Source organism: Mya arenaria, chromosome 4 (genome assembly GCF_026914265.1).
Source record: "Mya arenaria isolate MELC-2E11 chromosome 4, ASM2691426v1".
NCBI lineage: Eukaryota > Metazoa > Mollusca > Bivalvia > Myida > Myidae > Mya > Mya arenaria.
This window is the reverse complement of record NC_069125.1, coordinates 42,115,769-42,259,947: the sequence shown is the minus strand read 5'-3', so window position 1 is coordinate 42,259,947 and position 144,179 is coordinate 42,115,769. Positions and strand designations below refer to the sequence as shown.

The window sequence follows — 144,179 nt, the reverse complement described above, 5'->3', positions numbered from 1 at the left end:
AAGATAGAACCTTTTTGCTTTCACCCCTCGAATTGCACACCAAAAGTCATATTGAATGTCGGGGAATAACTAGAGACACCTAGTACCTGACTTGATATTGCCGGATGTACTTTAGATATGCAATCGACTTCCAACGACCTAGTTGTTGAATACATTGTATGTGTTGCAATCATATTTAAGAGGTTTGTGTGAATACCTCCTCCGGTTCGCCGAGAATGACTTGTGTATCGCTTCTGGTGAAGCAAACAATTTTCCACGTATTGCCTTATTACAGGACGAAACGCAGAGGTAAAAATATTTCCAGTTTAGGTACTTAGTTCGTTCAATTGTTTTTGTTTTATTTGTGCAGACACAAATCAAGCCTCAGTACTTACTGGTGAAGGTCCACACTTACGTTATATGCATTATATAAAACAACTATATCTTATTATTACGTTTCGATAAAACTCAAAATCCAGGCAGGGCAATAGATGCATAAAATTATGTAACGATGGTAACTCGTAAATTTTATTCGAAAATTCTACGTGACACGTGACAGAGGCTATGGAGTGGTTGCGCATGCGCCGAAGTTTTGTATGTGAAGGTCACGATGAGTGCATCTCTGTTTGTCATACTCGCAGCTGGAAAATTCAATAAAAAACGATAAAGTTGGGTTAATACCAGTCTTTTATTTCCTGGATAATGAACATTAGACTTTGAGACTTGACAACCTACAATTGAACAGCTCAACAACTGATATTGGTACTATACTTATTATTTTAAAGTTGCACTCTCAAAAATTAACCGCTTTTACAACTTTTGTTATTTTTGTCTTGGAATGAGCCATTTTTGGCCTACATACGTGCACGTGCAAACCAGTGATATAAGACTGCTGACAAAAGATTAGATCACAGATTTTCATATTTCCGTTCAAAAATTAATGTTTAATGGCAAAAAGCGTTACTAACGGTTTAAGAAAAAGACATAACACATCATTTTTTGAACATACATGTAAATATGTAAATCTGCGATCTGATATTTTGTCAGCAGTCTTATACGAGGGATGATGCAAAATAAACAGGACTGGCGTACTCATAATAATATAGAGTTGTTAAGTGTAACAATATATATACCGTTTTACCGGCTAAGTATTTTCTTTCGTTACATGTTAATGCTGAATGTGTTTGTATTGCCCTTTTCTCTAAACGGCTCATTTTAATACTATGGAAACGTGCACCCGGCGCAGTACACTTTGCAGTAAACATATGTGTAATGCAACTCTTATGACCTCCAAAACTGTATCACTGGTTTCCATGCAATTTCGCGTAAATTAGCTCGTTCCAAGATAAAAAAACAAAACAAGTTGTCATAACGTTCAATCCGTGAGATGCAGCTTTAACAAACATAAAAGCAAATATATGAATCATTCGTTGGAAAAAAATACGGACATGCATGCCATTCGCTACTGTGGTATCCCATGTTAATGGTATTCACATTTATCACAACCAATTTACGAATAATTCAATTGAAATGATAAATTTTAAAACGTCAGCGTAACACTAAATTAAAACAAACACGGAGTTAAAATGAACGAGGAATTCAGATCCCATTTCTTATTGGTCTAAAATAAAGCGAACCGGTTCAAGTTGGTCCGGTAGAAAGTGGACCGGGGAGAGGAAAGCAGTTGGCTTTGAGGAAAACAGCAGGACAGAATTCACAAAAGGGAATGAAGTGTCACTTATTTACGCAAACATGAAAATGTGAAAGATAACACATGTATTAAAATACCATATGCAGTGAGTGCGGTCCAATCATGGACGTTTGTAAAAAATCTTATTTATTTATTTCATACACATCAAAGCTTTACGTAAAGTTAATATACGTGAGAATGAAAGTTGAATTCGGGCAAGGAGATTGAGCATCCAGACGTCTAATTAAGTCAATAATCAAAATAGCATAAACTAAATCAATCATTTAACGATATTATTAGATATTTACAACAACATTCGAATACATTACGAAAAATAAATAGTTATTGTAGATTATCTCTTCGCCATTCCTGTTAAGGGGACATCGCTGGTGTGCGTGCGCGCGTGTGTGTATTCTTTATATGTTTATAATTTCTAAAATTATACAAAGCATAATTATACTACTTTGAGTACTCATTAGCCGTGATTAATGTTTTGTGTTGCAATTATTATATGCTTAAAATGTTTACTTGTATACTTACTAGTTAACGTATGTCCAGTTATCGGAACCGCAGACTTGCTTCACATCGGTAGGGCAGTCCCGATGGCTGAGCGCCGTACAGAAGAAATCGAGGACCGCCGTCTCCCCATCTACGCCCGACCCTGGGGACGGGGTGGTCGACGACTCAGCTGTAGTGCACGGGCCGTCGTGCAGGATGTGAAGGCTGGAGTCGTTGCACTGAGCCTTGGCGAAGTAACACCTGTTAGCAAGATTCCAAGGTCAGCAAAATTGGGAGAGCAGAAAAGGGATAAATGATTGTATTTATGGCATGACTATCCACATTTTAAGCTATTGGTTAAATAATTTGGCTACCATAAGCCTAGGCTTTATTTTCATATCAAAATGATAAAATAACGTTAGGATTTGGTATGAAACACAGTCGAACATCGTTGACACGAACTCACAGGGACCGGCGAAAATTCCTCGAGTCTCGAAAAATTCGAGCCAAGCGGTAATGCTTTCCTTCAGTGTAATGAAATCGGTCCTTTACATCAATTCGAGCCAACAAGGAATTCGAGGCAAGCGAGTTCGAGCTAACGGGGTTCGACTGTTATGATATAACACATCTTTTAGTTTTCCAAGACCTTACATGTAGAAATGACAAAAACGCATGTATTCTGAATAGGAAGATTATTCAAAACGTATTTAATGTCTGATTTGTTCCACAGTACCATGACCACCAATCTAAAATGGCATTGTGTGCCACTTCCCCAACCTGTTGGCGTAGGTAATGCCGTTTGTGCCGCATTCCTGCATAGCGCTGTAGGTGGTGCAGTCCAGGCTGAGGACGAATGACTGGCAGCTCAAAACCTGGCCATGCGCAACGCCAGCTGATGAAGTGGGACAGAAAATAGAGAAATGCTTAATTTATACATGGGTATACGTGTTTTATGCGTATGCCGTACCATGTCAAAACCATTCAAAGCGCTTCATATGTTATGCAAGACCGACTGACAATTCAAGACCTAGCACTGCGCAACACCTGATGGAGTCGGGGGTAGGAAGAATGTGTAAATATTATAATATAAGGACAGTGTATCTGTAGGCGATGCCGGTGGTGGTGTTAGTAGTTTATACTCCGGGTCCCGGCGTGAGCACATTGAAGGGTCCCAGAGTGACAGTTCAACCACCATCTTTCCTGGGCGGTGAACCAGTACTAGGTGCCTTCACCTCTGCAAGGAACTGACAACTTCTGTACATGCCAGGGGCAGTGGTACAGTGCGAATGGTCGTAGAAAGGATTTCATAACCAATCACAACAGAAGTGACCTGGTCCACCCGGGAATCGAACCCGGGTTGTCCGATTAACAGTCCAACGATGTAGGCGATGCCGTATGTGCTGCACTCTTATATATCGACTTAACCAATTCCTACGCAACTCCCGCTCAGAAAATAGATGCATTAGCAGATACAAGGGGCGAACACGGCGCCCCCACATAAAACCGTCCAAGTTTACTTTTTATTTCAATATATGAGAAAAAGGTGATAAAATGCGCCCTATATTCATCACTTTCGCCTAGAAATCGTTACCCTGTCTTGGGGGAGTAACCCAAAACACCCTTATCAACAGTTTAAACCAAATAAATTTCAGTTCTGAAGTTAGCACCCCCCCCCCCCCCCAAGATCCGCCTACTCTTATTCGTCCCCAGGATCCGCTCCTGACTGATGTAGGGGAGAGGGAGGTGTGTCCAGTCATATATATATATATATATATATATATATATATATATATATATATATATATATATATATATATTTCTGAAACATTGATTAACACTAGTATATGTCTAAATAGATATGAACTATTGTAGCATGATCTATCCCTTTTTCAATACATGAACTTATTTGAACAGCCGTACAAGGTAGGATAATTCTTTGAAATACATCGAAACATGTTGTAGGCTTGAAATTATTGCAAAAAGAAACTAAAAGAGTAAGTTGTTAAGTGTTGTGATTATTCAATGACAAAGTCCGAATGTTGAGCTTGTTCGATCTGTAGTTCACTTCTGCTCATAGTTCCGAGGTTCAAGTTTACATAAGTATGCCAGTATACGCATACAACTACTATACGTTTGTGTTTCGGTAAGTAAGAAAGTATAACATATCTTAAGTGTAGACTTACCCGCCAACAAAACTGTAGCAACCAAAAAGCTGATCATGGTATTTTCTGAAAGAGCTGTGTTTCTCAAGTGACCTTTATTGCAGAGCTCATAAACGTTATTTAATTGTTCTCAATATTAGTACACACTTGGACAGATATAGAATTGTTGATAAGACCGTGTAACGTAATCAGATACATGGAAATATTAAGGTCAATTTCCTCATTCCTTTATTTCTAAAACGTTATATAAAACTAGTCATATGTTCTAATACTTGATATACACGCCGTCGAGCTGGGGGCAATTAATTAAAAAAAATCCAAAGCTGACGTCGAATCGTGGATCTGACGTCGAATCGCGGATCTGACGTCGAATCGCGGATCTAACGTCGAACGTCGAATCGCGGATCTGACGTCGAATCGCAGATCTGACTTCGAATCGGGGATCTGACTCCGAATCGCGGATCTGACTTTGAATCGCGGATCAACTGCCTAATCTCGGATCTAACGTCCAATCGCGAATCTAATGCTTCTCTCATTGATGCGTAAATATCTCTGGGAAGGAGAAAAGAAATAGAATGAATAGGTGGATTTTAAGTTCGTTGCCATGAATATCCGTCCACTTTCTGTGGCCACCAGTTTATATCATTATTCTTATTAAATTAATACTATATTTTTCTATCTATTTACCTTACCTGTTTCGGCGAAGTTTAATTTAAAGAAAAAATAAACAATAACTCCGAGCAAACACGTATGATCCAAACAATTAAAAATAAGTTAAAAATACAAAAACAAACAAGGATTTGTCTTGAAAAAGGTTGTGTCCTTAGTTAATATATCTAGTATTGTGTATGAGTATGTGATACTTTTCCACTGCCTGTCGCAGTTGTTTTGATGATGATGATGGTGGTGGTGGTGATGATGATGGTGGTGGTGGTGATGATGGTGGTGGTGGTGGTGGTGATGATGATGGTGGTGGTGGTACTGCTGCTGCTATTGATGATGACAACGACGACGATGATGATGTAATGTTTAAACACCGTCGTGATTTACGTGATCAAAATATATGGTTTGACAGGCTTTAAGGTTACTAGTACAGCCTTGTCTTGTTTTCTGTTCCAATTTTGGTAGAACATGTGACTCGTTATCATCGAATTAAATAACACGACCTCCTAAAGTTGGTCAAAGAGGAGCGTTAATTTTGGTTTTCATCAGAAATAGTATTAACCTGTACCTGATGAGAATGAAGACTGAAGTAGCGCTGTTTTGCTTGTTTGCTGTTCAAGGTATTATGAAAACTTCTGAGGCTTTTTATTTATGTATTCACTTATTGTTTTTACTTATTTGTATATTTATTTACGTATTTATACCTTTACTTTGCCTGTTTTCTTTAATTACAAAGAAACACAGGCCAACCTTGAATACTTGCTCTATTTTTGTTTTGCCACAGAAGTGATTAAAAATCAAAACATTCAGACGGATTGAACATATGTTTTAAGAATTCTATTTTTTATCTGAATAAAACAAGAATTAAAAAATAAGTTTGTTTTACAATATGCACAATAATTGTGGTAAAATGCCATGTAAGCGATTTTCGAGGAGACGGGGCATAAGTATTGCATTCTAAAGAAGATTGTATAATGATAGTAAGTTAGCTAGCGTTCTATGGAATATAAACTAGCCAAAATTATGAACATTACTGAATTCCCATTGGTCAACAATGTAAAATACATTTAATTTATATGCGCATGCGCAGGTGTGTTCGGGGCGACGTTCTACCGCTGTTCATGGGTTACGGAGGCGAGTGTGGACTGTGACACATTCCAAGATGACGTCACATGCGGAACAGATGGCGTTACTTACAGAAATAAGTAAGGCCACCGATATTTTTGGGCTTATTAGTTACACTCTAGTAACCAATCCGAAATTTACTTGTGTCAATTAACATTCAGCGGCAGCAGTACTTGGCCGCACTGGCAACTATTTAACATCCGTTTATCCGTTTATTCCTGCGTAGTGTTGCCTAAATATGGTACATCAGGACAATAAGGACTTTCAACAATTGCTTTAACAGCAGTTTATACAATAACCCGGGTGGTGCACTAAAATTTAAATATAAGCATATTAGATAAGTTATAATTGAATAGAGCTCTTACTGTTCAGTTCACGCCAGACTACACATGTGCGGGCCGATTCGTTATGTATAATACGCTGCTGGTATGAATACATATGTCTATGTACTTCTGGTATTCAAATGTTCGGAGCTGTTTTGTTCTATTCAAGTGAAAACTACTTTACATTTGTCCCTACCCGTCGATAGGTGCGAGTTCAGCAAGGCACACTGCCTGAACAAGGCGCTTGACCTGAAACACCCGGGTGCGTGCTCGACAGCCCCCGGCGGTACCACGGTGAATCCCGTGGCCGGTGGTGATGTGGTGTTCGACTTCCTGTGCACGAGCCTCAGCCACAAAGATTGCCCGACCGAGGTTTCCAAGGTTTGCGCCAGCGACGGTCGCACCTACACGAACTTGTGAGTTCCCGTTTACATTTGTGTTGACTGTAAATTCATTCCTGTCACTGATGTATCTTTGGAAATACCTCATCCATTCGTGCACTGCAGTTTCAGCGTTTAGAGAGGAGTAACAATATTCATTTAAAAGAACAAAGTCGAAGCAGAAACGCCTTAGTATAAATCCTAACTAGGAGGAGAACGTACTATGCCGCAAATCCACTATTATAAATGCGTTAACCAAAACACATGCACATTTGCATTTTTGGATGCCATGAGCCTCATGATCGTATACAGTCGCTTCATCGTCCAAATTTATCTACATACCTGCAGTTTGTGGCTACAAATAACCCGTGTATGACCGCCCCTAAAGCTCAGTGGTAAAGCGTTCGCTTTGTGTACAAATAGCTCAATTTACTTGCGGTCGGCATTATAAGGGTAGTACTGGGAAAATGGTGTTCTGGGTACTGGTTAAACCCAGGAAAGTTGTATCCCCTGAATTGGGGCTTTACGCCGAGTTGATAAAGATCAAAGAGGTACATGTATATTCACAAAAGGCTGGGTAATAGCACTCAGATATCTTGTATTTCACTACGTTTCATAGAAACTCATATATCAGCATTTGACTTAGTGCAGTCATTTTCATCTTATGGCACTGATGGCATTTAAAACACAATTTAAGTCGTGATGGCGTCACGGTGGAGTCAAGCCATAATGCAGCCAATGGGTGCGAGAAGACCTTGATAAACTTAAATAAACAAACAACCCATGTATCTCTTTTCTTTCAGTTGTGAGTACGAGAAATCCAAGTGCACCCATCGTGATCTCACCCTTGTAACCTACGGCGACTGTAGCCTTAACCCATAGGCCTACATTATGTATTTAGTTTGGATTTCCTTGTTCCTTGAATTCATTGAAGTGCTACATTAAATGCATGCATTTTACAAATACCGTGTCGTTTTACCGGTGTTGTACTCAACTTAAATACAAGCATTTTAATTAAACGTATTTTACCTTTATGAAAGTGCGTGCGTCTCCATGATCTATGAAAGATTACATTTTACTCGTTGATCACAGATGCATAAAACGAGGTCAAAACACTGTTTTAAAAAAAATCAAACTTCTCATCAAGTTCACAGTAGCAAACATTCTGACCAATGATCAGGGACATCGGATAGAACATCAATAGGGGTTGCAATATCATGTGACCTAGTACGACCTACTTTTTGACGGACCTAAATCAATTTTAAATTTGACCTATGTATTATACAGACAATCTTTGGACCAACGCAATATCTCAAATTCGTTCAATATTATTTGTTACCAAGAATACGGGTAGAAAATGAAGGAGTATTTGGTATGCAAGTGGGAGAGGGTTTACACCATTCAAAATACCACTAAATAACTCGAAACAATTATTAACTACTGGACATGTTAACATCTTTAAGTCTACAATGTGAATAAAACATTAACAAGCAGCCAAAAATAACTCATCGAAACAATACTATATAAAAATGTTTACTAAATAAATGGTAAATGGCACTTCTTTTCACAACAACATTAAATGGAACATCAACCCATGTCCAAATTTCCTTAATCAAGGGGCATAACTTAACAAGTATATCACCCAGGGTGATGGTACTAGCAACACATTATACATTATATTATGTGTAAGTACAACACATGAATATGTCAACATTAAAGTTTGCATGACAGGGATGTTAATGATACCCAAGTTATGACAATACCACATTTCTAACCATTATAAGACAAGCTAAATTTGTATAATGTAAAAAAAAAGAAAATGTGGAAACAGTATTCCCTATGAGCTATCATCTCCCCTTGTTTGATCTTCAACCATCTCTGTGGGACCAATTCTTATCCAGCCAAACTTCTCAGCGTAATGGAGACACTCAAACATCACCTGTACAACATAAAATAGAGAGTAAATTGATGGCATAATGGAGACACTCAAACATCACCTGTACAACATACAATAGAGGGTAAATTGATGGCATAATGGAGACACTCAAGCATCACCTGTACAACAAACAATAGAGAGTAAAATGATGGCATAATGGAGACACTCAAACATCACCTGTACAACATACAATAGAGAGTAAATTGATGGCACAATGGAGACACTCAAGCATCACCTGTACAACAAACAATAGAGAGTAAATTGATGGCACAATGGAGACACTCAAACATCACCTGTACAACAAACAATAGAGAGTAAATTGATGGCACAATGGAGACACTCAAGCATCACCTGTACAACAAACAATAGAGAGTAAATTGATGGCACAATGGAGACACTCAAGCATCACCTGTACAACAAACAATAGAGAGTAAAATGATGGCATAATGGAGACACTCAAACATCACCTGTACAACATACAATAGAGGGTAAATTGATGGCATAATGGAGACACTCAAACATCACCTGTACAACATACAATAGAGGGTAAATTGATGGCATACTGGAGACACTCAAACATCACCTGTACAACAAACAATAGAGAGTAAATTGATGGCATGATGGAGACACTCAAACATCACCTGTACAACATACAATAGAGGGTAAATTGATGGCATAATAGAGACACTCAAACATCACCTGTACAACATACAATAGAGGGTAAATTGATGGCATAATGGAGACACTCAAACATCACCTGTACAACAAACAATAGAGAGTAAATTGATGGCATAATGGAGACACTCGAACATAACCTGTATAACATAAAATAGAGAGTAAATTGATGGCATAATGGAGACACTCGAACATCACCTGTATAACATAAAATAGAGAGTAAATTGATGGCATAATGGAGACACTCAAACATCACCTGTATAACATTCAATACAGAGTTAGTTGGTGGCTTAATGACGACACTGGAACATCACCTGTACAACATATAATAAAGAGTAAATTGATGGCATAATTCAAATGAGTACTGTCCACTTTTTGGTAAATTGTGTTTTACATGTTACGGGATCTAAGTATTCCATGAGTTATAAATGACTTAATCTCTTGCTTTTACACATAAGATAAACTGTTATCATGCTACATGTAGGTAAGTGTGTCTTACCACAATCGTATACAGATCCCAATGCCCAGCAAATTTGTCATACCTCAATCATATACAGATCCTAATGCCCGGCAAATGTGTCATACCTCAATCAAATACTGATCCCAATGCCCGGCGAATGTGTCATACCTCAATTAAATACTGATCCCAATGCCAAGCAAATGTGTCATACCTCAATCACATACTGATCCCAATGCCCGGCGAATGTGTCATACCTCAATCAAATACTGATCCCAATGCCAAGCAAATGTGTCATACCTCAATCACATACTGATCCCAATGCCCGGCAAATGTGTCATACCTCAATCACATACAGATCCCAATGCCCAGGGAATGTGTCATGCCTCAATTAAATACAGATCCCAATGCCCGGCAAATGTGTCATTCCTCAATCATATACAGATCCCAATGCCCGGCTAATGTGTCATACCTCAATCACATACAGATCCAAATGCCAAGCGAATGTGTCATACCTCAATCATATACATATCCCAATGCCCGGCAAATGTCTCATACCTCAATCACATACAGATCCCAATGATCAGCGAATGGGTCATACCTCAATTATATACAGATCCCAATGCCCGGCAAATGTGTCATACCTCAATCATATACAGATCCCAATATTAAGTAAGAGTGTCATACCTCAATCATATACAGATCCCAATGCCCGGCGAATGTGTCATACCTCAATCATATACAGATCCCAATGCCCGGCAAATGTGTCATACCTCAATCATATTCAGATCCCAATGCCCGGCGAATGTGTTATACCTCAATCATATACAGATCCCAATGCCCAGTGAATGTGTAATACCTCAATCATATACAGATCCCAATGACGGCCAATGTGTCATACCTCAATCATATACAGATCCCAATGCCCGGCAAATGTGTCATACCTTAATCATAAACAGATCCCAATATTAAGTAAGAGTGTCATACCTCAATCATATACAGATCCCAATGCCCGGCGAATGTGTCATACCTCAAGCATAAACAGATCCCAATGTCCAACGAATGTCTCATTCCTCAATCATATACAGATCCCAATGATGGTCAATGTGTCATACCTCAATCATAAACAGATCCCAATATTAAGTAAGAGTGTCATACCTCAATCATATACAGATCCCAATGCCCGGCGAATGTGTCATACCTCAAGCATAAACAGATCCCAATGCCCAACGAATGTCTCATTCCTCAATCATATACAGATCCCAATGATGGTCAATGTGTCATACCTCAATCATATACAGATCCCAATGCCCAGTGAATGTGTAATACCTCAATCATATACAGATCCCAATGACGGCCAATGTGTCATACCTCAATCATATACAGATCCCAATGCCCGGCAAATGTGTCATACCTTAATCATAAACAGATCCCAATATTAAGTAAGAGTGTCATACCTCAATCATATACAGATCCCAATGCCCGGCGAATGTGTCATACCTCAAGCATAAACAGATCCCAATGTCCAACGAATGTCTCATTCCTCAATCATATACAGATCCCAATGATGGTCAATGTGTCATACCTCAATCATAAACAGATCCCAATATTAAGTAAGAGTGTCATACCTCAATCATATACAGATCCCAATGCCCGGCGAATGTGTCATACCTCAAGCATAAACAGATCCCAATGCCCAACGAATGTCTCATTCCTCAATCATATACAGATCCCAATGATGGTCAATGTGTCATACCTCAATCATATACAGATCCCAATGCCAAGCGAATGTGTCATACCTCAATCATAAACAGATCCCAATGATGGTCAATGTGTCATACCCCAATCATATACAGATCCCAATGCCCGGCGAATGTGTCATACCTCAATCATATACAGATCCCAATGCCCGGCGAATGTGTTATACCTCAATCATATACAGATCCCAATGCCCAGTGAATGTGTAATACCTCAATCATATACAGATCCCAATGACGGCCAATGTGTCATACCTCAATCATATACAGATCCCAATGCCCGGCAAATGTGTCATACCTCAATCATAAACAGATCCCAATATTAAGTAAGAGTGTCATACCTCAATCATATACAGATCCCAATGCCCGGCGAATGTGTCATACCTCAAGCATAAACAGATCCCAATGCCCAACGAATGTCTCATTCCTCAATCATATACAGATCCCAATGATGGTCAATGTGTCATACCTCAATCATAAACAGATCCCAATATTAAGTAAGAGTGTCATAGCTCAATCATATACAGATCCCAATGCCCGGCGAATGTGTCATACCTCAAGCATAAACAGATCCCAATGCCCAACGAATGTCTCATTCCTCAATCATATACAGATCCCAATGATGGTCAATGTGTCATACCTCAATCATATACAGATCCCAATGCCAAGCGAATGTGTCATACCTCAATCATAAACAGATCCCAATGATGGTCAATGTGTCATACCCCAATCATATACAGATCCCAATGCCCGGCGAATGTGTCATACCTCAATCATATACAGATCCCAATGCCCGGCGAATGTGTTATACCTCAATCATATACAGATCCCAATGCCCAGTGAATGTGTAATACCTCAATCATATACAGATCCCAATGACGGCCAATGTGTCATACCTCAATCATATACAGATCCCAATGCCCGGCAAATGTGTCATACCTCAATCATAAACAGATCCCAATATTAAGTAAGAGTGTCATACCTCAATCATATACAGATCCCAATGCCCGGCGAATGTGTCATACCTCAAGCATAAACAGATCCCAATGCCCAACGAATGTCTCATTCCTCAATCATATACAGATCCCAATGATGGTCAATGTGTCATACCTCAATCATATACAGATCCCAATGCCAAGCGAATGTGTCATACCTCAATCATAAACAGATCCCAATGATGGTCAATGTGTCATACCCCAATCATATACAGATCCCAATGCCCGGCGAATGGGTCATACCTCAATCATATACAGATCCCAATGCCCGGCGAATGTGTTATACCTCAATCATATACAGATCCCAATGCCCAGTGAATGTGTAATACCTCAATCATATACAGATCCCAATGACGGCCAATGTGTCATACCTCAATCATATACAGATCCCAATGCCCGGCAAATGTGTCATACCTCAATCATAAACAGATCCCAATATTAAGTAAGAGTGTCATACCTCAATCATATACAGATCCCAATGCCCGGCGAATGTGTCATACCTCAAGCATAAACAGATCCCAATGCCCAACGAATGTCTCATTCCTCAATCATATACAGATCCCAATAATGGTCAATGTGTCATACCTCAATCATATACAGATCCCAATGCCAAGCGAATGTGTCATACCTCAATCATAAACAGATCCCAATGATGGTCAATGTGTCATACCCCAATCATATACAGATCCCAATGCCCGGCGAATGTGTCATACCTCAATCATATACAGATCCCAATGCCCGGTGAATGTGTCATACCTCAATCATATACAGATCCCAATGCCCGGCGAATGTGTCATACCTCAATCATATACAGATCCCAATGATCAGCGAATGGGTCATACCTCAATCATATACAGATCCCAATGCCCGGCGAATGTGTCATACCCCAATCATATACAGATCCCAATGACGGCCAATGTGTCATACCTCAATCATATACAGATACCAATCCAAATGAATGGGTTACATATGACTAATATGGTACCTCAATGAGGATCAGTATGATGATGATCCACTCTAGTCTCACATGGTGTGCATCGTTCTGTTGGCTGCTTAACAGCTGAAGGATCTCCGAACAGTAGCTTAGGCGCTCATTGTAAACCTGACAAAATAACAACATTGGTTGACAAAACCCAGATGTCCTTTTCACTTGAATAATATATATGTCACAATACATTCATTGTGTTTCCAGGTCAGAAAATAAATATGCAAATGCAAAAGAACAGCAGTTTTATTAAGCAGGTGTTCCATGACATTATATTCACATAAATTGCCAACACATTGGACACGTACAGATAGTTGTATGTGTCAAAGAAGAGTTGTGTCCACTATTTCCGTTAATAGTTCAAGAAAGCAAACCAATTGTCTGTACCTTGATACGTTTGGACACAGATAGGTAGTTGAATGTTTCACGGTAGAGTGGTTCCAGGTCTTCGCGTTCCCAGTAGACATCCGGTGTATCCAGGAAACCAGACTCCAGGTTGATCTCATGTCTGCAGGAAAGGTGGGTAAAAAATGTACCTTAGAAATTAACGGAAGAATATTTGTCACTGGTTTAGAGCACCGTAAGAAATGCACAGCAATTGCCAAGTTTGACCATTTCATGAATAAGATAAAAGATGAACCATGAAAAATTATGATGCTCTATATAATACATTAAGTATAGTTCATTATTACAAATGTATTTTAAGCACTTTTCAAATTTATCTTCACGGCTAGTCATGTGACTCATGTCTATCTCTGAGCATGCTTGTCCCACACAGCGCGTTTCTTAGTATAATGAAACATATCCTTGGTCATAGGTATTTCATGAATAATATGGGCTGCCACTAATAAATGCAATTAAGCAATTAAGCAATAAAACTTCAGTACTCCAATATACATCTTTTTAGGTCCATCAGATTTAAAACTGATTACCATACACGTTACAAATCATCAAATAGCTTATGTGTTTTCTAATCAGGGCAATAACGTAGTGAGAAGTTGGACTTAATGAAAAACCCACAAAAAACTTTGAACAAGGGCAATCATTTGCATAAAATGGTCATCGAGTTACCCAGCTTACTTAATGATTTAGAAGGTCTGTTAACTGTGAATCTTTGTTTTAACATACATCAAACCCAAGTGGATTATGAGATATGAACTTAAATGTACTTGCACACAAAAATTAAACCGCAATTCCTAAGATGAATATGGGTATTACATTTAGTTATATTCAAACTAGAGTTGTATTACTCGATAATTTTAGTGGTTGAGATGGCTTGAAAGCTTTAAATTAAAGTATCAATCCAATACATCAAATGTTTACTGAGATTTGGCCTAGAAAGTAATTTGCAGGCAAAACTTGAACAAAGGTGTTATTCCAATGCCAGGGTGAGTATAGTAGCTCTCATTATGCTTTCATTAGTTAAGCTTTGTGTAAACTTATTTATTTGACTACAACGATTGTAAAACAAGTTGTAACAACATTATATTAATCACTCTGGTTGGCATGATGTTACTCGAATGTGTGGTCTTGTATTGTGGGGGAAACCAGTGTACCCGGCTGAAACCCACTTGTCCGGCTTGGTGACCACAAACCAAACTCACCTGTACCCAGGCAGGGAATCGAACCTAGGTCGCCTAGGTGAGAAGAGAGTGAGCTTACTGGACAACCAAAGACATATAGAGATAGTGAAGCTGCAAGGAGTACCTATGATAGAATACTTCTCCGAGTCTCATATTGATGTCTCGCTTCTTCAGGTCTGATGGTTTACCATCCCGCAGTTTCTACAGAATAATACGAGTTATGATAACATCAATTAGTTTAACAGCTTAAACTTCAATTAAGAGCCTAATTCAATATGCATTTGTACAAACTAATAGAAATATATACCTATTTATACTGTAAACTAGAGGGATTAATAAGGTAGTGTGATGGAGATTCAGTCATTTCTACAACACTGCTCCAGATGTGTTTCCATAACAATCAAGAAAAAAATCAAAACATCTCTAGTCATTTGAGCTTTTTTTGTCACCCAAAGAGCATAAGTTCACTCAACAAATGTTTACGGGAGACTAATGCTACTTCTAACACATGTATGCCATGTTATATTAAATGTGTTTACCAAGTTTCATGTCAATGATTCAAAACTTTTTAAATTTGGCCTAACATTAAAGTCTTGACAAAATGGACTATGATCTCTAAGTTTTTTTCTCAAACTAGGTGAATTTAATGAAGGTCCAACTGACCAGGTGAATACCTCAGTTTCATCTTCCAGTTTTTCAATGAAATCCTCCAATTTACTCTCATTGATGGCTAGCGTTACTGGAAATATATTTAATACATGTAGGCATACATTTCAATTATTAACAACTTAAACAATTTGACAGAACAGTGTGTACACAGTAAAAGTTTAAATAGTTTTCAAGGTAATTTGAATGTTGCCTGGAAACATAGGGCCAACAAGTTTTATAATGAGTTTTGAGCACATGCAAAGGTGATTCACTGGATATACATGTAGAACCGTCATCACAAGCAGCAGCTTATACTTGACCAATCATCAAAGGTAAATTCAAAGGTAAAACATACATGTGATAACAACATGCAATAATGTCAAATCCATTATGAGTACATGCAAGTTTAATTTCAAATACAGTACCTGTATTTCTAAAAGTGAAAAGAGGGAGTTTTACCGAGCGCAAAAAAATAAATAAAATCTGTCACTGTTTATATTCATCTTCCTTTTATCTGACATTTTTCTTATTTGCAATAATTACAGCAGCTTAACACCCCTATGTCCCACCTCCACTCCCTGTCCCTTCCCCCTGATCCACATGACTAAGCCACAAATCAGGGCCTCTTTCATGTCCCCAACGTAAGCCAGTGGATGTAGAAATAAAAAGCCCTTCACTAGCTAAACCCCTTACCCCTTTACCCCCAAATATCCTTTCCCACTAACCTGACTGAGCCATAGCATTAGAGAAGGCAAACTTCTCTAGAATCAGGCCCTCCTCGATGTCCCCACCCTCAGCCAGTGGACGTACATGGATGGTCCCCTTCACTAGCTTAGACACGCTGAAAAATAGTATTTATTCATAGATTAACTTTCTTAAAGAAATGTTAGGAGCTGTGAGTGGTTTTCCTTAGGCTTCACCGACTCAATGACCATGGCAGTACTATTCAAAATACTACTTGTATAAATACTTTTTATTCACTATATATTTTAATCTCTTGCAGTGGTCAGAGTTGGACATTTAAATGCATATATGTTTGCCATGAATGATCCCCTTGTCAGAGTGTAAAGGAATGAACCTACTTGATAGGTTGTACAGAAATGAACCTACTTGTAAGGATGTACAGGAATGAACCTACTTGTTGGAGTATATAGGAATGAACCTACTTGTAAGGATGTACAGGAATGAACCTACTTGTCGGAGTATATAGGAATGAACCTACTTGTAAGGATGTACAGGAATGAACCTACTTGTAAGAATGTACAGGAATGAACCTACTTGTCGGAGTATATAGGAATGAACCTACTTGTAAGGATGTACAGGAATGAACCTACTTGTCAGAGTATATAGGAATGAACCTACTTGTAAGGATGTACAGGAATGAACCTACTTGTCGGAGTATATAGGAATGAACCTACTTGTAAGGCTGTACAGGAATGAACATACTTGTCGGAGTATATAGGAATGAACCTACTTGTAAGGATGTACAGGAATGAACCTACTTGTCAGAGTATATAGGAATGAACCTACTTGTAAGGATGTACAGGAATGAACCTACTTGTAAGGGTGTACAGGAATGAACATACTTGTCTGAGTATATAGGAATGAACCTACTTGTAAGGGTGTACAGGAATGAACATACTTGTAAGGGTGTACAGAAATGAACCTACTTGTCTGAGTATATAGGAATGAACCTACTTGTAAGGGTGTACAGGAATGTACCACCTTGTAAGGGTGTACAGGAATTAACCTACTTGTCAGAGTATATAGGAATGGACCTACTTGTAAGGGTGTACAGGAATGAACATACTTGTTGGAGTGTATAGGAATGAACCTACTTGTCTGAGTATATAGGAATGGACCTACTTGTAAAGGTGTACAGGAATTAACCTACTTGTCAGAGTATATAGGAATGGACCTACTTGTAAAGGTGTACAGGAATTAACCTACTTGTCAGAGTATATAGGAATGAACCTACTTGTCGGAGTATATAGGAATGGACCTACTTGTAAGGGTGTACAGAAATGAACCTACTTGTCAGAGTATATAGGAATGGACCTACTTGTAAGGGTGTACAGAAATGAACCTACTTGTTGGAGTGTATAGGAATGAACCTACGTGTAACGGTGTATTGAAAGGAACCTACTTGTCAGAGTGTATAGGAATTAACCTACTTGTGTTAGTGTAAAGGAATGGACCTACTTGTCAGAGTGTAAAGGAATATGAACCTACTTGTCGAGAGTATATTGGTATAACCTACTTGTCAAAATGTACAGGAATAGACACATGTATATGAGTGTACAGGAAAATACCTATTTGCCAGAGTGTACAGGAATAGACCTACTTGTCATATTGTAAAGGAATGGACCTACTTGTCATATTGTAAAGGAATGGACCTACTTGTCATATTGTAAAGGAATGGACCTACTTTTTAGTGTGTACAGGAATAGACCTACCTGTCAGAGTGTTAAGGAATGAACCTACTTGCCAGAGTATACAGGAATATACCTACTGGCCAGAGCACTAAGGAATATACCTACGCTAGAAGTAAAGAAATGGATCTACTTGCCAGAGTGTAAAGGAATGGACCTACTTGTCAGTGTTAAAGAATGGACCTACTTGTCAGGAGTGTACAGGAATATACCTACTTGCCAGAGTGTTAAGGAATGAACCTACTTGCCAGAGTGTACAGGAATATACCTACTTGCCAGAGTGTTAAGGAATAAACCTACTTGCCAGAATGCAAAGAAATGGACCTTCTTGTCAGAGTGTACAAGAATAGACCTACATGTATGTGTAAGAGTGTACAGGAATAGACCTGTGTGTGAGATAGAACAGGAATAGACCTGTGTGTGAGATAGAACAGGAATAGACCTATGTGTGAGATAGAACAGGAATAGACCTACCTGTCAGAGTGTAAAGGGATGGATTCTGCCTCCTGTTCCATCAGAATGTGACTGTGAGGCTTGATGGAATGACGACGGGCAAGCAACAGCAAATCATGCTTCTGTAACAGGCAATACTTCACCACTCATACAACTTCATGTCATAATTATGGCTACAATGCTCTAGTTAATATAAAAGCAATTGAGTCAAAATATGCTGGGTTGAATGAATTTGCAGTGAACAGCCACTTTAATTAACAAATCCATACTTCAGTATTACAGTAGAAAAAAAATACACTGAATAATTTAAAGAGACTAGATACCAGATGATAGCATTGCAAGAAAAAAAGAAATTTACCAAAAACTTACATAAATTTGATATTGCTGTGTACAACGCATTGCATCTTATTTATTGATGCATCACATAGCTAAGGACACATGCATCTTTCACATTTTTTTTTCATTTTTCCAAATCGAAATTTACTAGGTTTGTCAAGCACATACATCCCAGTAAGTTTAACAAGAGCCGTTGCAAGACAGCGTGCTCGACTATGCCACTTTGACTTAGAATACAATAACAATGTAATAATACCAAGTTTGGTCTCTTTATGTCAAACCTAACTAAAATTATTCGATACATAAGGTGACTTTGATGCTGTCCTCCCACCAGCCTGCCCAAACAATGACGCAAGTCATTCAAATAACTTGATTTCCCATTATGGAAATGTGGTTAAGAATATACAAATATGCCTTTCAAAGGAAATTTAAAAAAATAAAAAAATAAAAAAATACAAGGGCTATAATTTGTAATTAGGCTTAAAACGGAGATATGTTTCTTGTCGTAAGATGGTCGTAAATAATTTTGAATTAAATTAAGTGCATTTAATGAACGTTTTTTTTATTAAAATCCCAACTTGCCCTTAACTTTTACTTGCCTAAAACTTTAACCTAAGTCAATCAGGGGCCATAACTTGTATTAAGCATATGGAGTTAAGTAACCTCATTGGGTGATGGTCCTGAACAATTATGTGAAGTATTAAGTCAATTGAATGAAGGGTATAGAAGTTATTAAACAATATCCCAACCTGCCATAAAACTTTAACCTAAGTTCCATAGTCAATCAGGGGCCACAATTTGTATAAAAGATAATATGGAGTTATCTAACCTCATTATGTGATGGCTCTGAACATCTGTGTGAAGTATTAAGTCAATTGAATGAATGGTTTTGGAGTTTTAAGTGAAAATCCCGACTTGCCCTTAAACTTTAACCTGCCCTAAAACTTTAACCTAAGTCAATCAGGGGCCATAACTTGTATTTAGGGTAATATGGAGTTATGTAACCTCATTGTCTGATGGTCCTGAACAATTGTGTGAACAATTGTGTGAAGTATTAAGTCAATTGAACAAAGTTATTAATAAATATTCCCACTTGCCCTAAAACTTTAACCTAAGTTCCATAGTCAATCAGGGGCCATAATCTGTGTAAAGAATAATATGGAGTTATCTTACCTCATCATGTGATGGCCCTGAACAACTGCGTGAAGTATTAAGTCAATTGAATGTAGGGTATTGGACTTATAAGTGAAAATCCCAACTTGCCCTAAAACTTTAACCAGACGCCGACGCTGGGGCGAGTAGTATAGCCCACCTATTCTTCGAATAGTCGAGCTAAAAATAGCATAGATATATTTTTCTGTACTCATAAACAGATATGATTTCAACTGGGAAACCAGATGAAACAGCGTCATGATTGTAGTGTTTATTCTTTAAATTATGTAAAATGAGACATGTATAATCAGCCTCCTATTAGCTCGCATTGATAATCAAAGGCTTGTTTTGAGGAAATACAGTATTTGCTGATGTTTTGACCAGCTGGTGTCCAGTCTCTCTAATATATCAGGAATGTCTGTTCTGTTGTTTGCCAGACAATGGATATACTGGTACCTTATTCCTTACCTCGGATTCTGACATGGTCCACAAAGCAATGCTGCCATTCCTTAAGAAAAGAAACATTAATATTTCATATAGGTAATATTCAAGGTTAATTACAATTACTGCCACAAAATTACCAGCTAAAAGCATGAATGATCTGTCATTATTCAGAATTGCTGACAAAATCAAATTAAAGGTGGTATTTAAGATTCTAGACCCTGAAGCAAGCCTAACTTTTACTCATTTATTTGTCACATAATTACAGGTATATAGTTTTGAAACTAAGCTTCTTCAGTAGACTTAGTCCCTTATAAATATTGCAAAAATATAGCCTCTCCAGTATTCACAGGTTTTGTAAGATTTGACCTCAAGACCAAGTATAAGATCCCATGTGACCTACATTTAGTTTCAAACTAAGCCAAGATTTCATCAAAGCAAATTCTTAATAAGTTTCATGAAGAGCAGTTGGAACAGTCCATTGCCTTTGTTCACAAGTTTTCAAATAGAGTTTACCTCATTACCTAGTTTTTGACCCCATGTCACTCAGTTTCAAAACAACATTTAAAGTCTACCAATATTACATCAAGGGAAAAATTCTGACCACATTTTGAACAAAGTCTGACCAATCAATACCTATTTTTTGAACCGGACATTATTTTTGAAAGATTTGACATAGTGACCTAGTCCCTGACCTCTTGTCACCCAGTTTCAAACTAGTTATTGCTTTACCATAATCAAGGAAAGCATTCAGATTAAGTTTCATAGATAATGGTCAAGATATATTGCTAGTAGAATGTTCTCAAGATTTGTTCCAAGATTTTACCTTTTGACCTAGTTTTTGAATCCATGTGACCCACTTCTAATATGTGGAGATTTTACCAAGGAAAACATTCTATCCAGGTTTATTCATAAATTGACCAATCATTACATTGATATAGTTCCAGTAAAAAATCTAATATTTGACTTGGTGATCTAGATTTTGATTACATGTGACTCGATTCTTAACTTATCCAAGGGTTAGTAAAATGGAAACACCCTGTTTAAGATTAATCAATAATGGACCAAATGCGTCTAGTGTGTTCTAAGATGCTTCTATGATTTGACCTTTTGACCTAGTTTTTGACCCTATGTGACCCAGTTTTACAAGCAGATGAGACTTGATCAAAGGAACATTTGCACATATTATAAACATTCCCTACCAAGATATGGTTCCGACGATTAAGTTCCAGACAAAACATCTCAGATTTAACCTCTGATCTAGTTTCTGAGACCACATGCCCTAGTTTCAAAATAATATAAAATGTTCATCAAGAAAAACATTTCAATAGTTTCATGATTATTGGACCAAATACAATGTTTGTAGTGTGAATATTCCAAAGACTTTTCTAAGTTTCAACCTAGTTTTTGATTTCATTTGACATTTTTAAGTACTTCCTTATTCATCAAGGGGAACATTCTGACCAAGTTTGAAAATTATCTGACTGACCTCTAACAGGACAGATAGACGTCAAATTGATAAAATAACAAGCTAGAACTAAACTAACAGCCCCCAATAACACTCTTACCTAAAGAAGAAGGCATCCCTAATCTGCCCTTCAAACTTGTACTTGGCTGTGACCATCACCACGTCTGGCATGTCCTCCTTCAACTCTGGTAATTGATTCAACAAAAATATGTTATCAATACAGTGTTTTTTCTGATCAAATTGGGGCTGAATTTGTGTGTACACCAAATTGTTTAGCAGATATGTTTTTCTCATGATTGATGTTATAATAAGTATGCTTAGTGAAATGTGACAGTGTATTTGGTCTCCTCCAACTTGAACTAGCAGTAGATCAAGGTGCTTAATTTGACAAATAAATTACCCATATTTATGATACTTACTTTAAATGTGACTATTGTCATGATAGTGGACATGTCAACTAAGTTTAATGGTGATACCTTAACAAAAAGAATCAACTTATGGCCAAAACTAAACAATATGAATTACTTAAATGCCAATTCACCGAGGCATTTGAATCCCTTTATTATTTTTCTCTGAAAAAAAACCCAACAAGGTTATACATTAATAATTATATATACAAAGCTAACCCTAACCTGCTGGCACCTGGACGATGGTGTACGTATCCTCAGCAATGATCTCCTCCGCCAGCGTGTCAAGGTTCAGGCTGTTAGCCACACTGTACGCTACCACGTGATTGTGGTGAAGGTCCTCCTGAGATTGTCAAGAGCAACTCATACAAAATAACCGATACTTTAAAATTATAATTTGGACTAGTCTTCATGATTTTGAAATAAATGAACATTGGAACATGAAATAAATCCTATATTCATAGCATTGTTTATCAGGAATTTGTTATATCCCAAATTTAAAGTAATAAGTTATTACTTTTGCCAGACATTCTGCAACAGGATGAATCAATAAATGGCCATGAAAAGCAGTTACTTAACAAAATTGGATTAGATCTAACAATAGATGAAGATATCCGCAAATATCATTTGAATAATTGTTTGTGTTAAAGGTTCCTTTAAGATGTTTAGACAATACCAGTGTCATTTAAATTAATAAGTACTAGTAATAAACTACAACAACTGATTCCTACCTCTGGAGTTGGCTTTAGTTTTGACTTTTTAAGCTTTCTTAGAGAAATTTTGGGTGTTTCTAGGTTTCCGATTTTGGCACTAGTGACATAATTCCTACGTTGTCCTAATTCTCTCCATAGATGAAGGCTTGATTCCAGATTGTTATTATGTCCTATTGTTCTTGCAGTGAGCTTCCACCTTTGTATACAATTCAAACATACCGATTCATTGGAAAGAGCACAGAAACTTTGTCTTTTAATATTAATATTATTATTTCCAAATGTGGTTGACATATGTTGAATGTTCTGAACCAAGCCAACATAGTTCCTTTTCAAAACAGAAGTCCTTCTTAAAACAGAAGCATGAGGCTGAGCACCTGCCACTAAATTGCTAGCTGCTGGATCATGTTTGATACAATGTAAAAGTCTGATTGTCTTTGAGGACACTATTTTAATAAGATTTGCATCCAAAATTGGCAACCATGATCTCAATCCAGCCTTCAGCATCTTGACACTGAAAAGATAACTGGAAGATAAAGAATCAGGTATTACAAAACAAGTGTTGTTGGGTATGTATATATGTACGAGGAACAAAATGAAGACAACCTGGACCATCTCGTTCTATAGTGTATAATTATATGATGAGGTACAATTTGTACATGCATGATTGTGTATAATATAATGGATACTGTTATAAATGATAAGTACGGTTAGCTGTCTAGCTTACCGGTAATTCACTCAATCTCATATGTTACTCCACTATGTATAGAATAGACTGTAAGCATTTTTATCGCTCAATTCAATGTATTTGTAGCTTTAGACATGCAGGGTGCATAACTTTAATGCTTAAGTGCTAATAATGGAATTTATATGAAAATGTTCTGTTTATAATATCCCTTCATTAACATGTATCCTATGTTGCGGATCTGTATGCTAGTGGTAACGCACTTGATTAGTCAATCGAGGGGTCACGAGTTCGATTCCCTGGCGCATCACTAAAAAATACTTATCAGCTTCCGGGAAGGACATCAAATGGGGGTCCCGAGTGACAGTGCTATACTATGGTGCATGTTAAATACCCAGCATAGCATCCTGTCTGTGCACTATGCTTCAAAAATTCTAAAATTACTAACAATCTTAGCAGAGCACTCACCGAAATGTGTGTATAAATAAGCTTACATGTATACACAAATGTATCCTTCCAGAACGCAATTGGGTAGTGGGTGTGTGCATTCCCTTCTTACCAAGATACTCTATTCCCTACATACATGTAAGTGCATGTGAGTTTGGTTTGTGGTCACTAAGCTGGACAAGTTCTCTTGATACTCAATTTTCACCCACAACACAATATCACACTTTAACACATCGTGCCAACAATATAGCTACAATAATGAGCGATCAGGGATCCTTTTTTTATTATTTTTACATTTCATGTGTATCCCTGTAACTCGAGTCTGCCATAGTAAAAAATCGTCAAAATACTCGTTGACGACCATTTAGGTGGACTAGCCAACAATAGTGAATTAGCAAAACTTAACAATCATAAAATTAAGTTGAAACTAAAACATTGACAATAAAACGTTTTTACATACATGGATGCTCATCTGTACCACTAATTGGATGAATCATTGAACAAAATATAGTCTGATAGTGAATTTAGTACATTAATATTTAATTTGGTGCTGGCCAGCACACAATTAAATATTACAAAATTCACATATTGATTCTTAAATGATTGTAAGTATAGAGATTTCAGCTCAAAACTCTCAATAACTGCTGTATCAGATGCCTTGTAATATGTCCCAGAAAAAAAGACACAAGGGTAATGATGGCAACAGAAAATAGTTGTGTGTAACCTGGACAAAATGTCATTGCATCACACACCGCACAATTTGGACATTGGATTTAAACATTTTCTGAGCTCAAAATTATCAAACAGGTATGTCGAGAAAGGACCATGTAATATGTATACTACACCGGTCGAGTTACTTATCACTGTCATCGCGTAAACCTAATTTTAACCGTTATTTTTTTGCTTTCAAGATCAACAATGACCGCTGTCATTCTGTGGCACAGTGATGCAAATGGGAGCTGAGATGTCATATACAACCAAAAGTTGGTCTTCTTCGGTAGATAAACAAATGAAGTCTTAATATCTCACCATGTAGATCCAAATATATTATTATCAGGAGATTATTTCATTAATAAATAAAAGAAATAAAAACGTGTGTCTGCAGGACTAAATACAAGAGGATCTATGCACACCTACACCGACATTTCTAATAGTTAAAACGTTTTAAACCAAATCGGTCATTCAAAAATCTCAGGCATCTCGAGCCTAACGCGCTGGGCTCAGCTCGGAGATTATTTCTATTTATTCATGATCTGACCAAGAACTTCACTTTGCAGTGTATGGACGGTACCTAATCCAAACAGGAATGAAGATACTTATTGTTTATTTACAGCTAACGTTCAACAGCATTTTGGCGATGGCAGCCTTAGCAAATTTAGTTTGGTCCTGGCTCATTCGCCCAACAGTTCCTGAAAGGGAAAATTTTCAAAGAAACCCGTTACCCGAAGTGTGTCATTTACATATGTCTGATGAGGATCTCGCGGAACACTCTGTTTTTGTCATAGGAGATATTCACGGCTGTCTCGAAGAATTGTGCGAGCTCATGAAAGCTGCAGAGGAATTTGAAAATAATATATTGTTCGTGTCGGTCGGTGACCTGGTGAATCGGGGTCCCGACAGTGTCGGCGTTGTCCGAAAACTACGAAACATGGGCGACCGCGTACTAGCCATCCGAGGAAACCATGATGAAAGTTCAATTCGTGAAGCGAGGCACTTTCGAGATGATCCGAACTATGAACTGTCCGAAAAATATGCATGGATCAAGAATCTCACTGAGGCGGACTTCCGTTACGTAAATTCGTTACCTTACACGATATCGCTACCTACGCTTAACTCAGTGATCGTCCATGGTGGGTTGTTACCAGGTGTGTCTCTAGAGAATCAAAAGCTAAACGATATGACAAATATGAGAAACATAGAGATCAACGAAGATCCATTCGTAGGTGAAACCCTCGTGGCGTCCAACAAACACAGCGAAGGTGAGCCGTGGGTTGACCTTTGGGCGGGACCCGAGCACGTTTATTTCGGGCACGACGCACGCCGGAAGCTCCAGAGAGCACGCTTTGCGACTGGTTTGGACACCGGTTGTTGTCATGGCGGTCAGCTGACCGGTGTCTTCATCAACGGACCACACTCGCAAACATTTCTGAATGTACAGTCCAAACAACCTATCCGGGTGGATTAAGTTTTATGTACGTACTTACCGCAATTATGTGTACGATATATGTGACGATGTGTATGATATATGTGTCGTGTTGTATGATTCATAGTGTAATTGTTTGATTGACATATGCTTGGATGTTTAAATTCAATGTACTGTATTAACCTTGTATTAATAAAAATATGCTCTTTTACTGACACACCAACATATCCTCTATGTGAGGCTGGAGCACCGGGGCGTTGTACATTTCGAAACTTATGTATTGTCCTCTGCAGAGTATGAACTCAAAATTAATGTTTAAAGATACTACCATCTTGCTGCCTTTAGATCGAATATTACAATACATAGTATACTGTTTTAGAATGTACACAAACATACATACACACGAACTTGATTGCTTGACGATCTCGCGGCGTTGGAGGGGCGAGCGTAAAGATTGCCATGGTAACCCTACATTGGGCCCGTCGCGTCGTCTCCTACACACACTTTCCTTTTGCTATACCCATCTATTGATATAATACTAAAACACGAATATTTATGATAAGAGCACGTTTGCAATCTCAAAATGTCTTATTCGGGCGGAGCGATCATAACCGAATGTAACTTGATGAAGTAAGACAGAAGTATGGGAAATGAGACTGCTTGTTTGTTTCAGTGAGATATCAAAATTCATTTCATCTTGTGTGTACTGAAAATTATATAAACACGAGTGACGCAGAAATTTCGGTGTGCACGAGATGGAATAAAATTGATACATTTTTTTCTGAAGCATATAACATCCCTCTATCTTTATCGATGCTTACCTGGTTAATTCATTCACAATTACGTTAGTATGTCTGAACTGGTAAAATTCTATAAGCCACAGAAAGGCATAACCTAATACTTAGTATATTTATTTGCATGTGTTAAGCCATGTCCTTTGTCGTAGGGATTTAAAAAGACATAATTGTTAGTTTAAACATATATATTTTACAACGATTGTGAAACAAGTTATTACAACATTATATTAATCACTCTCGTTGGCACGATTTTACGCGAGAGTGTGGTCTTGGACATAATTGTTGAACGACGTATATAGATGAACATCATATACACGTACGATTTATACATGTACAATGTAATACTTTATTGCACAATTTTCAAATAACAGCAACACGAGTTTTCTCTATATAATATGATTGCATTATCTATAATGAAATGGTTGCCGTTTAGGTTCATGTGAATTAACGTTTTAAACACAACTATACTAGTTGACATCATGATAATATTCACTTCTCAAGAAAAAGAAACCAGATAAGATATTTTGATTATGACAGTAATTATGATGAAGACATGTATATTCAGGAACTCATAAACAAGGGCATTTGGGCTCCTAGGTTTCACTGTCGCCACGTTTGGCATATTTCAGTTTCTTATTGAGTCTGACAATATTGTCTAGTCTCTCTGCTAGCTGTTTCCGTTTTGCCTCTTGAATTTCTCTGTTCAATTCCTCGATAGCCTCGTGTTTTCCCGGTTTCTTACCGGCCGGTCCGTTACTACTTGCCCCGTTACTACTTGCCCCGTTATTAGCGCGTTCGGTTTCATCACTATTGGCGATTCCATTAAGCGCAATGGGAGGGTTGAGGTCCATGGAACTCATCCAGACATCAACCCTTTCTTGGACCAAGCCTGCAATTCAAACACAATTCTACTAATTTGGAATTAGCATTGAGAGATTATCGCTTGAGTTTATCAGTCTTTTCTTTAAGATACTATACCCTCAACTCTAGACATTGAGAACTAAATATTCTTTTCGCATTTAGTTCTCCGGATGCTCATTCATCAGAGGTTTGATAATGATAAATCTAACAGCATCATCACCCTGGTGAACAAGAATGACTCGCCGATGATTTGCCAAAAGTTCTAAAGCGATTTACGTTATTTCAGTTTTTAAAAACCCGAGTGTTGATAACAGTATGACTTTAATATGTATGGCAATTATAATGTATACTTGACAACAATATAAAGTCTCTATCTTTTATTGAAAAAAGTCTACGTACTTAAAGTGAACATTCCTAAGACTAAAGCCGCCAGTATAATGTAGTTCAGGAACCTCACGCAGCGTTTCGACGGCCGCAACAGCGCCATCCCGCGACGTATGCGTAATATCCGTGATTTGATGACGTCACTGGTGGAAATGACGTTACATTAGGGTCAACCACTAGATTCGAATTCTAAAAGAAATAAAGACAAATGCATATGGTTGTATTATGAGTTCGGTGTGATAAGAATACACTCGTATGCTTTTATATGTTATGGATTTGCAATGACTTTGCTCTTTGAGTTTTTTTAATTGTTAACAATCTGTATAAAGGAAAGGAATCAGAGATCACAACGTCTTTGCATAGCTTTTTTGCGAATTTGCCCATTAAACTTATTTATGGCTCTTCTCAATATATATTTTTCTTACCATTAAACTAATATATTCAACTAAATTTTCCGTCTTATTAACAGAATCAGATCATATAAAGAATCATAAACAAATAATATGACAGGAGCGTAGATACCTCGCTTTATGTTCAATAATTTGTCAAGAGCGTACATATCTTGCTTTATGTCAATAGTATCTCATAAGCGTACATACCTCACCAACGTTCAGTTATACCTCATAAGCGTACATACCCCACTAAATGTTCAGTTATATCTTATGAGAGTAAATTCCCCACTAAAAGTTCAGTTATATCTCATAAGCGTACATACCCCACTAAATGTTCAGTTATATCCCATGAGCGTACATTTCCCACTAAATGTTCAGTTATATCTCATAAGCGTACATACCCCACTAAATGTTCACTTATATCTCATGAGCGTACATTCCCCACTAAATGTTCAGTTATATCTCATAAGCGTGCATACCCCACTAAATGTTCAGTTATATCTCATGAGCGTACATTCCCCACTAAATGTTCAGTTATATCTCATGAGCGTACATACCTCACCAACGTTCAGTTATATCTCATAAGCGTACATACCCCACTAAATGTTCAGTTATATCTCATGAGCGTACATTTCCCACTAAATGTTTGACGTTATACATATCACATGAGCGTACATTCCCCACTAAATGTTCAGTCATATCTCATGAGGGTACATTCACAACTAAATGTTCAGTTATATCTCATGAGCGTACATACCACACTAAATGTTCAGTTATATCTTAGAGCGTACATTCACTACTAAATGTTCAGTTATATCTCATGAGCGTACATGACCCACTAAATGTTCAGTTGTATCTTATTAGCGTACATATTTCACTAAATGTTCAGTTATATCTCATGAGTGTACATATCCCACTAAATGTATCTCATTAGCGTACATACCCCACTAAATGTTCAGTTATATCTCATGAGCGTACATATCCCACTAAATGTATCTCATTAGCGTACATACCCCACTAAATGTTCAGTTATATCTTATGAGCGTACATACCCCACTAAATGTTCAGTTATATCTCATGAGCGTACATACCCCACTAAATATTCAGTTGTATCTCATGAGCGTTCAATCGCCACTAAATGTTCAGTTGTATCTCATGAGCGTACATTCCCCACTAAATGTTCAGTTGTATCTCATGAGCGTACATTCCCCACTAAATATTCAGTTGTATCTCATGAGCGTTCAATCCCCACTTAATGTTCAGTTGTATCTCATGAGCGTTCAATCCTCACTAAATGTTCAGTTGTATCTCATGAGCGTACATTCCCCACTAAATGTTCAGTTGTATCTCATGAGCGTACATACCCCACTAAATGTTCAGTTATATCTCATGAGCGTACATACCCCACTAAATGTTCAGTTATATCTCATGAGCGTTCAATCCCCACTAAATGTTCAGTTATATCTCATGAGCGTTCAATCCCCACTAAATGTTCAGTTGTATCTCATGAGCGTTCAATCCCCACTAAATGTTCAGTTGTATCTTACGAGCGTACATACCCCACTAAATGTTCAGTTATATCTCATGAGCGTATATTCCCCACTAAATATTCAGTTGTATCTCATGAGCGTTCAATCCCCACTTAATATTCAGTTATATCTCATGAGCGTATATTCCCCACTAAATATTCAGTTGTATCTCATGAGCGTACATACCCCACTAAATGTTCAGTTGTATCTCATGAGCGTACATTCCCCACTAAATGTTCAGTTATATCTCATGAGCGTACATTCCCCACTAAATATTCAGTTGTATCTCATGAGCGTTCAATCCCCACTAAATGTTCAGTTATAATGCATAAGCGTCTATACTTCATTAATGGTTCGGTAACATCCCTTAAGCGTACATACTTACTAAATGTTCAGTAATATCGCATGAGCGAATGTATCATGAGCGTACATACCTTACACAATGATCAAGTATAACTGACAGTCCACGCTAAATGTTCCAATGATCCCGTTTATTCAAGACTTCATCACGTTGTCAGTTAATGTATAAAAACTCAACATTCTGACCATTTGAATAAATAAATGAAACTAAAACACGAACGCATTTTTATCATACTGGAAATCGACACACTGGACATTTGTAAATTAAACAAATCATTAATTAATTGATAAACACTTTCCCTCCGGCACTTTACTTTAATTTATCTTCTTTTTTTAAAAGTGCATCTATTTTGGTCAAAATATCATCACGATGGAGGATTTCGGTTTGATATTATGTTGCGGTAGTATCGCAACATTAATTGGGTTTGACCTTCAAATTCAAAAAATCGTTGTCTTGCGTCTTCAATCTTAGAATGGGTTTCGAACTGTAAAGTTTATTACATCTCAGGGATACTTTGTGTGTACTATATGAAGCTTAACACTGTTGCATGAGAAGGTAACAGGTGGAAGTTCTAGGCACTTTCAAGCTCGTTTTTAGCATTACGTCTTGTGTGTTATTTATCTTACCGAAAAAGGCGAATATTAACTAGAGAGCTAGATTGCGAAAATAAAATGGTTAGCACGAAACAATTAGCGAACGCTATCAGGTTATCTTACGACAGTAGTATGCCTCCATATTAATGAAAATTTATGCGTGTTTTGATATTGTATTGACGTCTGTTTTGTTCAATGTTTTGCAACACCAGTTCCTTGTCTAATGCATGTATTTCAACTGGTGGATTAATTTGGTCCAAACTCATACTTCAGTACCTAATAGACCCGTTGTGACATTACATACAATAATAATTTGCGGATCCATTGAATACAGATCGACCAACCATTATTTTACAACTGATATACAAAATAATTTAAGCGTCGTTGTGCTTTTGCAGATGGGAAAACGTTTTTGCTGATCGTGTTCTATGTTTTTCATCACTAGTAAGGTGTAAAGGTCATGTAAGCATGGTATTCATAAATATTTATTAAAAATATCTACATGTACAATAATAAACAAAACACTCACGAACAAATACAGTCGTAAATTTTGCATTGTATATACAATCCTCTGCATTTCAGTACATATGTATCTTGCAATATTAAAATGTTAATCTTTATAAATCGTAAATCCACTATCAAAGTTCGGCTTCATCTGATGGTCTTCTGACGTGTCCGTTTGTTTCATGCACACCGTTCGTTTGACTCACTCCATTTGCGCTTTGAATAAGATGGCCGTTCATTTTGGATGCTTTTGAACTTCCGGTCTCCTGGCAGTCGATCCCCACCCGCGCGAGCTTGTGCTCGAGAAGCATGTGATTGAGGGGAGCCAAGCCTATACACGCGCGCAGCACGTTCTCTATACAACTTCTCTGCCGGAAGAGAGAATTCACGACCGGTGTACCATGGGGCACCAGCGGCGCCTTGCACAGGTAATTGAGAATTGACAGGATCGAGTTAAAATTCTGGAACGTTGGCTCAGCCTCGGTCTTGTACTGTATTCTTTCAAATAGTTCTCCAAGAATGACGAGATCAATTATAAGAGGGGAGGCCAGCAGGGAGTCCTCGCACGTGTTGTGGATGACAAGGGTGTTTGTTCCTCCCATCATGATCTCCGAACTGTACTCGTCCATGGCGCGCTTGCTGTCCCCCACGTGCGGCACGTACTTGATGACGACACAGTGGTCCGGCCGCCGCCCGTCTGGGTACAAAATCTGGTTGGAGTCTACCATATCGTCTACCACGTTACTCTTTGATATCTGAAAGTAGCAATAATGTACATTTTATATTAATTAAATATAACTCGAATATATCAACCAGACGACATGACAAGGAATTCGAGTACAGAGACATTGAAAACATGGCCTGATTTATTTACTTCTTCCAATGCAATAAACTTTCTTTGGAAAAGTTTTAAAATTCAAAAGTGCATGTATACTTTAATATTTTGCACGTGAACTACCTCTTTTGATCGGAAGGTGTGTGGGGCGTTAAGGTTCTTGCCATCGTTGTTTCCAAGGTGATTATAGCTGACAATGGAGCGCGGCTTGATTCCGGCGCTGACCAGGAAGTCGACAAGGACGGACTTGAGCTTCGTCTGGCCGGACTTGAAGTCGTCCCCTGCTATAAACACCCGGCGCTTATGGGCGAGGTCGATCACTCCGGGAACGAATGTATTCTGGGGCGAACCATTTATATACGTAACCTGAAAATGATTCATTGTGTTTACGGTATATATTTGAACATGCATTTTGTACGTGTTTGACCGTTCAATTTTACTGCAACTGGCTCATTGGACACCTCTAGTTTAAAGAGTGCATCGTTAACAGCCTACTTCTGGGCATTCAACATAGGTCTTAAATCGTAATCGATCATCAGAAATAACGTAAATGTTCTTAAGATTTGTTATTTTGATTGTTGACAATTGATTAAATCTGAATATAAAAATATTTATTCTGTTCTACCATATTGTTTCCATTTAAAGAGATTAAAGCCACATAGCGATAATCGATTCCGAGAGTATGCATTCGAGTATCGGCGACCTCAATCGTAAACGCTCGAATGTCAACAGTACTCAACCTCATTTAAATTATCATCTCTACGTTATGTGGTACGTCGTTTAGCGTAACGGTGTAAAACGGATATTTGGGATCTGATTTTCATGAGACTGGATAATACTCGGTCTACTTGTTCTACTACAGAATGCAATGGAAACTACAGGGACAGAGCACACAGCTGGCAGAATCAGTCAGAGATGTTGTGTGTTTGGTATAAGTATATACATAAATAGTAGGTACCCAAGACCTGTTTACCCCTTGACAAATAAACCCGGCCCCAATATAACAAAACTACTCTAGTTAATTCATCATTCTTAACTCATTTTACCACATTTAAGACCATATCAAGAAAACATCTTGTTACTTTTTACCCTTTTTAGTGTGTCGTTTTTCATAGACTGAGTTGATAAAGACATTTTGTCACTATTTAAAAACAAAACAAAAAAACTTGATCAAAAACAACAAGTAATACTAAATTACATGTTTTGCAGTCGAAATATTTTTCTCTGATCTTGACAAAATTCAATGAGAGAATGCCCTTTTAAAAGTGTAAAAACATATACGATTTTAAATAAGTTTTGATGTTATGTGGTAAAATGATTTGAGTTTGAGAGTTTACTTAAGTATTTTCGTGATATTGGGGCTCGAGGTGTTCAAGTAATAAAACAATATTAATCATTAAAAACCTGGACTGCCATTTAGGAGCCGAGTTATTTATCAAAAATACTTGTAAACGCGCTTAAAAGGCACAAACTAACCTAAGTATATAAACGAAACTTATAGTGTTTTTTGTCTTCAAATGATATTTGAAAAAGCATCTTTATTATGCTTTTTATCATAATTGTTGGAGTAAAAAATAACACGATCAAAATTTAATACTTTTAAACATGGTTTTCGCGAAAGTGCGTTAGTTTTTCTTGAACGCTCGATCTAGGTTAATTCGGCAAGGGGTGAACAAATCATGGAGACTTTCTCTTGATGTATATACATACATTATTATATATGAAAAACACATTGATCACTATCGATACTGCCTCCTATGGCCCCAGGAGCCATTCATCTAATAGATATTCGCCATGATATATACATGTAGTTTAATGGCACAGCGAAAAAAAATGAAAGCAAAACTATACTTTAAGTTAGAGAAATCAGCGTCAGGTTCCATGTAATGAACATTCCATTTCCTGTAGAAAAAAAGAACGGTTCTGTATGGATGTATAACCTACCCCTTCCAGAATACTGGCAACAGCAAACAGCGTAGACGGTGACACTTCCGCCTCGTTCCTTTTAATACTTGCTAGAATATTATCGGCCGTGCCGTTTAGTTCCGGTATAACTTCACTAAAACGTTCCGTGTTAGCGGTCCACAACACAACCACCTTATCCACGCCACTGTTTTCTTTAAAGTCTCTGATATCACGGCGGATCGTGTTGAGTAGCTCTTGCTTACTTCCGGTTAGGACATTATCGGCACGGTCCGCCTGGTTGGCGGCTATGAACTCCGGGAAGTAGACGGATGGGCGGGGCCGGACGCCCTCAAGGTAGGGCCGCAGCTGTACCTGCAGGTTGTAGTCCAGCACCCGTGCTCGCTCCACAGCGTCCGCCAGGTTCAATGACGAAATATCCCAGCCTAGAAGAGGGGGAATGGATGTTTCAATATTTCTGAGAACACATTCCAAAGAAGGAGATTTCTTTCAGTGACTTTAGTAAGGCATATGCAAAAGGAAAACGTTGAATAGTTCCGTTTACGTTGAAAATGGTGGCTTTAATATGTATCATAACAACGTGCATTAAAAGCTTTGCAGTCTTAGTGTGAACTTTTAATTGCAAGACATATGAAAATAATCCAGAAAATGCAATCATTCATTCTATACGGTATATCACAACGTGTTTTTTTTCAGCCTTAAAGCAGCGTGAATCATGCTTGAGGATACATCATTTGATAAACTCACCGTCGATAACGATGTCATCTGGGTCGACCATTGGCAGAAGGCTCTTGAGTGGCACGTACACCTCTCCTTCCGGTCCGTTACCGAGACATACGGTGCTCGCCTGAGTGATCGAACCTTTAAATAAGAATTGAATTAAATAACAAAACGCTTAAATATTTATCATAATACACCGACCGTTCAAGGTATACTAGTATTCACCGGAGGGGGTGCCGGTTGCGTGAGAGTGGAGCGCAACGTTTTCCTCCACAAAAATCGGGTTTAAATGTTCCAAAATGGTATTACGAGGGGAGGTACCTTCTCTAAAATGTGTGGATATTTTAAGTCTTATATGGGGCATTTCATTTTAGCGTATTCTATTAACGTTTTATTTCAATATTTACATAAAGTGTTCACATGGTTTTAGTTTGACAGTTACAACTTTACTTCAATGGCCTCAGATATGTGAGCTCCCTTAATTATTATTTGTAAGTAATTTAACCATACATTCAAAATATGTTCATTAGGTTGTTACGCAAAGTTACCTCATTATACGCTGTATATTTTGATCGGGATCATTAAAAGCCCATGTGACTCTATTTATATTGAAAAGCTGCCACCTCATTACTTAAATTATTCATGTCCACGGCACAGCTCTTGTAATAAAAGCTTATCTTTATTGTTAAGCTGTCCATTTTCATTGCTATTACAATTGTGTATTGAACAGGTATAATACAAATATACACATAAGATAGTCAACAGCAGCCAATTGTATAAAACCGGTTATATTTTTGGTTTGGTCAAAGTTATCCGAAATGTTTATCGATTGGTCAATATTTATCCAATATTTTTTTCTAACCAATCAAATCATTGAAAAGTGTTCACTAGCCGAAATATAACCTGTGGACAACTTATCCGAGTTTTATACAATTGGCTGCAGCTTACTAAACGTAAATGACCAGAAAGTTTGTTCTACTAAAACAGGGTTGTAAGAGTGCATGTATTGTTATTTAAAGGGTCGCTTTGAACAAAAATATGGCAAGTCGTTCTGTAACTACAGTCGAACCGCGATGGCTCGAACTCGCTTGGCTCGAATTCCTTGTTGGCTCGAACTGGATGTAAAGGACGATTTCTTTATAATAAAGGTAAGCATTCACGCTTGGCTCGAATTTTCCGAGGCTCAATGTATTTTCGCCGGTCCCTGGAAAGCCAACGGGGTTCGACTGTAGTTTGGTTCACTGTGTGCATTATTTCAATGCAAAGCATCAATACTGCATAGACAAAGTTCAAGTGAAACTTAAAGATGGTTTCTTAAAGCTGCATTCGCACAGATAAACCGTTTTAACAATTTTTTGTTGTGTTGGAATGAGCCAATTTTTGTATTATAACTCTTTTTCAATATCGCAGTTTTCATTTATACATAACACAACTTAATGTTTTATGGCTGAACACGTTACTTACGCATTCAGATACATGAGGGTTTCTTTGGCATAAAAACAGGAAAATGGAACCTGCGATCTGATCTTTTAAGGCAGTCTTATATCACTTGTTTCCAGACATTAACGCAAAAATGACTGATTCTAAGACAAAAAATAAAAAAAAAGTTGTATGAACGGTCAATGAAAAAAGTCAGAAAGGGAGTGCAGCTTCAACAAAGTGAGTACCGAGTCTAGACAAAAAAAACTCACCTAGCCAGTTGGAGTTGTGGGTTCCCTCCTTGGTGTTCCATGAGAGTTTGTGACGGTTAGCGAGGATGGTGGCCGTCACTGTGCTTCCGTTATTTCCACCCAGCCCTACTAACATCAACCCAAGGCGGGGAACCTGGAACGCGGGCGATAAATGTTAGATGAACACATCGAGAGAGCCTTTTGCTATACAACTGTCATGAACACTTCCACATACCAATAGACATAAAGTATCATGAGTCCATGGTCATCATCATTAATATTTATCTTAAACTGTCAGGGATCTCGAAAATGTTTTGCGATTTCTGGAAAGATATATGTATCGCTATGGAAACCTCTTCAGATTTTATCAAGTCTACGCGTGAGATGATGAGACATGATAAAAACAATTACCTTTTTCTGTGTTCTGAATGTGTATTTGGTATGTGTGGGCGTGGCCACATATGTTCCCTTAGCGTCCCTGTGCACGGAGGTGTTCTGGTACGTGTAGTCCGCCTCAATATAATCCGCCCCATACTTCACACCCGGCGCTTCCACTCGCACTGCGTCAGTCATGTCTTAGAGTCTGGGAGCCAAAACAAAAGATAATAGTTAAATGGAACAGTAGTTATGCGTTAAGAAAACCTTATTTAACATTTGGACATTTGTTTATGTGCCTCCCTGTTTTTGTGGTTCTGCCAACAACAAAACACATGTATAAGGGCAAGTCCATGCAGTATTTATGAAATCGGCAGACCTATAGTTGTATAAATCATTAAGCTTTTTATGTCAACCAGGGAGAAGGATTGTTATTGGTCCCAGTGCCAAGAAATATTAAATAAAGTTCAAACATTTGCTCTGTTTGTATTTAGAGCTTTTGAAATAAGAAAACAGTTATGTAACTTAATATTGTTATGAATGTGTGCGTTTTTTTAAAACTATATATGGTGTCGAAAGAAGTGATGAATGTCTTTTAAAATCGTAATTACTATTGGCATAACAATGTCTATTGTACATGTATTTTGACTGTTTTTCATAATAATAATCAAATGCATCCACGTGCAATTTTCCATTACAATAGTCCGTACTGTATGCTGAAATACTAAATATTTCATTTAATGTAAACATGAGAATGTATTTTTCTTGTCAATATTCAAGGGTCATGACCTTTTAAATTATATTTTGGTACCCTAGAACTCAAATAAAGTTCTGTTCTGTTTTATATCCTGTATTGTTACACTGTGGTAATATTGGTCATTGGAAGCATACGCATAAACTTTTTCGAATGCTGTTTGCAGCCTTTTAATCGCTTTAAAACCTGTGAGGTCAGTCGCGGATTATTTCAATAAATATTTATATAAGCCCAACAAGTAATTAGTTAGCCAATGTACATGTGTATACATGTAAACTAGCACGATCCTCACCGATCAATAATATCTATTAAACCTTAAACATATTTATCATCACAAATGTGTTCACCTCTTAAACAGCGCATATATACGCACGTGTATATATACGCACGTGTATTAACCAGACCAAACAATTCACAAATCATCATAAATATATATAGTTATTTAGTGATGTTACGATAATAAAAACATACACCTGTCCAGTTCTTCAAGTCGTATTAAATAAGATATATCATACGCCCAGTTGTGAATTATATGTTTTGTAAAATGTATTTAATTTAATAATATTGTATTGCATGAGAACACATTTCACAATGACAATATCAATACAAATTTCAACACAATATTAAGACCGACATTATAAAATCAAGCATGCAAAGGGATTGGGCCACGAGTTAAGCCAACATCAGTTAGCGCCCTCTCCCGGTAAAATTTATTCTCTAACACGTGCGCTAACATTCATTTTTTTCAGATTATTTCACATTTCTGAATGTTACTTAACAGTTCCCATTACTTTAAATATATTAACATATATCATCTGTAGTTACCATGACATTAAGACAACCAGATTAGTACTACAAGAAGTAACTATAGCACTTACCTATAAAAAAGATCCGTTTTTCTTAAACCGTTTTCAACACTATTATTTCCTAAGTTGAATTAAACCACTTTATGGACGTGACTATGCTTGAAATACCAAGCGTATTTATGTATTCTTTATTGTTAAAAACACGATACTCAAAATCACGCCACTAAACATGAACTTAAAAGAAACCTTTGAACTATGACCTCTGAATGGGTAATAGCGCGATCCTGCGATGTGATTCCTTATTGGGTTGTGAATAGGTTATATACTAGCATGATATCTGTTTTCTTCTGGTTACCACCAACAAACTGGGTACAACATTTAAAATCGATAGCATATTCCTCTTAAGCAATCAGAACTTTACGGGTTAAGTTATCGGACTATAAGGACTCTGTGACGTGTCCTATAAAGCGAACTATTTTAAGTTTTTATGTATTTGTCGGGATTTTAATTGCTTAAAGCTGCACTCTCACAGCGGATTGATAGATTTGACAACTTTTTCATTTTTTTGTCTCCGAATCAGCTGATTTTGGCATCAATGCTTTCGAATCAATCATATGTGATCACATACAATAGAACGTGAAAACTGCCTAACCTTTTTAAAGAGTTAATAACTCCATTAGCCATAAAACATGAATTTTCGGTCGTTTGTATTAAAAACTGAGTTCTGATAGCTTCCATGAGCAATCTTTTATCACCATTTTCAGACATTTACTGAAAATGTGGCTCATTCCAAGACAATTTTTTTTAAAGTGTCAAAACGGTCATCTGTGAGAGTAGAGCTTTAATGATGAAATATTCTATTTAAATAGATCGGAGTAAGGACTCCGATTTTTTGCAGTGTTTGAAGTCGGAAGAGCGGGTCTGAAGGTTGCTGCGAATATGTTACGAGTATCATCTTCGTACAAAGTGCTATTATATTATTCGATGCATGATGAACAGTCATAAGTGCGCAATTCCTTATCTGAGGACAGTCTCAAGTCCATTTCGTCCTCAATATATATAAACGTACGATAACATTAATGTCAATTACTCATTTAAATGGTTTCCGTGTATAGATAAAAATTACCAATCTGCAGTTGCATTATTATGCACATTTCTTAAATGATAATTAATTTGGCAATGTCGGGATGAATTAACATTTAATTTAAACAAGAGTGTTGATCAGCGTACGACAATGCACGTCTGTTTTGTGTGATTTTTCTTCGCAGAAAAATTGGCATAACTGGACAATCATTAAAGTTGGAAGTCTGGGGAATTACATGTCACAAGTGTGCCTATTTTCACTGGCAACATGTGCATGATTTTTCATTTGAATGTCTTTAGCGGTTTTTAAGTTAAAGCCAAGGTTAAATGATATCAAGGGTTCATGTCAGTAAAATGATATCCACTCGTCATTTAAATGATTTGGTTAAATGATATCCACTCGTCATTTATATTAGTTGGTTAAATGATATCCACTTGTCATTTACAAGATTTGGTTAAATGATATCAACTCGTCATTTATGTAATTTGGTTAAATGATATCCACTCGTCATTTAAATAATTTGGTTAAATTTTATCCACTCGTCATTTATATAAGTTGGTTAAATGATATCCACTCGTCATTTACAAGATTTGGTTAAATGATATCCACTTGTCATTTACAAATTTGGTTAAATGATATCCACTCGTCATCTATATAGTTTGGTTAAATGATATCCACTCGTCATTTATATAATTTGGTTAAATGATAACCAGTCTTCATTTATATGATATGGTTAAATGATATCCACTCGTCATTTAAATAATTTGGTTAAATGAAATCCAATCGTCATTCATATAATCTGGTTAAATGATGTCCACTCGTCATAAACATGCCAGATTTGGTTAAATGATATCCACTCGTCATATACATAATATGGTTAAATGATATCCATTCGTCATTTATATCATTTGGTTATATGATATCAACTCGTCATATATAACATTTGGTTAAATTAAATCCACTCGTCAGATTCATGATATAATTGAATTCCTGATAAGCCATTCATGTGTGTCAAATAATATACTGCCATTCAACAAGTAGGATGAAGTCTGACCTAAATTGTATGTAAATATAACGTTTATTTCACATAACTTAAATTATTCATGTCCAATGCTCAGTTTGTTTAACAGCACTCTTTAAATAGGACATGAATACAATGATTTTAAGCCGGCCATTTCAATTTGAACCTTGTATATTAATAAATTGAATGGTCCCGTGACAGCTACCTAAATGTTATTGAACAAAATGACGATAGCTAAATTTCTATATAGATATGAATGAAGCTTATTAACGGATATGGACAATTTGTAATTGTCTGCAGTTGAGTGAATAACATGAGTCACTTGTCTATCTGTTTTGTATGTAAGTTTAGTTTAAGTTAATGTTTTACAACGAATGTGCAACACGTTATAACAACATTACATCAACCACTGTCGTTGGCTAGAGTGTGGTTCTGTTTTGTAGGTGAAGGGGGAGGGGCGGAGTACCCGGAGAAAAACCACATGTTAGGCTTGGTGACCACTAATCCAAACTCACATGCGCCCAGGCTGGGAATCGAACACGGATCTCGCCTAGGTGAGAAGCGAGTGCTCACCACTGCGCTAGCCGGACAACGAGACAACCCACAGATCAAACGAGAGATACGCGTCCAGTAAACGTTACCTCTCGACGTTATTGGGATTTCCTCACGTTTCTCTCGATGTTTGACAAAAAAGAAACTGGATCAAATCAAATATGTGCTTTAGAGAAGTAATTATTACATGTGTTTCTTATTCCTATTAGCTTTTTTCCTGCAGCTAAACATACGTGTCTAAAATTCAGCTTTTAATTTAATTGAGAGCTGTCACGGGAAAGTGACGTATGCTCAAAGTTTTGCACTCTAAAATAGATCGCTATTGGTATAATACATACATCTGAGTTAGTTTCATTCAGAGTAAAATGAACTAGAAATGAAGTATTAACAATTGTGATATAGTGCATAACAGCCCATGTAAATATACACGTACAAATGAGATGTAACGTGTTCCGCATACCCGCCATGTAAATATACACGTACACATGTGATGTAACGTGGTCCGCATACCCGCCATGTAAATATACACGTACAAATGTGATGTAACGTGGTCCGCATACCCGCCATGTAAATATACACGTACAAATGAGATGTAACGTGGTCCGCATACCCGCCATGTAAATATACACGTACACATGTGATGTAACGTGGTCCGCATACCCGCCATGTAAATATACACGTACAAATGTGATGTAACGTGGTCCGCATACCCGCCATGTAAATATACACGTACACATGTGATGTAACGTGGTCCGCATACCCGCCATGTAAATATACACGTACACATGTGATGTAACGTGGTCCGCATACCCGCTATGTAAATATACACGTACAAATGTGATGTAACGTGGTCCGCATACCCGCTATGTAAATATACACGTACAAATGAGATGTAACGTGGTCCGCATACCCGCCATGTAAATATACACGTACAAATGTGATGTAACGTGGTCCGCATACCCGCCATGTAAATATACACGTACAAATGAGATGTAACGTGGTCCGCATACCCGCCTTATTGTACACCTGTGGTAGATTACTTTATAAATGTAGGTATCTGCTGTTATTTTATTAAAAACAAACAAATTCACCAACTGTGACTAATACTGCCATCTATGGATCACATGCATATAACATGCACATCAATGGATTTATCTACATAATGCATTTAATTTAAAATGTAAGTACTGATAATCCGCATGCGACGCATACATAGTTGAAAATCATTCTATAGCAGAGCACTCGACAACGATAACTTCTAGGCCACTGTCATAGCGTGAGGGTCGTCATTTGTACCAGTATCTCGAGTTCGATATAAACTCAAGAACGCCTGCTATGAAGGTTAGGGCAGTCCCGTTTGCCCAGGAGTCTCCGGTCACATTCTCATGGAAGGAGCAGTGGCCGCCTGCCGCCAGCGTCACGAGTAGCAGATTCGGGTAGTACCGGAAGACGTCCAACGGGATGTTCTCGTGAACTGAGACCGGATCATCCACGCTGTTTACACACAGCACGGGTACTGCGATGTCGTCAACGTCACGCATCGGGTCGTTACGTTGCCAAAACGTGTCAAACGTTGCAATGCCATACATTTTGCAATACACGTGAAAATCAAACTCCTTGAGCGTCCAACATTTTAATATCACTGCTTTAAGGTCTATAACTTTATGCAAAACCTTCCAATAGACGATAAGCATTGCTTTTAATTGCACTAAAACAATTAGTTCATAAAATTTAGGAATCTGTTCGCATAGTTTAATGGTATTATCGTAAGACGGCGATATGCAGACGGCGGCCTTGAGCTGCGATGAGGACCCACTCTCACCAAGGTAAGAGAATAGCGTTGCGCAGCCCGCCCCCACACCGACCCCAACCAGCGGCACATAGGGGTACTTCTCAAATATGTACCCGATGACCTCCCGCGCGTCGTTCGGGTCTCCCGTGCTGGTTAGTTTCGGAGTTGTCAAAAAGCTCATTCCATGTCCTCTCCTATTGAACACAACTGGTCTAAACCCTCGTTTGTTTGCCAGGCGGCATAGACCGCCAACGCTTAAAGCGTCACCCGTTAAACGCGGAAACACTAGCAGAATCGGGCTGTTGCGGCGGAGTTTGGAGTCCGGCTCTGTGTACCAGTCCAGCGCCACGATTCCCTTGTCCACGTGCAAGTATTCCCGCTCAAAATTGAGGTCTCCCAGTGGCGGACAGAACAGCCCTAGCAGGGTCTGAACAAAAGGACCGCGCAGTAGAAACGGTGGCCGGAATGGACGGTTCAGCAGCCCGCGCCGGCGCACCAAATGCTTAGCTAGAGTGGATTCGCGGCTGTGGAGCTTCGGGAGGATGTCACAAGCCAGCGCTTCCGGCGACCACAATCGCCTCACTGAGTAAAACAGCCGCAGTACCCAGCTACACAGTGTCAAAATGTAACCCAAGCATCCTCTCATGATGTGCAATTGATATAAAGACGGCCTCAGGCCAACGTTAAACACAATGAACACTGCTCAACACATAACAATCCTTCATAGGTGTCACTGCGCGAGGTTGTTTTTTCGAGGTGATGTGTGATTCCGTTGAAGAAGCCTAGCAAGTGTTTAATATCCGTCTTCACATGATTACTGAGTCGAGGACAAAGACAATGCTGTTAATTCTAGAACGAAAACACAAGATCTTAAAATAGTTGATTAAATGTGATGTGTTCTATTCAGATAAACATATTTCAATTATCTAAATGTTTATCGCAATATGTTTCCACTTAAACCCTGATTTTTATTGTTCAAAATAAATAGTTTAAAATATTAACAGTGCATTAGATCATTATTTAGAAACGTTGACGGACAGGTAATAAACTCTTACCAGTGGAATATCCATTGGCAGATACTTATACAACCATAAAATAACCAGTAAGGTTTCACTGTAAACGGAGTTACAATGTAAACAATATCAATATTGAAATCAGAGCTTTATTACTGAACAAAACAATAAAATATTAAAAATATCTTTATGAACAAAGGTGTACAAACCAATGAAATATTCAAAATTTGTTTTATGCTTTCTGGTGATGTAAAAGAGATTTATCAATGAAATGAAAAAAATGGCATTTTACTGTTTCAACCAGTGAAATAACATTTTGATATTTTTCATTGTTGTGAAACCACAAGTGGTGCTACTTGGTGAAATATATTATGATCTTATACCGAAACAAACATTCATCCTCTATATCTTCATAGCAAGGCCAATCAAAACAACATGGCCAAACAAAACAATAAAATATTCAAGATATCTTAACAAAATATTGCACTTATGATACACATAGTTCAAAATGAAACATTAAAGGCACAAAGTTTAAAGGCACGCACAGATCTGGGAGTAGGATTTGATATTGGTCCCAGCACACATTATCATTAGGTCATAAATCAAAGCACTGTGGGTTAGCAGTGAGACAATCTCTCTGCATTTGTAGGCACATCTTTTTAAAGGCATCTTATGATTTTATGTCAGGATGAGTTAACAATTATTTTCAAAGCTCATCTGTTTTGTTCTTCATTAAAAAAAGGAGCATAACCTGGCAAATACTACAGTCAAAATTATGAGCCTTGTTAAACATATGCCTTTTTTTCTCCAGCAACATGAGTATCAAGTTTTAATTGAATACCTTTAGCAATTTTGAAGTTAAAGTGATTGCATGCATACAACAATGACACCCAGGCAAACAAAAAACAACTTATAAGGCAATATATATGAACTCACATACCTTACCTCAAATACATTACTCTTCCAAAATGGACATTATATGACTTAATCAACTACATTCAAATCTGATTGATCATTAAATAACAAGTATTTGGAATCAAACAAAATACGTTTTATGAAAAATTAAAAGTTGAATTATCTTTTTTAAGAATACATTACGAGTGACTTAAATTTTCTCTGAATTCGAAACTTGTGAAATAAGCTAGACACAAACACATTCAAAACATAGGAATTTGAATCATTGTATGGCCAGAAAACATGTTTGAAAGTTATTTTTGGACCAAATACTAACAAAAAACTATTTTGTTAAAAAATTACCAAAAGCTACATGTACTCGTACATGTAGTAGTTAAAAAAGGAGCACTGCTCCGGATAGATTTCAATCAGGTATACTACTATGATCACCCTGACTTTTGATAAGCACAATAAATTAACGTTATATTGACATACAAGGTACATGTACAACACTATGCCCTTATTTTGAAAAAACTAAATGTGGTTAGCAACCCACAAACAGGTTTTTCCTATGCCAGAAAAGTGTATGGTAACTGAAAGCTATTGGTGACCAGTTTTGTTGGATATTGTGGTTTGTGTCAGTATTTGGTCCCATATGGCTTACAAACATCAATACTGACCAAACAATGTATGGTCGAACTTTGAAATAATGTGTATACAACAAAAATAATTGTAAATCAAATAGCAGTAGCTCAACAAATCATTTATTTTAGATAACAATTAATTTAATACGATTCAAAAACTATTTCCCGATCAATATTTGTTTACATAATTGCTAACATATTCGTTGTATAGGAAAGAGCACCAATAATAATCTAGTTTTGTAAACATTTAAACATATAAGACAAGATTCAAACATATTGTTTAGCAAGGGTCATATTTTCTTGTGAAAATATACAGTAATATTGTGAGCTTGATGCAAATATACACGTATTTCATACAACAGACATTAGTAATGCTAACTTTGTCACAGGCTCTGAAAAAGTATGCTGCCAATCCGGGGATCAAACCCGGGACAGCTTACTTGCTAGTCAGGCACTCTACCAACTGAGCTGAACCCACACAGATAACTGACCAGTGAGAGTCAGTATCATGACAACTTCACAAACGTCACACAAATATTTCATATGATAGCAATTCAAATGAGTGCCACAGAGGGAACGCCAATGCTCATCTGTTTTTTCGAGTCCAACAAGGGAAATAACTCAATAACTATTACAGCCAGATTTATACACCTAGTCTTTAACTATTTTTTCTTTACAGCCAAGATTCATGTTTTTGCATGCCGCCGTCACAGGTCTATGACAATAATTCATTTTTGTTCTTAAAAAAACCCAGACCAGTTAAATAAATCAATCAGGTATTATATTAAAACATCAATAAATATTCCTCATTATCATCCATATATCACAAAACAATTTATGACTGATATCAGTCACAGATGCCCAAGACAATAACAAAGATATGTTGCCACAAACATTATTACATTAATGAATAAAATCAAACTACTACCAGGATATCAATAAATAGGACCACAAACTTACCCCCCCCCCCCCCGGGACAAAATAAAATTCCCCCTGCCCCCCCCCCCCCCCTCCCTCTTCTCAATTATTTATGGCAGACAAAATCCCCAAATGTGATATTCAAATTTCTTTCCATTTTTTAAAGATTATTGAACATATAAATTGTTTATGAAAAAAGACCTATCAGCATACACAAAGGTAATATTGTCATGACTAGCACAACTAACTCATTTACTCCCATCTATACTACAAACACACGATTTAATAGTTAGATTGCACATTTGAAGTTTTTACATTGCAATTATTTCATTTTTATTCTTATGCCTCAGTCGGATATTATACAAGAATGCATTGCTCCATATTCCTGAAATCTCCTCAGTTTGTAAATGTGGAAAAGAAACTGGAGAAAAATCCCCCGCCATCCGGTGGTTTGTCTGTCCGTACAGGCTGACGATGGATAAACCGATTTCGCTCCACAATAAACTTCTTTGCTACCTTATCCCATTCCCGCAAACTTAGGATCTGAAATTTCAAAATGTACTTCAAATGGCTTTCAACCCTTTGAAATAGTTCACCATACGTAGCAGCAATTCCTGTAATACCACTACTCCATTCCAATAGAATCATAAGGCAACATTCAAACAATGTTTCAAATTACGCAAAAAAAAAATTAGTTACCATATCCAAAAGCTGTCCATTGAGATCTGTTTAAATGTTGTATTATATTTTTCTGATTTTCAATCAAAACATAATAGATAATATTGTATACTTTTAAGAAACGTCAACAAAATGTTATTACTGCATAGTGGTTTCGTTTGGCTTGTGAAAAGTTCAGTTACTAGTGAACATAACTGAAGTCATACCTTATAAGGCCCATTGTTTGGCTTTTTTGGTCGCTTGAGGGGCATTATGATAGCAGGCATCCGGTCCATTGACCTTTCAGCCATCCCAACCTTCTTCAAAAAGGTCAGTGGAATGACCACCTCACCCGCAAAATCGTCCCGCCCGATATGGTCGTGGTCAAACACAGACAACAGGATACAACTGCCCGACTGCTTCAATGCCTCCCTCGGTATATTGGGACTGGGGAAAAACAGGAATAAAAACTCATACCCTACGGCTAAGTTATTCAAGTACATTTGCAGTATCTTTATTCTTTCATTTTCATTTCTTACTAGTGACTTCATAATAAGCCTACTCAGTTTATGATTGTTGTTTTGTGTGAGTTCATGCTGTATGGATGCATGATGGCATGCACATCAATTTATCAAACCCACTAGCATCAGAACACCTTGTAGTTCATGTATAATTGAAGTCAATTTTTCACTATATAATAGACAAGGGGAATTGAAATATTAAAGTAATCACCCACATAAGTCAACCACGTTTTTGATGTTTTAAGTAAATAGCTTTAAGAGTCAAGTGTTATAATATATATTCAAACTTTTCATGTTTCTGTCATTGCTATTTCATTTTCAGTTTTAGTAACCTCTCAAGATGAAACAGTTTATACACATATGTCCTTACTGGTTTTGCATCTTTGTTACATCACAGGGGATAAAATAATCATGAATCAACATTTCATTGTTTTCTTTATAAAACTGGGATTAAACTATCTTTAGACCACTTACAACTGGAAGGTGACATTAAAGACGGGGTTGAGGTTCTGCTTGATAATGTGTGTTTTCTGGGAGCGGGAAAATCCAAACAGGCTCTGGGGCTGAAGGCTGACCTCAACATAGGGGTCACTGTATCCGCTGGTGTCCTGACCCGGCAACTCACTGCCACGTAACACTGTGGATGAACAAAATATTTAGTGGCATATGTCCTGTGGGGGTATGTGAGAATACAACAGTTTCTTGTGGTGCACGTTTACCACTACATTAGGGGCCACTGTATCCTGGCCTGGCAACTCCCTGCCATATAATACTATTGATGTACAAACTATTTAGTGGCATAAGACACTGGAGGCGAAAATAATCAAAACCATCTCTGCGGCATGGGCTGACCTCTACATAGAACTTCACAGTCACTGTATCCTCAATCAGTGTCCCATCCAGTGAGGAGATGCAATATACTTCTATCTATTGAAGCATGTGTTTAATTTGCATTTATGAAAAAAAACATCACTACATGAAAATTTATAATGGTCATGAGTTGGACCTGGTAGATATAACCACCTCTTAAGTCTGGCATAGATAATCAAAGTTGAAAAATGTTAACATAGAGCGAACAAGTCTTGTTTAAAATGTTTATATAAATGAAGTCCAACACAAGCTATACATTAATTATATAAAATTGCAGTGTTTTATCAAATGCATATAAAGTGAGTGTCTCCATGACAATGCAAATGTGTGTACTTGATTCTGGTCAGAACTATCTCAACATTTCAGAAAAATTCCGCAGGCTGATTTTGCATTAAAATATATAATGTGTGTGTCATGTCTTTACATCCTTCTCTGAAAATGTGAAGACTTTATCACATATACTATGAAACTTTTGGTTTCAGAAGCATTGCTTTTTTTTTTTTGCTTTGATCCATGTTTCTATCGACAATGGCGGATGGCTGACCACTCTGGTCTCTTGTCATCTTTAATGGATGTTCCGTCATTCCTAATAAATTCAACCCACTTGTAAACAAATAGCTTCCCACAACTTCAAATGTCTCAATTAATACTATAGATTCTCTCCTGAAAATATTTTTAGTTCCAAGAACAAATTTCCCATGCTAAGTAATACAATGTGGCCAGTTGGCGACCAAACAACAATGATTTCGCAACAGATCTTCTTGCTGCTTCAAACAACGTCTTTGAATTTAATGAATTGATATGAAGATGTGACATTTGCGTCACATATTTTAGCGCCAAATTACACTATTTAATTATGGTTACATCATACAGAAGAAATTACCACAGTTTCAAAAATGTTGAGATAATTTTAACCCGAGTCAATTCCACATGTTTTGTCAAATTGTTAAATTCATCATTTCTCTATTATCAATGTGGTTTGCATGATGAAATGTACCAGATAACCAACATTTTCAACTAATTTGCTCATTTTATGGTTAAATTCCGCAAACTTCCTGAACATCCCTCATACTTATGACTAATTTACTTATCAAAAGAAAATCTTATAAACTGTTAGCTTCAACGCTTATTCTGTATAAAGTTTGTAACCATAAAAAGTAAATTGGGCCGATTGTTTATAACTTTGTTAGGTTGACAATGTGATTAATGCATCATTGTTAACTTTTGAATGTGAAATATTAAAAGATGCGCTCACATATTTAAATAGAAACAAGTACAACTGAAACAGTTATCTCAAATTTTGTTAGTTTAATACAGCAGATCACAATTGTATTTTTCAAACTTCCATAGCAGTAACAATTTGAAATTTAGCAACGATGATGTTAACAATGTTGTCAACTTGATTAAAGGTCTGAACAATCAGCCCATTGAGTTACTTCATTTACCTGTGACAATGGTAGTAATGTTCCCTCTCGTCTCCTCAAGGTACGATGCTTTGTATGCCAGATGCCCGTAGCTTTCTGTCGGTGTAACCTGGGGGACGATTCAAGCAAGGATTTTAGGCGTAACTTCAATTATTTAAAATCTGTATTAACATCAAAACATATTAATTGTTTTTATTTCCTCAACTTTTAGTTGTTGTTTTTAAAACACACACAAATATATAGCAAAAAAAAAGAAAACATGATTCTAAGATCATTTTAATTTACTGCTAAAATCAACTAAGATTCTATATTGAAACCCCAAAATTTTAAAAAGGGGTGATAAAGGCTCAAATAATATTTTACATTACAAAAACTAAAATTGAGCAATATAAAGATATAATCTTAAGTTTCCTATTTTCTGAGGAACAGAATAGTTCAAGCATTAAAAGCATTGAAAAGATTAGATCTAATCACACCTTTCGTGTAAAGGAACAAATAAAAAATCTTTATCAGAAGATCTCCTTTCAATTACCAAGTACAACCTACCACATCAGAAGCCAGATTCTCGAAGTACGCAAGCATGAGTTTGTCCGTGTGCTTGGCGTTGATATCGAGCATGTCTCGTAGAGCCTCACAATCGAGATTTGCCAACTGACGATCATCCAGACCACTGCGCCCAAAAAATGACATCAAACACCGCAGGTGCTGGAAATGGAAAAGGTTACAGGTTAAGCTTCATTTAAAGGTTATAAAACATCATATTAGGTCTGTTCCAATGATAACTAGACACTTTATATTACTGGGGCTGTGTTCAATAACCACCTTAGATTTAACTTAATCTCAAGATTAGAATTCAAGTGTTTTGATTGGACAGTGAATTTAAATAAATAGCCAATGAACTAAATGAAAGCTCCGAGGTGTGCCTAAGGACAAGGATAATTATGATATTGAATATGGCCCCAGGTGTCCATTTTGAGAGAACATGAGAAAAGTGGCCATGGGTTGGGATCTATTCTCTGTCCTCTTGGGTGAGAGGCATATGCATTTGCACTTCACTACCTTAACATAATAAAAAATTATATAACACATGCTTTTAAAGGTTGAAGTGGTGTAATGGTAAACATGTCTGCTCTTTCTTCTGGGGTTCGAAAGCCATCAAGGGCCCCTCAGAATTGATACCAGTACCAAACTTTTAACAGGTATTTACTTAAACTTGATTCACCATATCTTAATTACAACTATTTATTTAAACATGCATCACTAAACTAATGCTCATTAACTCTTAGTTGATTCAATTTAAAATCTTTTAACAAATTCACGTTATGAATGTATTTGACCTTACAGAAAAATGAAATCAGAATTTAGAAAACAAATTCAAAAAAAACTTTAATGCATGTAATGACATACCGACTTCATTTGCAGGTAGTACTCTGGATGGTTCTGAAAAAACAATGTAGGAGAATTTATTTCCAGTCCTTTTGATACATATTTAAAATATAAATGTAAAATTCAACTAAAGCTATCACAGCAGTGATGAATACTCCTAAACGTTGACTGCATGGACACAGAAATGGTAAATGGCCACGTTTGGAATTAACAACATATGCATTAGAAAACTATTCAACATTCTGCCATTGGTATGTCAGCCTGAAGAATTTTCAGACCATTTTGTTACTAGAAAAGTCCATTTCTTCTGTGAGAGTGAATGAAATGCCAAAGAAAATCCTAGGTGCACAATTTCCCTTGCTGAACAACATTCCTATGAAGTTTCATATATGTAGGTGCAATACTTTTTGTGGTACATGTATAACAAGTTCTGGGGCTGTTACTCCAAAATGTTAGACAAAGTGAAATGTCACACAAATTGAGAGTGCACAATTTCCCATGCTGACCAACATTCCTTTGAATCATGTCTATAGAAGAAATACTTTTAAAGCTACATACAACATAAGGTTTTATGAGGTAGGATGTGTGCAACCCCAATATAACCCTCAGATATATCTAGCTGTGAGTATATAAAGTTTAACTGATAAGGTTTTATGAGGTAGGATGTGTGCAACCCCAATATAACCCTCAGATATATCTAGCTGCGAGTATATCAAGTTTAACTGATAAGGTTTTATGAGGTAGGATGTGTGCAACCCCAATATAACCCTCAGATATATCTAGCTGCGAGTATATAAAGTTTAACTGATAAGGTTTTATGAGGTAGGATGTGTGCAACCCTAATATAACCCTCAGATATATCTAGCTGCGAGTATATAAAGTTTAACTGATAAGGTTTTATGAGGTAGGATGTGTGCAACCTTAATATAACCCTCAGATATATCTAGCTGCGAGTATATAAAGTTTAACTGATAAGGTTTTATGAGGTAGGATGTGTGCAACCCCAATATAACCCTCAGATATATCTAGCTGTCAGTATATAAAGTTTAACTGATTTTGTCAGGGAATACAGAATTTTGCAGAATATAAAAAAACACCTATAATACACATTTTTATAAAACCTCATTTATGACATAATTATACCAACCCCAGCATGTATCTAAGCGCACCATAACAATACAACAATGGATCATTATATAAGCTGCTTGATCATGTAAGGATTATGAACTGCTTGATCATATTAGGAAACAGTTTTGGCATAAGCTGGTCCTTGAAAGCATCTTCATATTTCTTTCAATGAAACCAAGCAAGTGCTTATACATGACAAACACTCACCCCAGGTTTTAACTGAGCACACAGTGTAGATATTACAACCGACCATAGCTGCTCAATCATGTATGGAAACATTTTCGGCATAAGCTGGTCCTCAAGCGTCTGCAGATTGGTTGCAATGTAGCCCAGCAATGGGTCCACTGACTGCAAGGTAAAGAAGACATTGTATGAATTAATAACTGGATTGTGTAAACCCTTGATAATTATCAAGTTTATTTAAAAAAAGCAAGTTATTGAAATCCAAACCTACATTATTTTTTTAATCAAAAGAAGATATTGAAAAATTTCAATATATACTGGTAGTTTCATGTTTCTTCTTTGAGGAAAAAGAGCCCCTACTACATTTCAATTAAATCAAGCTTCCATGCTTAAAGAATCATTTCCATTATGAAAATGAAACAATTTTAAGAACATGGTTAGATACGCCATTGCAAAAATGCTCAAACCTTTATGGAAAATTCACCTAGATACAGTAAAAAAACGAACGTAATTCTATGTATAGCCATTCCATTTTTCAAATTGACAAACAAACATACGGAAGTCTTCTCCGGGGATTTTTTTGTGAAGAGCTCCGTGAATCGATCAATCACCACTTTCATCTTGTCACAAATTTGTTGTAGCAGACCTGCACATTTGGACAAAATTTCCTCATTGGCTGTGTCAATTAGGCGTTGAAGCGTGTCATGTGCCTGCTTGCCAACAGCATCATCGTTGTGGCTTGTGGAAATCATCATGATCACCGTGTCCCAGGCTAGCAGCTCAGAGAGTTCCGATAGGTACAGCCTAACATGCTCAATGTTGTTCACGGTTATACACAACTGAAAGGGTCATAACTAGTCCAAGTCAACCATGATTTCAACTACATCCATGTTCATCATACACCTACATGTATCTCTTTACCACATGACTTCACTCAACCTCACAGCTAAATGTCGTCTTGTTAAAATTGAAAAACAAGCGTCCTAATGTGACATTTATAACAAAAAATTAAATAGTTGAATTTGAGTGTGCAAGGCTTGCAATTTATTATTCAGTGTAATGCAAATTTTTAATGTAGTAAGGTGTTTGACACTTCTTAAGATATTCCATTGCATGCATGGACAAGACTTGATTCATTGTGGATTCCTGAGGAGCATATGTCTTACCCTGTCATTGATATCAAATTCAGCATTTCGGTTGTTGTCATAGTAACAGTTCCTTTCCAAGATGGACTGAATCTTCTGAGCATAAAGTCTTGCTCCATCACAGATAATCTGAAGATGAACAAGACCATTTGAGAATTGCTATGCCTATCATAGTGGAATAACCAAACAGTTAAAGGCTTTACTTATGATGCAAGCAAAACTCTGCAAATAGTAGTGTATTTAAGAAAGTAATTCTGAATATGAACTTAAAGGTAAATAATATTTATAACATACACATAATTTAAGCATAGTAAATAAGGATTATGAATAATTGTACAAGAATATAACTTCAATTAAGGTTGATTGTCAGAAACTGATTGTTCTATCGATAATACTTGTACATACATCGGTGACATTGATCACCCCCATCAAGGCACTGTCCGGGTCTCGGATATCTATCTTCCTCCATTCTCCAATCACCTTTAAATTGAAAACATGATTTGTGATGAACATGATGAAAGATTATAAATACGATGTAATTCCAAACCATAATACACCATTGTTATGTGACAGGACATTGAAGATATTAGTACCGGTATGCTGTCTAAGATTCACAGTCTACAATAAAATACATGTATGCGTACAACATAGTGCATTGATCACACTTAAAGTGCCATACATGTGTAAAATAGTCTCACTTAAATAACAGATATAATTTACAAGATAAAAGATTTAAACCTAAGCATAACAAGAAAGGATGTCGACAGACAAATGAGTTCTAAAAAGGCTAATGTCACAACCAAAAAATATGCAATTTCTAATGATTTATATGAAAGACATAATTTTCAAGATATGATAGAGAATCAAACCTGAGCAAAACATGACAGGACGTCAACAGAGGAATGCGAGTATTTCACCAGGCTCGTCACAACAACAACCTGAAAGTATGATGGGGCACATTTAAATCTCTGCAAAGACATGGCACTCATCTTTAGGTCACAAATGGAAATTAGCAAGCTGGTTAAAGGCCTAGTTTAAGCCTTCTTTAAGTGACACCCCCATCCACCCCAAATCGGTGTATAGTACACAACCTCTGTGTATTGATCTTAATCTAATTGCCTGGTGAGTATTATCAGATCTCTGATCTGAGTATCCTGCTGTAGTTTTTATTATAGAAATGGACCCTAAATGGCCCTGACCCAATAAGCAAATACACAGGAAATTGGCCCTTACTGTGACACCAGTGCAAATAGCAGGAGATGCACAGCAGGGAATTGTCATTTCAAACATTCGTTAAACTAGGCCTTTAAAAACAAACAAAAAATATATTCAATGAAAGATCTTGTACATATATTTGTAAAAGGCTTCTACAATTTCACAAATCGAAGCATATTGGCGTCATGTCAATTTGTTGATAATGATTTCCGTTTCAGGGCTTGTTTGTATATACTGTGAAATCATTAATGTTCGTGGGACATTAATGTTCGTGGTTTTCGTGGGTGGGGTGATCCACGAATTTAAGATCCCACGAAATATAGTCCTTTTACTCACCTTTTCAATTGCCTTGTTATGTATACTATGTAATGTACGCACATAGTATATTCTTCACAGAGGTGCAGTATATAGTGTAAATACCGAACTCACTGTATATCTTACTATTATTGTTTTGGTAGTATATTATATTTGCCTTTAACAAATAACAAACTAAATCAATTCATTATTTCTTTAAAGAAATATTTAATCAATTAAATTGATTGTTTACTCAAATATACGCACCTCTTCGGTGTTTTCACAGTTTACAAAATTCTTAATTGGTATTCAATGGCTTCGCTGATTAGGGTGCATCTTCTTTTATGACCTTAATTTCCAATGAAATCGATAATTGATAGGGTATATGCACTAATTGGCATGTTGTACCACTATTGCGAGTCATAAACCGTATGACGTAGAAGAGGGAAATCATGTGCCCAGCACGTGGAGATAATGCAGACGATTTAGGACGATCGCAGTTTAGGAAATTTTTTTGCAGAAATGGAAAACCACGATTTCAAGTACCCACGAAAATGTAAAATTTCGACAAACCACGAAATTTCATGCCAACGAATATAAATGTTTTCACAGTAATCCATTTCTATGGCAACTTTATGTATTTGTCAAGCGAATGCGTCAGCATATAGGATGGTCGTTGTTGCTCCTAGATGTTTATTCAGTTGTAGGAACATGGTCCTGTGACAGCTGTTAATGTAAATGCAAAGGAGTGAGCAATGAGAGAAGTAAAAAAAATTGTCAACATACTAACATTGTTTCCATGGAAACCTTGGTGAAGGCATTAATGCTCTGACAAAGCAAACATGATTTAATAGAGTAAAGATGCTAAGTAAAAGTCACAGCATAATACATATTACAAAATAATTTGATGAAAAACTTATTTCCTTAATCATATGATTTATAAAATAAAGAAATGACAAGGCCATATGTGATTTCTTAAAGGGTTCATGGTTGCTAAGGAATGTGAGGATTAATAGAAAAGCAAGCCATTGTCAAGGTAGTCATTGGTTACTAAGAAAGTGGTTGCTAAGGACCATACAAGGAACATTACTGTTCATTTTGGTTGAAATTGGCCCCCTGGTTTAGTAGGATATGTTGTTTGAATGAAAATTTTGACAACAAACACATGATGGACACTCAATCATCACAATAGCCAACCCTTGAGCACTTTGTGCACAGGTGAGACTGATGGCTGCTGGATGTTACATTTTTAACTCACGGTGAGTTAAAAATGTAACATCTAGCAGCCATCACCACAGTCACTAAGCTTCAACAGTACCGCAACATGTTTTTGACATAATCAACCTAAAAATAGGTCCTGCAAAAAAACACAACAAAAAAACACAAAAAACGCATACATCTTTGTCAATTTCAAGGGCCTTTTCCATGCGCTGCACACACTCAGTGCGAAATGTCTGTAGCCAGTAGTTCATTGACTCCTCAAACCAATCTTGGTAGTGTGACAGACCAAGGCGGAAGGAGTCCCTGCCAAATAAAATAACTGATGAATACTGATACTAAAGTGCTTTTCACCAAGGAACAAAGTTAGAGCCCTACAAACTTTTGAATGTAAAATAACTGAAAATTTTAACCAAATTTTTGTTGAATAACCTTCAAGGGGTTGCAGCCAGACCAACATGCATATATGTACAATTCAAACATAAAGATTTAATTAAAATGAAAGTCTGTTGTAGATTTTTTGGAATTTATCTGCATGATCCACTTATTAGTTGTATGATCATTTTAAACATAGGTACATGGCCATTTTTAAATGCTAAACTAGACAAGGGCCCAAGTCCAAGTCTAGACTTAGATTCAGAAAAGCACTATTATTAATTTACAAAGAATCATCTTTATTCCACTGGATTTACAAAAATAAATGTAAGAAATGGTACAATTTCAAATACATGTAGTAATAAAATAGAGCATTTTTTCCTTGTAAAAACTCAATCAGATGGAAAGGTTTACCAAGTTTCCGCAAAACACCCTGCGCAAGGGTCGGGATGAACCTATCTTACACGAGCGGCTATGGTAGATGCTTTTTCTCCCACCTCAGTTAAACAAAATTAAGTAAAAATGTATTTTTTTGCTGGAACTCTTTTGTGCTTAGTGAAAATAATTGCGTATGGATATGCGATAATTCATGGTTGTCATGGATATTCGCGCAGTGATTCAGAGTATGTAAATGGTCTGATCGGTCTTTAAATAGTTCTAAGAAGAGTGAAGCATTATTTCTTGAAAGGTGCGTGGAAACTGTTTTTTGGTGACATTTGAAGTGAGAAATAATTAACTAGCGTTCTAAATATTGACACAAGACAAGGTTTCCATGATGCGCTACAGACGACAGTCTTCAACAAGGGAGGTAATTACAATGTGGTGACCATTAAAAGAAGTTCCATACGGGCATTTTATCTTCGTCCGTGGGCAAGATAAGAATTTCTAGCATGGTTAAATTAATTGATCTACTGATCTGAGGTGGGAGAAAAAATTATGCAGTTTGGCCACTTGAGTCTGAACTCAGACTTCAGACATGTCCTTAATCATGACACTTGCAGCTACAATTCCAACCACGCGTTTTTTGCAGATTTTGCTATGCACCACAGTTTTTCCTTACAGCCGACGTTATCTGTTTAATCTGTTTTAATTAAGGTTAATAAAGGAAGCTGTAAATCATTAATGAACATATTCCACTGCATTGGCTACTGCCGAATACGTCCCCACAATTGACAGCAACAACACAATTTCCCGTAGAGCAGCAATGTGTTTTTTTGCAAAATATGTGTGGTTGGTAGTGTATTTAACATCTACCTACCTCCTGCTGACATTTTCCCTAATCACACCATGCAGTGTACGCACGGAGAAATACAATCTCAGTGACTGCCTGCTTGCCATCATGATGTTCACAGAGAAATTGTGGTAGCGTTTCTTATACTGATTCATCTTCTCCGTGATCTTCATCGACTCTGCCGAGATCTGAAGGAAATAGCATTTGGGTAAAAAATTGTAGAATAAAATATTTCTGCTTCAATTTCGCCTTTAATGTTAATTAGCAGATGCTGTATATAATTAATTCTTCATGCCCAAACAATTTTTTCATCGATCACAACTGTTAAAGTTTCCTCTTGAAATTCAATACATTGGAGGTATTTCAAGTATTATGTTTTCCTTTAAATAGACATCTACGCCCCTTCCACTAACAGTTAGAATAACTCCTTCAATTGATATATACATGTATTAAAAAATAAAATGAACAATCAAGTGTAAATTTATCAGCCTAACAAGTATATTTAAGTGAATTAATTACTTGAAGGAAAACATTATTATGGTAAAAGAGGACAACATTTATTGACATTTTAATCAACTAAAAACCACAAAACCTAAAAATTTTAGCTAAAAGGCCAATTGCATCAAGGATTCTCGGTTCGTTTCTTACTTACAGTTCAGAAATGAAAATTTCATCAAGCTGTCACCGTCTTATAGAAACCACTTTTTAATTTTCTGAGGGAATGGCCCCTTGGTGCCTTCAAAATTATATGAGCATATCATATAAAAAATATTAACATACAATTTAGTTATTAAAAGAAACAAAGGGCAATTATTCTGTAGTTAACTATAATAGAGTTAAGGTTCCTGTACACTGCACTTCCTCTCATTAAGTTCTATCACTGAATGAAGTTTATTTAAATTCCATGTGGTAGTTTTCAAGTTATGCTCTGCACCAAAAAAAAATGCAACCGATCTTTCACAGGGTGACTTAAATATACACTTTAAATTTCATTTGTAAGGGGTATAACAAGAGCTGTCACAGAGACATCGCACTCAACTATTCCGCCGCTTTTTGGTGTATGGATTGAAAAGTTTTGGCGAAACATGCATGGATCACTGTTAGATTAGATTTCAATGCAATACATGATGTGCTGAGATATTTACATATATTGAATTGGAAAATATTTGAGGTGGTACGCAAACTTTAATGTAAATTCTAAGAAAAAAAGGGGCATAATTTTGTCAAAATGCTTGATAGAGTTACCTCCTCCTGTGTACAGGTTGGGGGCATGATGGTGAACAAGCGTGCAAAGTTTCAAAACCAGATGTCAATGGACTTTGAAAATATTTGAGGTGGTACGCAAACTTTAATGTAAATTCTAAGTAGAAAAAGGGGCATAATTTTGTCAAAATGCTTGATAGAGTTACCTCCTCCTGTGTACAGGTTAGGGGCATGATGGTAAACAAGCGTGCAAAGTTTCAAAGCCAGATGTCAATGGACTTTGAAAATATTTGAGGTGGTTCGCAAACTTTAATGTAAATTCTAAGTAGAAAAAGGGGCATAATTTTGTCAAAATGCTTGATAGAGTTACCTCCTCCTGTGTACAGGCTGGGGGCATGATGGTGAAAAAGTGTGCAAAGTTTAAAAGTCAGATGTCAATGGACTTTGAAAATATTTGAGGTGGTACGCAAACTTTAACTTAAGTGGGTACGCGGACGCCAACGCTCGGGTGACTAGGATAGCTCTCCTTATTCTTCGAATAGTCGAGCTAAAACACTTTACAATTTGATGTTATTTTGAGAATGTTCAGAAATCCATACCATTTTCTCCAGGGTAAAGCTGACGAGCCTGTAGTAGTTGATGCCGAGACTGTTGAAGAACAGTCGCAACACTGGCAGAATCGTGCAGTGGGAAGCAGTCACATTTACCAACTCTGCAACAGTAAAACACAAAGATTTTATAATTGGGAATATTAAATATGGTAATAAACAAAATGAATAAATGAAGTCCTTGGTCTCGTGCTTAAATTCAATGACATCTGGATTCAGTGTTTAAGAAAGAAGCTACAAAAATTCAAATCATGTTTTTATTATGTTCTATTGTTTCCGGAGTAATGGACAACCTGGTTTCACTATGTATGGAAATAATAACAACACTTGTTTGAATTGAAATAAGGGCATTTATTCTAGAATGCCGGAAGTTTAAAGTTATTTTTCCATATCTGGACAGCTAAAAAACCGCCATAATGTAAGAACAAATATAAAATATAAAAACAAAAGGAATAAGAAAATAAAAATAAAATAAACTCAAAAGTGAGGTGAGCCAATAATGTCTTACGTTGTAGGGTAGGAGAGGAGGAGGTGGTTTTCCAAAAATTTTTTAGCATGGTTCTGCTTTGAATCTGAACGAAGAGTGATGGAATAGGAGTGCCTTGATTGGCTGATATTAGTCACGTGGTTTAAAGTTTCGGTCACATGATTTAAGACGATAAGACAATTGGCTCTGACGTCATTGGTCTAAATATACATCTTATTAATATCAAACAAAGACATAAATACTTTTATATGTTTATAAAATTCATTTATGTTCTATTGTTTCCGGAGTAATGGACAACCTGGTTTCACTATGTATGGAAATAATAACAACACTTGTTTGAATTGAAATAAGGGCATTTATTCTAGAATGCCGGAAGTTTAAAGTTATTTTTCCATATCTGGACAGCTAAAAAACCGCCACAAGGAACGACCGCCAGATGAAACCAGGATGTACAAAACCGGACGAGTTAAGGGAACTGCATTGAACTCAGAATTTTATTTTTATTTAAAAGTATATATATATATATGTAATAAAAAGAAAGATACATACTATGAACAACATACATGACTAGACAATGATGCAATAGTAGGGAAATTGGCAAGACCAGCTGGCTCCACCAGACTGGTGTACGTACACCCTTTAAATAAATACAGCAAAGAACATATATGTAATCAACATTGATGAAAGTCACTATCATCCGGCTGGCTCGACCAGACTCAATTAAAAAAGATGCGCTTTATAGCTGTTTTCAGCATATCAGGCGAGCGTTGGGAAGGCGAGGCATTTCGAGAACAGCTCAAGACCTCATTCTCATTTTTATTATAGAATAGCTTTTAGAAGAATTCTTACAATTTTTTTCATATCTTTTAATTATCTTGATTGAACAATTTGTTATCAAATCTATTTTGTAGCAAGCAAATCATTTTTTAAGTCGTGATTCTAAAATTTAGTCACACAAAGATGCAATCATTATTCCACAAAACAGCTTGTCAAGAATCTTAGGCGATTTCTTTCCCAGTTACTCAATTGAACAATGCAACCTAATGCTTAAATATATTATTGTAATTAAGTACAAACTATACATTAAGTGCTTCATTAACCAAACGCCAAAAACCTATCAAAATTCAGAACAATTTCACACACCCATACAAATTTTTATATCATTTGAAAAAAAAAGGCCACCATCTAAACCATCATAACTTACTTTCCTACTAAAATAAATAAATGTTTTTACCTTTCATGTATCTCCTTTAACATACATCAACAGTGATAATTATTTTCACATTTTAAACACCCCATCATTGTTCTGCATGAAATCAATAACTGATTGCCTTTACACTTATTAAGTTCATGCACAAAGTTGACAGCATCTCAATTTTTTTCTTACCAATGAGATTTTCAATCTCCACCGTAACCTTGTCCCTGACCTTCGTCTTTGTCTCGTGGACCTCAGCCACACGTTCCTGGATCCAATCCTCAATCCCTGCTTGAAGCTTCTTCGTGAGACGGTCTGATATGTCAGCCTTTGGGTCACAGCTGGCTTCCCAAAGGTCAAGGCTTAGCAGCTGGACTACCACACTGAAAGTGCAGGGTAAGTTAAAGGTTTACAAGAATGACTGGCCAGGTGAATTTCCTAGAATGTTTTTGATACAAGGAAGTTTACCAAGACGAATCTAGCTGTAATAAATGTATCTACCATTAATTGTTAATATCAATGACATAATTTACAATAAAATTAGAATAAACTTATTACTTATGAAAATATGTACCAAAGTCTGGCTTTGAGCACATGGAGAGTTTCCATGGAAGGAGGAAACAGGGGAGGTAATTCATCCACCTTGCTACTCTTCAGTTGAATGTAACGTGCTGCCACACGCCGGTAGTTTGACAACTGGGGAAAAAGGCACTACATGTTAAAAAAATCATACTAATTCTATAAGTTATACATATATAAGTGAACTCTTAAGCTACATCATAAATTGACTGTAGATATTAAGGGAACACTTAGGAAATACATCATGAATAAAGCGTGTGAATACATTTATTTATTTTTTTTACAACATGATCATTTACTCAAAACTAATGGAATGGTTCACATTGTTCTCCTTCTCTTTCATTTTCTTAAAACAATTCATCCATATATCTGGCATTTATATCCTACTTTATAATTTAAAGCAGACCTCTTTAAAAGGAAACAACAACACAGGCAGAAAACAAAATGCACATTTTCCATTTTTTTCTTAGTTCTTCTTTCATGGTAAACATTGATAACTAGCCAAACCTCGATATCAGTGAGAGGCATGCGATCTATGACGTTCTGCTGGCCTATCTGCATGGCCGCCCAGGTAATATGTAGGTCCTCGAGGGCGTACAGGAGAGTAAAGTCTCCCCTGTCATCAAGCTCATCCTCACACTGCAGCTCCAGCAGACAGATCACATTCCTGCAGGAGATTCACCATTTTAATGCTCTGCATATTCTGTGTATGTTATTTGTAAATTCCTTCAATCAGTCTAACAAATAGTTTTGTTTGTCAAAAACTTTTTCAAGGGTGAGAAGCAATCTCTGACCTGGCATGGTTTGATACACTTGTGAAAGCCAGGAATAAAATATCCTGAAGGTATAAATTTACAATCAAATGATGAAATTTTGAAAACATAACATTAGCATCTTTTGAGAGACAATTGTTGGAAACAAACTTCAAAGAAGATAGCTTCATAAATTTGCAAGCTTCTTCCATCTAGGATGTTAGTTAAAACATAGACATTACACAATAGCCTGTGAGAGCTTGGATATGCAGTGGGCTTCTGCAAACATCTTCAGGATTCTGTGGTCTTTCAGACTCATGCATCCATACTGGTCACCTACGTGCCTCTGTAATAGAAAAAACATCATTCAAACAATGCACTACATTCTAAAAGACCAAACTCCTCTATTTTTAATTCATCATTTGGTCCCCCACTCTTTCCCCTCTCCTAAAATAAACAAAATAGGTCAAGTGCACTAAGTTTAAAAAAATAAAGAATTTGAAGAGTGAAATGTCAAGCCTATAGGTACTTGTGTCAACTCGTAGACAAATAAATATTTTTATGTTCAAAATATAATCCTTAATACGGAATTGCACAGTCTTTGTTATTTCAAGAGATATGAGCAGACTGTATTCATATGACCATTGACCTCTAACTGTGACCTTGACCTTGAACTGAGCTGGTTGTAATATGCACTCTGCACATCATCCTAATACCATGATAAATTGTGGCGAGTTATTTCAAAATCCTTCAAGTGGTTCAAGAGACATGGAGTGGACATGATATGTATTTATATGACATTTGACCTCTAAGTTTGACCTTGAACAGAGCTGGTTGTAACTTCTGCTCTTCACATTGTCTCAGTATCACCGGGTAATCATTTGTGGCAAGTTATTCCAAAATCCTTCAATCTGTTCGAGAGATATGTAGTGGGACACAATTTGTGATGGACAGACAGCAGACAGATAGTCGGACGGACAGACAACTCGAGCAAAAACAATATCTCCCCAATGATGCAGGAGATAATATTATTCAACTTCACTAAATCAAAAAGTACTTAACCATTACTGACTCTTCCATGTATGTTAATGTGCTACAAATAAGGGAATTATAATCTTTACAGAGGGATTTTTCCTGGATGTAGCATAGGTGTGTTTGAGGAACTGACGGTAGGCCTGTAGATAATCCTCACTGGAATAGTGACATCCTTCCCCAGGAGCCTGAAACAATGGTAAAACACAGTGAGGGCATTGGTTAGGGGCATATCTGTTAGCTTGAACTTCCTTAAACTGAAACAATGGTAAAACACAGTGAGATGAGTGGTTAGGGACATAACTGTGAGGTCGAATTATTGTTTATCCACCCCCAAACTCTAACATTGGAAAACATGGAGAGGGTAGTGGTTCAAAACGTGTAAACGCAAGTGTACTACTGCTTGAATATACTTCAAGCTTGTTTACCAAAAAGTATAATTTTGATGACTGTCCAAGGCATCAATTTTTTTCAATAAATGTTGGGTTAAATTTTAGCAAAGCCACTGCAGTACGAGGGTCAACGCTTCTCCATTGTCATTTTTTTTCAAACAACTCTTGAGTTTGGGCAAAAGAAACACAAAAATCATCAAAATTATTTCAGTCAGAGAAAAGGGCCCCGATATTCATGAGCATATTGTCTCTGGAAACATGTGTTATAAGTTTCATTTGAATGGCATTAACAAATGTTTAGTTATTGTCAAAGCCACAGTAGGGTTGACAATACCTCAACATTGTGTCTTCAAAAAACAAACAAGCTAACAAATTCTTTGAAAAGCCGATTTTGTTTACAGATAAGAAAACATCTATGTGACTGTCACCATGGTAACTCACCAGCCTGTATGAGATACTCAGTCTAAGGTGACACTTGCCCACTGCACGTGGCTTGCCCTTGCTTGGGGCAATAGACATGATATCGTACCATTCGTCTGTACCCAGGGCCAAAATATCCTATAATGGAAAAAAACAGTTTATAGCAGGGAAAGAATTTAAAAAAGATTTCTTTTCATATGAAATGTTTATTTAATAACTCTATTTATTTTGACTTATGTACACGTGTTAAGTTTGTTACTTTAGTCAACATTTAATACTTGCACTGGCAATAGTGTGCCTTTAAGGTAATATATTTAAATGGCCACACACATAGGTTTGTTTCATGAAAGGATTTTTATGTATGTGATTTTGCATTTTATTTTTAAAACATGATCACTTGATTAATCACTCTGGTCATTCAATCTAACCCTTCAACCAATGACATTTAATAAAACAATGAAAACTTACCCTGACAGGAACAACGATTTTCCCAAAGCAACCGTCAGAGATAGTGGTGTCTTGTTCACTACTGTGTCGTAGTACACTTAGAAACCTAAACATATACCAAGCAAATTAATCAGGAATATTTGCCAGGTTAAGTATAACTACAGCTATGACCATATCCCCAGAAGCTGCTTGGACACAACTATGCTAAATGTTTGTTGAAAAACATGAGTATTTGCATTATGAAGCTTTAATTGTAGTGTTGTTGAGAAATGTGGCTAAATGTGACACAAGCTTTTTCAGACTGTAGTAAGTTAAGTTAGAGTAGGTGAAATGTGAAACAAATTGTTGGTCCACAATTTCCGATGCTCAAAAGCATTCCTTTTAAGTTTCATGAGTGTAATTGCAATACTTAAAAAGCTACATTTTTTTACTAAGCCAAGAGCGAAAAGTATTTGTTTAATCCAATGAAATGTCAAACAATTAGCAGGTGCACTGGGAATTTTCTATGCTGCTGGATAGAATACTTTTGGAACAAAAGGGGACAGAAAGGGACAGGACTCTATATATATGTGACAGGGATTGAGGGATTGAGTACTTGTTTTCCTCTACTACAATATGTAGCCTGCTTGGAGCGTCCACGTTGGGAATGGAAAATGATTAAACAATAAATAAGTGTGAGTAAGACTGATGTTACTAGACCTATATGTTTCCATATTGAACAATTTTGGTAACAATTGAATAAAAGAATGCTCAAGTTTAGAGAGTTGACAACATGATTTTGGTAAAATCTTGACAAATTTTAGGGCCATTAATCTTCAAATTAATCTTGTGATCTGGTTGTTGATCTCACTCAGTCAAGATATTCTGAGAATAAACATTGAAGTCAAGTTCTGTAAAGATTAAATAACAATAGCTTATTGGAGTACATATGAAAGTATGATGGCGTGGAATACAACAACGCGCAACAAGAGCCCTATATGTTTGCCATGCTGCTCAGGCAAAATAAAAGACATGCTCTCCAGGTCAATCCTATATAATGCACAATCTTCTTAAATTATCAGTTGATGAAGGGGCATTACTGGAATAAATACGAGTGATGCTGCATGTAATTTATGTGCAGTGAGCACATGTCTCATATTTCATGCAAATTTCTTGACAATCATATAGGGCAAAAACACCTTTAAGATTGTACATGTTTGCATTGACCTGGAGTCTTGTAGAAGATTAATTTGAATAACTACTTACGCTTTGAGAGGCTTTTTCTCCGGCTTAGTATCCAGTGATCCCTCCTCATCACATACATGAATATGCAGCTCATCCGTATGGAAATCCTCGATCTCCCTGAAGTATATGAACATAAGGTAAATGTAGATTACTGATGTATGTATGAGTGTGATCTTAAAATGTATATTTTAACAAGGTTGTTAAATAATGTAATTCAGGCATAAATATGTTAAAGGTTATATCTATTCTACCTTAGCTTACATTTTTAAGGGACAAATATATTGCCATTAACTCATTTCAAATTTAGTCAACTTTGTATTGTGCACATGGCCGTATTGCCCTTCACCTTTCAATTTTAAATAACTTTTTTTTACAAATGTTAATAACATAGATCTATCTTATAAAGGGAGGCTTACTGTCGTAAAAATTGGGTCCAATAATTATGTTCTACGGTATTATGACTCTTGTATCACACTGTCATCTGTTGATGTTAGGTCAGTTTCATATTTTCCCATTCAAAAGTGTTTAAATTTCTATCAAAGGTAAATTCATTTGCTAAAACACTTCATTTCATGGTGGACAATTTGGAAACAGTGGGCCACAAAGTTATACCGGTAAGTCTTGTCATGAGTATAATTATGTCAAACATGTAATGCCATTTATTATATTTTAAATTTCAATTGCACTATTTATCAATTTCTTTTATTTTAATCAAGGGAGCAATGGTCAAGGGTTAAATTCTTCTAGTATGAAAAGTAAACATGCCTTCATATTGCAATATTATACTTCATACAGTTCCTTTGAAAATGTTTTGTGAAAAGTACATTGATTTGTAGAATTTTCACAGGTTAACATAGTAACAATATTTAAGTTTGAGCTATTACTGTCAAAAAAAGAGTATATTGTTACCGTTTGCTAACTTATTAAGTTTTGAGTTGATATATAAGAATTGAACATTATTATTAAGAAAAAAACATTAAAAAAAATGGTGCAAAACAGAGTGATTACTATAGGCCATCCGCAATGTTTTTGCTGCACCCTAATACTATATTTGAAATATGAAAATAAGAAAAAAAGAAATAAAAACTTTACATACAGCACAAAACTTTCATTCCATTTGGGGTGGGAGGAGTTCTTCACAGTCCTTGTCCTGGCAATTGCCGGCTCGCTAAAATTGGCCCCCTTGCGAACCAGCTGGGGGGACAACCCTGCCATCTCGTTTGAGGAAAACACGGGAGAGCCTGTCGGGGTAGAGGATGCACTCCCCCTTGGGGAGTTTCGGTGGATAAATTTAGGGCTCACTTGAGGGGAGAGCATTCTAGGTGAGGTGCTAGCACTGGAGTTCTTTCCCCTGGCTGGCTGGTTCATGATAAGGCAGTATGAGTTGCATGTGTCTATTTGGAAAAAAAGAGATCATTGAAAAATTAAGGATTATATCTATGAAACTCAATGTCTCAAGCACCAAAATATTCCCATACAAAATAAACCTTTTTGTCCATAAAATCAAATGATTAATATTTCCTTTATGTATGATTTTCATAACATCGTTAAGTTGATACATGTACATGGAATTCAAGACTTAAAACAACAACACAAAAGGTTTAACTTGAGCACCTAGAAACTAAAATATATATTTTTCCATATGCCTCATACAAACTACCTTTCTATATACCAGTATACTTCTAATTTATAACTTACATTCAAACTCTCCAGGGCAATGTTTTCATTACTTATAAAAGTTAAGTGAACTGGAAAGAAGAGAATAAAAATTAACTGACTTACTGCTTATATAATTAAGTCATAAACAATCTTAAAAGAAGAAAATACATCATAGAAATTAACAAACCTTCAGAGAAGTCAACCCCTCGGAGTCCATTTGCTTCCAGTACTGTAACATTTGCCTGCAAACGGACGGGCTGAAACATACAGGAACATTTTCATTGTCTATTAAAACTCCTTGTGTGAAATTTTGGTTAAAAAGAAGAATTATTTGGTAAATAATTGGATACTAAATAGCCTATTGCTGTTGTTAATAGCTTTTAGCAAACAGTTATTACATTTTGGATAATTTTTTTCTATTATTGATAAGTGTTTAGTCAGTGATTCAATTGCAGAAAAGAAAGATTTTCAAGAACATATTGTCATGAGAAATAATATACGAGAACTTTAATTAAAATTTACATGACAACTTTTTTTTATCAAATTTTATTTTATCAAACTAAAGTATTTTAACCCATTAAGGCAATCTAAACGATTTTGATAACCAACTATATGTAAGAGTTCAGTTATGTTGATCTCCAGAAAATAGAGTGGGCGTAGATGTACATGTAGCCCTGACTGTAGTTAAACAAGAAAGCCTTGGTGGAAAAATATATTAACTGATACAATGTATATACCCTAAGGAAACTATTTTTTTAATGCATTTTCAGTTACGTTCTATAAATTAATAATAATGAGCAGAAAATGTGAATAATCCTCGATTATCATTGGCCCACACGAAAAATCAGAAAATGCAAACAACAATTATTATTTTATTGCTGATTTTTTTATAAATCATAAAAAAAACAGAAACAAATATTGGTGACTCTTCTCATCTCAGCTTTGAAAATCTTCAGTTTTGATTACAACAAAATCTACAACTTTGTAGTTCTATTACCAAATACAGTCAAATCATGTTGGCTTGAACTCCCAAGGACCAGTAAAAATACCTCAAGCCTTGAAAAAATTCAGCTAAGCGGGATTGCTTACTTTCAGTATTAAGAACTTTTTAGTCAGTCCTTTACATCCAGTTTCAGCATACAAGGAATTTAAGTCAGGCAAGTTTGAGGTAACGGTGTTCAACTGTATTATATTATTGTTTTTAATTGAATTTCAATCGCTACAGCTTACCCTGTTAGGCATCTCCTCCATGATGTAGAGTTCATGATCTGCCCGCTCCACATCAAACACCTGGGGCAACAATGTATTAGAGTTGTACAATATATAGGTTCATGAAAAAAAAATGGCCCTATAATATAATGGTATTTTTGAATTAATAGCTACGTGATCAACCAGGCCACAAATTCCCAAGTTAAAAAAGCGCCAATTATTGACCAATCATGTGCTTTCTATTGTTTTGATCATTTTTTTAAAAGTCAAATGAGTTAAACATCATTTTGCATCAAACTTAAAAATCAAAATGTTCATTAACCTGTACATTGTGAGCCTTTATTCTCAAACAACAGCTTCAACTTTAGAATTATAAAACTTTAGAAAACTGTAACATGATGATCTCAATATTATTATGTATTATAGAAATATTGTCATTTGTTGCATGCATCTGTAATCATTGTCGTCATATTTTGAGAATATTTTTCTCAATTTATATGTATTACAATCCTATACTACAGTTCCAAGAGCTCTATGGAGCTTACAGGTATATTGTATGTTAAATATCTTGCAGACTGATAACAAAACTTCCCATTTCATATCTTAATGTGGCAGATCAACTCCTTTATTCCTTCAGTAAAACTGTTGTAGAGACAAGAATCTATGCTCTACCTTTCTAAGGTAGTCAAGTAAGTCCCCAGGTCGAAGTTCCGATGTGGTGTCTGGAGCCCCTAATGGATGCAGCAAACTCCGCACCAGGCCACGGTAAAGGTTCTCATACTGAAATGAGCAGAAATTTTGAACAAATATTCAAAACTTTAATCATCAAAATGTGTTACTAATTGTTTTCTAAATGTATTTGAATTAATACCTTTCTCTCTATATCCTCAGAAGATGTTGGTGACAACTGGGACATTTTAATCCAAGTCGTACTAACAAAAATCATTGCTTAAAATAACATTATATAAACACAACTTCAATAATCATCTATCATGGCGGACATCTCACTGTACTTTATTATCAAAACTTTTCTTAGAAAAGTCACACAAACATAAAACTGGTTTGTATGTTGCCAAAGCAACGACGGTTTCTATTAGCATGTTCGTCCTTTCCAAATTAACGCTCTTCCCAACTTGAAGAAATACTAAAAATATGCCACCAGACAAGCAATAGATGCAGCGAACATTACTTCAGATCATAGCATACCAAAACACAGTCAATTCATTCAAACTGAAATATTTTAATTCAGCCATCTACATTTGGAACAAAAAAAAAGTTTTTTTTCAAAAGCTTCATGGTAAAGCATTTATTGCTGTGGACATGATCTAAGACTTAAAATTCATTATGATGTTGTAGCCAAACCCATGAAGTTGCTTATAATAATTCGCTATGAATCTAATTAATAATGAATTCAAAAGCAATTCCCTTCAACTGAAAATGTACTTAACTACCCTGGTGCTTAATTAGGCAAAATGAATATCAATTTTGTCATACAAAAACTCTATAGCGAGATACACGGCCTCTAAACGCCAGCTCCACCACTTTACGGTTGTGCAAAGAAAAAGAGCTGTCGACACTTCCGTGGTGGAGCTGTGCCATATGTTTACATAAACACACCTGAGTATGAGTTAATTTTTATTTGATAATTTCATTTAACGGACATATTTCGAAAATCGGAGAATGTGGTACCGTGTAAGAACACTTCTACTTCTAAAGTCCTATGATTTTCTTCAGTTTTCATCATTTTTCACCAACATTTCAATACTCCACCAACTGCCACAATTTTCCATGTCTGATTAGTGGCAAATTAAGGGAAGAGGAATTTACTGTTAATTAAAATTATGGGAAAAAAACATAAATGGCTGATTCTTCAGAACTTTGTTAAAGTTAACCACATTGTTTACATCATCGTTGTTAACTATCAAATCATTATACTGCTTTTTAAGTTTAAAGGATACACTTATGAACTTAACTACTGTACTTCTAACAAGATTTCAGACAACAGTTTAACTTTAAAAAAGTTCTGAACAATCAAAGCTCAAAGCTTGTTGGTTAAATGTATCTTCAGCGGAATTTTGCCACAATTTTGTTGAGTGATCTTTGTTTTGTGTTTGTATTCAACTGTGATCGAAGGCTGAAAATGTTTTTAAGGGACTCAATAAAAAGGCCATGATGTTCAGCAATGTTTTTTTCCAAAAGTTTGGTAATGGGGCAGGTCTTTCTGAAATAGAAATCAATGTATTTGTGTGTTTATTTCAAAACAAAGAAACAAAGAATTGATATTCTTATTTTCCCATATTTTTCCATCGAGTAAAAGTTTGCCACATATTTAAGAATTAAGAAAAAGGCTTAATTTTGGCACGATATTGGTGAAAACACTGGGTTAAAAAATGTGTGCTACTAAAAAAAGTCTGTTTGCATGCTGAACATCATCTGCAACATGCAGATTTGTTTAAAAATAGTACAGGACTTTCCATTTTGTGGGGCCAACTCCCCTGGTGGTGCTGAAACCCACCTCGCTAATCTTACGTTTATAGGAATAAATTAAAATGTTATAAGTGCTGGGTTGCAAGCTATTATTTAAAAAACAGAGAGCGAATTGTCTAGACAAAGCTTGGAAATGCCGCATAAGAGCTGTCATTACCTGAGGAAAAAATAAAATTTTAAAACTGCATGATCTTGATTAAAAATAGCATATTTTGACTAAATTAGAAAAGGAACTGACAGTTAAGGTTTATATGCCCCGCCTCCAGAAGTCTACAGTTTCTGCAGTTAATTTTTAATGTTGCTTCGGATATTTTCTTAGAGCGCTTAAGAGCTAACAGCATATATTATAAAGCAAGGCACCCCTGTTGTACATACCAACATCAGTTTTAGATTCCATGAAGCTTTCCTGCCTCCTGAATATTCATTACCACGATTCATTTGGTATGGAATAAAACACAATAAACAACCCATCTATAACATACTTCACATGGATTTTCTCTCTCCAAATTCTTTCACTGATATATATATCTATAAATGAAACTTTTATAAAGGTCAAAGCATACCAATAAAAACATCCTTTTAGGATAACATTATTATTCAAGACTTTTATTACTTTACAGCCATTGTTGATTTTCAATGTCATGATATGGTTGACCATATTAAATGTCAGCCTATGGTCAAAGGAAATAGCCACAGGACAATTTTTTTCAGCCAACATAATCAAAACATTTGTTAACTTCTAATAACAAATATAGATAAAAGCCTGCCCTCTTCAAATTCTCTACATAATTATCTTCAAGGGTTTGTTTTATTCTTTAAACAACTTTTGTGAATGAGGCATATACCTTTCTTATGTTGTTTTTGGATTAGGAAAAGGAAAAAAACTTAAATAACCGGATATATAGTACAGAGAGCTGTTAAAAGGCAGTGGCGGATCCAGGACTTTCTAAATGGGGGGGGGGGGGGGGGCACAACTAATTATAAACTATTTTGAATGCATTATTTTAATCATATAATGACATGGAATTCACATTTGTCATTGCTGTCAATGATGTTTGGCAGATCAGTTGAATTAAAAAGATAGCATTAACTGTGATATAAGATAAACCTTTCAAATAAATACCATGCCGGTTTGGGCAATCGAAACGGGGTCGACAGAATTGAAAGCAGTCGTTAACCAGTCGGCCATTTGAGGCACACATTTATGTCGTAGAAAAAATACTATATAAATCTACGGTAACTGCAGTATATTGATTGCACTTAACGATATTGTACTTCTAATGTCATTGTCATTTATGTTAACTGAAGTTAAACACAACTTGACAACAAATTGCAAAAAGGGTTTCAAATAAATTATTCTGTATTAATTTACAAAACTCTAGCATAATTCCGACATTAATAAAAGCCAAATTGGAACGTTTCAAGGCGGCAACGTTTTGAATTTAAACTTGTTAAATGCACCGTCATGCACACACAATTATCTTGTTGACACACAATGACATTATTTAAAGCAATGGCGAACATATAATGTGCACATGTTAACAGTTTAAAACAACTTATATTTCTGGTATAGGATATATTCTGAAAACAGTAAACTTACCCATATAACTGCAGCAAAATTTGTTTACTTTTGATCAGCTGTGTAAAATTGGGTGCCGATTTATCATTATCGAATGTGGCCCAGATGTCATTTTCATGAGACTTTTTCGTGGCGTATTCAATATTATACTTTGAAATAGGCATACCATATAAATAACGGAACACTAGAATCAGGTTCAATTGTATATTTGCTGAAATATTATTTATTATATAAACTTTAAATTGTGACAAAACAACTTATTTGTACAGTTAAATCAATAAAGATGTGCCCCAAAACATTACTTGCCGGTCAGCTGGGGGGGCACAGGCCCTCTGTGACTCCCCGGTAGATCCGCCACTGAAAGGTGGTTGACTAAATGATTCAATGAATTTGAATATATAAATTGCTGATCAGTCTGGTCCAATTTATAAAAAACAAAATTCAAATTGCCAATTTTAATTTACTTCAAATAAAGTTTTGCAATCTCACATTATAGAAATCTAGGGAGTACAATGTATTTATAAAGTGACATAAAATGTAGGCTCTTGAGCTAGTAATTATACCATGCATGTAAAAGTTTTAGTAAGTTTAAAAGTTGTTTGTGAAATTTAAATTTAAACTAAGTCTTGTAATTGCAGGCACGCTGATACTTGCGATTAAAATCGAAAACATTATCAATTATCAAGCACTGTGAGTGAGGCACCAGATTTTCAAACACATTTTTTTTTATTAAAAAAAATCTTATAATTTTAAACTTAAAATAACAATGCCATAAAAGTGAAAAATATTGAAAAATATTAATTTCTTTTTCATATAAAACATGAACTTTATAGTGTCTATATAAACTCAGACATGATAGACATAAATTATTTAGATAGAACATAGTGCATATTTATGTGTTTTTTTTTACATTTTTGGCATTGTAATTTTTAGTTTGGGATTATAACTTTTTTTCTTCTTTTTTTTTTTTAAATTAAATGGAGTTTGAAAATCTGGTGCCAGTGATTGTAAGGAAGTGCAGACAATAATCATCCGAACCAACAAACAAATAAGCACACATTCTAAGTAGCTTAAGCTAGCTAGAGTAAAATTTGCAATCTCTGTATCAATTTTTAACTTCATTGTAATATGTTAAGGGTTTAAGTCAAATTGAGCTGTATCACGATTTGACATCAAAAATTAAATGACCAATTCTCCCAACTTTATTATAATTGTTCATACCGACTTCAAGTCATCTTCAAATATTAAGAGAACGCCATAATCAAAATGAAATGAAGTTTGGGTGTATACAAAACACCCAGCTTAGATTTAATACTTTTATCATTATTTTTAATTTCTTAAATAAACTATTTAATCAAATCTATACAATCCAAACTATTTCTTTATCAGTGTTAACGCTACTGGCAAATACTATTTACGTCAGAAAAGACCAAAATATATTCATATCTAAATATTCATGACAGTACACATATCAAGGAATTACATGCCAAACAAGGGCGAAGTTTTGCCATTAAAAGCTCACTAAGTTAACCTTGTCATCTGAAATTTATAAGTAAAATTTAAGTAAATATAGCTTCAACCTTAACAAATAAATGCTTTTATATAACATTTATTTATGCAGCTAATGATCTTATACTATAATGAATAACTCCAATTTCTTTTCATATCATATCATATCATAAGTGACCATGTGCATCCATTAGTGCTGTTACCAAGACAAATACTTAGTGGTTGAGATTTTTTTTTGTCTACTGACCCAGACTCCATTAAAATCTACCCTCCATCTGATTAAAATCAATAGCAGATGTATACTATCTTGCCAAATTAAATTTTGACAGTTTTGAAAAATACTGATATTCCATTTGAAAATGAAATGAAATTTCAAACACTAAATAGATCTCCATCATTACATATTTTTTTGCAATTAAAATGTGTGTGCATAATTTAGCAATTAAATATCAAAGATAAGATTTAATAAACTGCATTCTTTTTAAAATTTTGAGGAGAGATTTCTTTTTTTGCATCTGCTCCCAAAAAATCTGCAATGCAGCTCATTCCTCCCATACTAAATCATTATGATATTTCTTTATGTAATCTAACAGTTACATCTGAGTAGGCAGAGCTTGAAAAGCACTGAAAATATTTTTTTAACGATTAAACGTAGTAGTACTTAATACAGACTGCTAATTAAGCCCTTTTATTGGCTGAAAATGTAGGCAATATTCTAAGTAAGGCTGGTTTTCCATGAGCACTCTATCAGCTATTCCATGTGTCCGTGTTCCCTTGAGTTTTGATCCTCTTCTGATGTGTGATCCAAAATGGATATCATTAGCAGACAGGGTTTGACTAGAAAAATCTATCCTAATATAATTGCAAAGAAACTTTTTAATGAAGAATAACTGACCTAAAATGCATAAAATGAAGCAAAACTTCCAAGTCAATCTGTGTTCAATTTAAATGATTTTTATATCAAAATGAATTATTCGAATAAAGCCTATTTTACGATTGTATATCAAACATGTTTCCGTAAATATGAAAAACCATTGCGACTTTTGAAACAAAATGACTTGATCTGATGTTAGTTCTACCGAAAATACCCTCTGTAGTAATTTCAGTATTTTTTTGGTAGACACATGAAATATGGTTTCCAATTTAAAATGTAAGTTAAATACATGACATGGCTGATAGTATTAAAAATAAAACTTTTACAGATTGATATACATTAGTTTAAATCCCTTTTAAAGTTGGTATATTAAAGTGACACTCATATTCAAAATCAATACAATTACACATGTATAACAACATAAATTTTGAGTGATGAGCCTTCAACTACTAACAAAATAATGAATTTATGGAAAATATTAGTTACCGATAACAAGATTGTAACCTTGTTACAATTTAATAGCTGAAAACACAAAAATTGGTGAGTGCTAAAAGATTTACTGTGATTTACTACCATGTTTTCTTCTCCTTTCTTTCAAATTAAACTCGTATCCTATTAGAACCATTGTTTTTGACATTATTCCTCCTTTTTGGTATATTTAAACAACTGTGTTAATTGTGGTAAATCTTATTTGGGAGCTAAAGGTCGCGTGCATCTTTAATTATTAAAAAGTTATTCATTGCACATTAATGAAGTTCAGTAACCAGTTATGTATAGTTTACTCTTGCACCTACCTCAAAACTTGTGGACCTCGAAAAATTGCCCCAATCTGACTGAGACGTCTGCTGGTAAAGTTTAAAATCATAATCAAGACAAACATCACTGCCACTTCGCGATCGTTTCCATTTGTTCGTTAAATGTCTAACTTTTTGCCTGAACGTTGATCGGAAATTGCCAGTTCTTATTGTGTTCTTTAGTTTTGACGAAACACTAAATAGAATTTCCTCATCGCTGCTGCTTGGCTGAAGACCTACACGATTAAATGCAATGGAAGGAAGAGAGTTTGAACGCCTAGACATCTTTCCAAAAGGCATTGACATTCCAACTCAACATGCACTTTTCTATAACATGACTTTATTCCATGGACATTTACATGAACGGTAGATGCATTTGGTCAAATGTTTTCCAAGGTAAAAACTCAGAACTCTGGAAGCAGCTCCAATCCAGTTTCTCGTCGTCTTAGAATCCCTTATAAATTAACAACTTTTGAAAGCTATTAACAACGTGAGCTGAATAGAGCATACAGCTTGACAAACCCATATACATGTACCTTTATAGGAAACTCCAGATAAACATTCATGCCATTGGTCGTCTTGTATTATCTCTCCACCCATGCTTAAGTTTAAAGTTCTCTTAACATTTTTCTATTTTCTACTGAAGTTATACAATCATGGACATATGATACTATTAAATGGTGAAATTTTAAACCTTTCCTATGTCTTGTTCCATGCCTTTTTCATTTTGTGATTACTGTCAACAAGTTCTTCATCATGTATACTGTAAAAAAATGCACTACAAGATTCAGTATTATTCAAGCTGATGTTCTAGTATTTGAAGGTTTTCTTCATTGCATATTAAAATCATGCATTCCAAAATACATCTGACAAAAATTGTTAATTGTTGTAAGCTAAACTAAACTTTTATTGTTTGTTGTGGATTATTAGTAAGTTATAGTTAGCCATTTTCCGTTGTTCATTTGTTATTTATTTGATCTGCTTATGTATATCCTTTATTGCAGGCGCTACTCCACTGCGAAAAAGGTTCATGAAGTACATGAACCATTGTTAATGAAGTTCATGAACCATTCCAAAAATTCATGAATGGGGCCGCGAATATTTTATACCGATTTTAAAGAAAATAGTATTTAAAGTAAAGCTACGCGCATATAGATTAATAGCACTCTGATACGATACTGAATCATGATACAGGTCACCATGTCATGATAACGCCAACTAGCTAATTGGGGTGTGAAAGGCGTGAGAACAGTTGGCAGATTATTAAAGACGGGCAAGTGGAAGAAGACTAGGCAATAAGACAATAATTATCTAATAAAACTGCACGGTCAAGCATACCTCGACATCATGTGATGGATCAAGAAGAAATCTGACAAAGATACGCCGCCAATTCAAAATGAGATTATTCAGATCATGGCGCTAGGAATACTCAAGAAGATCGTCAATAGCGTGCTTGAAGATGCCTTCTTCATGATCATGGTGGATGAAACTACAGACATATCCAACCGAGAGCAAGTTGTGCTAGTAATGAGACATGCAGACTGTGAGCTAAATGTGCAGGAAGACTGTATGTTGTGCCATCCATCTACGCTCAGACCATCACCAATGTTATTAAGGACACTTTACAACGGAAATATGAGACTGCAATTATCCAAGTGCTGTGGGCAGTGCTACGAAGGAGCCAGTAATATGTCGGGCGCAAAGCGTGTGGTCGATTGCAAACATCACCGCAGAAGAACCAAGGGCTATACACTATGGACAATGCTCTCAACTTGGCTGTTGGTGAGGCAGAATTAGGTTCTGTGGGACTGGACGGGGTATGCGAGATATCTAAGCTTGTAAAGTTCTCACCCAAACATATTAACGATTGTTTCTAAGTGGATACATGTAAAAAAACGATATTAGTTTTGTATCTATCAACTATTTTAACTGATAAAGCTTTAAATTTTAACTGATAAAGCTTTAAAAGAAAACATGAAAATAAAACCTGAACTCGCTGGAAATCTAGTCTTTCAATGCTTAAAATGAGAACTATGAGAAATGTATTCATAAAACATCTTAAGTCATTAATCTTTACTTTCGTCAATAATCTTTGTAAAGTTAAGTTTTCTGGTCATTTGATATAATAACTTAATATTATCTGAAATATTTTACTTTCATTGATGTTATTAAACTAGGGATGGAAACCGGATACCAAATCGGTATCCGGATATTCGTATCAAGTATTCGAATACTATCCAGATACTCGTATCAAATTGTTTTCATAATAAGTAAATTTCCTATTATATGTCACCCACCTTCTGTTATTTGACATAATTGTCCACTTAATTTATAATTCGTCACATGGCAATTTCACTTTTTCATTCATTCTTTCTCAGTCTTAATAATTTATAATGTTATAATCAAAGCTAAACAACTTATTTTACGTCATAAAACTCATGATGAATACCACATAAACACCTCGCAAATTTGATAGTCACTTCCGCCGAGGTGGTTGCTTGGTTACTGCCACGTGCTTTCGAGTTTGTTATTTATCAGCAGGTTTCATGTTAAATGACGCTTTGATTATTTGATAGTCGATTGTAATTTGATTTCATTACATTGTTTGATTTAATGCAATACCTACAATTTCTGCGGTGTTTTGTAATGAAGGATATAATTGCGGAAAAGAAAAGAAGACAAAAAGACGATCTGATTTTCCTTTATTTACATGCGTGTACTTTTTTATTTATCAATAAACTAAACATGTTTACATATCGTATGAAAAATAAAATACACTACACAAAATAAACGTGAATAAATACTAAATAGGAAATAAATCATTTATATATTTGATAATTGAATTAAACACTGTACACACACTACTTTCAAGTCCGAAATGTTCGAATGCTCACAACAGTTTTCATTCGATGTCGCACTTAATCAAACGCACGACCCTTATCTTGTGATTGGACGATCAATTCCTACGGATTAATGATCAATCCGTTTAATATCAACTAGTGCCAATTAGTGTCAATTAAGCACATCTGAGATCATAAACCAACACTTGTCATTGTAAACAAGGTCATAGAACTTCACAGGGTGCTGCACAAGGACACAATATCACGCCTTGTGCAAACACCCAATTAGTAGACGATTTGTGACACAATTACCCGCTTTGCGACAGACACAGTTGATCACATGAAATATTTCATCTGAAAAGTTTTATAACAATTGCTATGTCTCTGCTAAGCTATTTCATTGAAATTTTAATTCTTAACGAATATTCGAATACCAATTTTGGTATCCGAATACTTGATATCCGGATATCCGGATACTCGGATATTCGCTTCCATCCCTATATTAAACATTATTATATCATTCATTTATTCTTAAATCACTTATATTTTTCATTTAATTTGACCATAAAATGTTTCAACATTAAGTTTAGAAATGACTTTGAAATTTTAATAAGATGTTTTATGGATACTGACCAGCCCATGCTGTACCATAGCAAAACATTTAAGTGACTTACCCTAGTTGGCATCTTAATCTTTAATCCACACAAGTTTTTTGCTTACATGTTAAAAGTTTAAATGAATCCATGTTTCTGTTAACCATAATAATTTATAGTATAAGATTTCTACATTTCTTTGTGAGATATTGTTCTACTGACTGTGGATATTCAACAAGAAATCATCATAAATAGTTTTATCACCAGGATTATTCAGATCATCTGTTTGTTATGAACTCGAGTATCAGACTTACAAGACCCAGGACAGACTGTTGACAATATGTAACATCAAATGATTTCAGAGTTTACATAGAAAAAATCACACAACATTTTACTTAATACACACAAACAGTGATAAATAAATATGACCAGCTCTGGTTGTAAGGATGCTTAGTTTATCTTTGATCTTTGAGTAAATCAAAACGCAAAAGCTGAACTGTACCGAATAAAAATGATTTTACAAATATGGCTGGACATTTTCAATGGTTGGCACCCCCAGGGGGAGGGGGTGAGTGGGGCGCAAAGTGGTCAACTTTTCATGTCAATAATGTTAAAAATATGCAGTAATTGAACCAGAATACACCAATTAAAGTTTCATTTGAAGAAGGGGGCTCAATCCTATAACACAATAACATTTTGAGGTCTGAAATAGGCCCAATAAGTTCACCGGGCCTAAGCCCTGAAACTACAAGTTCTGGAGTTGCCTCTGGTTTTGGTCTTATTAGATCCTTGCCCGCTGTTTACATGTATGTTTGAAAATTGTCAATTTTTTTATTTTAACTATAGTGTGTACATTTTGATGTTATGCCATCAGCTACATCAGGCAAATAACTGCCAGATAATTTCATCCCGCCCCCACCCCCTCTTCACTTGTTTACCCTACCCCTTCAATTTTATTTACTCAAATAGGTCTGTATTTGCGTATCAGTCCATTTCCATCTGGGAACAACATTAAAAAAGGAGGATTATTATGATCACGTTTGTGGTTTGTCTAGAAACACACACAGATGTCAGAATCATTGTTTGCCACAAAAATGTTTATATTTAGACAAGAAAGAAAGTTTCTTTCTTGTATATCAAAGGCACTAAATATCTTCAGATGTGTTGTTTATCTCATTATATGTACCCAAAATGGTTTTAATCAACATTTTAGTGACAAACAATGATTCAGATGCGTCACTCAGTGTATGCAATAAGACAAAACATGAACACAGTTTCAACGGGAAAACAGTCATCTAAAAATAATCAGAAACAAATAATAAAATGTTAACACCTGGGGCAGTATTCATATAACTTCTCAAGTCACTTCCTAACTTAAGTCAATATTTTAAAAATTCAAAGTCAAATGAAATGAATATGTTAAGTATAAGTGTTTTTAACATTAAAGTTTAAGGTTGTTTTTTTTCCGGCAATAGAAATAGCATATTTTGGAAATTCTTTTTTTTTAATTTCATATGACTATAGAGATTATAAAATAAGAAAAGTCACTTAAATTAAGTAAGGAAATAACTTAAGAAGTATTATGAATAGTCTGCCTCTGCCCCCTGAATGAATGAAAATCTTAGAAGCAATTAATTTATATTGGCCTCATGGTAAGGAATTAAATTGTACAATTAGCGAGATGAACAATCTGGTGGAAAAGTGTTTGGTTTGAGAGAAAAAAGGCACTCTTTTATAGAGATCTTTTCACATTTAAAAGATAATGCTGCATGTTGAAAGCTAACACATATCCTGTGCATGAAATTATTTTTTAAATGTCAAAAGAAGTCTTTAAAGATGTTCCTTTCTTCCTCTCAAGCCTAATGATTTTCAACTAGATTGTTTTTGAATTGTACGATTTGATTCCTCACCGTGTACATGAAACTTACCAAGTGCATCACCCTCATTGTCCTCCAATGATTTTACATTTCTTATATACATGTACATTACTTGTTTAAATCAGTAAAAAGACGTCTGATTTCATAGTAAATATCATTTTAATGAGGTGCTGTTTAGTTCTATGAGGTCATTATAACATCTCGCAATGTTACGTCTATGATGTGATGTCAGCAGACTGGAATATGGCTGTAGTTTTCACATTAGTGGAATTCAGAATACCCTATTTTGCATTTTTTATTGGGTGTGGATTTATGATGGGGTATATATAAATATCAGTACTTACGTCATGACATAATTCGTAATCCTCAACTTCAATTAACATTATTACTGCAAACCAATGTCCAGCGTATACCTACCTATACACGAGTACGCAGCTGAATCGACACACAGAGGCAGGGCACGTAGTTTTGACACACCCCGTTGACCACAGCCGTCCCCCCCATTTAAAAAAAAAAATCCCAGACTTATTGATAATGATAGGGGAACTGTTACTAATGATAACTTACAAAAATTTTTTTTACTTTTTATTCTATTATCTTTGTACAAAGATAATAGAATAAAAAATCCAATGAAACTGACAAAATGAAAAAAATCAGCCAAAGTTTCAGTATGCATACTTGACTTCATGATACTAAAATTGTCCATTTTCCAGTACTAAATAAAGCACCTCAGAACGCCCAGATCGCACCATGGTTTCAAAATTATCCGAGGAGGCATGTCCGCCCCCCACCCCATCAGGATTATGAATTAACATGAATAGAGGGCTAGCTACACCTCTGACATGTACAAGGTTTACGTTTAACCTGTAACGTCGTACATGTGAACAGCAGCTTGAGCAGCAGCTATCCAAAATGTGAACATTTGTTGTATGAATTTAAAAACGTACATGTATGAACAATTCAATAAAAACTTGTAAAAACTGTCAGAAACTACTTCTCAATCAGTACAGTAGAGAAAAAGAAAACATTCATACTATGTTTAGACATAGAATTGTCAGAAACTGCTTCGAAGTTCAATGATGTTGTAGATATATATGTATTTGTTATCATTTTATACACACCCGTTTCGCCCTGCTAAACCTCGTAAAATTTCCCGCCAAACTGTCAACATCAATTTTGCCGGTGTCGGAGTACACCCTTACTCTGAAGTTTTCACTGCCATATTTCATCCCGCGTGAACAAGACGCTATTTCTTCGTCCGTTTGTGATATCTTTGTTGGATGGCTGTGGTGGCGACCTCTATGCACGATGCCTCGCCTGTGGTCGGCGTTACGCACGAGCCACGAGTTTTGCGGCGTGTTGCAGAAGACTGCGTGGCCGTCGTCCGCGTGTCCTTTTTGTGACATTTTCAACTACGAGAAAATGAGTCAATACATATCTAGCAATACTAGAACAATATAATAAAGTTGAATCGAACATTATTCTATCCTTTTGAGTCAAACATTGTCTCACTTTAAGTTAACTAAAAGGCGAAGCGCTTGATTTGTTTGTATTTCCTGAAGGAAGGGAATACAGAATATCAGTTATTACGCTTCATGCTTCATACGAATTGCCTTTAAGGTTTAGCAAAATCATGTAACTGAAGTATACATCAGAATATATTATGCAAAAGATCGTGTAAAACAGTAAATTTTATCATACATTTACTTTACAACAAACTTGTACATGTTTGGGTTTTCAATGAATTACATGTAGTTGAGAATTTCAAAACTTTCTTTGTTACCGCTGGGTCGGTATTCGAGCGGTATTTAGCGGCTAAAGTCATTTTCTAACTTTATTATACAAAAACTGATTAATGGTTACTAGAATAACTTACTTCCACTGCCTTATTATATGTTAAAACTGATGCATTTCTTTTATTTTGACTATGAAAAAGAAAACATCGATCGAGCTACCGGTTGTCCGATTAGCGCAGTGGTTGTCCGATTAGCGCACTCGCTCCTCACCTAGGCGACCCGGGTTCGACTCCTGGCATGGGCGCATGTGATTTTGGTTTGTGGTCACCAAGCAGGACAAGTGGGTTTTCTCCAGATTCTCTGCTTTCCACCACAACATAAGACCACACTCGTAAAATCGTGCCAAAGAGAGTGATTGATATAATGTTGTAATAACTTGTTTCACAATCGTTGTAAAATAAATTTGTTTAAACTAAACTAAGTTACCGGCCCAGTAACACCCGTTGCATTGACATGCAATTTTAAAATTGAACACTGACACATCTTTTATATGTAGAAATTGCGATAAACTCCGAGTTTCATTTCGAAGCTTGCCGGAGATGGCCGAGTTGTTACGATTGTGCAAAGTATTGTAGAGGTACGTTATAGCTAAATGCTTAGTACAGGATGTGGTCCAGGGTGGATCAGGACCACAATTATCTGCCCCCTGTTGACCAAGATCCGGATGTGAATACAGAAAAAAGAGTGCTTGTGTTCAAGTATCAATATGTTATTAAAGTTGAATGAAAGAGAAGAAACAGGTGGCCTTTTTGCATAGATCTTAACATAATTGGACACTGTATTACAAAAACTGATAGTTTCCAGTGTAAAAAATGGAAAAATCATTGCCTGTGGAACTATGTAAATTGGTCGTTAGTAGCATTATTCCTTATTGACCTTAGGGTCATGTTTTTCTACTCAATTTTGTGAGGCGTTGAATTGGTCAACGTTATGTTTTCTTTGGATTTAATTGTGTGTCTTGGATTGTTCAGCAGCAGCCAGTTGCTTGTTGTTGTTTTTCAATTTCAAAAACATGGATTTCTTGAATAATTGACGATAATAAACCTCAACGTGAGCGAATATTCTAAAGAGAAACGCGACATGTCTTTTAATTGTTTTAATCAATTGAGTTTGAACTGAAAATTAAGGAAATGAATGCTTGTCATATATACTAGTACGTGAAACGCTAGAAATGACATCTTTTCCAATCTGAAGTGTTGCCTGACTGCATTGAAATGCATAGAGAAATAATAAGTAGTGAATAACCTAAATGCCTACACAGCAATACATTTCCGATTGGCAACGCTTGAAATAATACTCATATTCAAGTAGAGTACAGAGTGATTAAGAATATTATGAAGCACGTTTACTATTCACTGAACTATCTGGACATGTTATGATTTTTGCATACCTTTAATTTCATAATTGCTCCTAAACAGAGCTTGAACATGGCCATGTTTTCTATGCAATAATAGTAAATGCGATTTAATACATTGTAGCCTATTGGGGGCCGTACTGTTCACGTCCTTCTGATAAACGGAAATCCTGCCAACAAAACGGCAGAGTTGCCACTTCAATTCGTCTGAATCGACATTGTTGCGTTGGCCCTGCCGATGGTTTACGTGCCTAGGACGGGTCTTGTTTGTGTGGACGTATTTTAACTTGTTAAGGCTAAGAGAAACTACAAAAATGACAACAAAAATAATCAGACATAAAAAAGGAAACCAGGAAAATGGTGATGCTGGGCGGGTTTGAACTTACACCAAACGTTACGCACGTACAGCAATGGAACAGCAGTCTTAACCACTGGGCTATCTGTTCACACGGTACCATTGGTTACAAATAATCAACATTAACAAACTTTCTCGCACAGTTGTTCTATAGAAAGATCACATACAAAGGGATTTGGACGATTTCAATTGCAAGGGGAAGAAGCATTTTTGACGTCATCAAATCTTCGGAAATCGCTCGTTTTCTCAAAAAACCCGAGAGTTTCACTGACACAAATTGCAGCAAGTGCTGGCTGGTTCTTTGTCTTGATTCTACCAAAAGCTTTTTCTCAACAAATGCATTTGAATTTTGTGAACAAGAAAAACTTGGTGTTTTGAACCCTATTTTTGAATGGATCGGTCATGTTACTATAAATAGAGACCGGAATACGTATGCACTACGCATGAAAAACCGTCGTCCACGAATGGTGTTTTCTCTTTGTGGTATAAATATGGCTCATGAAACACTGTTGGTGTTGGAGGCTCAATTATGCATGCAGACTTCATTGATCTTGTCTTCCTACTCAGGGAGACACAGACATTTAAAACGATTCTCTTGAACTGTTTTCCTTGTCTCTGGCATTAAAAAAACCAGGAGAGCACCAACTAACATTGTAAATGATCAGTTTCACGATACCTTTTTTGCAATGCGTTACAATACACTGCTTTATAACGTGCTCTTTTTATCAGATCATTTAATGGCATCACATACGTTAACTTGAGATAAAAAAAATGTGTGACTTACACACAATTCACCAAGTGGCTGCACAGCTAGTTACAGACACCATGGATACACATAGAAAATGTGATAGATAGTGTCCCAGTTTCATTTGTGCATACTAAAATTTGTATGAGTATGATGCAGTAAGACACGAAGCCAACTCACTTGTGGTTCACATACTTAAAGAATGTAAAGCGGAGGAATAATAATTGTTTTGTTTTTTAAATGCTAGCATTTGCTTGCGTCTGTACTTCACAAATTGATAAATACGCACATGAAGACGAAATGTCCATATTGTGAATATCTGCCATGCTAACATACTAAAGCTAAGCATAAGTCATGGTTAGAAAGAGTGCTAATTATAAAGCCTTTACTGAGACTATTTGAAAGTTTGGCGAATGACAATGTATCTGTTATTCGAAACCATATAACGTGTTTCTACTGATATAAGAAAACGTTATACATGTTACTTTGTTTTATGCTATAATGTAGCCGCATGCAGTCTATGGCTAAAGTATGTATGCATGCATACGCTATTATCTTGTCTTGCTACTCAGGGAGACGAAAAGCAGTTCCATCTGCCTGCAAAGCATTGTAGAGGTGCGTTATAGCTAAATGCTTAGTACAGGATGTGGTCCAGGGTGGATCAGGACCACAATTATCTGCCCCCTGTTGACCAAGATCCGGATGTGAATACAGAAAAAAGAGTGCTTGTGTTCAAGTATCAATATGTTATTAAAGTTGAATGAAAGAGAAGAAACAGGTGGCCTTTTTTGCATAGATCTTAACATAATTGGACACTGTATTACAAAAACTGATAGTTTCCAGTGTAAAAAATGGAAAAATCATTGCCTGTGGAACTATGTAAATTGGTCGTTAGTAGCATTATTCCTTATTGACCTTAGGGTCATGTTTTTCTACTCAATTTTGTGAGGCGTTGAATTGGTCAACGTTATGTTTTCTTTGGATTTAATTGTGTGTCTTGGATTGTTCAGCAGCAGCCAGTTGCTTGTTGTTGTTTTTCAATTTCAAAAACATGGATTTCTTGAATAATTGACGATAATAAACCTCAACGTGAGCGAATATTCTAAAGAGAAACGCGACATGTCTTTTAATTGTTTTAATCAATTGAGTTTGAACTGAAAATTAAGGAAATGAATGCTTGTCATATATACTAGTACGTGAAACGCTAGAAATGACATCTTTTCCAATCTGAAGTGTTGCCTGACTGCATTGAAATGCATAGAGAAATAATAAGTAGTGAATAACCTAAATGCCTACACAGCAATACATTTCCGATTGGCAACGCTTGAAATAATACTCATATTCAAGTAGAGTACAGAGTGATTAAGAATATTATGAAGCACGTTTACTATTCACTGAACTATCTGGACATGTTATGATTTTTGCATACCTTTAATTTCATAATTGCTCCTAAACAGAGCTTGAACATGGCCATGTTTTCTATGCAATAATAGTAAATGCGATTTAATACATTGTAGCCTATTGGGGGCCGTACTGTTCACGTCCTTCTGATAAACGGAAATCCTGCCAACAAAACGGCAGAGTTGCCACTTCAATTCGTCTGAATCGACATTGTTGCGTTGGCCCTGCCGATGGTTTACGTGCCTAGGACGGGTCTTGTTTGTGTGGACGTATTTTAACTTGTTAAGGCTAAGAGAAACTACAAAAATGACAACAAAAATAATCAGACATAAAAAAGGAAACCAGGAAAATGGTGATGCTGGGCGGGTTTGAACTTACACCAAACGTTACGCACGTACAGCAATGGAACAGCAGTCTTAACCACTGGGCTATCTGTTCACACGGTACCATTGGTTACAAATAATCAACATTAACAAACTTTCTCGCACAGTTGTTCTATAGAAAGATCACATACAAAGGGATTTGGACGATTTCAATTGCAAGGGGAAGAAGCATTTTTGACGTCATCAAATCTTCGGAAATCGCTCGTTTTCTCAAAAAACCCGAGAGTTTCACTGACACAAATTGCAGCAAGTGCTGGCTGGTTCTTTGTCTTGATTCTACCAAAAGCTTTTTCTCAACAAATGCATTTGAATTTTGTGAACAAGAAAAACTTGGTGTTTTGAACCCTATTTTTGAATGGATCGGTCATGTTACTATAAATAGAGACCGGAATACGTATGCACTACGCATGAAAAACCGTCGTCCACGAATGGTGTTTTCTCTTTGTGGTATAAATATGGCTCATGAAACACTGTTGGTGTTGGAGGCTCAATTATGCATGCAGACTTCATTGATCTTGTCTTCCTACTCAGGGAGACACAGACATTTAAAACGATTCTCTTGAACTGTTTTCCTTGTCTCTGGCATTAAAAAAACCAGGAGAGCACCAACTAACATTGTAAATGATCAGTTTCACGATACCTTTTTTGCAATGCGTTACAATACACTGCTTTATAACGTGCTCTTTTTATCAGATCATTTAATGGCATCACATACGTTAACTTGAGATAAAAAAAATGTGTGACTTACACACAATTCACCAAGTGGCTGCACAGCTAGTTACAGACACCATGGATACACATAGAAAATGTGATAGATAGTGTCCCAGTTTCATTTGTGCATACTAAAATTTGTATGAGTATGATGCAGTAAGACACGAAGCCAACTCACTTGTGGTTCACATACTTAAAGAATGTAAAGCGGAGGAATAATAATTGTTTTGTTTTTTAAATGCTAGCATTTGCTTGCGTCTGTACTTCACAAATTGATAAATACGCACATGAAGACGAAATGTCCATATTGTGAATATCTGCCATGCTAACATACTAAAGCTAAGCATAAGTCATGGTTAGAAAGAGTGCTAATTATAAAGCCTTTACTGAGACTATTTGAAAGTTTGGCGAATGACAATGTATCTGTTATTCGAAACCATATAACGTGTTTCTACTGATATAAGAAAACGTTATACATGTTACTTTGTTTTATGCTATAATGTAGCCGCATGCAGTCTATGGCTAAAGTATGTATGCATGCATACGCTATTATCTTGTCTTGCTACTCAGGGAGACGAAAAGCAGTTCCATCTGCCTGCAAAGCATTGTAGAGGTGCGTTATAGCTAAATGCTTAGTACAGGATGTGGTCCAGGGTGGATCAGGACCACAATTATCTGCCCCCTGTTGACCAAGATCCGGATGTGAATACAGAAAAAAGAGTGCTTGTGTTCAAGTATCAATATGTTATTAAAGTTGAATGAAAGAGAAGAAACAGGTGGCCTTTTTTGCATAGATCTTAACATAATTGGACACTGTATTACAAAAACTGATAGTTTCCAGTGTAAAAAATGGAAAAATCATTGCCTGTGGAACTATGTAAATTGGTCGTTAGTAGCATTATTCCTTATTGACCTTAGGGTCATGTTTTTCTACTCAATTTTGTGAGGCGTTGAATTGGTCAACGTTATGTTTTCTTTGGATTTAATTGTGTGTCTTGGATTGTTCAGCAGCAGCCAGTTGCTTGTTGTTGTTTTTCAATTTCAAAAACATGGATTTCTTGAATAATTGACGATAATAAACCTCAACGTGAGCGAATATTCTAAAGAGAAACGCGACATGTCTTTTAATTGTTTTAATCAATTGAGTTTGAACTGAAAATTAAGGAAATGAATGCTTGTCATATATACTAGTACGTGAAACGCTAGAAATGACATCTTTTCCAATCTGAAGTGTTGCCTGACTGCATTGAAATGCATAGAGAAATAATAAGTAGTGAATAACCTAAATGCCTACACAGCAATACATTTCCGATTGGCAACGCTTGAAATAATACTCATATTCAAGTAGAGTACAGAGTGATTAAGAATATTATGAAGCACGTTTACTATTCACTGAACTATCTGGACATGTTATGATTTTTGCATACCTTTAATTTCATAATTGCTCCTAAACAGAGCTTGAACATGGCCATGTTTTCTATGCAATAATAGTAAATGCGATTTAATACATTGTAGCCTATTGGGGGCCGTACTGTTCACGTCCTTCTGATAAACGGAAATCCTGCCAACAAAACGGCAGAGTTGCCACTTCAATTCGTCTGAGTCGACATTGTTGCGTTGGCCCTGCCGATGGTTTACGTGCCTAGGACGGGTCTTGTTTGTGTGGACGTATTTTTAACTTGTTAAGGCTAAGAGAAACTACAAAAATGACAACAAAAATAATCAGACATAAAAAAGGAAACCAGGAAAATGGTGATGCTGGGCGGGTTTGAACTTACACCAAACGTTACGCACGTACAGCAATGGAACAGCAGTCTTAACCACTGGGCTATCTGTTCACACGGTACCATTGGTTACAAATAATCAACATTAACAAACTTTCTCGCACAGTTGTTCTATAAAAAGATCACATACAAAGGGATTTGGACGATTTCAATTGCAAGGGGAAGAAGCATTTTTGACGTCATCAAATCTTCGGAAATCGCTCGTTTTCTCAAAAAACCCGAGAGTTTCACTGACACAAATTGCAGCAAGTGCTGGCTGGTTCTTTGTCTTGATTCTACCAAAAGCTTTTTCTCAACAAATGCATTTGAATTTTGTGAACAAGAAAAACTTGGTGTTTTGAACCCTATTTTTGAATGGATCGGTCATGTTACTATAAATAGAGACCGGAATACGTATGCACTACGCATGAAAAACCGTCGTCCACGAATGGTGTTTTCTCTTTGTGGTATAAATATGGCTCATGAAACACTGTTGGTGTTGGAGGCTCAATTATGCATGCAGACTTCATTGATCTTGTCTTCCTACTCAGGGAGACACAGACATTTAAAACGATTCTCTTGAACTGTTTTCCTTGTCTCTGGCATTAAGAAAACCAGGAGAGCACCAACTAACATTGTAAATGATCAGTTTCACGATACCTTTTTTGCAATGCGTTACAATACACTGCTTTATAACGTGCTCTTTTTATCAGATCATTTAATGGCATCACATACGTTAACTTGAGATAAAAAAAATGTGTGACTTACACACAATTCACCAAGTGGCTGCACAGCTAGTTACAGACACCATGGATACACATAGAAAATGTGATAGATAGTGTCCCAGTTTCATTTGTGCATACTAAAATTTGTATGAGTATGATGCAGTAAGACACGAAGCCAACTCACTTGTGGTTCACATACTTAAAGAATGTAAAGCGGAGGAATAATAATTGTTTTGTTTTTTAAATGCTAGCATTTGCTTGCGTCTGTACTTCACAAATTGATAAATACGCACATGAAGACGAAATGTCCATATTGTGAATATCTGCCATGCTAACATACTAAAGCTAAGCATAAGTCATGGTTAGAAAGAGTGCTAATTATAAAGCCTTTACTGAGACTATTTGAAAGTTTGGCGAATGACAATGTATCTGTTATTCGAAACCATATAACGTGTTTCTACTGATATAAGAAAACGTTATACATGTTACTTTGTTTTATGCTATAATGTAGCCGCATGCAGTCTGTGGCTAAAGTATGTATGCATGCATACGCTATTATCTTGTCTTGCTACTCAGGGAGACGAAAAGCAGTTCCATCTGCCTGCAAAGCATTGTAGAGGTGCGTTATAGCTAAATGCTTAGTACAGGATGTGGTCCAGGGTGGATCAGGACCACAATTATCTGCCCCCTGTTGACCAAGATCCGGATGTGAATACAGAAAAAAGAGTGCTTGTGTTCAAGTATCAATATGTTATTAAAGTTGAATGAAAGAGAAGAAACAGGTGGCCTTTTTTGCATAGATCTTAACATAATTGGACACTGTATTACAAAAACTGATAGTTTTCAGTGTAAAAAATGGAAAAATCATTGCCTGTGGAACTATGTAAATTGGTCGGTAGTAGCATTATTCCTTATTGACCTTAGGGTCATGTTTTTCTACTCAATTTTGTGAGGCGTTGAATTGGTCAACGTTATGTTTTCTTTGGATTTAATTGTGTGTCTTGGATTGTTCAGCAGCAGCCAGTTGCTTGTTGTTGTTTTTCAATTTCAAAAACATGGATTTCTTGAATAATTGACGATAATAAACCTCAACGTGAGCGAATATTCTAAAGAGAAACGCGACATGTCTTTTAATTGTTTTAATCAATTGAGTTTGAACTGAAAATTAAGGAAATGAATGCTTGTCATATATACTAGTACGTGAAACGCTAGAAATGACATCTTTTCCAATCTGAAGTGTTGCCTGACTGCATTGAAATGCATAGAGAAATAATTAGTAGTGAATAACCTTAATGCCTACACAGCAATACATTTCCGATTGGCAACGCTTGAAATAATACTCATATTCAAGTAGAGTACAGAGTGATTAAGAATATTATGAAGCACGTTTACTATTCACTGAACTATCTGGACATGTTATGATTTTTGCATACCTTTAATTTCATAATTGCTCCTAAACAGAGCTTGAACATGGCCATGTTTTCTATGCAATAATAGTAAATGCGATTTAATACATTGTAGCCTATTGGGGGCCGTACTGTTCACGTCCTTCTGATAAACGGAAATCCTGCCAACAAAACGGCAGAGTTGCCACTTCAATTCGTCTGAGTCGACATTGTTGCGTTGGCCCTGCCGATGGTTTACGTGCCTAGGACGGGTCTTGTTTGTGTGGACGTATTTTTAACTTGTTAAGGCTAAGAGAAACTACAAAAATGACAACAAAAATAATCAGACATAAAAAAGGAAACCAGGAAAATGGTGATGCTGGGCGGGTTTGAACTTACACCAAACGTTACGCACGTACAGCAATGGAACAGCAGTCTTAACCACTGGGCTATCTGTTCACACGGTACCATTGGTTACAAATAATCAACATTAACAAACTTTCTCGCACAGTTGTTCTATAAAAAGATCACATACAAAGGGATTTGGACGATTTCAATTGCAAGGGGAAGAAGCATTTTTGACGTCATCAAATCTTCGGAAATCGCTCGTTTTCTCAAAAAACCCGAGAGTTTCACTGACACAAATTGCAGCAAGTGCTGGCTGGTTCTTTGTCTTGATTCTACCAAAAGCTTTTTCTCAACAAATGCATTTGAATTTTGTGAACAAGAAAAACTTGGTGTTTTGAACCCTATTTTTGAATGGATCGGTCATGTTACTATAAATAGAGACCGGAATACGTATGCACTACGCATGAAAAACCGTCGTCCACGAATGGTGTTTTCTCTTTGTGGTATAAATATGGCTCATGAAACACTGTTGGTGTTGGAGGCTCAATTATGCATGCAGACTTCATTGATCTTGTCTTCCTACTCAGGGAGACACAGACATTTAAAACGATTCTCTTGAACTGTTTTCCTTGTCTCTGGCATTAAGAAAACCAGGAGAGCACCAACTAACATTGTAAATGATCAGTTTCACGATACCTTTTTTGCAATGCGTTACAATACACTGCTTTATAACGTGCTCTTTTTATCAGTTCATTTAATGGCATCACATACGTTAACTTGAGATAAAAAAAATGTGTGACTTACACACAATTCACCAAGTGGCCGCACAGCTAGTTACAGACACCATGGATACACATAGAAAATGTGATAGATAGTGTCCCAGTTTCATTTGTGCATACTAAAATTTGTATGAGTATGATGCAGTAAGACACGAAGCCAACTCACTTGTGGTTCACATACTTAAAGAATGTAAAGCGGAGGAATAATAATTGTTTTGTTTTTTAAATGCTAGCATTTGCTTGCGTCTGTACTTCACAAATTGATAAATACGCACATGAAGACGAAATGTCCATATTGTGAATATCTGCCATGCTAACATACTAAAGCTAAGCATAAGTCATGGTTAGAAAGAGTGCTAATTATAAAGCCTTTACTGAGACTATTTGAAAGTTTGGCGAATGACAATGTATCTGTTATTCGAAACCATATAACGTGTTTCTACTGATATAAGAAAACGTTATACATGTTACTTTGTTTTATGCTATAATGTAGCCGCATGCAGTCTGTGGCTAAAGTATGTATGCATGCATACGCTATTATCTTGTCTTGCTACTCAGGGAGACGAAAAGCAGTTCCATCTGCCTGCAAAGCATTGTAGAGGTGCGTTATAGCTAAATGCTTAGTACAGGATGTGGTCCAGGGTGGATCAGGACCACAATTATCTGCCCCCTGTTGACCAAGATCCGGATGTGAATACAGAAAAAAGAGTGCTTGTGTTCAAGTATCAATATGTTATTAAAGTTGAATGAAAGAGAAGAAACAGGTGGCCTTTTTTGCATAGATCTTAACATAATTGGACACTGTATTACAAAAACTGATAGTTTTCAGTGTAAAAAATGGAAAAATCATTGCCTGTGGAACTATGTAAATTGGTCGGTAGTAGCATTATTCCTTATTGACCTTAGGGTCATGTTTTTCTACTCAATTTTGTGAGGCGTTGAATTGGTCAACGTTATGTTTTCTTTGGATTTAATTGTGTGTCTTGGATTGTTCAGCAGCAGCCAGTTGCTTGTTGTTGTTTTTCAATTTCAAAAACATGGATTTCTTGAATAATTGACGATAATAAACCTCAACGTGAGCGAATATTCTAAAGAGAAACGCGACATGTCTTTTAATTGTTTTAATCAATTGAGTTTGAACTGAAAATTAAGGAAATGAATGCTTGTCATATATACTAGTACGTGAAACGCTAGAAATGACATCTTTCCCAACCTGAAGTGTTGCCTGACTGCATTGAAATGCATAGAGAAATAATTAGTAGTGAATAACCTTAATGCCTACACAGCAATACATTTCCGATTGGCAACCCATGAAATAATACTCATATTCAAGTAGAGTACAGAGTGATTAAGAATATTATGAAGCACGTTTACTATTCACTGAACTATCTGGACATGTTATGATTTTTGCATACCTGTAATTTCATAATTGCTCCTAAACAGAGCTTGAACATGGCCATGTTTTCTATGCAATAATAGTAAATGCGATTTAATACATTGTAGCCTATTGGGGGCCGTACTGTTCACGTCCTTCTGATAAACGGAAATCCTGCCAACAAAACGGCAGAGTTGCCACTTCAATTCGTCTGAGTCGACATTGTTGCGTTGGCCCTGCCGATGGTTTACGTGCCTAGGACGGGTCTTGTTTGTGTGGACGTATTTTTAACTTGTTAAGGCTAAGAGAAACTACAAAAATGACAACAAAAATAATCAGACATAAAAAAGGAAACCAGGAAAATGGTGATGCTGAGCGGGTTTGAACTTACACCAAACGTTACGCACGTACAGCAATGGAACAGCAGTCTTAACCACTGGGCTATCTGTTCACACGGTACCATTGGTTACAAATAATCAACATTAACAAACTTTCTCGCACAGTTGTTCTATAAAAAGATCACATACAAAGGGATTTGGACGATTTCAATTGCAAGGGGAAGAAGCATTTTTGACGTCATCAAATCTTCGGAAATCGCTCGTTTTCTCAAAAAAAACCGAGAGTTTCACTGACACAAATTGCAGCAAGTGCTGGCTGGTTCTTTGTCTTGATTCTACCAAAAGCTTTTTCTCAACAAATGCATTTGAATTTTGTGAACAAGAAAAACTTGGTGTTTTGAACCCTATTTTTGAATGGATCGGTCATGTTACTATAAATAGAGACCGGAATACGTATGCACTACGCATGAAAAACCGTCGTCCACGAATGGTGTTTTCTCTTTGTGGTATAAATATGGCTCATGAAACACTGTTGGTGTTGGAGGCTCAATTATGCATGCAGACTTCATTGATCTTGTATTCCTACTCAGGGAGACACAGACATTTAAAACGATTCTCTTGAACTGTTTTCCTTGTCTCTGGCATTAAGAAAACCAGGAGAGCACCAACTAACATTGTAAATGATCAGTTTCACGATACCTTTTTTGCAATGCGTTACAATACACTGCTTTATAACGTGCTCTTTTTATCAGATCATTTAATGGCATCACATACGTTAACTTGAGATAAAAAAAATGTGTGACTTACACACAATTCACCAAGTGGCTGCACAGCTAGTTACAGACACCATGGATACACATAGAAAATGTGATAGATAGTGTCCCAGTTTCATTTGTGCATACTAAAATTTGTATGAGTATGATGCAGTAAGACACGAAGCCAACTCACTTGTGGTTCACATACTTAAAGAATGTAAAGCGGAGGAATAATAATTGTTTTGTTTTTTAAATGCTAGCATTTGCTTGCGTCTGTACTTCACAAATTGATAAATACGCACATGAAGACGAAATGTCCATATTGTGAATATCTGCCATGCTAACATACTAAAGCTAAGCATAAGTCATGGTTAGAAAGAGTGCTAATTATAAAGCCTTTACTGAGACTATTTGAAAGTTTGGCGAATGACAATGTATCTGTTATTCGAAACCATATAACGTGTTTCTACTGATATAAGAAAACGTTATACATGTTACTTTGTTTTATGCTATAATGTAGCCGCATGCAGTCTGTGGCTAAAGTATGTATGCATGCATACGCTATTATCTTGTCTTGCTACTCAGGGAGACGAAAAGCAGTTCCATCTGCCTGCAAAGCATTGTAGAGGTGCGTTATAGCTAAATGCTTAGTACAGGATGTGGTCCAGGGTGGATCAGGACCACAATTATCTGCCCCCTGTTGACCAAGATCCGGATGTGAATACAGAAAAAAGAGTGCTTGTGTTCAAGTATCAATATGTTATTAAAGTTGAATGAAAGAGAAGAAACAGGTGGCCTTTTTTGCATAGATCTTAACATAATTGGACACTGTATTACAAAAACTGATAGTTTTCAGTGTAAAAAATGGAAAAATCATTGCCTGTGGAACTATGTAAATTGGTCGGTAGTAGCATTATTCCTTATTGACCTTAGGGTCATGTTTTTCTACTCAATTTTGTGAGGCGTTGAATTGGTCAACGTTATGTTTTCTTTGGATTTAATTGTGTGTCTTGGATTGTTCAGCAGCAGCCAGTTGCTTGTTGTTGTTTTTCAATTTCAAAAACATGGATTTCTTGAATAATTGACGATAATAAACCTCAACGTGAGCGAATATTCTAAAGAGAAACGCGACATGTCTTTTAATTGTTTTAATCAATTGAGTTTGAACTGAAAATTAAGGAAATGAATGCTTGTCATATATACTAGTACGTGAAACGCTAGAAATGACATCTTTCCCAACCTGAAGTGTTGCCTGACTGCATTGAAATGCATAGAGAAATAATTAGTAGTGAATAACCTTAATGCCTACACAGCAATACATTTCCGATTGGCAACCCATGAAATAATACTCATATTCAAGTAGAGTACAGAGTGATTAAGAATATTATGAAGCACGTTTACTATTCACTGAACTATCTGGACATGTTATGATTTTTGCATACCTGTAATTTCATAATTGCTCCTAAACAGAGCTTGAACATGGCCATGTTTTCTATGCAATAATAGTAAATGCGATTTAATACATTGTAGCCTATTGGGGGCCGTACTGTTCACGTCCTTCTGATAAACGGAAATCCTGCCAACAAAACGGCAGAGTTGCCACTTCAATTCGTCTGAGTCGACATTGTTGCGTTGGCCCTGCCGATGGTTTACGTGCCTAGGACGGGTCTTGTTTGTGTGGACGTATTTTTAACTTGTTAAGGCTAAGAGAAACTACAAAAATGACAACAAAAATAATCAGACATAAAAAAGGAAACCAGGAAAATGGTGATGCTGAGCGGGTTTGAACTTACACCAAACGTTACGCACGTACAGCAATGGAACAGCAGTCTTAACCACTGGGCTATCTGTTCACACGGTACCATTGGTTACAAATAATCAACATTAACAAACTTTCTCGCACAGTTGTTCTATAAAAAGATCACATACAAAGGGATTTGGACGATTTCAATTGCAAGGGGAAGAAGCATTTTTGACGTCATCAAATCTTCGGAAATCGCTCGTTTTCTCAAAAAAACCCGAGAGTTTCACTGACACAAATTGCAGCAAGTGCTGGCTGGTTCTTTGTCTTGATTCTACCAAAAGCTTTTTCTCAACAAATGCATTTGAATTTTGTAAACAAGAAAAACTTGGTGTTTTGAACCCTATTTTTTGAATGGATCGGTCATGTTACTATAAATAGAGACCGGAATACGTATGCACTACGCATGAAAAACCGTCGTCCACGAATGGTGTTTTCTCTTTGTGGTATAAATATGGCTCATGAAACACTGTTGGTGTTGGAGGCTCAATTATGCATGCAGACTTCATTGATCTTGTCTTCCTACTCAGGGAGACACAGACATTTAAAACGATTCTCTTGAACTGTTTTCCTTGTCTCTGGCATTAAGAAAACCAGGAGAGCACCAACTAACATTGTAAATGATCAGTTTCACGATACCTTTTTTGCAATGCGTTACAATACACTGCTTTATAACGTGCTCTTTTTATCAGATCATTTAATGGCATCACATACGTTAACTTGAGATAAAAAAAATGTGTGACTTACACACAATTCACCAAGTGGCTGCACAGCTAGTTACAGACACCATGGATACACATAGAAAATGTGATAGATAGTGTCCCAGTTTCATTTGTGCATACTAAAATTTGTATGAGTATGATGCAGTAAGACACGAAGCCAACTCACTTGTGGTTCACATACTTAAAGAATGTAAAGCGGAGGAATAATAATTGTTTTGTTTTTTAAATGCTAGCATTTGCTTGCGTCTGTACTTCACAAATTGATAAATACGCACATGAAGACGAAATGTTCATATTGTGAATATCTGCCATGCTAACATACTAAAGCTAAGCATAAGTCATGGTTAGAAAGAGTGCTAATTATAAAGCCTTTACTGAGACTATTTGAAAGTTTGGCGAATGACAATGTATCTGTTATTCGAAACCATATAACGTGTTTCTACTGATATAAGAAAACGTTATACATGTTACTTTGTTTTATGCTATAATGTAGCCGCATGCAGTCTGTGGCTAAAGTATGTATGCATGCATACGCTATTATCTTGTCTTGCTACTCAGGGAGACGAAAAGCAGTTCCATCTGCCTGCAAAGCATTGTAGAGGTGCGTTATAGCTAAATGCTTAGTACAGGATGTGGTCCAGGGTGGATCAGGACCACAATTATCTGCCCCCTGTTGACCAAGATCCGGATGTGAATACAGAAAAAAGAGTGCTTGTGTTCAAGTATCAATATGTTATTAAAGTTGAATGAAAGAGAAGAAACAGGTGGCCTTTTTTGCATAGATCTTAACATAATTGGACACTGTATTACAAAAACTGATAGTTTTCAGTGTAAAAAATGGAAAAATCATTGCCTGTGGAACTATGTAAATTGGTCGGTAGTAGCATTATTCCTTATTGACCTTAGGGTCATGTTTTTCTACTCAATTTTGTGAGGCGTTGAATTGGTCAACGTTATGTTTTCTTTGGATTTAATTGTGTGTCTTGGATTGTTCAGCAGCAGCCAGTTGCTTGTTGTTGTTTTTCAATTTCAAAAACATGGATTTCTTGAATAATTGACGATAATAAACCTCAACGTGAGCGAATATTCTAAAGAGAAACGCGACATGTCTTTTAATTGTTTTAATCAATTGAGTTTGAACTGAAAATTAAGGAAATGAATGCTTGTCATATATACTAGTACGTGAAACGCTAGAAATGACATCTTTCCCAACCTGAAGTGTTGCCTGACTGCATTGAAATGCATAGAGAAATAATTAGTAGTGAATAACCTTAATGCCTACACAGCAATACATTTCCGATTGGCAACGCTTGAAATAATACTCATATTCAAGTAGAGTACAGAGTGATTAAGAATATTATGAAGCACGTTTACTATTCACTGAACTATCTGGACATGTTATGATTTTTGCATACCTGTAATTTCATAATTGCTCCTAAACAGAGCTTGAACATGGCCATGTTTTCTATGCAATAATAGTAAATGCGATTTAATACATTGTAGCCTATTGGGGGCCGTACTGTTCACGTCCTTCTGATAAACGGAAATCCTGCCAACAAAACGGCAGAGTTGCCACTTCAATTCGTCTGAGTCGACATTGTTGCGTTGGCCCTGCCGATGGTTTACGTGCCTAGGACGGGTCTTGTTTGTGTGGACGTATTTTTAACTTGTTAAGGCTAAGAGAAACTACAAAAATGACAACAAAAATAATCAGACATAAAAAAGGAAACCAGGAAAATGGTGATGCTGAGCGGGTTTGAACTTACACCAAACGTTACGCACTTACAGCAATGGAACAGCTGTCTTAACCACTGGGCTATCTGTTCACACGGTACCATTGGTTACAAATAATCAACATTAACAAACTTTCTCGCACAGTTGTTCTATAAAAAGATCACATACAAAGGGATTTGGACGATTTCAATTGCAAGGGGAAGAAGCATTTTTGACGTTATCAAATCTTCGGAAATCGCTCGTTTTCTCAAAAAAACCGAGAGTTTCACTGACACAAATTGCAGCAAGTGCTGGCTGGTTCTTTGTCTTGATTCTACCAAAAGCTTTTTCTCAACAAATGCATTTGAATTTTGTAAACAAGAAAAACTTGGTGTTTTGAACCCTATTTTTGAATGGATCGGTCATGTTACTATAAATAGAGACCGGAATACGTATGCACTACGCATGAAAAACCGTCGTCCACGAATGGTGTTTTCTCTTTGTGGTATAAATATGGCTCATGAAACACTGTTGGTGTTGGAGGCTCAATTATGCATGCAGACTTCATTGATCTTGTCTTCCTACTCAGGGAGACACAGACATTTAAAACGATTCTCTTGAACTGTTTTCCTTGTCTCTGGCATTAAGAAAACCAGGAGAGCACCAACTAACATTGTAAATGATCAGTTTCACGATACCTTTTTTGCAATGCGTTACAATACACTGCTTTATAACGTGCTCTTTTTATCAGATCATTTAATGGCATCACATACGTTAACTTGAGATAAAAAAAATGTGTGACTTACACACAATTCACCAAGTGGCTGCACAGCTAGTTACAGACACCATGGATACACATAGAAAATGTGATAGATAGTGTCCCAGTTTCATTTGTGCATACTAAAATTTGTATGAGTATGATGCAGTAAGACACGAAGCCAACTCACTTGTGGTTCACATACTTAAAGAATGTAAAGCGGAGGAATAATAATTGTTTTGTTTTTTAAATGCTAGCATTTGCTTGCGTCTGTACTTCACAAATTGATAAATACGCACATGAAGACGAAATGTCCATATTGTGAATATCTGCCATGCTAACATACTAAAGCTAAGCATAAGTCATGGTTAGAAAGAGTGCTAATTATAAAGCCTTTACTGAGACTATTTGAAAGTTTGGCGAATGACAATGTATCTGTTATTCGAAACCATATAACGTGTTTCTACTGATATAAGAAAACGTTATACATGTTACTTTGTTTTATGCTATAATGTAGCCGCATGCAGTCTGTGGCTAAAGTATGTATGCATGCATACGCTATTATCTTGTCTTGCTACTCAGGGAGACGAAAAGCAGTTCCATCTGCCTGCAAAGCATTGTAGAGGTGCGTTATAGCTAAATGCTTAGTACAGGATGTGGTCCAGGGTGGATCAGGACCACAATTATCTGCCCCCTGTTGACCAAGATCCGGATGTGAATACAGAAAAAAGAGTGCTTGTGTTCAAGTATCAATATGTTATTAAAGTTGAATGAAAGAGAAGAAACAGGTGGCCTTTTTTTGCATAGATCTTAACATAATTGGACACTGTATTACAAAAACTGATAGTTTTTCAGTGTAAAAAATGGAAAAATCATTGCCTGTGGAACTATGTAAATTGGTCGGTAGTAGCATTATTCCTTATTGACCTTAGGGTCATGTTTTTCTACTCAATTTTGTGAGGCGTTGAATTGGTCAACGTTATGTTTTCTTTGGATTTAATTGTGTGTCTTGGATTGTTCAGCAGCAGCCAGTTGCTTGTTGTTGTTTTTCAATTTCAAAAACATGGATTTCTTGAATAATTGACGATAATAAACCTCAACGTGAGCGAATATTCTAAAGAGAACGCGACATGTCTTTTAATTGTTTTAATCAATTGAGTTTGAACTGAAAATTAAGGAAATGAATGCTTGTCATATATACTAGTACGTGAAACGCTAGAAATGACATCTTTTCCCAATCTGAAGTGTTGCCTGACTGCATTGAAATGCATAGAGAAATAATTAGTAGTGAATAACCTTAATGCCTACACAGCAATACATTTCCGATTGGCAACGCTTGAAATAATACTCATATTCAAGTAGAGTACAGAGTGATTAAGAATATTATGAAGCACGTTTACTATTCACTGAACTATCTGGACATGTTATGATTTTTGCATACCTGTAATTTCATAATTGCTCCTAAACAGAGCTTGAACATGGCCATGTTTTCTATGCAATAATAGTAAATGCGATTTAATACATTGTAGCCTATTGGGGGCCGTACTGTTCACGTCCTTCTGATAAACGGAAATCCTGCCAACAAAACGGCAGAGTTGCCACTTCAATTCGTCTGAGTCGACATTGTTGCGTTGGCCCTGCCGATGGTTTACGTGCCTAGGACGGGTCTTGGTTTGTGTGGACGTATTTTTAACTTGTTAAGGCTAAGAGAAACTACAAAAATGACAACAAAAATAATCAGACATAAAAAAGGAAACCAGGAAAATGGTGATGCTGAGCGGGTTTGAACTTACACCAAACGTTACGCACGTACAGCAATGGAACAGCAGTCTTAACCACTGGGCTATCTGTTCACACGGTGCCATTGGTTACAAATAATCAACATTAACAAACTTTCTCGCACAGTTGTTCTATAAAAAGATCACATACAAAGGGATTTGGACGATTTCAATTGCAAGGGGAAGAAGCATTTTTGACGTCATCAAATCTTCGGAAATCGCTCGTTTTCTCAAAAAAACCGAGAGTTTCACTGACACAAATTGCAGCAAGTGCTGGCTGGTTCTTTGTCTTGATTCTACCAAAAGCTTTTTCTCAACAAATGCATTTGAATTTTGTAAACAAGAAAAACTTGGTGTTTTGAACCCTATTTTTGAATGGATCGGTCATGTTACTATAAATAGAGACCGGAATACGTATGCACTACGCATGAAAAACCGTCGTCCACGAATGGTGTTTTCTCTTTGTGGTATAAATATGGCTCATGAAACACTGTTGGTGTTGGAGGCTCAATTATGCATGCAGACTTCATTGATCTTGTCTTCCTACTCAGGGAGACACAGACATTTAAAACGATTCTCTTGAACTGTTTTCCTTGTCTCTGGCATTAAGAAAACCAGGAGAGCACCAACTAACATTGTAAATGATCAGTTTCACGATACCTTTTTTTGCAATGCGTTACAATACACTGCTTTATTTATAAGATCATTTAATGGCATCACATACGTTAACTTGAGATAAAAAAATGTGTGACTTACACACAATTCACCAAGTGGCTGCACAGCTAGTTACAGACACCATGGATACACATAGAAAATGTGATAGATAGTGTCCCAGTTTCATTTGTGCATACTAAAATTTGTATGAGTATGATGCAGTAAGACACGAAGCCAACTCACTTGTGGTTCACATACTTAAAGAATGTAAAGCGGAGGAATAATAATTGTTTTGTTTTTTAAATGCTAGCATTTGCTTGCGTCTGTACTTCACAAATTGATAAATACGCACATGAAGACGAAATGTCCATATTGTGAATATCTGCCATGCTAACATACTAAAGCTAAGCATAAGTCATGGTTAGAAAGAGTGCTAATTATAAAGCCTTTACTGAGACTATTTGAAAGTTTGGCGAATGACAATGTATCTGTTATTCGAAACCATATAACGTGTTTCTACTGATATAAGAAAACGTTATACATGTTACTTTGTTTATGCTATAATGTAGCCGCATGCAGTCTGTGGCTAAAGTATGTATGCATGCATACGCTATTATCTTGTCTTGCTACTCAGGGAGACGAAAAGCAGTTCCATCTGCCTGCAAAGAGTGCTTGTGTTCAAGTATCAATATGTTATTAAAGTTGAATGAAAGAGAAGAAACAGGTGGCCTTTTTTGCATAGATCTTAACATAATTGGACACTGTATTACAAAAACTGATAGTTTTCAGTGTAAAAAATGGAAAAATCATTGCCTGTGGAACTATGTAAATTGGTCGGTAGTAGCATTATTCCTTATTGACCTTAGGGTCATGTTTTTCTACTCAATTTTGTGAGGCGTTGAATTGGTCAACGTTATGTTTTCTTTGGATTTAATTGTGTGTCTTGGATTGTTCAGCAGCAGCCAGTTGCTTGTTGTTGTTTTTCAATTTCAAAAACATGGATTTCTTGAATAATTGACGATAATAAACCTCAACGTGAGCGAATATTCTAAAGAGAAACGCGACATGTCTTTTAATTGTTTTAATCAATTGAGTTTGAACTGAAAATTAAGGAAATGAATGCTTGTCATATATACTAGTACGTGAAACGCTAGAAATGACATCTTTCCCAACCTGAAGTGTTGCCTGACTGCATTGAAATGCATAGAGAAATAATTAGTAGTGAATAACCTTAATGCCTACACAGCAATACATTTCCGATTGGCAACGCTTGAAATAATACTCATATTCAAGTAGAGTACAGAGTGATTAAGAATATTATGAAGCACGTTTACTATTCACTGAACTATCTGGACATGTTATGATTTTTGCATACCTGTAATTTCATAATTGCTCCTAAACAGAGCTTGAACATGGCCATGTTTTCTATGCAATAATAGTAAATGCGATTTAATACATTGTAGCCTATTGGGGGCCGTACTGTTCACGTCCTTCTGATAAACGGAAATCCTGCCAACAAAACGGCAGAGTTGCCACTTCAATTCGTCTGAGTCGACATTGTTGCGTTGGCCCTGCCGATGGTTTACGTGCCTAGGACGGGTCTTGTTTGTGTGGACGTATTTTTAACTTGTTAAGGCTAAGAGAAACTACAAAAATGACAACAAAAATAATCAGACATAAAAAAGGAAACCAGGAAAATGGTGATGCTGAGCGGGTTTGAACTTACACCAAACGTTACGCACGTACAGCAATGGAACAGCAGTCTTAACCACTGGGCTATCTGTTCACACGGTACCATTGGTTACAAATAATCAACATTAACAAACTTTCTCGCACAGTTGTTCTATAAAAAGATCACATACAAAGGGATTTGGACGATTTCAATTGCAAGGGGAAGAAGCATTTTTGACGTCATCAAATCTTCGGAAATCGCTCGTTTTCTCAAAAAAACCCGAGAGTTTCACTGACACAAATTGCAGCAAGTGCTGGCTGGTTCTTTGTCTTGATTCTACCAAAAGCTTTTTCTCAACAAATGCATTTGAATTTTGTAAACAAGAAAAACTTGGTGTTTTGAACCCTATTTTTGAATGGATCGGTCATGTTACTATAAATAGAGACCGGAATACGTATGCACTACGCATGAAAAACCGTCGTCCACGAATGGTGTTTTCTCTTTGTGGTATAAATATGGCTCATGAAACACTGTTGGTGTTGGAGGCTCAATTATGCATGCAGACTTCATTGATCTTGTCTTCCTACTCAGGGAGACACAGACATTTAAAACGATTCTCTTGAACTGTTTTCCTTGTCTCTGGCATTAAGAAAACCAGGAGAGCACCAACTAACATTGTAAATGATCAGTTTCACGATTCCTTTTTTTTGCAATGCGTTACAATACACTGCTTTATAACGTGCTCTTTTTATCAGTTCATTTAATGGCATCACATACGTTAACTTGAGATAAAAAAATGTGTGACTTACACACAATTCACCAAGTGGCCGCACAGCTAGTTACAGACACCATGGATACACATAGAAAATGTGATAGATAGTGTCCCAGTTTCATTTGTGCATACTAAAATTTGTATGAGTATGATGCAGTAAGACACGAAGCCAACTCACTTGTGGTTCACATACTTAAAGAATGTAAAGCGGAGGAATAATAATTGTTTTGTTTTTTAAATGCTAGCATTTGCTTGCGTCTGTACTTCACAAATTGATAAATACGCACATGAAGACGAAATGTCCATATTGTGAATATCTGCCATGCTAACATACTAAAGCTAAGCATAAGTCATGGTTAGAAAGAGTGCTAATTATAAAGCCTTTACTGAGACTATTTGAAAGTTTGGCGAATGACACTGTATCTGTTATTCCACACCATATACGTGTTTCTACTGATATAAGAAAACGTTATACATGTTACTTTGTTTTATGCTATAATGTAGCCGCATGCAGTCTGTGGCTAAAGTATGTATGCATGCATACGCTATTATCTTGTCTTGCTACTCAGGGAGACGAAAAGCAGTTCGTCTGCCTGCAAAGCATTGTAGAGGTACGTTATAGCTAAATGCTTAGTACAGGATGTGGTCCAGGGTGGATCAGGACCACAATTATCTGCCCTGTTGACCAATATCCGGATGTGAATACAGAAAAAAGAGTGCTTGTGTTCAAGTATCAATATGTTATTAAAGTTGAATGAAAGAGAAGAAACAGGTGGCCTTTTTTGAATAGATCTTAACATAATTGGACACTGTATTGCAAAAACTGATAGTTTTCAGTGTAAAAAATGGAAAAATCATTGCCTGTGGAACTATGTAAATTGGTCGTTAGTAGCATTATTCCTTATTGACCTTAGGGTCATGTTTTTCTACTCAATTTTGTGAGGCGTGAATTGGTCAACGTTATGTTTTCTTTGGATTTAATTGTGTGTCTTGGATTGTTCAGCAGCAGCCAGTTGCTTGTTGTTGTTTTTCAATTTCAAAACATGGATTTCTTGAATAATTGACGATAATAAACCTCAAGTGAGCGAATATTCTGAAAAGAACGCGACATGTCTTTTTATTGTTTTAATCAATTGAGTTTGAACTGAAAATTAAGGAAATGAATGCTTGTCATATATACTAGTACGTGAAACGCTAGAAATGACATCTTCTTCCCAATCTGAAGTGTTGCCTGACTGCATTGAAATGCATAGAGAAATAATTAGTAGTGAATAACCTTAATGCCTACACAGCAATACATTTCCGATTGGCAACGCTTGAAAAATACTCATATTCAAGTAGAGTACAGAGTGATTAAGAATATTATGAAGCACGTTTACTATTCACTGAACTATCTGGACATGTTATGATTTTTGCATACCTGTAATTTCATAATTGCTCCTAAACAGAGCTTGAACATGGCCATGTTTCTATGCAATAATATTAAATGCGATTTAATACATTGTAGCCTATTGGGGGCGTACTGTTCACGTCCTTCTGATAAACGGAAATCCTGCCAACAAAACGGCAGAGTTGCCACTTCAATTCGTCTGAGTCGACATTGTTGCGTTGGCCCTGCCGATGGTGTACGTGCCTAGGACGGGTCTTGTTTGTGTGGACGTATTTTTAACTTGTTAAGGCTAAGAGAAACTACAAAAATGACAACAAAAATAATCAGACATAAAAAAGGATACCAGAAAATGGTGATGCTGAGCGGGTTTGAACTTACATCAAACGTCGCACGTACAACATTGGAACAGCAGTCTTAACCACTGGGCTATCTGTTCACACGGTACCATTGGTTACAAATAATCAACATTAACAAACTTTCTCGCACAGTTGTTCTATAAAAAGATCACATACAAAGGGATTTGGACGATTCAATTGCAAGGGGAAGAAGCATTTTTGACGTCATCAAATCTTCGGAAATCGCTCGTTTTCTCAAAAAACCCGAGAGTTTCACTGACACAAATTGCAGCAAGTGTGGCTGGTTCTTTCGTCTTGATTCTACCAAAAGCTTTTCTCAACAAATGCATTTTAATTTTGTAAACAAGAAAAACTTGGTGTTTTGAACCCTATTTTGAATGGATCGGTCATGTTACTATAAATAGAGACCGGAATACGTATGCACTACGCATGAAAAACCGTCGTCCACGAATGGTGTTTTCTCTTTGTGGTATAAATATGGCTCATGAAAACACTGTTGGTGTTGGAGGCTCAATTATGCATGCAGACTTCATTGTCTTGTCTTCCTACTCAGGGAGACACAGACATTTAAAACGATTCTCTTGAACTGTTTTCCTTGTCTCTGGCATTAAGAAAACCAGGAGAGCACCAACTAACATTGTAAATGATCAGTTTCACGATACCTTTTTTGCAATGCGTTACAATACACTGCTTTATTTATCAGTTCATTTAATGGCATCACATACGTTAACTTGAGAAAAAAAAAATGTGTGACTTACACACAATTCACCAAGTGGCCGCACAGCTAGTTACAGACACCATGGATACACAGAGAAAATGTGATAGATAGTGTCCCAGTTTCATTTGTGCATACTAAAATTTGTATGAGTATGATGCAGTAAGACACGAAGCCAACTCACTTGTGGTTCACATACTTAAAGAATGTAAAGCGGAGGAATAATAATTGTTTTGTTTTTTAAATGCTAGCATTTGCTTGCGTCTGTACTTCACAAATTGATAAATACGCACGTGAAGACGAAATGTCCATATTGTGAATATCTGCCATGCTAACATACTAAAGCTAAGCATAAGTCATGGTTAGAAAGAGTGCTAATTATAAAGCCTTTACTGGACTATTTGAAAGTTTGGCGAATGACACTGTATCTGTTATTAAACCATATACGTGTTTCTACTGATATAAGAAAACGTTATACATGTTACTTTGTTTTATGCTATAATGTAGCCGCATGCAGTCTGTGGCTAAAGTATGTATGCATGCATACGCTATTATCTTGTCTTGCTACTCAGGGAGACGAAAAGCAGTTCCATCTGCCTGCAAAGAGTGCTTGTGTTCAAGTATCAATATGTTATTAAAGTTGAATGAAAGAGAAGAAAAGGTGGCCTTTTTTGCATAGATCTAACATAATTGGACACTGTATTACAAAAACTGATAGTTTTCAGTGAAAAAATGGAAAAATCATTGCCTGTGGAACTATGTAAATTGGTCGTAGTAGCATTATTCCTTATTGACCTTAGGGTCATGTTTTTCTACTCAATTTTGTGAGGCGTTGAATTGGTCAACGTTATGTTTTCTTTGGATTTAATTGTGTGTCTTGGATTGTTCAGCAGCAGCAGTTGCTTGTTGTTGTTTTTCAATTTCAAAACATGGATTTCTTGAATAATTGACGAAATAAACCTCAAAGTGAGCGAATATTCTAAAGAGAAAACGCGACATGTCTTTTAATTGTTTTAATCAATTGAGTTTGAACTGAAAATTAAGGAAATGAATGCTTGTCATATATACTAGTACGTGAAACGCTAGAAATGACATCTTTCCCAATCTGAAGTGTTGCCTGACTGCATTGAAATGCATAGAGAAATAATTAGTAGTGAATAACCTTAATGCCTACACAGCAATACATTTCCGATTGGCAACGCTTGAAATAATACTCATATTCAAGTAGAGTACAGAGTGATTAAGAATATTATGAAGCACGTTTACTATTCACTGAACTATCTGGACATGTTATGATTTTTGCATACCTGTAATTTCATAATTGCTCCTAAACAGAGCTTGAACATGGCCATGTTTTCTATGCAATAATAGTAAATGCGATTTAATACATTGTAGCCTATTGGGGCGTACTGTTCACGTCCTTCTGATAAACGGAAATCCTGCCAACAAAACGGCAGAGTTGCCACTTCAATTCGTCTGAGTCGACATTGTTGCGTTGGCCTGCCGATGGTTTACGTGCCTAGGACGGGTCTTGTTTGTGTGGACGTATTTTTAACTTGTTAAGGCTAAGAGAAACTACAAAAATGACAACAAAAAAATCAGACATAAAAAGGAAACCAGGAAAATGGTGATGCTGAGCGGGTTTGAACTTACACCAAACGTTACGCACGTACAGCAATGGAACAGCAGTCTTAACCACTGGGCTATCTGTTCACACGGTACCATTGGTTACAAATAATCAACATTAACAAACTTTCTCGCACAGTTGTTCTATAAAAAGATCACATACAAAGGGATTTGGACGATTTCAATTGCAAGGGGAAGAAGCATTTTTGACGTCATCAAATCTTCGGAAATCGCTCGTTTTTCTCAAAAAACCCGAGAGTTTCACTGACACAAATTGCAGCAAGTGCTGGCTGGTTCTTTGTCCACTGGCAATTCAACTTAAATATACAAACTACACGTTAAAACACTAAAATTAATCAAAAGTATTTAAAATGTTACGAACTACTTAAACAGATGTATCGGCATACATCGGAGGTTGTTTTCGATGGAAACAGACGAGGTGTTCCGAATAAAATATTACTAAGATCAACACGAGTATGTACGAGGGCGTTAAATATGTACGAGAACAACTCCGTTCTAATATTCAGTATGTACGAGAACGTTAAATATGTACGAGGACAACTCCGTTCTATCTCTCAGTATGTACGATTACGTTAAATATGTACGAGGACAACTCCTTTCTATCCCTCAGTATGTACGAGTACGTTAAATATGTACGAGGACAACTCCGTTCTATCCCTCAGTATGTACGAGTACGTTAAATATTTACGAGGACAACTCCGTTCTATCTCTCAGTATGTACGAGTACATTTAATATTTACGAGGCCAACTCCGTTCTATTTCCCAGTATGTACGATTTATCGTTAAATATGTACGAGGACAACTCCATTCTATCTCTCCGTATGTACGAGTACGTTAATATGTACGAGGACAACTTCCTTCCATCTCTCAGAATGTAAGAGGAAGTTAAATATGTATGAGGACAACTCCTTTCTATTTCTCAGTATGTAAGAATACGTTAAATATGTACGAGGACAACTCCGTTCTAATCTTCAGTATGTACGAGTACGTTAAATATGCACGAGGACAACTCCGTTCTATCTCTCAGTATGTACGAGTACGTTAAATATGTACGAGGACAACTCCGTTCTACCCCTCAGTATGTACGAGTACGTTAAATATGTACGAGGACAACTCCGTTCTATCCCTCAGTACGTACGAGTACGTTAAATATTTACGAGGACAACTCCGTTCTATCCCTCAGTATGTACGAGTACGTTAAATATGTACGAGGACAACTCCGTTCTATCCCTCAGTATGTACGAGTACGTTAAATATTTACGAGAACAACTCCGTTCTATCTCTCAGTATGTACGAGTACGTTAAATATGTACGAAGACAAATCCGTTCTATCCCTCAGTATGTACGAGTACGTTAAATATGTACGAGGACAACTCCGTTCTATCCCTCAGTATGTACGAGTACGTTAAATATGTACGAGGACAACTCCGTTCTATCCCTCAGTATGTACGAGTACGTTAAATATTTACGAGGACAACTCCGTTCTATCTCTCAGTATGTACGAGTACATTTAATATTTACGAGGCCAACTCCGTTCTATTTCCCAGTATGTACGATTTATCGTTAAATATGTACGAGGACAACTCCATTCTATCTCTCCGTATGTACGAGTACGTTAATATGTACGAGGACAACTTCCTTCCATCTCTCAGAATGTAAGAGGAAGTTAAATATGTATGAGGACAACTCCTTCCTATTTCTCAGTATGTAAGAATACGTTAAATATGTACGAGGACAACTCCGTTCTAATCTTCAGTATGTACGAGTACGTTAAATATGCACGAGGACAACTCCGTTCTATCTCTCAGTATGTACGAGTACGTTAAATATGTACGAGGACAACTCCGTTCTACCCCTCAGTATGTACGAGTACGTTAAATATGTACGAGGACAACTCCGTTCTATCCCTCAGTACGTACGAGTACGTTAAATATTTACGAGGACAACTCCGTTCTATCCCTCAGTATGTACGAGTACGTTAAATATGTACGAGGACAACTCCGTTCTATCCCTCAGTATGTACGAGTACGTTAAATATTTACGAGAACAACTCCGTTCTATCTCTCAGTATGTACGAGTACGTTAAATATGTACGAAGACAAATCCGTTCTATCCCTCAGTATGTACGAGTACGTTAAATATGTACGAGGACAACTCCGTTCTATCCCTCAGTATGTACGAGTACGTTAAATATGTACGAGGACAACTCCGTTCTATCCCTCAGTATGTACGAGTACGTTAAATATTTACGAGGACAACTCCGTTCTATCTCTCAGTATGTACGAGTACGTTAAATATGTACGAGGACAACTCCGTTCTATCCCTCAGTATGTACGAGTACGTTAAGTATTTACGAGAACAAATCCGTTCTATCTCTCAGTATGTACGAGTACGTTAAATATGTACGAGAACAACTCCGTTCTATCTCTCAGTGTTTACAAGTACGTGTAATATGTACGAAGTCAACTCCGTTCTATCCCTCAGTATGTACGAGTTATCGCTAAATATGTACGAGGACAACTCCGTTCTATCTCTCAGTATGTACGAGTACGTTAAATATGTACGAGGACAAATTCCTTCCATCTCTCAGTATGTAAGAGGAAGTTAAATATGTACGAAGAAAACTCCTTTCTATTTCTCAGAATGTAAGAGTACGTTAAATATGTACGAGTACAACTCCGTTTTATCTCTCAGTATGTAAGAAAACGTTAATAGAACGTTAAATATGTACGAGCACAACTCCGCTTTATCTCTCAGTGTGTACGAGTACGTTAAATATGTACGAGGACAACTCCGTTCTATTTCTCAGTATGTAAGAGTACGTTGAATATGTACGAGTACAAATTCTTTTTATCTCTCAGTATGTAAGAGAACGTTAAATATGTACGAGCACAACTCCGCTTTATCTCTCAGTGTGTACGAGTACGTTAAATATGTACGAGGACAACTCCGTTCTATTTCTCAGTATGTAAGAGTACGCTGAATATGTACGAGTACAACTCCTTTTTATCTCTCAGTATGTAAGAGAACGTTAAATATGTACGAGCACATCTGTTTTATCTATCAGTATGTACGAGAACGTTAAATATGTACGAGGACATCTTCTTTGTAGGTCTAAACGCGTACGAGTTTATCTTCGGTTTAGTTCTAACTTTGCACGAGTATGTATTGTATGTAGTTCTAAATACACACATACGAATACGTATAGATATAAGTATATACAAATACATACACTGTAGTTATTAGTTAGTATTACTATGTCTTCATTGTATTTCTTACATGTACAATAACATTTATTTACTGTTATTCAACGTATGAACGACAACGTCATCATTGTAGTTCGAAGTATATATGAATACACATTTACTGTTACAGTAGTTCGAAGTATATATGAATACACATTTACTGTTACAGTAGTTCAAAGAATGTATGAACACACATTTACTGTATAGTAGTTCGAAGTATATATGAATACACATTTACTGTTACAGTAGTTCGAAGTATATATGAATACACATTTACTGTTACAGTAGTTCGAAGTATATATGAACACACATTTACTGTATAGTAGTTCGAAGTATATATGAATACACATTTACTATTACAGTTGTTCGAAGTATATATGAATACACATTTACTGTATAGTAGTTCAAAGAATGTATGAATACACATTTACTGTTACAGTAGTTCGAAGTATATATGAATACACATTTACTGTATAGTAGTTCGAAGTATATATGAATACACATTTACTATTACAGTTGTTCGAAGTATATATGAATACACATTTACTGTATAGTAGTTCAAAGAATGTATGAACACACATTTACTGTTACAGTAGTTCGAAGTATATATGAATACACATTTACTGTATAGTAGTTCGAAGAATGTATGAATACACATTTACTGTTACAGTAGTTCGAAGAATGTGCCAGTAAGACTTCTTTTCAGTTTTAAGTATGTAGGAATACGTCTTCATTGTAATTCTACGTATGTACGAGTACGTCTTAACTGACATTCTAAGTATGTATGCATACTTTTTTCATTATAATTCTAGGTTCTACGAATTCATATTCATATGCACTGTAGTTCTTAGTATGTATGAATATATCTGCACTAGAGTTCTAATAATGAACCAATATATGTTCACTGCAGTTCTATATTATGCATGAGGAAGACTTCGTTAAGGTTATAAGTATGTTTGCATACGTCTTCTTTGAAATTTTTTTGAAGTATTTTCGAGTACGTCTTCACTGTCATTCTAAGTATGTACGCATACTTTTTCATTGTAATTATATGCATGCATGAATTTATATTCACTGTAGTTCTAAGTATGTGTTAATATGTCTGCACTGCAGTTATAAGTATTATTACAAATACATAGTTAATGTAGTTCTAAGAAATGTATGAAAGAAACGTCTTATTGTAGTTCTCTGTACGTACGTCCGTTTCTTCATTGTAGTTATTGGTAAATATGTACGGTTACGTTTTCAGTATGTACGAATGTTTCTCCATTGTATGTATTTATAAGTATGTACGAATGTTTCTTCATTGTATGTATTTATAAGTATGTACGGTTGCGTTTTCATTGTAGCTCTTAGTGTGTATGTGTATGTGAGCGGTTAAGTTCTTAAGGGGCTACACACCAGATGGTCCAAAAAAAAATCGGCAAATACAGCGTTTCCTCAAAACAAGCATAGAATTGTCAATGTGACCTAGTAATAGGCCGATAATACATCGCTTTACAGGGTCAAAATAATAAATGTAACGATCATGTTGCTGTCTCATCTGTATTTCCCGTTATAATAGCGCATAATAGTTTTTCAGTTTAAATCATATCTCTTTATGAGTACAGATAAAAATATACCCACGCTATTTTAAAACCTTATGTGTTAGACAACCCTAATTTCAAATTAGAAAAAAATGCGCATAAACTGCGAAACATGCATATGTCGTGAGCGATGTAATACATCAGTAAGTAAGATTCAATGCGTTGTGCACAATGAAGTCAAGTTTATGTATGGTTTACTCATTTTTTTTTCTTGCAAATGTATCTACTGGTGTCTAGCCCATTTACACGATGTGTACGTTTTCATGTTAGTTAGTGTCTTTATATTACAGTAAAAATATATAAAAATATGCGACCACCCTGTTTTCACGACCATCCCGCTAATAAGACAGATTTTTTTCAGACACAATCTTTTTCGTCTATAATTCAATGGTCGTATACTTCGGCACCCCGTTATTCAGTTATACGACCACTCAATCCAGTCCCCTTTAATTACTCATATGTTAGATTGATCTGTTTATGCGACCACAGGCAATTTGTGTCCTGGTTTAAACACGTGTCCTGGTTTAAGGATAATCACCGACCATTTTACTAGTAGCCGTTTACGATAGAGGTCAATATTAGAATGAAAAACACGGAAGTGTTTGATAATTGATGTTTGTTTTTTTATATATCTTTTATTGATTTAATGCTTTTGATTGGATTTTTGGTGGATACTTACCGTGAAAATATAATTATAGGACATTAAAACTGTGTTGTTTAAATACATGTTATATGGAAAATATAAGATGCAAAATAATAAATGACATAACTTTTCATTTATTTTCTCTGCTTCAATGATATTCGATATAGCCCCATATAGATATTACCAATACCAAGTAACACCTATACGTGTACGTGTAAAAATCTTATGAATTCCACCACAATTGACTAATATTATCAGCAAAAACTCAGTTATGAGACCACACCGCTATTGAGACCATTTTCTCAAAGTCCCATAGGTGGTCTAAAATGGAGGGGTTTTACTGTAGTATCAAGAATGCACGGGTGGAACCTTAATGCACGTCTTAATAGTACGGGTGCGTCTTCATTATATAGTTTAAGGTATAACGTCTATTTGTCAGTATATCCCTCCAGGAATGTCTTGAGGTTTAGAATGCTTAAAATAGACCTTGTTTCCATTTTAAAAGATTTCAGACTACAGTCATAGACATGATTGATTTCGTTTATGGAAATAGCGTCAATAAGTAGTTGCTCTTCACTCGCTCCATTACAAAGCAAATTGATAATGTGGGATGGGTTTTTAATATTTAATCAACTATATTCGCCGAATCTAATAAGCTTGCAAGAGATAATGCCCACCTGTGTAAAAATGTCTACATACTTATTAGCATAGACTATTGAAGCGTCCAGTTGCCAAAAAGATTTTTTTCCAGAAAACAATCTCCAAATTACGACTGACTATCTCCTAATTAGGAGATATTTACTCATTATTATAACTTACTAAGTCCTACATATGAGATACTATCTCCTAATGATGAGATAATATCTCCAAATTACGACTTACTATCTCCTAATTAGGAAAGACCTACTAAGACCTAATTAAGAGATACAATCTCCTCATAACGACTTACTGTCGCCTAAATATGAGATATTAACTCATTTATATTATCTAACATAGTTCCAATAAGGATATACTATTTCCTAACTACGACTTTCTATCTCCTAATTAGGAGATACTAACTCATAATTATGACTTAGCTAATCGTTATAAAGTTGTACACTCCGCCTTTTACAATAAAAGAAGTATTGAAGCATCCAGTTGCCAAAGTGAAACACACTGACATGTTGAGGGGGTTAAACACACTGGCACGATGAGGCGTTAAAACAGCCTGGCACGATTAGGGGTTAAACACACTGGCACGATGATGGTTTAAAAATACTGGCACGACGAGGGGTTAAAAATAATGGCACGATGGGTTAAACACACTGGCACGATGAGAGGTAAAACACACTGGCACGATGAGGGATTAAACACAATAGCACGATGAGGGGTTAAACAGACTGGCACGATGAGGGGGGAAGGATAAACACACTTGCGCGGTGAGGGGTTAAACACACTGACACGATGAGGGGTTAAACAGACTGGAACAATGAGGGGTTAAACACACTGGCACGATGAGGGGTTAAACACACTGGCACGATGAGGGGTTAAACATAATGGCAGAATGAGGGGTTAAACGCACTGACACGATGAAGGGTTTTACACACTGGCACGATGAGGGGTTAAACACAATGGCACGATGAGGGGTTAAACAAACTGGCACGATGAGGGGGGGGGAATAAACACACTTGCGCGATGAGGGGTTAAACACACTGACACGATGAGGGGTTAAACAGACTGGCACGATGAGGGGGGATAAACACACTTGCGCGGTGAGGGGTTAAACACACTGACACGATGAGGGGTTAAACAGACTGGCACAATGAGGGGTTAAACACACTGGCACGATGAGGGGTTAAACACACTGGCACGAAGAGGGTTAAACACAATGGCACGATGAGGGGTTAAACGCACTGACACGATGAGGGGTTAAACACACTGGCACGATGAGGGGTTAAACACAATGGCACGATGAGGGGTTAAACACATTGGCACAATGAGGGTTAAACACACTGGCATGATGAGGGGTTAAACACACTGGCACGATGAGGGCTTAAACACAATGGCACGATGAGGGGTTAAACACATTGGCACGATGAAGGGTTAAACACACTGGCACGATGAGGGTCAAGCAGACTGGAACGGTGAGGGGTTAAACACACTGGCACGATGAGGGGTTAAACACAATGGCACGATGAGGGGTTAAACAGACTGGCACGATGAGGGGTTAAGCAGACTGGCACGATGAGGGGTTAACACACTGGCCCGATGAGGGGTTAAACACAATGGCACGATGAGGGGCAAAACACACTGGCACGATGAGTGGTTAAACACACTGGCACGATGAGGGGTTAAACACACTGACACGATGAGGGGTTAAACACACTGGCATGATGAGGGGTTAAACACACTGGCACGATGAGGGGTTAAACACAATGGCACGATGAGGGGTTAAACACATTGGCACGATGAGGGGTTAAACACACTGGCACGATGAAGGGTTAAACACACTGGCACGATGAAGGGTTAAACACACTGGCACGATGAGGGGTTAAACACACTGGCACGATGAGGGATTAAACACACTGACATGATGAGGGGTTAAGCAGACTGGCACGGTGAGGGGTTTAACACACTGGCACGATGAGGGGTTATACAGACTGGCACGATGAGGGGTTAAACACACTGGCACGATGAGTGTTAAATAGACTGACACGGTGAGTGGGTTAAACACACTGGCACGATGGCGGGTTAAACAGACTGGCATGATGAGGGGGTTAAACACACTGGCACGGTAATGGTGGTAAACACACTGGCACAGTGAGGAAGTTAAACACACTGACACGGTGAGGGAGTTAAACACACTGGCACTGTGAGGGAGTTAAACACACTGGCAGAGTGATGGAGCTAAACACACTGGCACGGTGAGAGAATTAAACACACTGGCACGGTGAGAGTGATAAACACATTGGTACGGCGAGGGGGGTAAACACACTTGCACGGTGAAGGTGTTAAACACAATGGCATGGTGAGGTGGGAAAAAACACACTGGCACGGTGAGGGGTAAATTACACTGGCACGATGATGGGTTAAAAACACTGGCACGGTGAGGGGGGGGGGATAAACACACTCGCACGGTGGGGGGGGGGGGTAAATACACTGGCACGATGAGGGGTTAAACAGACTGGCACGATGATTGTTTAAACACAATGGCACGGCGAGGGGGTAAACACATTGCCACGGTGAGAGTGATAAACATATTGGCACGGTAAGGGGGGTAGACACACTTGCACGGTGAGGGTGTTAATATATAACTGTTAAACACAATGGCATGGTGAGGGGGGAATGAACACACTGGCACGGTGAGGGGTAAATTACACTGGCACGATGATGGGTTAAAAAAAACTGGCACGGTGAAGGGGGGATAAACACACTTGCACGGTGAGGGGGGGGGGGGAATACACTGGCACGATGAAGGGTTAAACAGACTGGCACGATGATGGGTTAAACACAATGGCACGGTGAGGGGGCTAACTACTTTGTCACGAAGAGGGGTTAACACACTGGCACTGTGAGAGAATTAAACCGTTGGCACGGTGAGAGTGATAAACACATTGACACGACAAGGGGTTTAAAACACTGGAATGGTAAGGGGGTTAAACACACTGGCACGATGATGGGTTAAACACACTGGCACGGTGAGGGGGTTAAACGTTTAACACATTGACACGACGAGGGGTTAAACACACTGGTATTGTGGCGGTGTTAAACACATTGGCAAGACGAGGGGTTTAAAACACTGACATGGTGATTTGAGTTAAGCACATTGGCCCGATGAGTTTTTAAACACACTAGCACTGTAAGATGGGTCGGGGGGGGGGGGTATTAAACACACTGGCACGATGATGGAGTTAAAGACACTGGCACGATGAGGGAGTTAAACACACTGGCACGATGAGGGAGTTAGACAAACTGGGACGATGAGGGTGTTTAACACACTGGCACGATGAGGGGTTTAACACCCTGGCACGATGAGGGGTTAAACACACTGGCACGGTGAGGGGTATGATACACTGGCACGGTGAAGGGTTTAACAAACTTGCACGGTGAGGAGTATGATACACTGGCACGGTGAGGGTTTTACAAACTTGCACGGTGAGAGGTATTATACACTGGCACGGTGAGGGGTTTAACAAACTGGCACAGTGAGGGGTATGATACACTGGCACGGTGAAGGGTTTAAAAAACTTGCACGGTGAGGGGTATGATATACTGGCACGGTGAAGGGTTTAACAAACTTGCACGGTGAGGAGTATGGTACACTGGCACGGTGAAGGGTTTAAAAAACTTGCACGGTGAGGGGTATGATACACTGGCACGGTGAGGGGTTTAACAAACTGGCACGGTGTGGGGGTTAAACACATTGACACGGTAAAGGGGGGGGGTAACACACAGGCACGGTGAGTGGTCATACACACTGGCACGTTAAGGGGGTTTAACACATTGGTACGTTGATGGGGTTAAACGCAATGACACGTTGAGGGGGTTAAACACATTGACACGATGAGGGAGTAATACACACTGTCACGGTAAAGGGGGGGGGTTAATACACTAGCACGGTGAGTGGTCAAACACACCTGCATGGTGAGGGAGTTCAACACACTGGCACGGTGAGGGAGTAGGACAAACTGACACGGTTAGGGAGTTTAACATACTGGCACGGTGAGGTGTTTAAACACACTGGCACGGTGAGGGGGTGAACACACTGACACGGTGAGGTGTTTAACACACTGGCACGGTAATGGGAAAACACAATGGGACGGTGAGGTGTTTAAACACACTGGCACGGTGAGGGGGTAAACACACTGACACGGTGAGGTGTTTAAACACATTGGCACGGTGAGGGGGTAAACACACTGGGACGGTGAGGGAGTTAGACAAACTGGCACGGTGAGAGAGTTTAACACACTGGAACGGTGAAGAAGTTAGACAAATTGGCACGGTGAGGGAGTTAGATGAACTGGCACGATGAGGGAGGTTAACACACTGGCATGGTAAGTAAGGGGGGGGGGAAGAAAACATACTGGCACGGTGAGGGAGATAAACACTCAGACACGGTAAGGGGGAGGGAGCAAACACACTAGCACGACGAGAGGTTTAACACGCACGCACGCACGCACGCACGCACGCACGCACGCACACGCACACACACACACACACACTGTCATGGTGAGGGGGTTTAACACACTGGCACGATGAGGTGTATAACACAATGACACGGTTAGGGGTTTAACACACTTGCACGATAAGGGGGTTACACACACTGGCACGATGAGGGAGTTTAACACACTAGCACGGTGAGTAATCAAAAACACTGACACGGTGATGGGTTAAACACACTGGCATGGTGGGGGGGGGAGTAAACACACTGGCACGATGAGGTAGTAAAACACACTGACACGGTTTGGGGGAGGGGGTAAACACACTAGCACGATGAGGTAGTTAAACACACTGGCACGGTTGGGGGGGGGGAGGTGTAAACACACTGGCACGATGAAGGTGTTAAAGACACTGGCACGGTGAAGGTGTTTAAGACACTTACACGGTGAGGGAGGTAAACAAACTGGCACAGTGAGTGTGTTAAACACACTGGCACGATGCGGGTTTAACCCACTGGCACAGCGAGGGTGTTTAACACACTGGCACGATGCGGGTTTAACACACTGGCACGGTGAGGGGTTTAACACACTGGCACGGTGAGGGGTTTAACACACTGGCACGGTGAGGTAGTTAATACACTGGCACGGTGAGGGGTTTAACACACTGGCGCGGTAAGGGGTTTAACACACTGGCCCGGTGAGGTAGTTAAACACACTGGCACTGTGAGGGGGTTAAAACCACTGGCGTGGTTAGGGGGATTTAACACACTGGCACGGTGAGGGGGTTAAACACACTGGCACGGTGAGGGGTTAACACACTGGCGTGGTTAGGGGGATTTAACATACTGGCACGGTGAGGGTGTTTAACATACTGGCATTAGGAGATAGTATACTGGAAAATACTTTTCTCTTTAGCACCTGGACGCTTCAAAAATAAACACGTATCGACGCATGCAAGACAAAATTAAAGCGTTGAAAGGCTTTAGGCCTGCTACGTTTTATGTGTATTTCATGTAATGGTAAAACTAATTAACATAAACATATAAAGATAGTATATGCATGCTCATGAATTCCTTCGCACATTATGACTTTTAGATTTTTATGCTTATTCCCAAATAAATAAAACACATGGACTACAGTTATTTGAAATATTTATTTAATATGTGGAATACCCAAATAATAACTGAAGTATGGAGTATTATTCTATTGCATACGAAACCTTTTCTGGAAATTTGGTTTCAGAACTAATGAACTGTCACGGGTAAAGCATTTAGGATTTTTTGTCAAATCTTCTCTTTAATTCAAACATGAATACCAGGGTATGTCCGCTGAACCAACTGTATCCAACAAAATGCATTGGACATGTTAAAAACGTTTTTGTCTCTTTCAATAATGACAGGATACTCGCTCAAAATTCAGCATTTCTAACAGCTCGTGCGCACATTAATTCGTCATAATATGTTCAAAATGTTATGTCGATCTGCCGATGGTAGATTCCGATATGCGGTTATAAAAGTCTGCAGGCCTAGCGGCGTACAGCATACTCTTTCGAATTTTTGATTTCCATTCTATAGTTCTTTAAACAGGACTGGAGTATATATTTTACAGGTACAAATAACGCCAACGGACAACCGCTAAAACTGTGAGTCTAAAAATTTGGAAAGTATACACTTACTGAATTGCGGCAGTTTCCATCCGACATCGATGACATTGCCGTTCTCACAACGCGCAGTTAGGGTGAACTTTTCGGCTGGCGGGGCGTCCAACTTATCCCACGTCATATTTGAACCGTACTTCCTCTTTAAGAAACTCTCCGTACACGCTGTATAATTAACACACACGTAGACTTAGTAGCAATAGTATTATATCCGTATAATCGGCACATCTCGGCATGTTATAGTTGTTAATCAGACACTCTCAGACTTTCTCATGCATATTTTGGCACCAAAACGCACCAGTAATCAAAGACTTAACAGTAATAAATTGAACTGTTTTCTTTGATGATAATAATGTTAATTTCAGGCATCTAGCAACTCCGTTTAGCTTTGATTGAGACGCCTGTTCAGTTTCAAATGTAGGGCGAGAACTGTCAGGGGCATAACTTCCTACAGACCAAGTAGGTAGTGGCATAAATTTTCTTTCCGATTTTTTTTTAATAAACGCCAGATATAAGTTCTTGGAAAATAATATACTGTTAGAAATATATGTACAAATGCACCTCCAACAATCTGACAGAAAACAATTACAGGTTCCCCGAGCCCACTTAGAAAACCGCCTATATATCATTTTCAGCAAACCTACTCACCTTATTGCAGTGTTCATATTTGTAACTCGATATTATTGTTCATCATCTACTAGTATCTATCTTTTATGTTTATCCTTATCGCAACACACACACGCAGTTCTGAACAGTGTTAGCTTTTTTCGCAAGGTGTAAGCTCCCTTACGACTAACGATTTCATTAAAGCCATACTTACAAAGGTGGGATGAATAACAATCTTGAGATATGCCGTCGGTGCTAAACTCTTTGGTACCCGGAAAGGTGGACTGAAACTTGAAGGAAAAACACGAGCATTTAGAAAAAAAGAGAAAATTCCTTAGTGGCGATGGGCGTGTGGTTGGCGTATCGGACTCTGAACCAGGGCCCTGGGTCGATGATAGTATTGGTTGAAACCCAGAAATGGTAAATTGTTCTTAATCTCATGTACATAGCGGATTTTAAATCTGTAAAAAACGCTCTACAAAATAGCTCTACGCATTCATGGTCGTCAATGATCATTGCGACGTAAAATAAAAATAAATCTGACCTCTATCTTTATCAAAGGGATGAGACTTTATGAAGAAATCATGATCATAAAAGTGTGTCTTCGGTATTTTTATTCAGAAACAAACGGTTTTAGAAGACCGTAAACAATGTTAGTTCAACAGCAAACTTATTCCTGGCTGGGTGATAATTTATACTTATACATGTGTAATTTATTATACTGCAGTATATGCTGATGGAGGTGGTGCCAATGCACACACTTAAATATAATCATATAATATATTAATATATTGTACAGATTTACTGATATATGAAACGCCAAGTCTACATAAACTCAAATATTGAAGAGCTCTTCAAATCGTTTGAAGGGGTATCTAACTATATGAAGTGGTCTTCAATTAATTGAAGATGTATTAATGTAGATCTGGGATTCCATATTATCTGTGTAATCGTCACAAATGGCAACGCATTGATTTTTATTTCCTCATTTTTTATTCATTTATAATACTGCTTAAAGTACAACCCCCTCAAATACGTAGCGAAGCAATGTAGATATGACACTTTACACTTATACCAATCTCTTTCACAACTACACTCCCATTATGACAGGTACCTCATCCTCTCAGCTGATAGATATCTCATAGCAATATCAGGTTCACACCGTTATAAAGTAGATGATCTAAAAGAAGAACTTACCCAAGTCTCTGCCCTGGAGCAAACATCAGCGCTAGAATCTTTGGATAGCCAAACAAACACACATATCACCATCCAGCTCTTGATGAGGTAACTATTCATCGTCTACGCGGAATAGAAGTTTTACAATACAATTTCAAAACAATCCTTTTCACCAGGTTGATCAATTAAAGTTGTCACAGTTTCATACAATTTGTGTAAAAGTGATCAGAACATATCAATAACCGCACATTTCTTTCACAAATATGAAATTCCATCTCACATGAATCACATACTATCAGGCCTACGAACCTTTATAATAAGTGTTGCCTGTAACACGTATAAAGTTCATATACTCGAGCTGTGATAATTGTGAACGGATGCAGTATCCTGTTTCGCCAATGCATTAGGTTTATCAAAGAGCATGCATTTAGTCAGTCGTTTCCGTTAAATATATTATCTTTATTGTTTGCCTCCGGGCTTTAAAAGTTGAAAAAGATTTTACTACGTGAACTCCAGGTGTACAGCATCAATATCTTGAAAATGTGTATTTCGGTGCAAGGTGTGCATGCTTCTTTCAGATTATGTTTTGTGGTCACATGTATGAAAATGAAACGCTTCTTTAATAATTGATACACATCCTTGATTTATGAATGGATCGAACTAATATACAAATGAGTCATTTTGTTACGCATGAACATAAACAATACCAGATACAGGGATCCGGTGTTTAACGGTCTCTCAGCGCACATTGGTTGCATTGTAGCTTGACGTACAGGACTTCAAGTGTCGTAGGAAATCACGACTTAAAGCGTACTGCAATGCCATAAGTGAAATCAATGCAGATATCGGCACAGTGAGTGACAAGGAGGTTTAGCTGCGATACCATACAGCATTTTTCGAATATACCTTCTTTAAAGTGTCCGTTGTAAATCACCGATACACAGCAGACAAATTCCCTGGGGTTTAATCAGTACTGAGTACTCCAAACTACCCAGTTCTCCGTCGGGCAAAGGAACTACTGGCCCCAACATCACGCAAAAACTTAAGTCAAATCTCCATCTCAGTCTCAACTCATTTTACCACAAAGCATCAAAAGTTATTAAAAATAGCATATTGTTTTACACCTTTGAAAAGGCATTCTATCACATAATATGTTGATTTATGCCTTTAGTCAAGATTTCAAGGGAATAATATTCTACAGCCAAAACAGTATTTGAGTTTAATTTATTGTTTTTTAACAAATACTCATTGACAAGTATATTTTTGCTCTGGAATTTAGTTTCTTAGAAATATTGACAAAATCTTTTTATCAACAAATTTTATGAGAAAATACGTTTTAAAAAGTATAAAAAACATGCAAGATTTAAAATCATAGTAGAATGCTTTTATGTGGTAAAAAATGTTGAGATAAAGATAAAGATTTGCCTCGAGTATTCTCGTGATATTGGGGCCTGGTTTCTGGACATGACACGATCGAGGATTACATCCGGGATATTCTCCCACACAAGGCGGACGTTTTATTACGGTTACTATTACTGTTACTTATCCCATGCCCTAAATCTTATCAATATTCTGTTTAAAGCTGTACTCTCACAGATTTACCGTTTTGACAACTCAACTTCTTTATATTATTTTTTTGTCTTGAAATGATCCATTGTTTGCGTAAATATATTACAAACAGTGCTATAAGACTGCTGACAAAATATCAGCTCGCAGATTTTTACATTTCCTTTCGAAAATTGTTTTATGGTAAAAGCGTTACTAACGCTTTAAGAAAAATGCATAAAACATCATTATAAAAAATAAATAAATATGAAAAGCTGCGATCTGATTTTTGTCAGCTTGAAAAAGAAGGGACAAAACGTTCAATATAAGAGTGCAGCTTTTAAGGCACAACGATCAACGTTAAGTGAATATTAGACAAATGACACATTTCGTAAAATATTTTAAGTACATTTTATAAAATCTCAATCGCTTACATGTAGATTAAGTTGGGGTTGACATTATCTCTCATTTTTATCGAGTGTCGTAACATTTTTAAAAGTGAAATCTTCGTTGCAATAAAAGGTTCAGGTCTCAATGAATTCAAAATCTATTCACATTCAAACATAACAACTACCATAAGTTTATGCGTTGAAAGATTATAAGTGTTTAAACGCTCATGTCTCCGCCAATGGGTTCACCAGACAGATTCTCATGTCTCCGCCAAATGGTTCATCGGACTGAGTCTCGTGTCTCCGCCAATGGGTTCACCGGACTGATTCGTGTGTCTCCGCCATTGGGTTCACCGGACTGATTCTTGTGTCTCCGCCATTGGGTTCACTGGACTGATTCTCGTGTCTCCGCCAATGGGTTCACCCGACTGATTCTCATTTCTCCGCCAATGGGTTCACCGGACTGATTCTCATGTCTCCGCCATTGGGTTCACCAGACTGATTCTCATGTCTCCGCCAATGGGTTCACCGGACTGATTCTAATGTCTCCGCTATTGGGTTCACAGAACTGATTTTCATGCCTCCGCCAATGGGTTCACCGGACTGATTCTCATTTCTCCGCCAATAGGTTCACCTGAATGATTCTCATTTCTCCTCCAAAGGTTCACCGGACTGATTCTCATTTCTCCTCCAATGGGTTCACCGGACTGATTCTCTTGTCCCCGCCATTGGGTTCACCAGACTGGTCCTCATGTCTCCGCCAATGGGTTCACCGGACTGATTCTCATGTCTCCGTCAAATGGGTTCACCCGACTGATTCTCATGTCTCCGCTAACGGATTCACCGGACTTATTCTCATGTCTCCGCTAATTGGTTCGTTGTACTGATTCTCATGTCTCCGCTAACGGGTTGGTTGTAATGATTCTCATGTCTCCGCTAATGTATTCACCGGACTAATATTTATGTCTGCGCTAATTGATTCATCGAACTGATTCTCATGTCTCCGCTAATGGGTTCACCAGACTGATTCTCATGTCTCCATCAATGGATTCACCGGACTGATTTTCTTGTCTTCGCTAATGGATTCAATGGATTGATTCTCATGTCTCCGCTAATGGGTTCACCAGACTGATTCTCATGTCTCCATCAATGGATTCACCTGACTGATTTTCGTGTCTCCGCTAATGGGTTTAATGGATTGATTCTCATGTATCCGCTAGAGGGTTCATCGAACTGATTATCATGTTTTCACAAATGCGTTCACCGGACTGATTCGCGTGTCTCCGCCGATGGGTTCACCGGACAGATTCTTGGGTCTCCTCCAACGGCTACTCAAGACTGATTCTCATTTCTCCGCCAATGGGTGCTCCGGAATGTTTCGCAAGTCTCCTCCGATGGGTTATCCGGACTGATTCTCATGTCTCCGCCAATGGGTTCACCGGACTGATTCTCTTGTCTCCGCCATTGGGTTCACCGGACTGATTCTCATGTCCCCGCCAATGGGTTCACCGGACTGATTCTCATGTCTCTGCCAATGGGTTCACCGGACTGATTCTCATGTCTCCGCTAATGGGTTCACCGGACTGATTCTCTTGTCCCCGCCATTGGGTTCACCGGACTGATTCTCATGTTTCCACCAATGGGTTTACCGGACTGATTCTCATTTCTCCGCTATTGAGTTCACCGGACTGATTCTCATGTCTCCGCCTATGGGTTCACCCGACTGATTCTCATGTCTCCGCTAACGTATTCACCGGATTTATTTTCATATCTCCGCTTACGGGTTCATCGTACTGATTCTCATGTCTCCGCCAATGGGTTCTCCGGACTGATTCTCGTGTCTCCTCCAATGGGTTGACCGGATTGATTCTCATTTCTCTGCTAAAGGGTTCACCGGACTGATTCTCTTGTTCCGCCATTGGGTTCACCAGACTGGTCCTCATGTCTCCGCCAATGGGTTCACAGGTGATTCTCATTTCTCAGCTATCGGGTTCGCCGGACTGATTCTCATGTCGTCGCCAATGGGTTCACCTGACTGATTCTCATGTCTCCGCCAATGGGTTCATCGAACTGATTATCATATCTCCGCTAATGTGTTCACCGGACTGATTCTCATGTTTCCGCCAATGGGTTCATCGAACTGATTATCATATCTCCGCTAATGGGTTCACCCGACTGATTCTCATGTCTCCGCCAATGGGTTCATCGAACTGATTATCATATCTCCGCTAATGGGTTCACTGGACTGATTTTCATGTCTCCGCCAATGAGTTCACCAGACCGATTTTCATGTCTCCGCTAATGGGTTCATTGGACTGATTATCATGTCACCGCCAATGGGTTCAACGAACAGATTATCATGACTGTTTCAATGGGTTAATCAGACTGATCCTCATGGCTCCGTCAATGGGTTCAACGGATCGATTCTCAAGTCAACGCCAATGGGTTCACCAGACTGATTTTCATATCTCCGCCAAATGGCTCACCAGACTAATTTGCATGTCTCCGCTAATGGACTCGACGGACTGATTCTCATGTCTTCGCTTATGTGTTGACCGAACTGATTCTCTTGTCTCCGCTAATGGGTTCAACGAACTGAATCTCATGTCTCCGCTAATGGGTTCACCGAACTGATTCTTATGTCTCCGTCAATGGGTTCACCGAACTGATTCTTATGTCTCCGCGAATTGGTTTACCGGACTGATTCTCGTGTCTACGCTAATGGGTTCACCGGACTGATTCTCATGTCTCCGCTAAAGGGTTCACCGGACTGATTCTTATGTCTCCGTCAATGGGTTCATCGAACTGATTCTTATGTCTCCGCGAATTGGTTTACCGGACTGATTCTCGTGTCTACGCTAATGGGTTCACCGGACTGATTCTCATGTCTCCGCTAAAGGGTTCACCGGACTGATTCTTATGTCTCCGTCAATGGGTTCACAGGACTGATTCTCATGATTCCGCAAATTAGTTTACCGGACTGATTCTCATGTCTTCGCCAATCTGATTCTCAACTTGCTTCTAATGGGTTGACTGATTCTGATTCAGTCATTTAGAAAAACGACTTCGAAAGCAAATATCCGTTTTGTTATTCAATTGGTTTTATGAAGTTCGTTATTAAACGGCTAGACACGATTGATTCTCATGTCTCCATCAATGGATTCACCGGACTGATTTTCTTGTCTTCGCTAATGGATTCAATGGATTGATTCTCATGTCTCCGCTAATGGGTTCACCAGACTGATTCTCATGTCTCCATCAATGGATTCACCTGACTGATTTTCGTGTCTCCGCTAATGGGTTTAATGGATTGATTCTCATGTATCCGCTAGAGGGTTCATCGAACTGATTATCATGTTTTCACAAATGCGTTCACCGGACTGATTCGCGTGTCTCCGCCGATGGGTTCACCGGACAGATTCTTGGGTCTCCTCCAACGGCTACTCAAGACTGATTCTCATTTCTCCGCCAATGGGTGCTCCGGAATGTTTCGCAAGTCTCCTCCGATGGGTTATCCGGACTGATTCTCATGTCTCCGCCAATGGGTTCACCGGACTGATTCTCTTGTCTCCGCCATTGGGTTCACCGGACTGATTCTCATGTCCCCGCCAATGGGTTCACCGGACTGATTCTCATGTCTCTGCCAATGGGTTCACCGGACTGATTCTCATGTCTCCGCTAATGGGTTCACCGGACTGATTCTCTTGTCCCCGCCATTGGGTTCACCGGACTGATTCTCATGTTTCCACCAATGGGTTTACCGGACTGATTCTCATTTCTCCGCTATTGAGTTCACCGGACTGATTCTCATGTCTCCGCCTATGGGTTCACCCGACTGATTCTCATGTCTCCGCTAACGTATTCACCGGATTTATTTTCATATCTCCGCTTACGGGTTCATCGTACTGATTCTCATGTCTCCGCCAATGGGTTCTCCGGACTGATTCTCGTGTCTCCTCCAATGGGTTGACCGGATTGATTCTCATTTCTCTGCTAAAGGGTTCACCGGACTGATTCTCTTGTTCCGCCATTGGGTTCACCAGACTGGTCCTCATGTCTCCGCCAATGGGTTCACAGGTGATTCTCATTTCTCAGCTATCGGGTTCGCCGGACTGATTCTCATGTCGTCGCCAATGGGTTCACCTGACTGATTCTCATGTCTCCGCCAATGGGTTCATCGAACTGATTATCATATCTCCGCTAATGTGTTCACCGGACTGATTCTCATGTTTCCGCCAATGGGTTCATCGAACTGATTATCATATCTCCGCTAATGGGTTCACCCGACTGATTCTCATGTCTCCGCCAATGGGTTCATCGAACTGATTATCATATCTCCGCTAATGGGTTCACTGGACTGATTTTCATGTCTCCGCCAATGAGTTCACCAGACCGATTTTCATGTCTCCGCTAATGGGTTCATTGGACTGATTATCATGTCACCGCCAATGGGTTCAACGAACAGATTATCATGACTGTTTCAATGGGTTAATCAGACTGATCCTCATGGCTCCGTCAATGGGTTCAACGGATCGATTCTCAAGTCAACGCCAATGGGTTCACCAGACTGATTTTCATATCTCCGCCAAATGGCTCACCAGACTAATTTGCATGTCTCCGCTAATGGACTCGACGGACTGATTCTCATGTCTTCGCTTATGTGTTGACCGAACTGATTCTCTTGTCTCCGCTAATGGGTTCAACGAACTGAATCTCATGTCTCCGCTAATGGGTTCACCGAACTGATTCTTATGTCTCCGTCAATGGGTTCACCGAACTGATTCTTATGTCTCCGCGAATTGGTTTACCGGACTGATTCTCGTGTCTACGCTAATGGGTTCACCGGACTGATTCTCATGTCTCCGCTAAAGGGTTCACCGGACTGATTCTTATGTCTCCGTCAATGGGTTCATCGAACTGATTCTTATGTCTCCGCGAATTGGTTTACCGGACTGATTCTCGTGTCTACGCTAATGGGTTCACCGGACTGATTCTCATGTCTCCGCTAAAGGGTTCACCGGACTGATTCTTATGTCTCCGTCAATGGGTTCACAGGACTGATTCTCATGATTCCGCAAATTAGTTTACCGGACTGATTCTCATGTCTTCGCCAATCTGATTCTCAACTTGCTTCTAATGGGTTGACTGATTCTGATTCAGTCATTTAGAAAAACGACTTCGAAAGCAAATATCCGTTTTGTTATTCAATTGGTTTTATGAAGTTCGTTATTAAACGGCTAGACACGATTGATTCTCATGTCTCCATCAATGGATTCACCGGACTGATTTTCTTGTCTTCGCTAATGGATTCAATGGATTGATTCTCATGTCTCCGCTAATGGGTTCACCAGACTGATTCTCATGTCTCCATCAATGGATTCACCTGACTGATTTTCGTGTCTCCGCTAATGGGTTTAATGGATTGATTCTCATGTATCCGCTAGAGGGTTCATCGAACTGATTATCATGTTTTCACAAATGCGTTCACCGGACTGATTCGCGTGTCTCCGCCAATGGGTTCACCGGACAGATTCTTGGGTCTCCTCCAACGGCTACTCAAGACTTATTCTCATTTCTCCGCCAATGGGTGCTCCGGAATGTTTCGCAAGTCTCCTCCGATGGGTTATCCGGACTGATTCTCATGTCTCCGCCAATGGGTTCACCGGACTGATTCTCTTGTCTCCGCCATTGGGTTCACCGGACTGATTCTCATGTCCCCGCCAATGGGTTCACCGGACTGATTCTCATGTCTCTGCCAATGGGTTCACCGGACTGATTCTCATGTCTCCGCCAATGGGTTCACAGGACTGATTCTCATGTCTCCGCTAATGGATTCACCGGACTGATTCTCATGTCTCCGCTAATGGGTTCACCGGACTGATTCTCTTGTCCCCGCCATTGGGTTCACCAGACTGATTCTCATGTTTCCGCCAATGGGTTTACCGGACTGATTCTCATTTCTCCGCTATTGAGTTCACCGGACTGATTCTCATGTCTCCGCCTATGGGTTCACCCGACTGATTCTCATGTCTCCGCTAACGTATTCACCGGATTTATTCTCATATCTCCGCTTACGGGTTCATCGTACTGATTCTCATGTCTCCGCTTATGGATTCACCGGACTGATTCTCATTTCTCCGCTAATGGATTCACCGGACTGCTTCTCATGTCTCCGCTAATGGGTTCACCGGACTGATTCTCGTGTCTCCGCTAATGGGTTCAACGTATTGATTCCCATGTCTCCGCTAAAGGGTGCATCGAACTGATTATCATGTCTCCGCCAATGGGTTTATCGAACTGATTCTCGTGTCTCCGCTTATGAGTTCACCGGACTGATTCTCGTGTCTCCGCCAATGGGTTCACCGGACTGATTCTCATGTCTCCTCCAATGGCTTCTCCGGACTGATTCTCATGTCTCCTCCAATGGGTTCTCCGGACTGATTCTCGTGTCTCCTCCAATGGGTTGACCGGATTGATTCTCATATCTCCGCTAATGTGTTCACCGGACTGATTCTCTTGTTCCGCCAATGGGTTCATCGAACTGGGTCCTCATGTCTCCGCCAATGGGTTCACAGGTGATTCTCATTTCTCAGCTATCGGGTTCGCCGGACTGATTCTCATGTCGTCGCCAATGGGTTCACCTGACTGATTCTCATGTCTCCGCCAATGGGTTCATCGAACTGATTATCATATCTCCGCTAATGTGTTCACCGGACTGATTCTCATGTTTCCGCCAATGGGTTCATCGAACTGATTATCATATCTCCGCTAATGGGTTCACCCGACTGATTCTCATGTCTCCGCCAATGGGTTCATCGAACTGATTATCATATCTCCGCTAATGGGTTCACTGGACTGATTTTCATGTCTCCGCCAATGAGTTCACCAGACCGATTTTCATGTCTCCGCTAATGGGTTCATTGGACTGATTATCATGTCACCGCCAATGGGTTCAACGAACAGATTATCATGACTGTTTCAATGGGTTAATCAGACTGATCCTCATGGCTCCGTCAATGGGTTCAACGGATCGATTCTCAAGTCAACGCCAATGGGTTCACCAGACTGATTTTCATATCTCCGCCAAATGGCTCACCAGACTAATTTGCATGTCTCCGCTAATGGACTCGACGGACTGATTCTCATGTCTTCGCTTATGTGTTGACCGAACTGATTCTCTTGTCTCCGCTAATGGGTTCAACGAACTGAATCTCATGTCTCCGCTAATGGGTTCACCGAACTGATTCTTATGTCTCCGTCAATGGGTTCACCGAACTGATTCTTATGTCTCCGCGAATTGGTTTACCGGACTGATTCTCGTGTCTACGCTAATGGGTTCACCGGACTGATTCTCATGTCTCCGCTAAAGGGTTCACCGGACTGATTCTTATGTCTCCGTCAATGGGTTCATCGAACTGATTCTTATGTCTCCGCGAATTGGTTTACCGGACTGATTCTCGTGTCTACGCTAATGGGTTCACCGGACTGATTCTCATGTCTCCGCTAAAGGGTTCACCGGACTGATTCTTATGTCTCCGTCAATGGGTTCACAGGACTGATTCTCATGATTCCGCAAATTAGTTTACCGGACTGATTCTCATGTCTTCGCCAATCTGATTCTCAACTTGCTTCTAATGGGTTGACTGATTCTGATTCAGTCATTTAGAAAAACGACTTCGAAAGCAAATATCCGTTTTGTTATTCAATTGGTTTTATGAAGTTCGTTATTAAACGGCTAGACACGATTGATATGATCACCAACTATTACGAACGTTGCAACCTAAAGAGTATACAGCCTTAATTTATGGCAATGCCTACTAATATACTGTACTGATTTGAATACAACCGCGATTTATTATGGACTGTAACCGCAAATATCATAACTAGTTCTAGAGTTCTTAATTCGATATACTGGTATTTGCCCCATCATTCCGTGTTTGAATTATAATACGTTTACAAACGCTGCTACCTCTTTTTACACACGTTTAATATTGATGTTCACAAAAGAGTACGCAAGAAGTACATTGACATCCTGTCCAACCTCTCTAATCTGTAAGAAGGAAACACTCTACCGGATTTTGCAAAGTTGAAGAGGATTTCTTTGTGTTCCTCTATACTAACTGCCATATCGATATGGTAACACGTAGTGGAGTTTAACCGTGCAATACATATTGTGCGGATAATAAACAACTCTATTGACATTTACGAACGAAGTTATAAAACATTTACAACAGTAAAAGCAATTCTTATTGATATTGTTTCATACGCATATATTTCCTCCTGTGGTCCTGTATGTATGACCTGAGAAAAGTAAATGTTTGTATTGTATTATGCACCAGTCAATTGGAACCACGCCCCCTCGCCCCCCCCCCCCCAGGACGGGGGGTATATCGGAGTTAGCCGGAGAAATGGGCCGTGTTTTTACCAGGTGTTTTCAGGTGACCCCGCAGTGCCGGGTGAATGCAACGGTTTTGTTTTCGCGCCAAAAATACCCTAACCTAGGGTCCCTGGGATGCGGGGGCATTTGGCGGGGATTTAAAGAGCAGTTTGTCCGCGCTAGGCGGGGATTTTACCCGGGCTTAGCTGGACCGAAAGTCAAACCCCCGCTATTCCCCGGACCTGGAAGGGCCGTGGTTACAAATGACTGGTCCAAAACAATAACTTCACCAACCACCCTCGTGATTGAAATTGTACACTCAGGTTGAAGAGCTCGTGTATTTTTTTCAATTGTGTTTTTAACTCGTGTTTTGGATGCAATAACTAGTTCTTATACCCGTGATCTTCTGAAGGACAAACGCTTACCTCTAAAACCAACTCATACAGAGCATATAAGACATTCAGGTGCTGTCGGCTGGCCTTAAACATCATCTACGGTGACCCCTATAACCCTCACATACAGAGCATATAAGACATCCAGGTGCTGTCGGCTGGCCTTAAACAACATCTACGGTGACCCCTATCACCCACACATACAGAGCATATAAGACATCCAGGTGCCGTCGGCTGGCCTTAAACAACATCTACGGTGAACCCTATAACCCTCACATACAGAGCATATAAGACATTCAGGTGCTGTCGGCTGGCCTTAAACAACATCTACGGTGATCCCTATAACCCTCACATACAGAGCATATAAGACATTCAGGTGCTGTCGGCTGGCCTTAAACAACATCTACGGTGACCCCTATAACCCTCACATACAGAGCATATAAGACATCCAGGTGCTGTCGGCTGGCCTTAAACAACATCTACGGTGACCCCTATCACCCACACATACAGAGCATATAAGACATCCAGGTGCTGTCGGCTGGCCTTAAACAACATCTACGGTGACCCCTATAACCCTCACATACAGAGCATATAAGACATCCAGGTGCTGTCGGCTGGCCTTTTTTGAACATTACGTACATAATTTTAAATACCGATTTCTTCCGATTAATTTATAGTTTAACCTTTTAATTTTGCAAATGCATAATACGTCTTCCTAGACTATTTTAAAGCATGAAAACATGTTTTAATCCACAACGTAGATGAAGAGACGACAGCTATTGAAAATGCATCCTGTGCATTTTAATATCGGTAATCACATGTCGAATACCAAAATAGATTACATCTAAATGTCAACCACTATATGAGTTTGTATTGAAATAATAAAGTGTAACGAGGTATGAATGCAAAGTGGCGTTAAAAGAAGCAAACAAAACCTTTCCTCTCTTATTCTTGATTTGGATATTTGTTATTTATATTTGCAAAAGAGATGCATTGTCGGATAACCCCCAAAACACGATTGCGCAATGCGTTGTTGTTTTGGCTAGTACTTGAAAATCTCGAAATCATGAATATCTAACGGTGCAGCTTCATTTCTTTCAATGCGGAAAGATGCACGAACACTCATACTTATGTTTAACCGTTGAAAAGGAACTCTGGTGAAAGCTCAAAATGAACTCGGTCCGCCACATCACTTCAAATTAAAACAGTGACTATGACCACTCGCCTTTGAGGACAACTGACAATACAGGATTATTGAAGAGTAATCAATTGTTTCATGTTATTACATTGGACGAAGACTTGTCTCTCCTGCCTCATGCATTTTCATTAAAACGAGATTTTGTCAGTGTATTTAAAAAATATGTATGAATTGTAACGGAAGAAAAGTTCCGTGGATGTCCACGGTGAAGAAATGTTACTCCGTTTGGTTTCAATGTCAAATGATTTCGTAACGAAGCTGCGCAAGGTCAAAATAATTTAAGCTAATATTGAAGTAAATAATACAAACAAGTAGGATCTTTTAGTTAGCATTTTTCTGATAATTCGTTGTATTATTTTACTTTCACACTGTGTATATGCAATGTTTGAATTAAAAAGAAACTGACAGGCATTGGCTAATGCGACTGTCATAAATAAGGCCACTATCTTAGATTTGTATAGGAATATTTCATAAAGGGTCATCTTATATTCCTTTAAAATTTGGAGCCTTAAAATGATACAGCTAGGAATGAATCAACGGTTAAGTAGTTATGTGTTCAGTACGAAGATGCCTTTAAAATGTCATGACGGTTCGTCTTGTTGACAAAACTTAGTTTTCAGATGATAATAGAAGAATAAATTCCTATAATTCATGATAATTATTTTGCAGAAATTCCCGCGAGGCAAACCATCGTGTAGTATACTTTTTAATATTCCGTACAATTCGCTTTAAATCTATCAATTAAAACCAGCGATATTATTTAACAATTTAACACATTAGTTCACATTTGCATGCATTTTGTGTGCCAAACACTTAATAAACGGAGGTAAAAACTCCTTTATAGAGCAAAAAAGCAAGCAACCCTGATCCGTGTATATAATATTCGCCTACTTAACACAAGGGCAGTAATGTCAGGTGCGTCCATGCTTCCCGGTTCATTGTTTTGAGTGATAAACGTCCTCGATTCGGTGAGTATTACCACCGTTTTCTATATGTTTCAACGATAATTTTTAGAAACGACATTGTGCACCGAATGAAGAGCAATTGCTCGTTTACGAAGACGTTTGTTTTAGAGCAAAATAATGTCTGTTTTAAAATATCTCGTGAAAACAATGCACGTTCTAACTAGGCTTCCCGACTCACTCAATGCATTTTTTGCTTCAAAACAACTATTAAATACAGTTCTCTTGCGTACAAACCAAACCCGATGCTTTGGTTTTGGACAATAACAGTATTGCTATTGTTTTCCGAATGCAGACAGCCAATTTTGGAGATAAATCGGCTCATTTACGAAAATGCTTGCTGGTTCATTCTGTACTATTTTAGAATCTAGGTTCATCCCAAATCTTGAAGATCTATGGCACATTAAAATGACTAATAAAAGGCGTCGATTGTTTTAAAATTCATGTATATGTTCTAAACACGTCTAAGAAGGGTAATTTTGTACAGGCAGTGTGTGTATACCTCGTGATAAATTACGTCATATATGCGACGTCGGAGGGCAACTTTTTGCTTAAAATAAAGACTTAAATCGAAGATATTTTTTCAATCACTACACCATTCTAAATGAAACAAAGGGAAGTCTATGCCACCTCAGGAGTCCCACCTTCCTTGTTTTACCGGAGTTTGATAAGGTGATTAGTTTCAACAAACACTTCGATAAACCTGTTTCCAAAATAATGTTTTGACAGTGCTCCGTCAGACGGCCGTATTGTGAAATGTTTTGTTGAAGTGTTTTAAGAAACTAAACTCTCAATCAAACACATGTAAACGACCGAAGGCGGGGTTCCGTTAGCGGCGTAGACTGCGCTATATTTCATTTAAAATGGTGAAGAAATAGGAAAGTTATCTTTGTTTAAAGTCTTCATTCGAGGCAAAATTATGTTTTCGGACGTAGCGTTTATGACATCATTTATCACGTGTTATACACACTCTGACAGGGCTCTCTACTTAAAGTAGAACTGCCATTAATTTTGGAGGTTATATAGTAAGTCGAGACACGAAGTTTTAAGACCTTAAATTGTTGACTGTTTCCTGCAGGTTGTCTCCCTTTTTATTTCGATTGCCAAAGTAAACATATAGCACACTATTTTAGGTAAACTCTTAGTTCCTTTTCATTGTTATTTCATAAACTGGTAGTTTGAAATAATCCACAATTTTACCTTACATAATTACATAAGCAATTTTTAAAGGGGCTGTACTCCGTATGATGAAATAGCGAAAAAGAGAGAAAATTGTCGAAACCTGACATAAACTTCGTATCGATTTGTACAATGCATTGAAACTTACTAACCGAAGTACCACATTAATCAAAAATAAGTTTTTTTTGCAGTTTTTATCGTATTTTATAATTAAAAAAGATTACTAGGTATGTCTTCCTATTGGAATTAATTCCCGTAATGCGTGATTCACTTGTCAATGTCATCACGTGATATAACCAAGTTAGATATTTAGCTTTAATATTCCAACCGTTTTGGGTAAGCCTTCGTAGCACAGAGGATACCACAATGGACTGCAATTTTGGCGACACCGGTTCCAACCCGGTCTCCGACTCGATTTGTTTTTCTACATTAATGATATGAATAAGTAAAACATTTTTTAAATACTTGTCATGAATTTCTTTACAGAAAACAACAACCTTTTTTGGTGCCAATCTGGTGTATAGTGCCTTTAATATATAAAGAACCTCTATTTTTATTGTATCATCAAGTATGCAGAGTTCATTTATTATGTCGTTTATATGGGCTACCTTAAAGCGTCTTGTCTTTTGTCTATTTAGATTCAGGTTTGATATCTTCTTTCGTTTCATCTTTTATTCCTTGAAAATATAAATCATATATATGTACACCCTCTTATTAATAAAATAATTAACAAAATTAATATTTTTGAAAAACTAAAACAAAACGACTGGTAATTCGGGTAAATACAGTGTGCCATAGATCTTCCAGATTTGGGATGAACCTAGATTCTAAAAATGTACAGAATGACCCAGCAAACATTTTCGTAAATGAGCCGATTTATCTCCAAAATTGGCTATCTGCATTCGGAAAACAATAGCAATACTGTTATTGTCCAAAACAAAGCATCGGGTTGGGTTTGTATGCAAGATAACGGTATTTAATAGTTGTTTTGAAGCAAAAAATGCATTGAGTGAGTCGGGAAGCCTAGTTAGAACGTCCATTGTTTTCACGAGATATTTTAATACAGACATTATTTTGATCTAAAACAAACGTCTTCGTAAACGAGCAATTGCTCTTCATTCGGTGCACAATGGCGTTTCTAAAAATTATCGTTGAAACATATAGAAAACGGTGGTAATACTCACCGAATCGAGGACGTTTATCACTCAAAACGATGAACCGGGAAGCATGGACGCACCTGACATTACTGCCCTTTTAACACCAGCTCCGCCATTTATGCAGCTCTGCCTGTGAGTATGACCCATATGTTATCTATTTATTTTATTAAATGGACATATTAACGCAAAGTGGTACCATGTAAGAAAGTTTAAATACATTTTAATTATTGTGCGAATTGTAGTGCCAGGAACTTTTCTCCCGATTTGGAGCATAGTTTAATATCTACTAGCCTTTCAACTGCACTTCGGTGCAATTTAACACATTTAGAACATTCCGGGGCATAAAGATTCATGGTAAAAATGGCACCCTTTTTACTTTTTTCCAAATGCTTTAAATCTTCTCCACAATATAAACATCAACTTTCAGCACCAACATTACTCCACAGCGCCATCACAAGAACATCAGCACGTCCATTTTTATAAATATGTGCATACAAAAATGTATTTCCTTTTCAAAACGAGCTTGTAAGGGTTGATGTGTTTACTGTTGATCCGCTTCTGATAGATACGGATTCAGAAGGCCGCCGACCGACCCCTCACTTGGACTCGCTGTTGGCGTGATGGCTAGGTGTAGGGGTGATTGTAGACGTGGTTGTCGACGTGGTAGTGGTGCAGTTTGGGAAGACCTTACTCTGAGGAACAAGTTTGTCACCCATTGAGTAATTTTTGCCAGGACATATGATTGAACGATGACTAGCTTACTTTAATAATTTTATGTATATAAGTTGCCAAAATGGTCAATCTGTGAGATTGCAGCTTTAAATCCTGTTTGTATGTTTCATGGTCTCAGACCAGTTTCTTTTCAATAGTTTCATTTAAAATATCTGTTTCTAATAATTAGATAAAACTTTGTTTCGTACTTTTTTAACTAAATTATTAATACAGTGAACACGATTAACAGACGCACGGCCATTTTCATTTAGGAATGATTGGAAACAGATATCCATTTATCAATAAGCTCGTCTCGAAAAGCACCTGCAGCTCCAAGTTTAGGCAGAGTCATACAACATATAAGGACAATGGAATATTGTTTCGATGATGGTGTCACACGAGTCATAGGTGTATGGATCAGTTCCGTAGGAACGGTCTTCCCCGTGAGGGTCACTGCAGGTCACTGTGTCACCTGCGTGGGCTCATAAAATTCATATTCTTGGATATTTTTACCTAAACATAGTATCACCACGATACAACATTTTTCGTAAATAAAACCGAATACTAGTTACTAGTATTATGGAGAATTCATTAAAAATGGTCTTAATTAGAGTTTATTACAACACTGGACGAGGAGCCATTTTCCTACAAGTAGTAACATACATTCACACAGGCTCCGGCTGTAGATGTCTTTCGTGGTTTTGATAAAGTGAAACAGTTTACACATTACAACACTATGCACACTTTGCACTGTCATGCCCTTGTTGCCATATTATGATGTCGTATTCAGTCTAAGCACATTGGAAAAAGTTCAAGTCACATTCTTGTATTAGTGTCAAATATTTGTGTGTTTTTCGTTATACATGCGTATATTATTTTAGTTTCATCTTTTTGTTGCCTGCCGGCTGTGGGTAAATCACAATGAAAGCGCTTAAAACAGCGCCACCTATCAGAGAACTGTGGTTAAAGAGTGACGTCAAATATCTCTTAATGATTATCATATGTTATGTCTAAATGCTGGTTAAAAGTTTAAATGCCACTTTTCTGCAAACTTTTCTGCAAACCTATTACGTGCTTCTTTTCCCCATACTATTTAAGACACGCCTCGAAATTCGAATTACTGGTAGGATGAAACCTGTTTTCAGTTGCCGTTGGCTTTAAGAAATGAAACGAACTACTGATGTTTCAAGGCATTACCCAACAATTGTTGTATCCACTGTGCTATGAAGGCTCGCTGTTAACATCTGGAATATTTAAGCTATATACCTAACTTGGTAATCTCACGTGATAAACTCTACCAGCAAATTACGCATAAGGAATTAATTCTACTAGGTAGACATACCTAGTAATCTTTTTTAATGGAAAAATACGAAAACACTGCGAAAACAAATTAATTGTAAACTATGTGGTACTTCAGTTATTAAGTATCAATGCATTGTACACATCGATACCAAGTTTATGTCAGTTTTCGACAATTTTCTTCTTTTTTTCGCTCTTTCATCATACGGAGTGCAGCCCCTTTAAAGTGTCTCAAGCTTCTATATATTAGGTTTGTTTTGTAAAAAATGGACTTTGTCAGGTACTTCAATTCGTGATCATCAGTGAGATAATGAATTAGTTTTAAATTGTAATGCAAGTCTAAAAAGGCACACGATTATCAAAATCAGATTGAAACCGGTAAATTTCAGCCTCATCATTGTGATTCAATTAGTTGTCGTATTTGTTACAGATTATTTCAACAGTGGACTGTGGCAAAGCGTTTTTACAGACACCATGGTGTTAATTCAGCTTTACTAGCAATTTTATTGCCCTTGTCTTTTTTATTAGTTTTATATATCAATATACTATTTTGACATTTCCCCTTTTTATTACATTGTTGTTTTATGATAATTATAATTTTGGTTTTATGATTGAGATCTTTTAATTAGTGTATTGTAGCATGTTCCAGGTCTTTCGTCCGAAACTCCACCCAGAGAAGTCAGGAAAGGTCGGCCACTTCATTTAAAATGAACGACAATTTATATTGTATTATTAGTGCGAATGAAAATATAGCTCAAATAAATAAGTAACGCTAAATCGTGTATATATTTAAGTAACCGCATTTGAAACGGTCAGAATAAAATTTTGGTAATACCGGTTTTCAATTTCACGTACGACTCAATTTACATTGCCGTGGAAATATAAGAATGTTACAGGAAAGGGTACGATTTATTTTTGGACAATGACTCAAAAACGCATGCATGAATAAATACTTTAAAGTGACTCCCATCTTAACAAACGGAACAAACTGTACATAACAGCCAAGGTCAAAACACACAGTAAATGTTCATAGGGTAGACAGTACTTATACACTCAAAAGGACTGTCGAAACGATCAGCATGCACACTTTCCATAAGACTGACATGCCATTCATGTTGCCTGCATTCCGACCAAAGGCATCCGGATCGGAGCGCGGACTCCCAGTTGGATGAGCGCTATTGTCCCCGGCAGGCGTGTTTGGGGATGAAGACATATTATCTCCGCTACCAATGTTTTCGTTGGTGATGCCGCTGCTTCTTGTGCTTGAAATAGACAGTACGCTTCCCCCACTGACGCTCCCATTCCCTCCATCAGTCTTTCCTCCAGTTCCGATGCCATTGCCGCTCCCATTTCCTCCGCTATTACCGCTATTACCTCCGCCGATTTGGCCAACACTCACGGTGGAAACGTTGGTAGGTACGGATCCAGAAGACGATTTGATGCCGCCAGCCGAGCCTCCACTTGGATTCGTGGTTGGCGAGTAAGCGAGAGGTGTAGGGGTGGTTGTAGACGTGGTAGTGGACGTGGTAGTGGACGTGGTTGTGGTGCAGTTAGGCAGACCTTTATCCCAGGGCAGCAGTTCGTCTCCGTTTACATAACCCTTACCACCATCTATAATTGTCATACAAATATTTTTATAAGTAAATCGGCGTAACGCTAATGTGAAAAAAATGAAAAGGTCTTTATTAAAGTGACACTCATATTTATTTCAATACATTCACTTGTATAACAAACATCAATTTTAACTGATAAACATTTAACTACTTACTAAATAATGCATTTATTGAAAATATTAATTACTGATAACAAGATTGTGACCGTGTATTTAATAACAGAAAGCGCAAAAATATTAAATGATTGGTGAATGCTAAAAAATTTACTGTGATCTACTTTAGTCTCACAAGGTTGAAATACAGTGTTTCTGCACCTTTCTTTCAAATTAAACTAATTATCCTTCATAAGAACCATTGTTTTCGACATAGATTCATCCTTTTCGGTAATTTAAACATTTGTATCAATTGTGGTAAATCTTATTTGGGAGTTAGAGTGCATCTTTAAGAATTGTCTTCGAAACACCATAACACTGACTTGTATTTTTTCAGCCAAAACATCCACTTCGATAAATAAGAAAAATAATCATTTCTTATTTTATTTTGTCAAAACATGTCACTACTGAATTGCGTTTTGGCCGGTACACTATAATGACGTCATAATGAGTTTGCTTGTAACTTCCTGTAGTATGTAAACCATCACGGTCAGATATGAGATGCGACATTTATTAAATGGAAATGAGCTTCGGTTTATCAGTGGGATCGTCATTTTGAAAACATACACTGCAAATATCGTCAGATCTTAATGCAACGAGCATGT

General features: G+C 37.3%; 8 protein-coding genes across 14 annotated transcripts in view; 2 read left to right on the top strand and 6 right to left on the bottom strand.

Annotated features, from left to right (window-relative positions):
* LOC128230811 (agrin-like) overlaps positions 1-7,654 on the bottom strand; it is a 15,720-nt gene extending 8,066 nt beyond the window's left edge. The window contains exons 1-4 of the mRNA XM_052943253.1: positions 6,637-7,654; positions 4,351-4,395; positions 2,945-3,059; positions 2,210-2,428 (exon numbers count right to left, since the gene is read on the bottom strand). Of these exons, the coding sequence (XP_052799213.1) occupies positions 2,210-2,428; positions 2,945-3,059; positions 4,351-4,387 (371 nt within the window). The 5' untranslated portion in view covers positions 4,388-4,395; positions 6,637-7,654. The remainder of the gene's footprint in view (positions 1-2,209; positions 2,429-2,944; positions 3,060-4,350; positions 4,396-6,636) is intronic.
* LOC128232992 (agrin-like) lies at positions 5,504-7,783 on the top strand. Its single transcript, XM_052946836.1, has 4 exons — positions 5,504-5,612; positions 6,083-6,197; positions 6,647-6,856; positions 7,624-7,783. Exons 1-4 carry the CDS (start codon positions 5,564-5,566, stop codon positions 7,700-7,702), a joined length of 453 nt encoding a protein of 150 aa, XP_052802796.1. The 5' UTR covers positions 5,504-5,563; the 3' UTR covers positions 7,703-7,783.
* Positions 7,784-8,189: 406 nt separating this feature from the next.
* On the bottom strand, positions 8,190-25,702 carry LOC128232990 (required for meiotic nuclear division protein 1 homolog). 4 transcript variants are annotated; one of them, XM_052946830.1, is made up of 12 exons: positions 25,417-25,702; positions 23,277-23,781; positions 22,771-22,888; positions 22,239-22,323; positions 20,686-20,737; positions 18,763-18,863; positions 16,582-16,697; positions 15,883-15,947; positions 15,333-15,409; positions 14,013-14,133; positions 13,626-13,742; positions 8,190-8,759 (listed from the first exon to the last, which is right to left on the bottom strand). In XM_052946830.1, the coding sequence occupies exons 2-12, from the start codon at positions 23,760-23,762 to the stop codon at positions 8,658-8,660; spliced, it is 1,440 nt and encodes a 479-aa protein (XP_052802790.1). In that variant the 5' UTR covers positions 23,763-23,781; positions 25,417-25,702; the 3' UTR covers positions 8,190-8,657. The 4 variants fall into 4 exon arrangements, with proteins under 4 accessions (XP_052802790.1, XP_052802789.1, XP_052802791.1 ...); XM_052946829.1 differs by having other exon boundaries at positions 23,277-23,769; XM_052946831.1 differs by lacking the exon at positions 25,417-25,702 and adding an exon at positions 24,435-24,551 and having other exon boundaries at positions 23,277-23,769.
* LOC128232991 (serine/threonine-protein phosphatase 1-like) lies at positions 25,011-26,747 on the top strand. 3 transcript variants are annotated; one of them, XM_052946835.1, is made up of 3 exons: positions 25,011-25,194; positions 25,299-25,370; positions 25,721-26,747. In XM_052946835.1, the coding sequence occupies exon 3, from the start codon at positions 25,745-25,747 to the stop codon at positions 26,570-26,572; it is 828 nt and encodes a 275-aa protein (XP_052802795.1). In that variant the 5' UTR covers positions 25,011-25,194; positions 25,299-25,370; positions 25,721-25,744; the 3' UTR covers positions 26,573-26,747. The 3 variants fall into 3 exon arrangements, with proteins under 3 accessions (XP_052802795.1, XP_052802793.1, XP_052802794.1); XM_052946833.1 differs by having other exon boundaries at positions 25,299-25,384; XM_052946834.1 differs by lacking the exon at positions 25,299-25,370.
* Positions 26,748-31,919: 5,172 nt separating this feature from the next.
* LOC128229903 (inositol-3-phosphate synthase 1-B-like) lies at positions 31,920-39,310 on the bottom strand. 2 transcript variants are annotated; one of them, XM_052941805.1, is made up of 7 exons: positions 39,107-39,310; positions 37,511-37,682; positions 37,121-37,253; positions 35,457-35,570; positions 34,731-35,134; positions 32,910-33,152; positions 31,920-32,706 (listed from the first exon to the last, which is right to left on the bottom strand). In XM_052941805.1, exons 2-7 carry the CDS (start codon positions 37,670-37,672, stop codon positions 32,086-32,088), a joined length of 1,677 nt encoding a protein of 558 aa, XP_052797765.1. In that variant the 5' UTR covers positions 37,673-37,682; positions 39,107-39,310; the 3' UTR covers positions 31,920-32,085. The 2 variants fall into 2 exon arrangements, with proteins under 2 accessions (XP_052797765.1, XP_052797766.1); XM_052941806.1 differs by lacking the exon at positions 39,107-39,310 and adding an exon at positions 38,702-38,843.
* A 3,429-nt stretch (positions 39,311-42,739) lies between these two features.
* On the bottom strand, positions 42,740-44,320 carry LOC128233031 (protein ABHD15-like). The gene has a single exon (XM_052946887.1). The coding sequence runs from the start codon at positions 44,127-44,129 to the stop codon at positions 42,978-42,980; it is 1,152 nt and encodes a 383-aa protein (XP_052802847.1). The 5' UTR covers positions 44,130-44,320; the 3' UTR covers positions 42,740-42,977.
* A 2,893-nt stretch (positions 44,321-47,213) lies between these two features.
* Positions 47,214-77,432, bottom strand: LOC128232734 (protein unc-13 homolog D-like). The gene is made up of 27 exons (XM_052946451.1): positions 77,050-77,432; positions 70,479-70,586; positions 69,828-69,887; positions 68,785-68,854; positions 68,035-68,332; positions 66,960-67,055; positions 65,736-65,820; positions 65,289-65,405; positions 64,545-64,643; positions 63,666-63,769; positions 63,179-63,338; positions 62,667-62,788; positions 62,285-62,475; positions 60,402-60,514; positions 58,627-58,787; positions 57,173-57,299; positions 55,136-55,204; positions 54,672-54,746; positions 54,288-54,395; positions 53,679-53,960; positions 53,146-53,286; positions 51,832-51,864; positions 50,971-51,129; positions 50,446-50,533; positions 48,605-48,767; positions 47,837-48,056; positions 47,214-47,495 (listed from the first exon to the last, which is right to left on the bottom strand). Exons 1-27 carry the CDS (start codon positions 77,353-77,355, stop codon positions 47,349-47,351), a joined length of 3,702 nt encoding a protein of 1,233 aa, XP_052802411.1. The 5' UTR covers positions 77,356-77,432; the 3' UTR covers positions 47,214-47,348.
* A 6,033-nt stretch (positions 77,433-83,465) lies between these two features.
* On the bottom strand, positions 83,466-125,216 carry LOC128230810 (uncharacterized). Its single transcript, XM_052943251.1, has 4 exons — positions 124,622-125,216; positions 123,639-123,714; positions 122,837-122,983; positions 83,466-83,752 (listed from the first exon to the last, which is right to left on the bottom strand). The coding sequence occupies exons 1-4, from the start codon at positions 124,718-124,720 to the stop codon at positions 83,466-83,468; spliced, it is 609 nt and encodes a 202-aa protein (XP_052799211.1). The 5' UTR covers positions 124,721-125,216.
* Positions 125,217-144,179: the final 18,963 nt, after the last annotated feature.

Excerpts from the sequence above, each read along its gene's own strand:
- LOC128232734 (XM_052946451.1), bottom strand. The coding sequence starts at position 77,355 with ATGTCAATGCCTTTTGGAAAGATGTCTAGGCGTTCAAACTCTCTTCCT. Across the intron at positions 68,333-68,784 it reads AGGGGTTGACTTCTCTGAAG|ACACATGCAACTCATACTGC; the intron begins GTTTGTTAATTT and ends TTTTCCAAATAG. Across the intron at positions 62,789-63,178 it reads TGCCTCTCACTGATATCGAG|TTGTCAAACTACCGGCGTGT; the intron begins GTTTGGCTAGTT and ends CTTTTTCCCCAG.
- LOC128230810 (XM_052943251.1), bottom strand. The coding sequence starts at position 124,720 with ATGAATAGTTACCTCATCAAGAGCTGGATGGTGATATGTGTGTTTGTT. Across the intron at positions 122,984-123,638 it reads TTGTTATTCATCCCACCTTT|CGTGTACGGAGAGTTTCTTA; the intron begins GTAAGTATGGCT and ends TTAATTATACAG. Across the intron at positions 83,753-122,836 it reads ATGGAAACTGCCGCAATTCA|GACACGCGGACGACGGCCAC; the intron begins GTAAGTGTATAC and ends TGTCACAAAAAG.
- LOC128232990 (XM_052946830.1), bottom strand. The coding sequence starts at position 23,762 with ATGCTGAAGGCTGGATTGAGATCATGGTTGCCAATTTTGGATGCAAAT. Across the intron at positions 16,698-18,762 it reads ATCCCTTTACACTCTGACAG|CGTGTCTAAGCTAGTGAAGG; the intron begins GTAGGTCTATTC and ends ACTATTTTTCAG. Across the intron at positions 14,134-15,332 it reads GGAGAAGTATTCTATCATAG|ACATGAGATCAACCTGGAGT; the intron begins GTACTCCTTGCA and ends CCTTTCCTGCAG.
- LOC128232991 (XM_052946833.1), top strand. The coding sequence starts at position 25,334 with ATGCAAATGGGAGCTGAGATGTCATATACAACCAAAAGTTGGTCTTCT. Across the intron at positions 25,385-25,720 it reads CCAAAAGTTGGTCTTCTTCG|CTAACGTTCAACAGCATTTT; the intron begins GTAGATAAACAA and ends GTTTATTTACAG.
- LOC128232992 (XM_052946836.1), top strand. The coding sequence starts at position 5,564 with ATGAGAATGAAGACTGAAGTAGCGCTGTTTTGCTTGTTTGCTGTTCAA. Across the intron at positions 5,613-6,082 it reads TTGCTTGTTTGCTGTTCAAG|GTGTGTTCGGGGCGACGTTC; the intron begins GTATTATGAAAA and ends GCGCATGCGCAG. Across the intron at positions 6,857-7,623 it reads GGTCGCACCTACACGAACTT|TTGTGAGTACGAGAAATCCA; the intron begins GTGAGTTCCCGT and ends CTTTTCTTTCAG.
- LOC128233031 (XM_052946887.1), bottom strand. The coding sequence starts at position 44,129 with ATGAGAGGATGCTTGGGTTACATTTTGACACTGTGTAGCTGGGTACTG.
- LOC128229903 (XM_052941805.1), bottom strand. The coding sequence starts at position 37,672 with ATGACTGACGCAGTGCGAGTGGAAGCGCCGGGTGTGAAGTATGGGGCG. Across the intron at positions 37,254-37,510 it reads CATTCAGAACACAGAAAAAG|GTTCCCCGCCTTGGGTTGAT; the intron begins GTAATTGTTTTT and ends CCCGCGTTCCAG. Across the intron at positions 32,707-32,909 it reads ACACCTTCCGATCAAAAGAG|ATATCAAAGAGTAACGTGGT; the intron begins GTAGTTCACGTG and ends TGCTACTTTCAG.